General features: G+C 45.9%; 1 protein-coding gene across 1 annotated transcript; it reads left to right on the top strand.

Moving 5' to 3' along the window:
* Positions 1-65582: 65582 nt before the first annotated feature.
* KIRREL2 (kirre like nephrin family adhesion molecule 2) lies at positions 65583-127926 on the top strand. Its single transcript, XM_058195898.1, has 15 exons — positions 65583-65914; positions 95964-96113; positions 97147-97296; positions 99314-99471; positions 100089-100239; positions 102670-102775; positions 105611-105759; positions 107099-107226; positions 107855-107981; positions 110196-110296; positions 116340-116538; positions 118781-118891; positions 121950-122059; positions 122387-122470; positions 123062-127926. Exons 1-15 carry the CDS (start codon positions 65857-65859, stop codon positions 123506-123508), a joined length of 2229 nt encoding a protein of 742 aa, XP_058051881.1. The 5' UTR covers positions 65583-65856; the 3' UTR covers positions 123509-127926.
* The last annotated feature ends 16253 nt before the right edge of the window (positions 127927-144179 follow it).

Raw genomic sequence — 144179 nt, 5'->3', positions numbered from 1 at the left:
CAAGCCAGCTACTTCCAAGTCAGAAATGGCAATTGTGAGAATCTTTAAAAAACCTCTTGACTTCAAGGCTACCACTACATATGCAAACCTGTTTAAAGAGCATTGAGCTTCAATCGCGTGGTCTCAATAACTTTCTTGGTTTTTCTTTCTTTTTTCTTTTTTACAGCCGTTCCTTCACAGATTGGCCTTTGATCAAATTTGCAATCCAAACTCCTGACTAGCTGAGAGTCTCCTTGTGAATTGTGCCAAGTCTTAGCTGGGGGGTGCTGAACAGATAATCTCTGGGAGTGAGTAGAAGTTGGAAGCCAGGTTGGTCAATCCACAAAAAATAGAGGACAGAGGGAATGGCCTTGAAGGACAGGAAAAGAGCCACTACATTATCTGCAAGCGGCAGACAAGAGGGGTCTGAGCCCAGGCCAAGAATGTAATGTGAGTAAACATCTCAGACAAGCCTTCCCTTAGTCCTCCCAAAGATAAAAGAAGGGAGTGGGAAACGTATCCAGTCTTGCAAGATTCTGTTACTATAGCTTTATATTAAAAGTAGTCCTGACCTACTTGGAATTGGTTTCCTAATCTGGTCTGTCCTGAAGGGCTGACACACTATGGCTCTCTAAGCACACTTGGATTCCTGAATGTGTGTTGTGGACAAATCAAAAGGCATCTGATGGATTTGACCAGATCCAGAAAACTCCCATTTTGAGGAGGCTGGGGGAAAAAGTGGCTTAACAGTGAAACTGAAGCAGTACTCCCATTCCAAGAGAAGTATGAGTGATTTTAGATTTTTTTTAAAAAAATTAAATCAATGATGGTAAATAAGGTCCATGAATGGACCAGGGGTGGGCTTCAAAAATTTTAGCAAGGGGATTTCTGCCAGTTGTTGGGTGGGCGTGGCCATGGTGGGTGTGGCCTAGACAGCCTCCTGCACCACGGCGGGGCAGGGGGGTTGTTTTTGCCTTCCCCGAGCCTCCGTGCCAGGGGTGGGCTGCTAATGGTTCTCCCTGGTTCGGGAAAGCTGGTAGTGGAAATGTTGATGTGAAAGCAAACTGGTTCGCTCCAATCATCAGCTGGGCCCTCCTGCCCGCCTCTCCGCTATACCTACCTTTATTCCTTCATTTTTAGCCCAGCTGAAAAAAGCGGGCTAAGCTGAGGCATGACAAAGCGGATTGCCATGCCTCAGCTGTTCAGCAATTCAATGCGCTTGCACGAACCGCAAGTTTGGCACGTGTGCGAGTGAAAAGATCATGTTCCCCCCCGATCGTGCACAAAGTGCGTGTGCGAAGCGAACTGGTGGTTAGAACCTACCACTGCTCTGTGCGTGCCTTGCACTTACCTGCATCCAAAGCAGGCCGTGTGGGGACTCCTGGGAGGGGAGGGGCAGGATGGGTGGGGCCAGCCAGGAATGGGATTTTGGGGTTCTCTGAACTGCACAGAATCTTAGCTTGATGTTGTGACACCAGCCCCCGAACCTGGCCCCATGCCTGAAAGTGACTCTGAGAGTGAGGGGGAAGGGCCGGTAAGGCTTACCTCGGGAGCACCGATTCCTTTGGCTCGGCTCCAGGAGCCAGAACCAGACCAGTCAGAGGATGTAATGAGGCCGTCATCCCCTGATTCCTCCCTTCCCCAGGCTACGCCTTCAGACCCAGCTGATAATAATAATCAAGCTTGGCTTGACCCACGCTTCAGAAGATTAGAGAGGCGGCGTCATCGAAAGGAAGGGTGGGGCAGGAGCCCCACCCCACAGGATATATAAGCAGCTTTGGGACTGCTCTCACTCCACGGGAAGCAAAGTTTAGTTGATCCGTTTCAAAAAGAGCTGAAAGTCTTGCTACGTGAGTCATTTGTTTGAACTTTGGCAGGCAGCTGCGATTTCTCTGCCAGGACTGATAAGAGCCGTGAATCTACTGGCTGAAGGCCAGCTCGTGGGTCTGAAGTGGGGAAGGAGACAAAATAGCTAGAGGTTCTCCCGAACCCCTGCAAATCCCCAGCAACCCCACCCCTGGAATGGACTCATGAACATCACCTTGGCGATGCCAACATTCCACAATGCTGCCTTAGTTTCTTGGTCAGAGTGGAACAGATGTGAAGGATTTCTGACCTGGCAAGGCACACCCAAGCTTTTAATTGTGTTTTGTGGTCTGCCAGATGCTTGACAATTACTCCCCATCCCCTGCTGCAGTTCTTGCAGTCCCACCAAGCACCAAATCTCAGCAGTTTATTAACCTCAAGTGAGCCATTGTCATGGTTGGTAAGCTGCGTTCTGCTTAAAACAAAGCACGCACTCACACACGTAGAGATTTACAGAGATGTGATTGTAGAGCAGAAACAGCTCCTTCCTGTCATTCAAGAAGAAAACTTTTGATGGAAAAATCCAGATCATTTTCTTGAGTGGATGCAATGAAACAAAACTTATACCACAGCAGGTGTTTCTTCACAGAATTAATGGGTGATTATTAATTTCTACACTCCTATATGTCTTCTATCTCTACTTCTAAACAGTTTGCCTCTCATCTTTGTTCTGAGAACTGCCCAGGGAGCCTGGGAGAGAAAAAAGAGAGAGAAGTTGTGTTTGTACAACACATTTAATTGAGTCTGTTAGGCTTACCAACATTGGTTAAACCTAGCCTTGCTTGCAGTGTTTTGTGTGTGTGTGTGTGGCTTAGTATGTCTTGCAAATCAAACCCAGTCAGGGATGGGCTGCTGGGGGTTCGCAGTGGTTCAGAACAGAGGTGGGTTTCAGCAGGTTCTGGCCAGTTCTGGAGAACCGGTAGAGGAAATTTTGAGTAATTCTGAGAATTGGTAGTAAAAATTCTGACTGGCCCCGCCCCCATCTATTCTCTGCCTCCCAAGTCCCAGCTGATGGGGAGGAAATGGGGATTTTGCAGTATCCTTCCCCTGGATTGGGGACGGAATGGAGATTTTAGAATATCCTTCCCTTGCCACGCCCAAGCCATGCCCACCAAGCCATGCCACAGCTCCCAAGTCACACCCACAAAACTGGTAGTAAAAAAAATTTGAAACCCACCATTGGTTCAGGAGAACCTCTCACTAAGATTGTGTGCAGTTTGAGAACCCCCAACTCCCACTCCTAGCTGGACCCGAGAGTGAGGGGCTTTTATACCTTCTCTCGGGCTTTGCATTTGAGCTTCCTCTTCCTGTGCAAGAACACGTATTCTATTGGCTGTTGTAGGGGTCATAGCTGGCTCTGTAGGTTGTCTGAGCTAGGTTTGGTTGAAGCTTGGAGGGTGATGTAATGTCCCCAGGAGATTGTGCAATGTGCTGAGCTCTGCTGCTAGATGGTAGAGGGTTAATCCTATTATGTCCTGAGGGGTCTTAATCCCATCATCCTGGAACTGGAGGTCTTTTGTTTTGTAGATAGGCTGGCCCAATCTTTCTCAATGGGCACAAAATACCTGCTTGGGCTATTAAGAAAGGTGAGGGCTGCTTTCCAAGAGCATGTTTCTCCATTTCTCATCCAGGGAAATATAACGTTCTGCCTTTTTAATATTTCTGAAAATATTTCATTTTCCTAGGAGAGGGGTAGGTGCTAACTTTCTACAATAGGTAACAACCAGCCTAGCTAAGACTAATGCATAAAGAAGCTTCCCTTTATCCAATTATTGGCCCCAAAAAATAATAATGTTGCAACACCCTATTGCAAATCTGGGTAACCGCAGGCCACGTTCACCCTCCCATTTCAAATGCATCAACTGATATTTGGTAGGACATTTTTGACGGATTTTTTTTTCCCCTTGTGACAGCAATAAGAAGCATCACGGAACTGGTCTGGGTGACAGGCTTACTTTGGATTAGGCTACTTTCTGGGTTCATAAGATACTGAATTATAAAGGATGTAAACAAGCTGATTGTGCAGTATATTCTAGGCTGCAAAAAGCCTCAACGGTCTTACAATATTAAGCAAGTTGTGTGAAAGGCATCTGCTGTAGAATCTAACTGACCTCATTAAGAATGTAGAATGAAAACACTTGTAAACTAACCAAACAGCCTTGGTTTGCAAACCATACTAAACCATATTAATCATATTAAACCGGTCAGTTCGTTTAAGGCTTTTATTTGTGGTCTCAGATCAGTAGAGTAACCAAGATTAAAATAACAGAATAACAGAGTTGGAGGAAATTTTGGAAGTAGTTCAACCCGCCTGCTCAAGCAGGAGACCCTATAGTACCATGTCAGCAGCGGTGGGCTTCAAAAATTTTAGCAAGGGGTTCTCTGCCCAGTTGCTGGGTGGGTGTGGCCATGGTGGGCGTGGCCGAGTCAGCCTCCTGCACCATGTCAGAGGGGGCATTTTTGCCCTCCCCAGGCTCCGGAGGCTTTTCTTGAGCCTCCGGGAGGGCAAAAGCAGCCTCCCCAGGCTCCAGAAGTCCTCTGGAGGCTAGAAATGGGCCCGTTTCTGGCCTTCCTGAACTTCCAGTAGGCCCTTTTTTGCCCTTTCTGAGCCTCCGCACGCACCATGCACTTACCTGCATCCAAAACGGGCTGCGTGGGGACTCATGGAAGGGGCAGGGTGGGGTAGGCGGGGCCAGCCAGGAGTGGGATTTGGGGGTTCTGCGAACTGCATAGAATCTTAGCTAGAGGTTCTCCTGAACCCCTGTGAACCCCCATCAGCCCCACCCCTGCATGTCAGGCAAACGGCTGTCTAATATCTTTTTTAAAAACCTCCAGTGATGGACTGCCCACAACAACTTCTTTTTTTAATAAAGTTTTATTAATTTTCTACTATGACATTTAATTAGTGCTTAATACATTGCCTTATTGCCTTATACATTGTAAGCCGCCCTGAGTCTTCGGAGAAGGGCGGGGTATAAATGTAAAATAAATAAATAAATAAATAAACATTGTGTTGTCTGAGTTATTTTGTTTGCTTAACAATACAAATTATACTCCTAATCTTTACCCCTTTTTTCCAGCCATTGATAAAATAAAATCCATGTTTGATAGTATTCTGTACCTTCTTTTTGTTTACTCTTCAATGTAAGCCTGTCCATTTCTGCACAGTCCAATATCTTCTTAATTATCTCTTCGTCTAGTGGTATTTCTTCATTTTTTCCAATGCTGCGCAAATACAATCCTTGCTGCTGCTAATAGATACAATATTCAATAGACACTTTATTTATCAAATTTTTCTGATATTATACCTAATTTTAAAAAGTTCAGGTTTAAGATCTATGTATTTTCCTGACATCTTTTCTAGCCATATATGTATATTTGCCCCTTTTTTTTTCTTTTTTCTTTTTTCTTTTTGCTTTAGCACAAGTCCACCACCCACAACTTCTGAAGGCAAGCCATTTCACTGATTAATTGTGAAATGATTAATTGGGCCGGAATAGCTCAGGCTGTAAGGAGCCTGTTATTAGAACACAATAGTCTGCAATTACTGCAGGTTCAAGCCCGGCCCAAGGTTGACTCAGCCTTCCATCCTTTATAAGGTAGGTAAAATGAGGACCCGGATTGTTGGGGGGGCAATAAGTTGACTTTGTAAATATACAAATAGAATGAGACTATTGCCTTACACACTGTAAGCCGCCCTGAGTCTTCGGAGAAGGGCGGGATATAAATATAAATTTTTTAAAAAAATTGTTCGATCAGAAAATTGCTCCTTAGTTCTAAGTTGCTTCTCTCCTTGATTAGTTTCCACCCATTGCTTCTTGTCCTGCCATCAGGTGCTTTGGAGAATAGCTTGACTCCCTCTTCTTTGTGGCAGCCCCTGAGATATTGAAACACTGCTATCATGTCTCTGCTAGTCCTTCTTTTCATTAAACTAGACATATCCAGTTCCTGCAACTTTCATATGTTTTAGCCTTCAGTCCCCTAATCATCTGTGTTGCTCTTCCCTGCACTCTTTCTAGAGCAGAGGTCTCCAACCTTGGTCCCTTGAAGACTTGTGGACTTCAACTCCTAGAGTCCCTTAGCCAGCAAAGCTGGCTGAGAAACTCTGGGAGTTGAAGTCCACAAGTCTCAAAGGGACCAAGGTTGGAGACCCCTGTTCTAGAGTTTCAATGTCTCTTTTGTAGCATGGTGACCCAAACTGGAGGTAGTATTCCAAGTGTGATTTTCAAATGAACTATATGCATTACAAAAGCAATTGTTATATATCTGACTGACTTAATTGACTTAAATATGAGTTTTAAACCCAGCCTGGGAGTGTTAACTCTCCAATCCGATTTAGGTGATCCTTTTACTTAAATCTCCCCCAGTCTCTACCTCCAACCCCCACCTCAAGAAAAGACCTAAACTTGCAAATCCATTCCTCCACATGCATCACCATATATCAGTACAACCTCTGCAAACTGGTAGAAGCTGAATTTTGAAACACAGAGGCGCCGCCCGTCTCCAGCCACAGAAATATTTCATACTCCAATCCTTTTGGACAGCCACTTGTCTGAAAGGGTACAGACTCTCCTGCTTATGCAGGGGGTTAGACTAGATGACTTCCAAGGTCCCTTCCAACTCTGTGGTTCTATGTTCTACATTCTGGATGGTTGTGCAGGAGGGTTTCCCTTTGTGTAAAGACAGTTGCAAAAAAACAGTTAAGGAGTCCTTCTTTCTCTCTGTTACTTGTCACCTTCTTGTCACTTTCTCCCACCAATGAACCAATTGTTCCCTTGACTGTTGTCTTGTTTTTAACATGTTGGAAGAAGCTTTTATTATTATTATTATTTTTGTTGCAAGCCTTTGTTCATTATGAGCCTTAGCTTTTTTCACTTCGTGGCTGCAGGCTCCGGCTATTTGCTGATATTCTGCCTTAGTGATGTCCTTTCCAATTTTGTTGTTCTATGTTCTGGATTGGGGTGGGGGGGGCGAGCAAGGGTGAAATGCTCCTGGTTCGGACCGGATCGGACGATCTGGTAGCAATGGCAGTGGGTAGTTCGGAGAACCGGTAGCAAAAATCCCTACTCCCCCCATCCCATGCCCAGCTGAGCCACGCAATCGTCTTCGGCTAAGAGGTTGTTAAAAAATGCTTTTAAAGGGTTAAAACAAGGCTCTAACGATCCCAGCTGAGGTGTCTGATGTCAGAGGTTTTTTTTTTAACTTTTAAAAGCATTTTTTAAAAGATAAAAAAGCTGAAGCCTGCTAGGCAAAAAATTGGGGGGGGGCGGGTTTCGTGAGAGAGAGACAGAGACAGAGAGAGGGAAAGAAAGAAAGAAAGAAAGAAAGAAAGAAAGAAAGAAAGGAAGGAAGGAAGGAAGGAAGGAAGGAAGGAAGGAAGGAAGGAAGGAGGGAGGGAGGAAAAAGGAGAGGAAGGAAGAACTACAAACCTGGCACTAGATGCAGCTTCAGAAGATAATCCAGGGCTGGAAGGGACCTGGAGGTCATCTAGTCCAGGGGTCTCCAACCTTGGTCCCTTTAAGACTTGTGGACTTCAACTCCCAGAGTTCCTCAGCCAGCTTTGCTGGCTGAGGAACTCTGGGAGTTGAAGTCCACAAGTCTTAAAGGGACCAAGGTTGGAGACCCCTGATCTAGTCCAATCCTGCTCCAGCAGGACATTGTTAGTGAGTTTCTGTCTTTTGATCCCCCAGTCACATAGCCACGCCCACCCAGTCACATGACTTTCCCCACCAAGCCACGCCCACCAAGCCACGCCCACCGAACCGGTAGGAAAGAAATTTAAATTTCACCGCGGGGTGGGGGGGGAGGGACACTCCTTGAAGGCTCCTCTCTCTTTTTTAGTTCACCTTCTTCCTCCCTTGGAAAGTCTAAACATCCGGTCAATTCTGTCCTTCGGTTTCTGGGTTGGGGTGGGGGAGTTATATGGATTTGAACAGGACCACAACTTCCAAGCTATGTGTGTTTGGAGTGGAGATACACCTCACTCCAGACCCCACCGTCCTTCCTGAGTCTCAGCCTGAGAAAAGAAATCCTGCCTTTTGCCTGCACAGTGAACGTTGCGCTGTGCCAGGCGCCACCCGGCAGAGGGTAGCAGCAATCAACAGGTTGCCCAACCTGCTGGCAGCTGTGTGTGTGCGTGTGCCCCCGCTGAGCATAATGGAGTGGCATATGCCCTCGCAAGCCGCTGAGGGTCTAATCCGCAAAGAGAGAAAGGTTTAAGGCCTTGCCAGTTTAAACCTTCTGACTGTGTGAAAATCCCACTCAAGTCACAGATGGGCAGCACGGGTGAAGGCAGCCAGCACATCCGTTTTGTGGCACCCGGAAATCACATTCCACTAAGGTTGCAACCAGACGACTCCTCGGGCCCATCTCTCTCTCTCTCTCTCTTTCCCTTCCATAGTCAAAGCCACATCTATAAAAGCAGCCATAAAACATCTGTTTTGCCTTAAAGGGAAACCTGGATCAATAGCTGAACTGTAGTCACGTAGCCATAAATCCTTGTCTCAGGAACAGGGTGCTAATTGTTTGTGGATGTTTTGGAAAACACACACGAAAACAGAGGCGGATTTTTATTTTATTTTTTTTCCGATCAAGGCTCCCCCAAATGCTTAAAAGTTCAGCTGCTCGGTTTTGCCCTGTATTTGTTTCTGCTGATCCTTTCCACCCTCACCAACACCCGCTTCTCTCTCTCCCACCCTGGCCGACAGACCCTTCAAACAATGCTTCAAGGCTATGTTGATTTAACATTGTCCTTTCTTCTTTTTGCACACGCTGCTCCTGTTTCTTCTTCTCCTCCTTTTCGAATTAACGGAAGGGGAGTTTGCCCATTAAAGGGCTCTTAATGAGATAACAGGATTAACCGGAGAAGAACATACCCTCAACTCAGCCACCCTTGGCAAAAAAAAAACGGGCCAACCATTTGCATCTGCCAAGATCAGGGCAAAAAAAAAAGAAGACCAGCAAAAGGGTTCCAGCTTCAAATTTGCTGGGATCTTGGCCAAGATGAGACCACAGGAGCAAATGATCAGCCTTCCCACACACACATGATCCCCATTGTGCTCTTCCTGCTGGATTGAGAACAAGTTTTTCTTTTTTGGGGAATTAGTTAAGTGTAAAGCAGACGAGAAATCTTGTAGTGGCAATAGAAACAGTGCAGCTTGCGCTAAACAGCAACCCAGCAGCCATCATCAACAAAAAAAGAAGACCAGCAAAAGGGTTCCAGCTTCAAATTTGCTGGGATCTTGGCCAAGATGAGACCACAGGAGCAAATGATCAGCCTTCCCACACACACATGATCCCCATTGTGCTCTTCCTGCTGGATTGAGAACAAGTTTTTCTTTTTTGGGGAATTAGTTAAGTGTAAAGCAGACGAGAAATCTTGTAGTGGCAATAGAAACAGTGCAGCTTGCGCTAAACAGCAACCCAGCAGCCATCATCAACAAAAAAAAAGTGAGCGGCAAGTTCAGAGATGCTCTGGGGACCAAACAAAAGCTCTAAGGGGCTTTGTAAGACCCTCAGGTTTCCCATTCCAGAGTTAATTAAGACCAGATCTCCTGAAGATTTCAATCTCACATTCCTGGATCTGTTTTTTTAATAAGGAACCTTTAAGATTTCAGTGATAATACAGGCATGTGCTTTTGAAGATGAGGTCTTTCCATTGAGGGTCCCCTTCAACCAGGATCAATAGCTTCTTCTGCTATCTGTATTAAGGTAAAGGTAAAGGTTCCCCTCGCACATATGTGCTAGTCATTCCCAACTCTAGGGGCCAGTGCTCATCTCCATTTCTAAGCCGAAGAGCCAGCGCAGTCTGATGACAATTCCGTGGTCCTGTGGCCAGCATGCCAAAGGCACACGGAATGCTGTTACCTTCCCACCAAAGGTGGTCCCTATTTCTCTACTTGCATTTTTTTTTTTACATGCTTTCAAACTGCTAGGTTGGCAGAAGCTGGGGCAAGTCACAGGAGCTCACTCCGTTATGCAGTGCTAGGGATTCGAACCGCCGAACTGCCGACCTTTCTGAGTGACAAGCTCAGCGTCTTAGCCGCTGAGCCACCGCCAAGTCAATCTTTGGACTTGCCTGGGCTGCATTGAGTGAAGAGGAATTGTTTTGGACAGCATATAAATATATATATATAAAACATACTGTAATTTGTATTTGTGTATATCAGAGGTGGGTTTCAGCAGGTTCTGACCAGTTCTGGAGAACTGATAGCAGAAATTTTGAGTAGTTCAGAGAACCGGTAGTAAAAATTCTGACTGGCCCTGCCCCCATCTATTCTCTGCCTCCCAATTCCCAGCTGAAATACTGACTTTACAGTATCTTTTCCCAGCCACGCCCACCAAGCCACTCCCACAGAACCAGTAGTAAAAAACCCATCTGTTTCCCTCCCCCAATACTCCCAAGAAAGAGTCCGTCAAAGGCCTCCTCTTCTTCTTTATTTACATAGATAAATGTCCTGGCCACGTCTACCCACGGGCCTGCCAAATTTCTGGAGATAACGAGGAAATTATAGATAAGGCCAGAATTACTCACGAATATATTCTTCCCTCCATTGATACAGTTTGCCCGTGCAAATTCATTGCTTTGTCCAAGACAAAAAACCAGGAAGTCCCACCTCCTATTTATAGTCTCTGCAGATGTCACTGCATGACCATCATTCCTTGGCCTTATCCCAACGCTGCTTCTGCTGCGCGCGCCGGTCACGTCTGCGCAGTCTTGCATCACTCCAAAACTGTTCCTGGGGCGTTGCCAAATCAGAAGAAGGCTCAAGAGAATCAGGCCTTGCCGGCCCCTCCTCCTCCCTTTGAGTGGGTGCCAGGGAGGGAGAGGGCCCAAAAGAAGCAGGGCTTGCCAGGTCTTCTACCTCACTTTCTGAATCATCCGAGTCCAGGAGTCTGGGTCCAGGAACCTGGGTCACAACACCACCACTGATGTATATGTATATGTATACGTATATAACAATAGCGCTTGGACTTATATACCACTTCACAGTGCTTTCCAGCCCTCTCTAAGCGGTTTACAGAATCAACATATTCTTCTTCTTCTTGCTAGCATATTCCCGCAACTGCAGGGTCCACTTTTTGGATCATTGAACGCCACTTTGCACAGTCAGCTGTGCCTCCAGGGCGCAGGCGTGCAGCTTGCATGTCTTTGTTGATGGTGTCTTGGCATCTCTGTTTTGGACGCCTGCGAGGTCGCCGGCCATTGACTTCTAGTTGGTAGCCAGTCTTGGCAATGGTGGAAAGTGCTCCTCTCAGGACATGTCCATACCAGTGGAGCCGACAGAGTTATTTTATTGCCCCCAACAATATGGCTCCTCATTTTACCGACCTTGGAAGAACGGCAGGCGGAGTCCACCTTGAGCTGGTGAGACTCGAACTGCCAAACTGCTCACAGCCAGCGGTCAGCAGAATTAACCGCAGGACTGCATTCCAACCACTGCGCTGCAGCGACTCTTATGAATAAATAATGTTAAAAATGTATGATTTTGTGGGGCTGCATTACTAGATGTCCTGGGCTGCATGTGGCCTGCGGACTGCAGGTTGGATACGTCTGACCTACATGGAGATCCCTTTTAATTGCCCACTTCCCCAGCCTTACCTGCAATAGAAGAAGCTGAGTTTTCATTGCCCTCTTAATTTCCCACAATACTCCTGAGATTAATCCGGAGTGTTGTGGAAAGTTGTTAATTGTACATTCTCAAAGCAGCTGGATTATTCCCAGTGGCATCTAGACTTGCTAACAAGCAGTGAACCTACAAGATTCTGAGCTGCCTAAGAATTGTGGGAATTGAAGTCAATTGAAATAACTGTACTAAGTACTTGAAAAACATTAGAGCGGGTAGACGTTCCTGCCCTCCTGTTTAGTTAAGAAAAGCTTTAGGGAGAAGTTATTAAGTACTCCACGGTTATCTACAATTGCACATCATAAAAACATCCATGGTGAATGAGAAGCATAGATGAACCAGTCCATTGTGATTTGCTCAATGAACTATGGTTAAAACCAAATGAGATCTATGAACCAAAACCTGCCCAAGTACATCTCCAATAAAGAAATCTTCAACCTAGGGCTGCTATTCAGCAGGTTCTGACAGGTTCTGGAGAACCGAAAGTGGAAATTTTGAGTAGTTCAGAGAACCGGCAAATACCACCTCTGGCTGGCCCCAGAGTGGGGTGGGAATGGGGATTTTGCAGTATCCTTCCCCTGGAGTGGGGAGAGAATGGGGATTTTGCAGTAGCCTTCCCCCAGGAGTGGGGAGGGAATGGGGATTTTGCGGTATCCTTCCCTAGGAGTGGGGAGAGAATGGGGATTTTGCAGTATTTTTCCCCCAGGAGTGGGGAGGGAATGGAGATTTTGCAGTATTCTTCCCCCAGGAGTGGGGAGGGAATGGGGATTTTGCAGTAGCCTTCCCCTGGAGTGGGGAGAGAATGGGGATTTTGCAGTAGCTTTCCCCCAGGAGTGGGGAGGGAATGGAGATTTTGCAGTGCCCTTCCCCTGCCATGCCCACCAAGCCACAGAACCAGTAGTAGAGAAATTTGAATTCCACCACTGCTTCAACCATTTTCAGATAATGTTGGTCTACAACTCTCCCTCCCTGCACTGGCTAGGGAGTGATGGGATCCATAATCTGGAACATCTGGCGGACATACCTAATCTAGAACACCAAAGAAAATGGGATTTCTTCTGACTTAATTTAGTTTCTTTGTTAGTGGTTCCGTTCTTGTATCCGTCTTTTCAACTGCATTCTTTATGTTTAGATTTTTGGCATCCATGCAAAGCAGGGATGGGGATCTACTTACCTTTACTGCCAATTCGCAGAGGGATCGCATGCACAGAAGCTTCCTGATGACATCAGGGTCGGTGGGCGGAGCCTCCCCCCCCCCCAGGTTTTACTAGCAGTTCTCAAGAACCGGACCGAACTGGGGGCAACCCACCATTGATGCAAAGGCTGGACTTGTTTTCATGCATAAAGGGCTAATCTTGTTTTGAGCTATAAAATGGATCACATGTTTCTTTTGAAAGCAATAACTAACTTCAATTACTGTTTTGAAACTACTTTTTTTTTTTAATTTGCATTTATATCCCGCCCTTCTCTGAAGACTCAGGGCGGCTTACACTATGTCAAGCAATAGTCTTCATCCATTTGTATATTAAATACAAAGTCAACTTATTGCCCCCAACAATCTGGGTCCTCATTTTACCTACCTTATAAAGGATGGAAGGCTGAGTCAACCTTGGGCCTGGTGGGACTTGAACCTGCAGTAATTGCAAGCAGCTGTGTTAATAATAGACTGTCTTACCAGTCTGAGCCACCAGAGGCCCATTCTACTGGTAGAAATCTGTAGAGATTCTCAGTCATCCAGATCATGGTTGTCCCAAAGGTGCCTTTTCAGGAGGCAACTGGACTTTCTTTTCTTTTTTTTTCTTTTGAAGGCGTTTCACTTCTCATTAAAGAAGCTTCTCCAGCTGTGGCAGCAGAGATAGTATTCAGCAGGTTCTGACCAGTTCTGGAGAACCGGTAGCGGAAATTTTGAGTAGTTCAAAGAACCGGTAAATACCACCTCTGACTGGCCCCACCCCCCATCTATTCTCTGCCTCCCGAATCCCAGGTGATCGGGAAGGAAATGGGGATTGTGCGGTAACCTTCCCCTGGAGTAGGGAGGGAATGGAGATTTTACAATATCCTTCCCCTGCCACACCCACCATGCCACACCCACCAAGCCATGCCCACAGAACCGGTAATAAAAAAATTTGAATCCCACCACTGTCTGGCACAGGGGTCTCCAACCTTGGCAACTTTAAGCCTGGAGGACTTCAACTCCCAGAATTCCTCAGCCAGAATTCTGGGAGTTGAAGTCCTCCAGGCTTAAAGTTGCCAAGGTTGGAGACCCCTGGTCTGGCAGGATAGTTGGGAATGGAAGGATTTATATTCCTTGCAGACAGCTGGTCATTCGCATCCTTTTATGTGCATCATTGAAGCACTTGGAGGTTTATCTGTGTCCTCAGGCAGTGGTGGGATTCAGCCAGTTCGCACCACTTCGGGAGAACCGGTTGTTAACTTTCTGAGCAGTGTGGTGAACTGGTTGTTGGAAGAAATCATTAGGGCAGAGAACCCAGTTGTTAAATTACTTGAACCCCACCACTGTCTTCAGGGTGCCCTATCCTGCCAGAGCTGAAGAAGCTTCTTGGATGAGAAGCGAAACGTCTTCAATAGAAAAAACAAGAAAGTCCAGTTGCTTCTCGAAAAAGCACCTTTGGGATAATGGCAGGAATGTGGGAACTGGAAGAAAGAAACTCCATACCGTTTCTCCTCAGCACTTTAGGCCAAAAATTGGAGCAACGGAGGAAGAAGAAGAATGCATAGATTTGAATCTGAGGTATTGCCAAATTTTATTCATTACTTTTTCCCCAGATTTTTACTTTTTAATGGATGGAAAGCTGCTGTGCTTTTGAACTCGTTACCTGTCTCATCAAAGCTTGCATGACAATTTCTCACGTTGAGTGATCAGCTGCACTGTGCTTGATTTCCCTATTTAAGAATAGACAAATGCTTTGACTTATTTCCTATTTCAGAATATTTTTTCCCCTTATGCTACAACTAATGGGTGGTCACAATGTTTTCATCTGGCCCAGCATTTCTTAATCTTGGCAAGTTTAAGATTTGTGGACTCCAACTCCCACAATTTCCTTCCCCAGCCAGCATGCTAGCTGGGGAATTCTGGGAGTTGAAGTCTATACATCTTAAAGTTGCCAAGGTTGGAGACCCCCTGGTCTGGCAGGATAGTTGGGAATGGAAGGATTTATATTCCTTGCAGACAGCTGGTCATTTGCATCCTTTTATGTGCATCGTTGAAGCACTTGGGGGTTTATCTGTGTCCTCAGGCAGTGGTGGGATTCAGCCAGTTCGCACCACTTCGGGAGAACCGGTTGTTAACTTTCTGAGCAGTGTGGTGAACTGGTTGTTGGAAGAAATCATTAGGGCAGAGAACCGGTTGTTAAATTACTTGAACCCCACCACTGTCCTCAGGGTGCCCTATCCTGCCAGAGCTGAAGAAGCTTCTTGGATGAGAAGCGAAACGTCTTCAATAGAAAAAACAAGAAAGTCCAGTTGCTTCTCGAAAAAGCACCTTTGGGATAATGGCAGGAATGTGGGAACTGGAAGAAAGAAACTCCATACCGTTTCTCCTCAGCACTTTAGGCCAAAAATTGGAGCAACGGAGGAAGAAGAATAATGCATAGATTTGAATCTGAGGTATTGCCAAATTTTATTCATTACTTTTTCCCCAGATTTTTACTTTTTAATGGATGGAAAGCTGCTGTGGTTTTGAACTCATTACCTGTCTCATCAAAGCTTGCATTACAATTTCTCACGTTGAGTGATCAGCTGCACTGTGCTTGATTTCCCTATTTAAGAATAGACAAATGCTTTGACTTATTTCCTATTTCAGAATATTTTTTCCCCTTATGCTACAACTAATGGGTGGTCACAATGTTTTCATCTGGCCCAGCGTTTCTTAATCTTGGCAAGTTTAAGATTTGTGGACTCCAACTCCCACAATTTCCTTCCCCAGCCAGCATGCTAGCTGGGGAATTCTGGGAGTTGAAGTCTATACATCTTAAAATTGCCAAGGTTGAGAAACACTGTGATAGCCAACATTATATGAATCAACAGTGCCCTGAAGCTCTAGATCACAGTTGCTCAAGCTCAGCGATTTTAAGATGGGTGGACTCCAACTCCCAGAATTCCCTAGTCAGCACGCTGGGGAATTCTGGGAGTTAAGAATCCACCCATCTTAAAGTTGCTGACTTTGAGAAACACTGCCCTAGATAATCCCTAGATGAGCCTATTGGGGGAGTCCCACAATTCAAGCCTGTCTTCCCCCCACTTCTCTCCTGAGGCGAAATGGTGGTGTTATTTGAGCCAGAAAAATCTCTCTAAAGAGCCAGGCTTATGTAACGAGCAATAAAATGTGTTTTCTTTTACTTTCAGTCAATTCTTGGGGATTAGCTATTCCCTAAAATCAGCATTAAAGACTTCCTGGATTCAGGACACAGCCAATCGATGGCTGAAGGAGCCCTGGAGCATTTTCCTGCTGTCTGAATTCAAGAAGCTGGCCGCATCTAGGCGAGAGAGACGGTGCCAAAAATGTTGGCTCTGCAAAAGGACTCATAGCTCAGGAAAGCCACTGGCCATGTTTTGCAATTCCTACCTCAGGGCGATGGGACAAAAAGGAAATCACAGGCCACACAGTGTTGGTTAAGATTCCCCATGCCATTTTATAGGTTTCTAAATTTGGCAAAATTAACCAAAGCACAAGGAATTTTTTTCTCTTTCTGAAGATATTCTTCAACTTAGCAACAGTTCATTTCAGGGGTGGGCTTCAATAATTTTAGCAAGGGGTTGTCTGCCCGGTTGCTGGGTGGGTGTGGCCATAGTAGGTGTGGCCTAGTCGGCCTCCTGCACCATGGCCGAGGAAACAATTTTGCCCTCCCCGGGCTCCGGAGGCTTTTCTCGAGCCTCCAGGAGGGCAAAAACAGCTCCCCCAGATGCCGGAGGCCCTCTGGAGGCCAGAAACAGTTCCATTTCCAGCCTTCCGGAACTTCCGATAGGCCCATTTTTCACCCTCCCTGAGCCCCCGCATGTGTCCTGTGGAGGGGTGGGCGGGGTGGACGGGGCCAGCCAGGAGTGGGATTTGGGGGTTCTCCGAACTGCACAGAATCTTAGCTAGAAGTTCTCCCGAACCCTGCGAACCCCCAGCAGCCCCACCCCGGTTCATTTAGTGACAGTTTGCAAGTTACAACGCCCCTGAAAAAAGTGACTTATGACCATTTTTCAAGTTATGACTTTGCATCATCCCCAGGGTCACATAATCTTAACTCAGAGGCTTGGCAACTGACTCACATTTATGACGGTTGCCATGTCCCAGGGTTCACGCGATCCCCTTTTGCGATCTTCTGAGAAGCAAAGTCAACGTGGGAGCCTTTAACAACCAAGTTACTAACTTAACAGCTGCAGTGATTCACTTAACAGTGATTCACTGGCAAGAAAGGTCGTAAAACAGGGCAAAACTCAGTCAACAAATGTCTCGCTTAGCAACAGAAGCATTGGATTCAATTGTAGTGGTAAATCGAGGACTACCTGCCTATGGAGGCATAGCCAACCTGTTTGCATAAAATTTTGGATTTAAAAAAAAAACACGAACCTGCTACCATAAAACAGGCTGAAATGAATATAAGGTTGGGAAAATAAGGAATGGGGCAAAGTCAGTTTTTTACATTGAGGAGAAACAAGCAAGATTACTGCTGGATTCGCACGACATGTTAAATCATGGTTTGTTAAAGAAGCCACCCCCTGCTGGGTGTGCAAATTATGCTAAGCCATAAGCTATGGTTTGAAAGCACAACAGCTAAGTTTGCACAATTCGCTGCGTATAGCTTAGTGCAGAGACCCACTTTCAACTGGAGCTGAAGGGCCTGGGTAAGGATCTAATTTGATTTCTTTTCATTTAAATTTAATTAGAATTAAATTAATTGCATATGGATATATTTAATCGTTTCTCCTTCTGTCACATTAAAACTGCAACCGTTTCAGGAAGGGGGTTTTGCATCTCTCCTAAAGCTTTGGGTAGTGGGGGGAGAGAGAAATAGAGGCGCTCTGAAAGACTCTAAGGGGTATCCCGCTGTTTTGAGGGGGAGACAGCAGGGAGCAAAACTGATATTTTGGCCCAGAAAATGAATGTTCTGCTAGCAAACTGTAGCTTCCCCCTCAAATCATTCATGGCAGACCTGCTCATGTTGATTCTGTTCAGTTTTTATATACAAATAGTCCTCGAGTTACAACAGTTCATTTAGTGACCATTCAACGTTACAATGGCACTGAAAATAGTGACTTATGACCAGGGGTGGGTTACTGGGAGTTCGCAGGGGTTCGGGAGACCCTTTAGCTAAGATACTGTGCAGTTCGGAGAACCCCCAAATCCCAGTCCTGGCTGGCCCCACCCGCGCTGCCCCGCCCCTCCCAGGAGTCCCCACACAGCCCATTTTGGATACAGGTAAGTGCAGGGCGCGTGCAGATGCCTGGGGAGGGCGAAAAACAGGCCTACTGGAATTTTTCACCCTCCTGGAGGCTCCGTGGTGCAGTAGGCAGACTAGGACACACCCACCATGGCCACACCCACCCAGCAACCGGGCAGAGAACCCCTTGCTAAAGTTTTTGAAGCCCACCCCTGCTTATGACCATTTTTCACACTTATGACCATTGCAGCTTCCCCGTGGTCACAGGTCATTGGATGCTTGACAATATGAGACAACTGACTCACATTTATGACCATTTATGATGTGCCATGTTCAGGAGCCATGTGGTCCCCTTTTGTGACATTCTGACAGGCAAAGTCAATGGAGAAACCAGTTTCAATTAGCATTACAATTCTTTTATTGGCCAAGTGTGATTAGACACACAAGGAATTTGTCTCCGATGCATAAGCTCTCAGTGTACATACAACAATAGTGATAGATCATTATCATAGACATTGCAAAAATACATTCATCATAAAACATTAGATACAACCCTTCATGATAGTCAATCATGATACTAATTTAATGGTGATTCACTTAACAAATGTGGCAAGAACAGTCGTAAAATGGGGCCAAACTCACTTAACAAATTTCTCACTTAACAACATACATTTTGGGCTCAATTGTAAGTTGAGGACTAACTGTATTTATATGTCACTTCTCCAACTGTACTGTGGGGCTCAAGGCATCACAGTACAGACAGCAATTGCACTTAGACTTATATAGAAAATGTTGGATAACCATTTGTCTGAAATGGTGTAGGGTTTCCTGCCTGGGCAGGGGGTTGGACTAGAAGACCTCCAAGGTCCCTTCCAACTCTGTTGTTGTTGTTGTTGTTGTTGTTGTTATTATGATTATGATTATGATTATGATTACTTTTCCGCTTCATAGGGCTTTTACAGCCCTCTCTAAGTGGTTTATAGAATCAGCATAATTGCCCCTGACAATTTGGGTCCTCGTTTTACTGACCTCGGAAGGATGGAAGGCTGAGTCCACCTTGAGCTGATCAGGATTGAACTGCTGGCAGTGGGCAGAGTCAGCCTGCAATACTACATTCTAACCGCACGCCACCACAGATAGTCCTCGAGTTATGACTAGTTGCTTAGCAACCATTTGAAGTTATGACAGACCTCCCCAGAGGTACTTACCATCTGCTTCTGAAGTATTGACAGCTGCTCCCCTGTAGTCACATGACTCCATTTCAGGCTCTTGGCAACCAGGCCACATTTACAGTTGTCTCCAGCATCCCTCGGTGGCGCAGTGGTTAGATTGCAGTACTGCAGGCTACTTCTGCTGACTGCCGGCTGACTGCAATTTACCAGTTCAAATCTCACTAAGCTCAAGGTTGACTCAGCCTTCCATCCTTCTGAGGTGGGTAAAATGAGGACCCAGATCGTTGGGGGCAAAAGGCTGACTCTGTAAACCACTTAGCGAGGGCTGTCAAGCACTGTGAAACGGTATATAAGTCTAAGGGCTATGGCTATTGCTATCCCACAGTCACGTAACATATTTGACGACGTTTTGACAAAACCCTGCATTTCCTTCTGGCTTTTGGCAAAAGCGGTTGATAACGAACAATTCGTTTGCTGAATGACTGCCGTTTCCACCTCATGGCCGCCGCAAAAAAGTTCAGAAAATGAGATTGGTCATGTGAGTCACCCACTTTATTTACATCACGACTTACAACGGCAATGGGCAGGCTTCATTATGGTCATAAGTTGAGGACTACCTATGTACACAGAACTTTCTCCTCCATTTTCTCCTCAGAACCGTGTGATGGAGAATGGGCTGAGAGAGAAGGCTGGCCCAGAGTCATTTACTTGAGGCTTCATGGCTGGGAGCAGAATTTGAACCCATGTTTCCCTACTTTTTATCTGACACCATAATCTTCAATACGTTGTTCTGAGTCTCCAGCAGAGGTGGCATTCAGCCGGTTCAAACCGGTTTGGGAGAACCGGTAGCAGAAATCGCGGCTGGGCCCACCTCCCCACCCCAGCTCCATGCCGTCCTACTTAGGCAGTTTTTGAGCCCAGGCGCATGCACGGAAAATACACGTGTGAGCAAAACACATACACGGAAGGCCGGGCGCACATGCGGAAGGCACACACACGCACGACAAACCAGTGGTAACAAAATGTGAACCCACCGCTGGTCTCCAGCATTCCAAATCCAGTTTTGTAGGCACCACACTAGGGCAAGGGAACTTTCACTCATGTTCCTTGGCCATTTTTCAGACCCCACGTAATTCCACATGCCCAAATAGTCTCTCTCTTATTTTTACATACATCCTGAAGAAGCTAATCCCACCATCTAGTCAATGCCGACTCAAAAGGATGCAGTCAAAACAAACCAGAACTGGAGAGAGAATCTAATAATGATACTAATACAAATTGCGTTCTTGCGTTTATTTACTTCGAGTCAGGTCCAAACTATGCCAGCTGAACTAAGATCTCACTGAAACTAAGGCAATCATGACTTAATTTAAGCCTCATTGATTTCAGTGGGAAATAATTTACTGGAATAGAATCAAAGCAATATTTATGTAGCTGTGATTTCTTGACGGCATGTATAAAACAGAAGCCAGTTTTAAATCACCAATATCATAACAACGTGGTGACGCTTAATGCTTTTTCCAGGCAGAATAAAAAACAAAACAAAAAATTAAAAAGCTAGCTGCACAAACAAGGATTAGAAAAAGCAAAAAAAAAAAAAAGGAAAAGAAAAGAAAGCAAAAAAGAGGGCAATAAATGAAATATTTCCTATAGATGACCTAACTATATATTTTGTCAGGCTATCAAGACCACCATGGCATGACAGAGGTCAGCTGTACCACTAAACCAGATAACAGGTGTATTTACACAATACACATATCCAAGTTATCCAATTCATTGATTTTTCTTGTTTGGCATAGCCCGTTAAAACTGTGATCATTTTGCTATATTGGTGAAATTGCTGGCTAGAAACCAGGAGGCAGTGAGTTCTGGGCCTTTCTTCAGCATAAAACCTGGCTGGGGACTTGGCGGCCTTTATTTTTTCCAGGAAATTTTGGTCACTGTCGCTATGACCCTGAAAGAAATACCCATCTGGTTCAGTTCCAAGTGGGGAGAAAGACACTGGAAACATGGAAGCTGATTGGAAAGATGGTTTATTGATGAACAGGACCATGTGGGTTTGAGGTCCTGGGCAGATGACTACATGGAGTTGAGAGTGAGGGTTATTTATACCCTCTCTTGGGCCCTGCCCTTGAGCTTCCTGTTCCTGTGCAAGGGCATGTATTCTATGGGCTGTTGTAGGGGTCATAGCTAACTTGGCAGGTGCTGCTGATGCAATGAAGGGGCTTGTTGGGCAATTCCTATTGTGGCTGAGGCCTAATCCCACCTCTGCCTTGAATGGATTACCAACTCTGCATTTCTAAAAGTTGGCCCCTTCCTTTCTACTTGGGGCAGAGAGCTGAGGCTCTGAGTTTCTGTCTGTAGAAACATGTTTCTCCTTTAGGGAAAATATACAGGGGTGGGGCTGCTGGGGGTTCGCAGGGGGTTCGGGAGAACCTCTAGCTAAGATTCTGTGCAGTTCGGAGAACCCCCAAATCCCACTCCTGGCTGGCCCTGCCCACATCACCCCTCCCCTCCCAGGAGTCCCCATGCGGCCCATTTTGGATGCAGGTAAGTGCAGGGCACATGCGGAGGCTCAGGGAGGGTGAAAAACGGGCCTACCAGAAGTTCGGGAAGGCCAGAAACGGGCCTTTTTCTGGCCTCCAGAAGGCCTCCAGAGCCTGGGGAGGCTGTTTTCGCCTTCCCAGAGGCTCAAGGAAAGCCTCCGGAGCCCAGGGAAGGCAAAAACGTCCTTCCCCCTGCCATGGTGCAGGAGGCTGACTAGGCCACACCCATCATGGCCACACCCACCCAGCAACCGGGCAGAGAACCCCTTGCTAAAAATTCTGAAGCCCACCCCTGGGAAATATAATATTCTGCCTTTTAATAAAAAAATATTTCTCAAAATACTTCATTCTTCTAGGAAGGGTGGGTGCTAACTTTCTACAACCCTAAGCTTCTGACCGGACGGAGAAACAAGGAGCTGAAACTGAAGAAGCAAAATGGCAGGGCCAAGCAGGTGGGCACATTCCTGCATATCATTTTTTTTCGGTTTTTCCATGAGGGGATGTTTCCAGTGAATGAAAGCCGACTTTCCCAGAGAGGAAAAGCCTGATGGAGACCGAGGGGGAAGGAAGGAGGGTGGGGGTGGGCTGCCATCGCTTCCCCCTGCCCTGCCAGCATGTCAGGAGGGAATGAACACGGCAGAAACAGATGGTTCTTTTGTGCCCATGGTGGGGGCCACTGGGAGAGCGGGGGAGGGGAAGAGCGTCAGGCGGGATTAATAGACTATGCAGGAATGTCCAAACCACACTTTTAATGAACTCCGATAAAGATTTAATGAAGCAAAACACAGAGCGACAATATGGGTCCCTGACCTCAAGGGAGGTAGGGGAACTGGGTCTCCATGGAGAAAGGCCCACCCTCCCGCCTCAGTAGAGATACACAAAGCCTGTAGGGAAGGCCCCATACTTGGTTATAGATTAAACCAACTGCCAGAGATTTGGAGAGGGAAAGGGAGGAGGGGTTGCGTGCGGAAGAAAACGGCTCTCAAATACTGTCGAGAGATAGAAGTAGTTAAAAATCGCCCTTAGTTGTTGTCCTCTCTAGTTGTTTACGAAAGAGGAGAGAAAGGAGGAGCAGGGGAAGGGGGAGGAGGAGGAGGAGGAGGAGGAGAAGGAGGAGAAGGAGAAGGAGAAGGAGAAGGAGAAGGAGAAGGAGAAGGAGAAGGAGAAGAAGAAGAAGAAGAAGAAGAAGAAGAAGAAGAAGAAGAAGAAGAAGAAGAAGAAGAAGAAGAAGAAGAAGAGGGAGAAGGAGAAGGAGAAGGAGAAGGAGAAGGAGAAGAAGAAGAGCCACACTATAATGGAATAGTTAAATTGGTGCATAATCCAAACTGATTTCAGAATTATCTGTTGGACCAAAATGAATCCCTGCAGAGTCCCATCAGATAACAGGAATGATCCATATTCAATTTTTAAAGCTATCAAAAGTATTCCTCGATTTTTTTTTTTCACCTTCATGACCTGACCCAAAAGTGCTGCATAACACACAGCTGGCGCATTCTGTCTTCGCTTAGGGAAAGCCGTGTTTCGAGGTGAAACTACTGAAGGTCACAGATTGAAACCTACCTGCTGTGAATTCACCTCTTTATCCTTAGGATTTGGAAAGAGGATCTGGCTGAACCAGCCAGTGATATTTCTGTCCTGCCTGGTGGAGGCAAATGTAGGAGAGAGAGAAAAAAATCACGCTCATTTGCATCAGGAGCTGCACATGTGGAATTAGCAGATAGTGTCAGTTATTCTGCATTGATTAACTCATTCTGCAGTCACGGTTACCTGGGAATAAAGCCTCTTTGAACATAGTCAAATTTACATGTGAGAAAATATGCATCTGCCCGCATATGTGTGACAGCGACTTTACTTCCCTAGAGATGTCAAGATGCAGCCAGGCCTAGAGGTTGTGTTTAAAAACATCCACTCCAGTAGTGGGTTGCTACAGGTTCTCTACCGGTTCGGGAGAGCCAGTAGCGGAGATGTTGAAGTGACAGCGAACCGGTTCGCTCCGACCATCATCCGAGCTTTCCCGCCCACCCCTTCGCTATACCTACCTTTATTCCTCCGTTTTTAGCCCAGCTGAAAAGCGCAGCAGAGCGGATTGCAATGCCTCAACTCTTCAGCCAGTCAATGCCCTTGCGCGAAGCATGTGTGCGAAGTGAACCCAGAGTGGGTTTCAGCAGGTTCTGATCAGTTCTGAAGAACCGGTAGCGGAAATTTTGAGTAGTTCGGAGAACCGGTAGTAAAAATTCTGACTGGCCATGTCCCCATCTATTTTCTGCCTCCCGAGTACCAGCTAATTGGGAGGAAATGGGGATTTTACAGTATCCTTCCCCTGGAGTGATGACTCCATTTCAGGCTCTTGGCAACCAGGCCACATTTACAGTTGTCTCCAGCATCCCTCGGTGGCGCAGTGGTTAGATTGCAGTACTGCAGGCTACTTCTGCTGACTGCCGGCTGACTGCAATTTACCAGTTCAAATCTCACTAAGCTCAAGGTTGACTCAGCCTTCCATCCTTCTGAGGTGGGTAAAATGAGGACCCAGATCGTTGGGGGCAAAAGGCTGACTCTGTAAACCACTTAGCGAGGGCTGTCAAGCACTGTGAAACGGTATATAAGTCTAAGGGCTATGGCTATTGCTATCCCACAGTCACGTAACATATTTGACGACGTTTTGACAAAACCCTGCATTTCCTTCTGGCTTTTGGCAAAAGCGGTTGATAACGAACAATTCGTTTGCTGAATGACTGCCGTTTCCACCTCATGGCCGCCGCAAAAAAGTTCAGAAAATGAGATTGGTCATGTGAGTCACCCACTTTATTTACATCACGACTTACAACGGCAATGGGCAGGCTTCATTATGGTCATAAGTTGAGGACTACCTATGTACACAGAACTTTCTCCTCCATTTTCTCCTCAGAACCGTGTGATGGAGAATGGGCTGAGAGAGAAGGCTGGCCCAGAGTCATTTACTTGAGGCTTCATGGCTGGGAGCAGAATTTGAACCCATGTTTCCCTACTTTTTATCTGACACCATAATCTTCAATACGTTGTTCTGGGTCTCCAGCAGAGGTGGCATTCAGCCGGTTCAAACCGGTTTGGGAGAACCGGTAGCGGAAATCGCGGCTGGGCCCACCTCCCCACCCCAGCTCCATGCCGTCCTACTTAGGCAGGTTTTTGAGGCCAGGCGCATGCACGGAAAACACACGTGTGAGCAAAACGCATACACGGAAGGCCGGGCGCACATGCGGAAGGCACACACACGCACGACAAACCAGTGGTAACAAAATGTGAACCCACCGCTGGTCTCCAGCATTCCAAATCCAGTTTTGTAGGCACCACACTAGGGCAAGGGAACTTTCACTCATGTTCCTTGGCCATTTTTCAGACCCCACGTAATTCCACATGCCCAAATAGTCTCTCTCTTATTTTTACATACATCCTGAAGAAGCTAATCCCACCATCTAGTCAATGCCGACTCAAAAGGATGCAGTCAAAACAAACCAGAACTGGAGAGAGAATCTAATAATGATACTAATACAAATTGCGTTCTTGCGTTTATTTACTTCGAGTCAGGTCCAAACTATGCCAGCTGAACTAAGATCTCACTGAAACTAAGGCAATCATGACTTAATTTAAGCCTCATTGATTTCAGTGGGAAATAATTTACTGGAATAGAATCAAAGCAATATTTATGTAGCTGTGATTTCTTGAAGGCATGTATAAAACAGAAGCCAGTTTTAAATCACCAATATCATAACAACGTGGTGACGCTTAATGTTTTTTCCAGACAGAATAAAAAACAAAACAAAAAATTAAAAAGCTAGCTGCACAAACAAGGATTAGAAAAAGCAAAAAAAAAAAGGAAAAGAAAAGAAAGCAAAAAAGAGGGCAATAAATGAAATATTTCCTATAGATGACCTAACTAAAATATATATATATTTTTGTCAGGCTATCAAGACCACCATGGCATGACAGAGGTCAGCTGTACCACTAAACCAGATAACAGGTGTATTTACACAATACACATATCTAAGTAATCCAATTCATTGATTTTTCTTGTTTGGCATAGCCCGTTAAAACTGTGATCATTTTGCTATATTGAAATTGCTGGCTAGAAACCAGGAGGCAGTGAGTTCTGGGCCTTTCTTCAGCATAAAACCTGGCTGGGGACTTGGCGGCCTTTATTTTTTCCAGGAAATTTTGGTCACTGTCGCTATGATCCTGAAAGAAATACCCATCTGGTTCAGTTCCAAGTGGGGAGAAAGACACTGGAAACATGGAAGCTGATTGGAAAGATGGTTTATTGATGAACAGGACCATGTGGGTTTGAGGTCCTGGGCAGATGACTACATGGAGTTGAGAGTGAGGGTTATTTATACCCTCTCTTGGGCCCTGCCCTTGAGCTTCCTGTTCCTGTGCAAGGGCATGTATTCTATGGGCTGTTGTAGGGGTCATAGCTAACTTGGCAGGTGCTGCTGATGCAATGAAGGGGCTTGTTGGGCAATTCCTATTGTGGCTGAGGCCTAATCCCACCTCTGCCTTGAATGGATTACCAACTCTGCATTTCTAAAAGTTGGCCCCTTCCTTTCTACTTGGGGCAGAGAGCTGAGGCTCTGAGTTTCTGTCTGTAGAAACATGTTTCTCCTTTAGGGAAAATATACAGGGGTGGGGCTGCTGGGGGTTCGCAGGGGGTTCGGGAGAACCTCTAGCTAAGATTCTGTGCAGTTCGGAGAACCCCCAAATCCCACTCCTGGCTGGCCCTGCCCACATCACCCCTCCCCTCCCAGGAGTCCCCATGCGGCCCATTTTGGATGCAGGTAAGTGCAGGGCACATGCGGAGGCTCAGGGAGGGTGAAAAACGGGCCTACCAGAAGTTCGGGAAGGCCAGAAACGAGCCTTTTTCTGGCCTCCAGAAGGCCTCCAGAGCCTGGGGAGGCTGTTTTCGCCTTCCCAGAGGCTCAAGGAAAGCCTCCGGAGTCCGGGGACGGCAAAAACGTACGTCCCCCTGCCATGGTGCAGGAGGCTGACTAGGCCACACCCATCATGGCCACACCCACCCAGCAACCAGGCAGAGAACCCCTTGCTAAAAATTCTGAAGCCCACCCCTGGGAAATATAATATTCTGCCTTTTAATAAAAAAATATTTCTCAAAATACTTCATTCTTCTAGGAAGGGTGGGTGCTAACTTTCTACAACCCTAAGCTTCTGACCGGACGGAGAAACAAGGAGCTGAAACTGAAGAAGCAAAATGGCAGGGCCAAGCAGGTGGGCACATTCCTGCATATCATTTTTTTTCGGTTTTTCCATGAGGGGATGTTTCCAGTGAATGAAAGCCGACTTTCCCAGAGAGGAAAAGCCTGATGGAGACCGAGGGGGAAGGAAGGAGGGTGGGGGTGGGCTGCCATCGCTTCCCCCTGCCCTGCCAGCATGTCAGGAGGGAATGAACACGGCAGAAACAGATGGTTCTTTTGTGCCCATGGTGGGGGCCACTGGGAGAGCGGGGGAGGGGAAGAGCGTCAGGCGGGATTAATAGACTATGCAGGAATGTCCAAACCACACTTTTAATGAACTCCGATAAAGATTTAATGAAGCAAAACACAGAGCGACAATATGGGTCCCTGACCTCAAGGGAGGTAGGGGAACTGGGTCTCCATGGAGAAAGGCCCACCCTCCCGCCTCAGTAGAGATACACAAAGCCTGTAGGGAAGGCCCCATACTTGGTTATAGATTAAACCAACTGCCAGAGATTTGGAGAGGGAAAGGGAGGAGGGGTTGCGTGCGGAAGAAAACGGCTCTCAAATACTGTCGAGAGATAGAAGTAGTTAAAAATCGCCCTTAGTTGTTGTCCTCTCTAGTTGTTTACGAAAGAGAGAGAGGAGAAGAAGGGGGAGGGGGAGGGGGAGGAGGAAGGAGGAAAAGGAGGAGGAGGAAGAAGAAGAAGAAGAAGAAGAAGAAGAAGAAGAAGAAGAAGAAGAAGAAGAAGAAGAAGAAGAAGAAGAAGAAGAAGAAGAAGAAGAAGAAGAAGAAGAAGAAGAAGAAGAAGAAGAAGAAGAAGAAGAAGAAGAAGAAGAAGAGCCACACTATAATGGAATAGTTAAATTGGTGCATAATCCAAACTGATTTCAGAATTATCTCTTGGACCAAAATGAATCCCTGCAGAGTCCCATCAGATAACATGAATGATCCATATTCAATTTTTAAAGCTATCAAAAGTATTCCTCGATTTATTTTTTTCCCCTTCATGACCTGACCCAAAAGTGCTGCATAACACACAGCTGGCGCATTCTGTCTTCGCTTAGGGAAAGCCGTGTTTCGAGGTGAAACTACTGAAGGTCACAGATTTAAACCTACCTGCTGTGAATTCACCTCTTTATCCTTAGGATTTGGAAAGAGGATCTGGCTGAACCAGCCAGTGATATTTCTGTCCTGCCTGGTGGAGGCAAATGTAGGAGAGAGAGAAAAAAATCACTTGGGACGCTCATTTGCATCAGGAGCTGCACATGTGGAATTAGCAGATAGTGTCAGTTATTCTGCATTGATTAACTCATTCTGCAGTCACGGTTACCTGGGAATAAGCCTCTTTGAACATAGTCAAATTTACAAGTGAGAAAATATGCATCTGCCCGCATATGTGTGACAGCGACTTTACTTCCCTAGAGATGTCAAGATGCAGCCAGGCCTAGAGGTTGTGTTTAAAAACATCCACTCCAGTAGTGGGTTGCTACAGGTTCTCTACCGGTTCGGGAGAGCCAGTAGCGGAGATGTTGAAGTGACAGCAAACCGGTTCGCTCCGACCATCATCCGAGCTTTCCCGCCCACCCCTTCGCTATACCTACCTTTATTCCTCCGTTTTTAGCCCAGCTGAAAAGCGCAGCAGAGCGGATTGCAATGCCTCAACTCTTCAGCCAGTCAATGCCCTTGCGCGAAGCATGTGTGCGAAGTGAACCCAGAGTGGGTTTCAGCAGGTTCTGATCAGTTCTGAAGAACCGGTAGCGGAAATTTTGAGTAGTTCGGAGAACCGGTAGTAAAAATTCTGACTGGCCACGTCCCCATCTATTTTCTGCCTCCCGAGTACCAGCTAATTGGGAGGAAATGGGGATTTTACAGTATCCTTCCCCTGGAGTGAGGTGGGAATGGAGATTTTAGAGTATCCTTCCCCTGCCACGCCCACCAAGCCACGCCCACAGAACCAGTAGTAAAAAAAATTGAAACCCACCACTGAGCAAACAGTTGGTAATACTGGTTAAAACCCACCACTGATCCACCCATTTTGTAGCAAACGATGACTCCCGTTCCGCTTTGGGCTTGTCACAGTTTGCGTCTCCTATTAATAAATCCACTCTGCCTCAAACAATGAGGTGCGATTCACTCTGGCAGAGCTGTAAGCAAGGCAAAACCACATTCGGTGACAAGGATAAATCGTCGTACCACCCGGAATGCTACATTGATGTGTTGACTTGGTCACTGAGAGTCGAGCTCAGTTCAAGGGGAGATTTTGAGTTAGCAAAGGGTAGTAACGCTTTCAGTACCTTGGCTGCTCTGGAAAAGATCTATATAAGGTTGGACCAGGTTAGTAGTGCTTGAATGGGAAACCACCAAGAAATCTCAGGACAGCCAGCTGGATCGAGGAACTGAAAAAGAAAAAGAAAACCTGAAAGAAAACAAAGGAAAAATCACATCCATTACTACAGGTCCTCCTTGATTTGCAACCACAATTGGGAACAGAATTCCTGTTGCTAAACAAGGGGGTTGTTAAATGAATTGCATCTGATTTCTCAGTCTTTTTTGCCACAGTTGTTAAGCAAATCACGCAGCGATTAAGCGAATGGGGCTTATCCCTTTAACTTGGCTTATCGGAAACCAGCTGGGAAGAACGCAAATGGTGGTCACATCGCAATAGCACTTAAGTCTCATCTACCGCTTCACAGTGCTTTACAGCCCTCTCTTAAGTGGTTTACAGAGTCAGCCTATTGCCCCCAACAATCTGGGTCCTCATTTGATGGAAGGCCAAATCAACTTTGAGCCCGTGAGAATCAAACTGCTGGCAGTCAGCAGAATTAGCCTGCAATACTGCATTCTAACCACTGCGCTACCACATAACTCCAGGACGCTGCCATCCTCATAAATCCATGCCTATATACATGCCCAAGTTTTGATCATACAACTGTGGAGATGCTCCAATAATCTTACGTGCAAGGATTGGTCATAAGTCACCTTTTCAGCACCATTGCAACTTCAAATGGTCGCTGAATTGAATGGTTGTAAGTCAAGGATCGGGACGCGGTGGTTCAGGGGCTAGGATGTTGAGCTTGTCAATCAAAAGGTCGGCAGCTCAGCGGTTCGAATCCCTAGTGCTGCTGTGTAACGGGGTGAGCTCCCGTTACTTGGCCCAGCTTCTGCCAACCTAGCAGTTTCGAAAGCATGTAAAAATGCAAGTAGAAAAAATAGGGACCACCTTGGTGGGAAGGTAACAGCGTTCCGTGTGCCTTTGGCGTTGAGTCATGCCGGCCACATGACCACGGAGACGTCTTCGGACAGCGCTGGCTCTTCGGCTTTGAAACGGAGATGAGCACCGCCCCCTAGAGTCGGCAACGACTAGCACATATGTGCGAGGGGAATCTTTACCTACCTTTACCTTTAAGTCAAGGATTGCCTGTATGGGCAACAAAGCAATACCATGGGGCTGTGAAGTCTCCAGAGGCCAGCCTGGTTTTTAGTATTTGCATTTTACTCCACCCTGCCTGCCACCTCCTCCTGCTCCTTTCTGATCTGAAATTCATGTCTGCCAGTGAATGGAACCGGGAACTGCCCTTCCGGCAGTTTAAGCTTCTCCCAGTCAGCATTACAGGTTCCCAGGCTAGCAACACCCAAAGCTATATTTTACCAGATCTCAGGAAACCTGCAGTTGTCATTAGTAAGCTGCTATTCAGAATTCAGAGCCAGCAGTTTCCTTCTCCACCCGTGTCCAAGTTAGCAGGTTTGCCCAGTGTACACTAAGCATAGTTGGCTTGTTTGTTGTTCAGTGTATTGTGCAAACCCAAACCAGTGGTGAAATCCAATTTTTTTTTTTTTACTACTGGTTCTGTGGGCATGGCTTGGTGAGCATGGCAAGGAAAGGATACTGCAAAATCTCCATTCCCACTCCACTCCAGGGGAAGGATACTGCACAATCTCCATATGCACCCCACTCCAGGGGAAGGATATTACAAAATCTCCAGTCCCACCCTACTCCAGGGGAAGGATATTACAAAATCTCCAGTCCCACCCCACTCCAGGGGAAAGATATTGCGAAATCTCCATTCCCTCCCCACTCTGGGACCAGCCAGAGGTAGTATTTGCCGGTTCTCCAAACTACTCAAAATTTCCACTACCGGTTCTCCGAATTGCTCAAAATGTCTGCTATCGGTTCTCCAGAACCTGTCAGAACCTGCTGGATTTCACTCCCGCCCCAAACATGAGGGTTTTTTGAAAAGCAGGTTCCATATGTTGTGTGAATATTGCCACTTGGTTGGCAGGGATTTGAGTCTGACCAGAATCAATATTCCAAAGGAGTCCACCTCTCCTCTAACATTTGGGCACAGGAAGCAACTAAAGTTTCATGCATAAAATGCCAACAATGTGCATATCTGCAGAAAGCAAAGGGTTGTGCGTTTTGTTTTGTTTTTTGAACAGATGCATTCCAAAGCAGGCTGGTGGGGGGAAGAAAACCCCCGAAAACACAAATATTCTCCCTACGGAACCCGGGTTTTCTCTTGCTTCACAGTCTCTTGAGCAAGAGGGGGGGGGGAAACATCCCTAAGGTATAGGCTATTCTGAACAAGTAGAGCATAAGCACCTGAAAGAAACAAAGATTTAGTTAGGTCAAGGTCATGTGCAGATGTAAAGAATGAGAGAAACAGCGAGGGTAGGTAGGCCTGAACAAGATTCCTCGTTCTTCAATTGGTGTGAAAAAGATGTGGCAGTCTTATCACAATAGAATAGAATAGAATAGAATAGAATAGAATAGAATAGAATAGAATAGAATAGAATAGAATAGAATAGAATAGAATAGAATAGAATAGAATTTATTGGCCAAGTGTGATTAGACACACAAGGAATTTGTTTTGGTGCATATGCTCTCAGTGTACATAAAAGAAAAAGAAAAAGAAATAACTTCATCAAAGGTACAACATTTACAACACAAATGATGGCCATAGGTTGCAATTTAATCCTTAATGATAGCAACAAAAAGTTACAGTCATAAGTGGAAAGAGATTGGTGATGAAAACGATGAGAAGATTAATAGTAGTGCAGATTTAGTAACTAGTTTAACAGTGTTGAGGGAATTATTTGTTTAGCAGAGCGATAGTCTTCGGGGGGGAAACTGTTCTTGTGTCTAGTTGTTCTGGTATGCAACGCACAAAGGAAAAACCTGCACTGGCTTACAATCCCTCCGTCTACACAATTCTTTAAAAAGTAGATGTCGGATATTACTTTATAAACCATTCTAAACCACTGGAAATGCCCTGGTGACAACATGTCAATGGCTGTGACCTTAATCCCTAGACTTTGGCGGGGGGGGGGGGTTGGAGAGGAGGAAGTGCCTTGGTCTTGTTTTTCACGGAAGTGGTAAAAAGGGGGAACCTGAGGACACGGTCTTAAATCCTGGAGGAGATATGGACTAGAGGTCTAATTTTTAAAATATATTGCAAAAAGTGGAGGGGAAAGTCATTTGAATCGTGAAGGATGTAATGGAGGGGAAAGTAAACAAATGTTTTGCCTTCCACCACTATATATTATTCCTTGTTTGAATTTCCATAACCTCCCTTTGCTCATTAGCTATTAAACGTTATTAAATATGCATGCCTCCTTATGGTGGCAGGAGATTCTTACAATCCATTTTATCTTCACAACAATCCTGTGGATGACAATGAAAGAGAAAGATAAATTAGAGTCAATAATACAAAGTGTATGTTTCCCCTCTTTCTTTTTTCTTTTTCTTTCTTTCCTTCCTTTCCTGAAATTTATTCTATCCATAATCAATACACCCTATAATGCATATATCACCAATCATTCTCTGTTTAAGACTCCGATTGATTTTTTTTTCCCTTCCTTCCTTCCCTCACAAGCATCAAGAATTTTCATAACTTATTTGGCACAAATATTTCAGAGTAGTAAGTAAAATTTCTCTCTTGAGTCTCTGCAACCTAGTTTACAATCCCAGTCCCTTCTACTCTTCCATCACCCTTGGGCCCTCTGCATCTTCCCCAATTTGGGTGTCCTCTAGATAATGTGAATTTTCAGTTCTCTGAATCCTCAGCAGTTGCCAGCTAGGGAATTTTGTCTGTGGGATTCCATATCTGAAAAGCACCCGTGCTAGAAATGTCTGTCCCCCAGGCTAACTCCTTTGTCCCAGAAATGGTCATTCTTAGAATAGATAGATTTGGACGACGATAGAATTCTTTATTGGCCAAATGTGATTGGACACACAAGGAATTTGTCTTTGGTGCATAGGCTCTCAGCGTACATAAAAAGAAAAGATACGTTCGTCAAGAATCATAAGGTACAACACTTATTGATAGGAATAGAATAGAATAGAATAGAATAGAATAGAATAGAATAGAATAGAATAGAATAGAATAGAATAGAATAGAATAGAATAGAATAGAATTCTTTTATTGGCCAAGTGTGATTGGACACACCAGAAATTTGTCTTTGGTGCATAGGCTCTCATTGTACATAAAAAGACAAGATACATTCGTCAAGATCATAAGTCACAACACTTAATGATAGTCATAAGGGTACAAATAAGCAATCGAATCATACTAGGAAACAATCAATATAAATCGTAAGGATACAAGCAACAAAGCTACAGTCATGCAGTCATAAGTGGGAGGAAATGGGTGATGGGAACGATGAGAAGATTAACAGTAATAGTAATGCAGACTTAGTGAATAGTTTAACAGTGTTGAGGGAATTATTTGTTTAGCAGAGTGATGGCCTTCGGGAAAAAAACTGTCCTTGTGTCTAGTTGTTCTGGTGTGCAGTGCTCTATAGCGTAGTTTTGATGGTTTATATCCAGGATGTGAGGGGTCTGTAAATATTTTCACAGCCTTTTTTTTTTTTTGACTCGCACAGTATACAGGTCCTCAAGGGAAGGCAGGTTGGTAGTAATTGTTTTTTCTGCAGTTCTAATTATCCTCTGAAGTCTGTGTCTTTCTTGTTGGGTTGCAGAGTTTGGGGTTCGTTTTTTTTCATTTTTCATTCAGTCAGTCAGTCATTAGTAAAATTGCAAGTTTCATAAGCTGGTTATTTGGTTAAGTAACATCAAGCCAGGCTCAACAACTCCTTGTAACTGCTTGGAAAAAGATTCATCTCAAGCTATCTCTGCTAATAACTTGGAAGATTTCCAAGGACATTCCAGTAATCTCCCACTGCACTTCCAAAATGCATCCCTTGTTGACTTCCTCTTCCTTCCCCACCCCCCACCTCCTCTCAATCTTGCAAAGAGTTCTGATGCAAAAGGACATATGATTAGAGAATTCTGAAGTCACATGTTTAGTATATATATATATATATATATATATATATATATATATATATATATATATATATATATATATATATATATATATATATATACGCACACACACACACACACACACCAGAAGCTCTCATCCTGATCATTGGAGCTAAAATTTCATTCCTGATGATCACGAGTTTCAATTGTTGCAGTAAAGTGGGGTGGGGCTAACTTCATGGTTCTGTTGTTGTTGCTACGTACTTGTGAATTAGATATCCTTGACTATCTGTCGCAAAGCCACCAAAGATCAACCATGGGTTGGCTCCGTATCCTTGACGAAAGCTGACATCAGTCAAAAACAAAGCAGATCCATATTTTTTATTTCTAAACCTTTCTGTAGTTTCAATCAGGCTTTCACAATATGAGGCCCTTGGGGACCACCAAAGCTTTCTATAACACTCAAAATTTACCATCAAATTGCAGGGGTTGTTGTTGTTGTTGTTTTTTAAAAAAAAGGAGGAGTGGAGATTAAAAATACAAGGTTTCGTTGTGTTCGCTTTCTTCATCCATATGGTTGAATTTAATTAAAATTCAACTAAAACCCAGATCTGCTTTTGCCCTGACCTTGCCAACTTCTTCATCCAGCACCTGCCCATTTGGGTGAGCACATCCCACCCCCAGCAACCGCTCAAAAATGCTGCATGCGCTTAGTTTTGAACGTCCCTAGCCATAAATGGTGAACTTGTCCTAAATAAAAGTAGCTATTTCTCTCCTTTCTTTCAGGCATTCCTTTAAAATATTGCAAAACTGGCAGCCAACCTTCCTCCTCCCTTTCGTTTGCCTTTCTAAATTGAATCTGCCCATTCTCCTCTGCTTCTCTTTTCCAGCTGTGCAGGGTGCAAAGCATCTTCAAAGCTCACCTCCTCTCAAAGCTGTCCCAGTTACAGGCAGCACCCTATAAGGCTGATGTAGGGCTGCAGTCCAAAACTGGGAGGAGGAAGGGAGGAGGGAAGAGAAGGAGAGAGACAGAAAGAGAGGGAGGGAGGGAGGAAAGAAAGAAGGAATGGTAGGTAGGTAGGTGATTGGGTGGATGGGAGGAAGGAAGGAAGGAAGGATGGATAGGGAGGAAGGAAGGAAAGATAGGTAGGTAGGTAGGTAGGTGGGTGGAAGGAAGGAAGGAAGGAAGGAAGGAAGGAAGGAAGGAAAGAAAGAAAGAAAGAAAGAAAGAAAGAAAGAAAGAAAGAAAGAAAGAAAGATGGGAGGGAGGGAGGGAGGGAGGGAGGGAGGGAGGAGATAGATAGATGGATGGATGGATGGATGGGAGGGAGGGAGAAAGATGGGAGGGAGGCAGGGAGGAGATAGATAGATGGATGGATGGATGGATGGATGGATGGATGGATGGATGGATGGATGGATGGATGGATAGGAGGGAGAGAGGGAGGAAGGAAAGAAAAAGAAAGAAAGGAAAGAAAGAAAGAAAGAAAGAAAGAAAGAAAGAAGGATGGATGGGAGGGAGGGAGGGAGGGAGGAAAAGAAAGAGAGAGAAAGAAAAGAAAAGAAAAGAAAAGAAAAGAAAGATTTCACTAAACAGCAATGAATTGGACCTTGCTTCTCCTGTGCTAATCCTATGAAGCCCAGCTGCCTTCCTCTTTGGATCAACACTGCTCAGCATCAGGACTAGTAGTAGTCAATTTATACAAAGGCCAGAGGAGTTTGCATTTGACTGCAAAGTTAATTTCCTTTTTTAAAAAAACAAATATATGAATCAAAACTTAGCTATCGTTTGAAATTCATACTTTTCCAAACGTTGCAATGCAGTTCACCCAAGAATTACTTGAAAATTTTAATAGGAAAAGATCTGTACAGAAATGCATATATTCATGAAAATAATGTAATGTTTGTTATATTAGGAAGAACTGTTTGCAAAAAATGAATGTTCCACAAAGCTGCGAGCAAATTTTGCAATGGGCAGCAAAATACATGCACATTTTAATATAAACCTTAAAAAAAATACGCAGGTTTGACAGATTGGATATGGCATATTCTTAAAAATAAAAAACATAGAGAAATTGTCAAGTTACCACATCAAAATGATGGCAAGGTATTTACATGGTTAAATTTTGTCCCCAAATTCTAAGTGTATTTTTAAATATCCTCACTGAAATAAGTTGTAATTTGAGGGGGGAAACAGAAAATTTTGTCAAGGGGATTTTTTTTAATAGAAAAAGCGTGCAAGAGAAAAGATTCAGTTTCACTTTTTATGTCATCACCTAATTTTAGTTTTAAAAGGGGGGGGGGTCATCTTTTGAGTGACACTCAGTCTGTGACTATGAAATGTTTCTCCCTTAACCTATGTCACTCCTTTTTCTGGGTTGAACCTGACATAATATGTTAAAGTAATTGCATGACCAGCATATATACAATTTTTAAAAAAACCAAGGTTAAAACTAACCAAGTGTAGCACATTGTGTGAACACACAACCCCTAGGTTTGTAAGAGTTCTGGTTAAACATGTCAACAAACTATCAGTCTCTTGACTGACGCCCGAAGTAACTTAGTTTATTTATTATCCCAATTTTACTTTGCACAACCTCAGGTAGCTCCCTACCTCATATTTTCCCAACAATAACCCTGTGAGGTGGGCTGGGCTAAGACGGAAGGATTGGCAAAGTCACCCAGCCAGTTTCCATGCCTAAGGAAGGATTGGGGCTCACTGTTTCCTGGTTTCTAAGTCCAGTTCTTTAATCATTAAACCAGTGTTTCTCAACTATGGCCATTTGAGGGTCAGGGAGTTGAATCCACACATCTTAAAGTTACCAAGGAGAATAGAATAGAGTAGAGTAGAGTAGAACAGAACAGAACAGAACAGAACAGAATAGAATAACAGAGTTGGAAGGGACCTTGGAGGTCTTCTAGTCCACCCCCCTGCCTAGGCAGGAAACCCTACACCACTTCAGACAAATGGTTATCCAACATCTTCTTAAAAACGTCCAGGTTTGGACCATTCATAACTTCTGGAGGCAAGTTGTTCCACTGATTGATTGTTCTAACTGTCAGGAAATTTCTCCTTAGTTCTAAGTTGCTTCTCTCCCTGATTAGTTTCCACCCATTGCTTCTTGTCCTGCCCTCAGGTGGAGTATCATCATGCTAGAACAAACCGGCTCAATTCCGCTGAGAATGATCAGAGTCAATTCTAAAGACCAGATGAGATCTAGAAATGCTCTTTAACAGATACCATTCTTCTCCCCTCGATCACTTTCCCCCACCCCACCTCCAACCCCTGCCTTAATCCACGCTGGCCAGAGAACCTATCAAGCGACCAGGATAGCATACAAGCTGTGAATCCCTGGAAACACCAGTAAAACAAGGCATGATGAAGTTCCTTGCAGAGAAAGAGCCTGCTAGTTGGGGCACAGCCGAAGTGTCACGAGGACTAGAACCCTGCCAGGATTACCTTCGCCTGCTTCTTGCTCCCTGCAATATATATTTTGCTTGCCCGGTGCAATATCTATTTTTCTCCTAACCCTCCTCGTTTTAACACCAGGCAATATATTACCATCATTTTTACATCGTTTTATGATAGACAGTCCGGTCTTGATTGGGTGTGAGTGTCATGGGGGAGGGGGGGGAGGGGGTCTCGCCTTCTCTCCGGATGGCAAACCATAAGCAAGCGCTTGTCACTTTTGTATCCCACAGCAGTCCTGCACCGCATTATGTGCAGCTATAACAATAACCGTAAAGATGATTGCAAAGCTGCCCTCGGGGCCCACTTGAACCAAAAGGTTGGGTTGTAAATTGAAAAGAAGAGGAAAGTTGGGGGAAGAGATAAAAATAAAATTTAAAAAAAAACACCTATCCCAGCTCACTCTCTTACTCACCCAGAGCAGAGCTGATTCAGCAGGAGAGCCATCCGTCACTGGGTGGAGTGGCCTTTTGCAAGGCATGTCAGAAACTTTTCCCTACTTTTTCCCCTTCTGTCCTTCGACGATGGAAAGAGAATCAACCTGAAAATTCTGGCCCCAGCAACACCAATCTGCACCCTCTTCCCACCCTTGGTTTCCGCCCTCAAATACAGGCAGCCCTCAACTTACGGCCACAATCGAGCCCAACATTTCTGTCGCTAAGTGAGACACTTGCCCAGTGGTGGGATTCAAAAAATTTTTACCATCGGTTCTGTAGGCGTAGCTTGGTTGGCATGGCATGGCGTGGCTTGGTGGGCATGGCAGGGGAAGGATACTGTAAAATCTCCATTTCCTCCCAATCAGCTGGGACTCGGGAGGCAGAGAATAGATGGGGGCGGGGCCAGTCAGAGGCGGTATTTAGCACCAAATAAATTCAGCAGCCCACAACCTTTTGGGCACTAGGGACCAGTTCTGTGGAGAGAAAGTTTTCCATGGACCAGAGTGGCTTTGGTTTCCTGTGCTGCCTGCGTCCCATGGATGGGACTTTGCTTTTTTGCGTGGCCCAGTTTCTGGCATGCTGCAGCTCAGTCTCAGTCCATGGACTAGGGCAGGGGTCTCCAACCTTGGTTCCTTTAAGACTTGTGGACTTCAATTCCCAGAGTTCATCAGCCAGCTTTGCTGGCTGAGGGACTCTGGGAACTGAAGTCCACAAGTTCAGCACTTTGGACATTAAGTGAGAAAAGACATGTGGGTGTGGCTTGGTGAGTGTGGCTTGGTGGGCGTGGCAAGGGAAGGATCTGTAAAACCTCCATTCCCACTCCATTCGAGGGGAAAGATACTGCAAACTCCCCATTTCCTCCCAATCAGTTGGGACTCAGGAGGCAGAGAATAGATGGGGGGTAGGACCAGTCAGAGATGGTATTTACCAGTTCTCCGAACTACTCAAAATTTCTGCTACTGGTTCTCCAGAACTGGTCAGAACCTGCTGAATACCTTGTCCCATTTCATGACCTATGGTAAGACCACACCTAGAGTACTGCATCTCTCAAACAAGATGTTGAGACTCTAGAAAGAGTGCAGAGAAGAGCAACCAAGACAATTAGGGGACTGGAGGCTAAAACATACGATGAAGGGTTGCAGGAACTGGGCATGGCTGATCTAGTGAAGAGAAAGACCAGGGGAGACATAATAGCAGTCTTCCAATATTTGAGGGGCTGCCACAGAGAGGAGTGGGTCAAGCTATTTTCCAAAAATAGACTGTATGCCAGACAAGGAATAATGGATGGAAATTGAACAAGGAGAGATTCAACCTGGAAATAAAGAGAATTTTTCTGACAGTGAGAACAATCAACCAAAGAAACCGAAGTTGCTTTCAGAAGTTGTGGGAGCTTCATCACTGGAAGCTTTCTAGAAGAGACTGGACTGCCATTTGTCAAAAATGGTTTGGACAGGGGTTTCAACTAGATGACCTCCAAGGTCCCGTCCAACTCTATTATTCTGTTCTGTTCTATTCTATTCTATTCTATTCTATTCTATTTTATTCTATTCTATTCCATTTATTTATTTATTATTTTGTCAAACATAAGATTACAGATATAAGTATAAACATGATTATGAATACAGGATAAGGATGCAGATAAATGGGGATGGTAGGACAGTGATGGTAGGCACGCAGGTGCACGTATGCCCGCCCCCTACAGACCTCTTAGGAATGGGGTGAGGTCAACAGTAGACAGTCTAAGGTTGAAGTGTTGGTGGCTTGGGGAAGAAACCACAGAGTGCATTCCTGGCGTTGATTACTCTGTTGCTGAAGTCGAATTTTCTGCAATCGAGTTTGGAGCGGTTTACCTTAAGTTTGTACCTATTGTGTGCTCGTGTGTTGTTGCGGTTGAAGCTGAAGTAGTCATTGACAGGTAGGAAGTTGTAGCAGATAATTTTGCATATTATGTTTAGGTCAGTGGTGAAATCTAATTTTTTTATTACCGGTTCTGTGGGCGTGGCTTGGTGGGCATGGCAGGGGAAGGATACTGCAAAATCTCCATTCCCTCCCCACTCCTGGGGGAAGGATATTGCAAAATCTCCATTCCCACCCCACTCTGAGGCCATCCAGAGGTGGTATTTGCAGGTTCTCCGAAATACTCAAAATTTCCACTACCGGATCTCCGGACTACTCAAAATTTCTGCTACCGGTTCCCCAGAACCTGTCAGAACCTGCTGGATTTCACCCCTGGTTTAGATCAGACCGAAGGCAGTGCAGTGTTAAGTTGTCTAAGCTTCTAAATTTTTCTATTCTATTCTATCCTATCCTATTCTATTTTTATTCATATTTCTATTATTTTTAATTCTGTTCTATTCTTATTCCTATTCCAGTATTCTATTCTATTCTATTCTATTCTATTCTAAATCAGGATTCCCTCTTTTTCTTTTCTCTTTTTCTTTTCCCCGTTTCTCCTCTCCCTCCTCCACAACCTCTAGTATCGCCAGCAGCGATGGCCGCGAGGCCCACGGAGGAGACACCCCATCTGGAGCAGTCCCGTTCCCTGTCTTCCCCACAGCGAGGACCGTTCTCGGCCATGCTGTTCCAGCATGGGAAGCAGATGGAGGGCCAGGCGGGGACACCGTCCATCACGCCGGCTGTCATCTGTCTACGGAGGCATCCGACAGGGAGCAGGCCACCAGCAAAGCGGACACGGAATAAGCCACCTGAATGCCAGAGCAGAGCGAAGGAGAGAAGACAAGGGGAGCCTGGTGTGTGTGTGTGTGTGTGTGTGTGTGTGTGTGTGTGTGTGTGTGTCCTACGGTTTCTCAAAGGGTTTTGGGTTTTCTTTTTTATCTTCGAGAAAAGCCTTCCTTGGTCTATTCTTCTCAGAAGGATTGAGAATTTCTTCCCTCTTTCGCCGAGCAGTGTTTTTGATCCCACTTTATCTGAAAGCGAGCAGATTCCCCTTTTTTTTTTCCACATGTAATCTTGTTTAATTGAATTATCTAAGAACCTGGAACTGGTTAGGAGACAGTAATTATGCCTTGGTTGTACATAATTAATAAGTTTAAAGCGAGTGAGGTAAAATTCATATTCGGCGTTATCGTCACATTTATGTCTCTTTCTCTTCCCTCTCCTCCTTCTCCTCTTCCTCCTTCTCCTCCTTCTGCTTCTCTTTCTTATTCTCCTTCTACAGTGCTCCTTTCTTCTCCCTCCTACTTCTCGTTCTATGACTTTTTTCATTTTGAGAGTAGGAGTTGAAACAGTTTATGTCCAAGATGTGAGGGGTCTGTAAATATTTTCACAGCCCTCTTTTTGACTCGGGCAGTATACAGGTCCTCAATGGAAGGCAGGTTGGTGGCCATTGTTTTTTCTGCAGTAAAGCTCACAACTCCATCCTACATATCTGTCCCATGTTCCAGTCATGTGACCCAGAGCAAAGTCATTACTAAGACATTATTCTCAACAACTTTCCCTATCTTCCACAATCTAGAACAAGGGTGTCTCAACTTTAGCAACTTTAAGAGGTATGGATTTCAGCTCCCAGAATTCCCCAGCCAGTACAGCTGACAGAAGAATTCTGGGAGCTGAAATCCGTACCTCTTAAGTGTCGCCCAAAAGTTGAGAAACGGTGCTCTGAACCTCCTGAGTTGCTCACGGTTCGTGATCAGAAAAAGTCTCCAAAGAAAAGATCCCTCGGGATGTCTTCTTCTGTGATCTCACAGAAGCGTAGGAAGAAAATAAGGCCGCTGTGAAAAAGCAGGCCATGCCTACACACTCTTGAGCCACCTGCTTAGTATGTAAGCACCGCACTCCAGCCCCCTTCTTCCCAAGAAATGTTGGAAAGCAATTTGCTTTCTTCACATGAGAACGTTCAGGGGCGGGGGGGGGGGCAATGCAAGAGAATGATTCCACCTGGCATGAACGGAAAGCATGCTGAGACATATAAAATAAGTGGCCTTGTCCAAATCAGTGTCACACACCGTTTTTCTGCCCCTGAACAATCCATTCAGGAATAGGTCTGGCAACAGCGTGGCCTGCAGGGAATTAAACTCATCAATCTGAGCCCTTTTCCCCACTTTTAAAAATGCCTTCTGATGTGTGAGCAGGAACCGTCCTATCACTAAGCCAGCTATGTGGGTTATTTGCAGCGGTGGACTGCTGGGGGTTCGCAGGGGTTCGGGAGAACCTCTAGCTAAGATTCTGTGCAGTTCAGAGAACCCCCAAATCCCACTCCTGGCTGGCCATACCTACCCCACCCCTCCTGGGAATCCCCATGTAGCCCTTTTGGATGCAGGTAAGTGCAGGGTGCGCACGGAGGCATGGGGAGGGCAAAAAACAGGCCTACCGGAAGTTTGTGAAGGCCAGAAACGGGCCCATTTCCGGCCTCCAGAGGACCTCCAGAGCCTGGGGAGGCAGTTTTCGCCCTCCCAGAGGCTCAAGGAAAGCCTCTGGAGGCCGGGGAGGGCAAAAAAGCCCACCTCCACCCCCTGCATGGTGCAGGAGACTGACTAGGCCATGCCCACCATGGCCACACCCACCCAGCAATCAGGCAGAGAACCCCTTGCTAAAATTTTTGAAGCCCACCCCTGGTTATTTGTGGTTCTTATTGCAGGTTGGGAAGAATTAGAAAAATCCTGTGTGTATGTGTGAGTGTGATATTCCACAATATCTTGCCCAATTTGGGATTTGTTGTATCTTGGATGAGATATTGTAATTAGCAAGCAACTTGGGTCGCCCAAAAGAAAAAGCTACCCTAGTTGGAGCAGCGGTTGCTACCCAACTCCTATTTTAAATTGTGGTGCCACTTTGCTCACAATGTCTTGTTCTGAGGAGCTTTCATGGACTTCAAAGTCAAATCTTCAAGCAGGGGCCAGCTTGAGGAAGATGACAAGGGCCGCAGTGTGGCTCAGGCTGTAAGAAGCCTGTTATTAAGCCTGTTATTAAACACAGCTGCTTGCAATTACTGCAGGCATGAGTCCCACCAGGCCCAAGGTTGACTCAGCCTTCCATCCTTTATAAAGTAGGTAAAATGAGGACCCAGATTGTTGGGGGTGGGCAATAAGTTGACTTTGTATATAAATATACAAATAGAATGAGACTATTGCCTTACACAATGTAAGCCGCCCTGAGTCTTTGGAGAAGGGCGGGATATAAATGTAAATAAAATAAAAATAAATAAATAAATGACAGAGCCCTGGCCCTGATCTATCTATCTTCTCAGTTGGTCATTTGAGGAGCACACAAGACTTGATCACACAACCAATTGACTTGACCAACCTTGTGTGCTGTATTATAGGTAAATCCTCGACTGACGACCATAACTGAGCCCAAAATTTCTGTTGCTAAGGGAGACATGGGTTAAGTGAGCTTTGCCCCATTTCACCAACTTTCCTGATAACTTTCGTTAAGTGAATCGCTGCACTTGTGAAGTAAGTAACCCGGTTGTTAAGTGAATCCGGCTTCCCCAAAGGCTTTGCTTCTCAGAAGGTCGCAAAAGGGGATCCCACGACCCCGGGGATACTGCAACCGTCATAAATATGAGTCGTGCCAAGCATGTGAATTTTGATCAGCTGACCATGGAGTTGCTGCAACGGTTGTAAGTGTGAAAAACTAGTCATAAGTCACCTTTTTTTCAGTGCCGTTATAACTTGGACCGGTCACTAAACAAACTGTTGCAAGTCTGCCTGTACAAGTTGAGGCCAGATCGTTTTTTAGACCTTTTGTGTGCGGTGTAATTTTATTCAGATATATAAATATGGTGTTTTGTTTGTTTTTTTAAGACTGGGATTGGACGTAGGAAGATTTTTCACCAACGCCCAGATGGATAAAATCACACCCCCCACCAAAATCCAGAAACGAACTGGGCACATTCCATCCACGGACGTAATTTTATCACACTTCTGGGGAAGGACTCTGTGAAATATGAGGGTTGACAACCATTTGTCTCTCATTTCCATTCCAAACTTATTTTGGCAAAACTAACCCTAAATCAGGCTGCCTGGGTGAAAGAAAAAAAAAAAAAAACCCCACATCATGTTGCCGCAAAACTTTACCGTTCCCGTTGCCATTGTCGCAGATTTGCTCGCTGTCGTTTTTATTTCCTCAGCACACGCAGAATGATCCTTAGCCATGCCAGAAACTATGGGAGATATCAAGCATTTGACAACATAAATCATTTATGATCATTCAATCACAGGAACGCCTTTGATGAATGTTCCTTACCGCTTTTTTTTTTTAGCCGTTTAACACACGTGCATCTGTCGCTGAAACAGCTTATCGTTGGTATGTTCTTGATCCTTGTTTCATTAGACTGGCTTCCCCTTTCTTTTCCCTGATATCTTTTCAAATCCTCAATCAACATTCCTCCTAATTAAAAGATTCAAAGAAATGGATGAACAAATGACACCGGAAGATTTGACACGTCTAGGGGGCTCGGCTACTTAGAACGTATCGACGACCAGACTAGAGGTAGTCCTCGAACTTATAACGGTTCGTTTAGCGACCGTTCAAAGTGACAAAGTGATTCATGATCGTTTTTCACGCTCATGACCGTTGCGGCTGCCTCGTGCTCACCTGATCAAAATTCAGACGGTTGGCCGCTGGCTCATATTTATGACGGTTGGTAGTGTCCCGGGATCATGTCATCATCTTTTGCGACCTTCTGACCAGCAGAGTCAATGGGAAAGTCAGATTCGCTTAACAACCATAGCAAGAAAGGTTGTAAAATGGGGCAAAATTCACTGACCAAACGCTCAGCAACAGAAGTTTTGGGGCTCCGTTGTGGTCGTAAGTCGAGGACTACCCCTAGTCACATCCAGGGATCCTTCAGTTGTGTGTGTTTGAGCAGCCAGCCTCTTCAACACGCCTGCAAGAAGCACAATAGCATCCTTTGCAATGGAAAATCTCCTATCCCATGAGATGTGCGCAAGTTATTATTGTCTGGAAAATTGAGCTTTAATTAGCAATTCGTTAACGTGCTGTTTATTTTTCCATTGCTTCTCTCTTCCTTCTACAGCTGCCGTCCGGCCCAGAACTTCATCTTCATTCATGGCACTAAGATTATATCCCACCGGAGATAATTACGGCTTCGGCTTTACCTGCTTCCTTCCATGAGCTCACCCTGCAATTCCACTGAGCTTTGTACAAAGCTGGCAGGTGAAGGTGGGCAGTTGCAACTTAACACCTGCACTCCATCGAAGTCACAGAGAACCCATTTGCTCGTCAGCTCATTGTCTTGTTCTGTACATCATCGGTCGGATCCGATGATTTCCCTGCACCCTGCCCGATGTTCAAACTTTGGATAATGTTATTGTCCAATGGTTTGTTTTCATGCAAGGCAAATTGTCACTAGCTCATTGCACTCCAGAAGAGCGCTTTCTATACTATGTTGCTTTTGTGGTGTGAAAAATAAATATTGACTTTCACACCAAAATGTGAAGAATGTGCCAAAATTACCAGGAATTTAGGATAGAACTGGTGTCTCCTCCTGCCCTTTTTTTTCCTTCCTTCCTTCCTTCCCTCCCTCCCTCCTTCCTTCTTTCCTTCATTCTTCCCTCCTTCCCTTCCCTTCATTCCTCCCTTAATCCCTCCTTCCCTTCCTTCTTTCCTCCCTCCCTCCCACTCTTAATCTCTCCCTCCCTGCCTTCCCTTCATCCTCCTTTCCTTCTTTCCTTCCTTCCTCCCCTCCCTGCCATCCCCTTCCCTTCCCTTTCCCTCCCTCCATTCCTTCTTTTGTCTTTAGTACTTAGCCAAAATGCAATCTCACCACCAGTTTGCAATAATCTTCAATAATCAAACATATGCCATCAACAATTTAACTTCGCAGAGTAAGAATCGGGAATAAAAGCATGAAAGCAGATGGTGGAACCATAACCAATTAACAGTAATAAATGATGATGATGATGATGATAATTCCACCCAGTAAATTTGGACAATCACTCGATGACATTCCAGAATATAATTGGATGTTCTCTACAGTTTTTATCTGGCGCACATGCTGTGTTCTTGCTTGCTGACACGTACATTTCATGAGCTACCAGGCCAAAGACCTACTTCTCGGAAAGGAAGAGCATGTAGACCAGTCAGCTTACAAAATCCATGATTGACATTGTCATTATTTGCTTGTGCCTCTTCCAACATCACTTAAAAAGCGAAAGCTGTGCATATTAATTTGGCAATGTGTGAATTCCCCTATTCATGCTGTCACTTTGCATGCTTTTCCTGCTAAATATATGCACGGTGTATAATTACCCTCTTACACCGGTTTTTACCGTTGCGTTGCTTCCACTCCATGGCTGACATTCACCTACTTTTGAATTGGCCTAAAAAAAAAAATGCAAGGCGGTTGGGGGGGGGGACAGCGGATGGGACAGGCTCCGCTTCAGTGGAAGTGCCACGTTTGTCACTCCCTGTTGAAGGGGGGCATCTTTTTAATAAGTGTACAGAGAGTTCCAGCTTCAAAGATTTGGCAAAGGAGAAAAAAAAATGCCTTAGGATCTCTTTCACGACACGCAACACTGCAATCAGCACAAACGCTACAAAATCAACCCCTCCTATCTCCTTCTTTTCGCTTTCCAACCATGGAGCCTGACGCAGACATTTTTTATAAGCCCCCAAACGTTCAGCCTTTTTTAAAAAAACAAATATTAAGGTATTGCCTTTTGGAATTATTACCTTTTCTTGAGGTCAACAAGATTAACTAGGGCAAGTGGTGAAATTCAATTTTTTTTTACTACCGGTAAAATGGCTTGGTGGGCATGGTGTGTGTGGCTTGGTGGGCGTGGCAGGGGAAGAATACTGCAAAATCCCCATTCCCTATCCACTCCTAGGGGAAGGATATTGCAAAATCTCCATTCCCTCTCCACTCTGGTGCCAGCCAGAGGTGGTATTTGCCGGTTCTCCAAACTACTCAAAATTTCCACTACTGGTTCTCCAGTGGTTCTGCTGGATTTCACCCCTGAACTAGGGTCATCTCGTCTGCAGCAGATTCCCGCTCCCTCAGATCAAAACTTGAAGGAAAGCAGAGGAAGAATTCCACCATTGTAAACAGTTTCGACACATTTTGAAGATCAGGGGGATTATCAAACTTCAAACAATTGATTTACCGGAATGAGTCTGTCGCATGGGCTTGTGAGAAGTGAGAGGCGAGCGATAAAGGTCAGAGAGGGTGGGTTGGAATTTCAAAGGCTCAAAGGAAAAGCAAACAAGATTAGCTTAACTCAGAAACGGGGGCTGCTTTCTGAAAACTTGGGATAACTCTCCTTGCAAAACCAGCTGGGCTCCTGTTTTCTTTTAACAGTTAAACACAACCCGCTTTGTCAGCTTTGATGAGATTGTGAACATTGTCCAGGAGATGAGATATAGATCAGGAACTCTCAGGATCTGTTAAGGCAGGGGTCTCCAACCTTGGCAACTTTAAAATTTGTGGATTTCAACTCCCAGAGTTCCTCAGCCAGCTTTGCTTTGGAGCTGGAGACCTCTGGGTTAAGGAGAACCTGAGAACTGCTTGGTTTGTTGGCTGCAGTACTGATGGGCGATGCCCCCACACACAATATCATTGGGGGCATCGATACAGATAGTCCTGGACTTACGAACCACAACTGAACCCCAAATTACTGTTGCTAAGCAAGACAGTTGTTCAGTTTATTTATTATTTATTTTATTTATCAAACTTATATACCGCACCATCTCCCGTAGGACTCAGGGCGGTTCACAGGCATATTAAAACAATATAAAACAATGTAATAAATAAACATTTAAAACCCAGATTAAAACTAAATATTATCAAAGCCTGATCACTAAAACAGTAAGAACCAATAAAACCCCCATTAAAATTTGGTTAAAACATTGTTCTTAGGCTAGTCCCGCACGCTGAAATAATAGAGTCTTCAGTTCACGTCTGAAGGTCCGGAGGTCAGGGAGTTGTCGTAATCCTGGAGGAAGCTCATTCCACAGGGCTGGTGCCGCCACAGAGAAGGCCCTCCCCCTGGGGGCCGCCAACCTACATTGTTTGGTCGACGGCACCCTGAGGAGGGCCACTCTGTGGGAGCGCACCGGTTGTTGGGAGGCAATCGGTGGCAGAAGGCGGTCTCGAAGGTATCCCGGTCCTAAGCCATGGAGCGCTTTAAAGATGGTAACCAAAACCTTGAATTGCACCCGGAAGACTACCGGTAGCCAGTGCAGGCCGCGCAGGATAGGTGTTATATGGGAGCAACGCGGTGCTCCCTCTATCACCCGCGCGGCCGCATTCTGGACTAACTGAAGCCTCCGGGTGCTCTTCAAGGGGAGCCCCAGGTAGAGAGCATTGCAATAGTCCAGGCGGGAAGTGACGAGGGCGTGAGTGACCGTGCGTAAGGCGTCCCGGTCAAGGATGGGGCGCAACTGTTGAATTTTGCAGCCATTTTACAGCCTTCCTTTGACGCCGTCATTAAGTTAGTAACACCGTTGTTGAGTGACTCTGGCCTCCCGGTTGACTTTGCTTTCAGAAGGTCGCCAAAGGGGACCACATGACCCTGGGACACTGCAACCGTCGTAAACGTGAGTCCGTTGCCAAGCGTTCTGATCGTGGGGATGCTGCAACGGTCGTAAGTGTGAAAAAGGGTCACGAGTCACTTTTTTCAATGCTGTTGTAACTTTGAAAAAGTCACTAAATTATGGTAACTGTTGTGAGACTACCTATAGCAGTGATGGCGAACCTTTTAGACACCGGGTGCCCAAACTGTGTGTGCGCGCATGCCCAAACTGAAACACGCACACGTGCAGACATGCACGCATGCCAGCAGAGAGGGCTCTGTATGCCACCTCTGTCACACGTGCCATAGGTTCACCATCATGGACCTATAGGATGCCCAGCAAGTTAAGTCTGACCCCTAAATGGACCGGATACAACTCAGTAAGCTCAGACTGCCCAAGGAGCTGCTGATTCAGTTCAACAGAGGAATTATTGAGTCTGTCATTTGCACCTCTATAACTGTCTGGTTCGGTTCTGCAACCCAACAAGACAGACACAGACTTCAGAGGATAATTAGAACTGCAGAAAAAATAATTGCTACCAACCTGCCTTCCATTGAGGACCTGTATACTGCACGAGTCAAAAAGAGGGCTGTGAAAATATTTACCCCTTGCATCCTGGACATAAACTGTTTCAACTCCTACCCTCAAAACGACGCTATAGAGCACTGCACACCAGAACAACTAGACACAAGAATAGTTTTTTCCCGAAGGCCATCACTCTGCTAAACAAATAATTCCCTCAACACTGTCAAACTATTTACTAAATCTGCACTACTATTAATCATTTCATAGTTCCCATCACCAATCTCTTTCCACTTATGACTGTATGACTGTAACTTTGTTGCTGGCAATCCTTATGATTTATATTGATATATTGACCATCATTTGTGTTGTAAATGTTGTACCTTGATGAACGTATCTTTTTTTTTATGTACCCTGAGAGCATATGCACCAAGACAAATTCCTTGCGTGTCCAATCACACTTGGCCAATAAAAAATTCTATTCTATTCTATTCTATTTTCTATTGAGTAATAAATGTAGTCTTTTGGCTATTGGCCTGAAAGATGGCATCCTCCTCCCCATCTCTCTGTTTTTGACTGCTAAGGCATGGTTCCATCACAGTCCTTCAGGAGCATTGAAAGAATTGTGCGTGCATTCCAAAAATTTTACAAAAAATGCACCAGTTGTTGTTTTTTTTAAAAAAAGAAACAGAGTGATTGTGAGTGTAATGATGGCTAGAGAGGCTTCAAATCCAATTTAGGAAGATCATTTGTACATGTGCCAAGGCTCAGCATGGCTTAAAACCTCAGAATAATTTTTATGAAGGCTCAGCCCAGACTGCGGCATTATTTTTGTGCTGTGGCCGTTGAGCATCAGACTGAACATAGCAAGGTTTACATCTCCACACAGCCCAGAAGCTCTCTGGTCTATGTTAGGCCAACCGCTAGCAGTCTATCTTAACTTAGCCCAGCAAGTTATTGTGACGATACAAAGAAGAGAGATTGTGGCCACACACACACACACACACACACAGTAGCCTCACCATGCTTAGCTTCATTTATTTTAATCTTGGTTAAGGTGCTTTGGTTTGCTTTGAAGCTTAGTGGATAAGAAAAATCATCCCGTTTGGTTAAGTCATGGTTCGATGTGTTGGGGGCGAATCTCCCAAATTTTTAAATGTGCTAGTCAGATTAATTACGTACAGGTAGTCCTCAGTTTACAACTGGTTCCTCAATGACCATCTGAAGTTACAGCAATAGCAATAGCACTAAGACCTATATATACCGCTTCACAGTGCTTTACAGCCCTCTCTAAGCGGTTTATAGCAGGGGTCTCAGCTGGCTGGGGCATTCTGGGAGTTGAAGTCCCCCAGGCTTAAAGTTGCCAAGGTTGGAGACCCCTGGTTTATAGAGTCATCCTGTGGCCCCAACAATCTGGGTCCTCATTTTACCCACCTCGGAGGGATGGAAGGCTGAGTCAACTTTGAGCCTGGTGAGATTTGATCTGCCAAATTGCAGGCAGCCGGCAGGCAGCAGAAGTAGCCTGCAGTATTACATTCTAACCACTGCACCACCGCAGCTCATAAATTTTGTGGGCAAACCTACAAAAGCTACTTAACAACTGTTTTTGAAATTACGACGGCCGCAAAGCCCACCCCCTTGGTTAACATTTTGGATGCTTGGCAATCATCTCAGCTTTACAGTTTTTTACAGCACTGCAATCAGGCAAAAAATTGTCAGTTTCCAGTGTTTACTTCTGGTTTCCAGCCAAAAAAAAAACCCCAAAACCGACTACTGGGGAATATTGAATTGCTTAACTGCTGTGGTGTTTGCTTAAAGACCACCACAAGCAATGTCGAAAAACCAAGTCTATGATGTGTGGTTTTTCAGGCCATGGAAAACCATTACCTGAAGCTGCTTCAAGAGTGAAGGCCTCGTAGCAACCTGGAGCATCTTGGGTGGGATGCAAGGTCCTGTCCACAGAAAAATAAACTACCACCTTAAGGTAAGTAGCATAGAGGAGTTCCAGTGGAGGCCAATAACACTCATACCAGAGGTGGGTTTCAGCAGGTTCTGACCAGTTCTGGAGAAACAGTAGCGGAAATTTTGAGTAGTTCGGAGAACCAGTAGTAAAAATTCTGACTGGCCCTGGACCCCATCTATTCTCTATCTCCGGAGTCCCAGCTGATCAGGAGGAAATGGGGATTTTGCAGTAACCTTCCCCTGGATTGGGAAGGGAATGGAGATTTTACGGTATCCTTCCCCTGCCATGCCCACCAAGCCACACCACGCCCACCAAGCTACATCCACAGAACCCATAGTAAAAAAAATCGAAACCCACCACTGACTCATGCCATTCCTCAAGGCTCATCCACCTTGGGGACTGGCACAAGGTAGCCTTCTTGAGTGGCAGCGGTAACGCTGGGGCTGAAGGCAAGGCCTGCACCTCTCCTTCAGGCAGCCTTGGCACTGCCACCAAGGGCAGCTGTTCAGATTGGGGGGGGTGGGGGGAGGAGACAGAGAATTATTTTTTGCTTGGGTGTGTAGGAAGTTAGCACTCACCCACCCATCCTCCAGGGATGGGTTCTACTTATCTTTACTACCGGTTCGCAATGGGATCGCGCGCACACGCTCACTTTGCTCGTGAGTGCGCCGAACCTCTGCACATGCACAGATGCTTCTATGCATGCACAGATTGTCTGTGATGGCATCCGGGTAGGAGGGCAGATCCTGCCCCCAGTTTTACTACCAGTTCGCAAGAACCGGTCCGAACCGGGAGCAACCCACCACTGCCACCCTCCTAGAAGAATGAAATATTCTAGGAAATATTAAAGAGGCAGAATATTATATTTCCCTGGATGAGAAAAGGAGAAATGTGTTTTGAAAGACAAAGCAGCTTCCTGCAGTTGTCTGGCCACACACACACACACACACACACTCCTTCAGCTCCAGGGTGATGGGATTAAGACACGGCCCTCAGAACATGATAGGATTAGCCCTCTTCCCATCTCACCGCATGGCACCTGGGAAGATTACATCACCCAGCAAGGCTCAACCAAGCCTGGGACTCAGGGCAGCCTACACCAGGGGTCTCCAACCTTGATCCCTTTAAGACTTGTGGACTTCAACTCCCAGAGTTCCTCAGCCAGCTTTTCTGGCTGAGGGACTCTGGGAGTTGAAATCCACAAGTCTTAAAGGGACCAAGGTTGGAGACCCCTGCCCTACAGAGTTGCCCCCTGCATGGCCCTATGGGAGTCTGACAACCAATCAGAATACAAGCTCAAATTCAAAGAGGGCATAAAACTGAGGCACTCTCAGCATCTCTGCCTTTTTTTCTCCTTCACCCAACATCATCAAGGCATGTGATGCTGTCCACCATTATAAACCATCTTTCCAAACAGCCACCGTGTTTCCAGTGTCTTTCTCCCCACTTGGAACTGAACCCAGGTGGACATTTCTTCCAACAGGTGGGTTGAAACCCAAAAGGTTTGCCATTACTGAGGTACCTTAAAATACATTTATTGCAGGAACCAATCCAATTCAATCCCATCCTCTTTATTTAGCGTATGGCTTTGAAAATATAATTCAACTCAAATAGAAAGCTAGTTAACTTGATCATCTCCAGATGTTCTGGACTACAATCCCTTGCAATTATGCACATGGGATGGACTAATGTCCAGCACATCAGGATACTTATTCCTGGTGTAACACACATGCAAGGTGTCTATTACTATCCTGGGCAGCCCCAACCAGCTTCCACTGGTTATTGCTCTCGCTGTCAGAAAATTTCTCCTTATTTCCAGGTCGAATCTCTCCTTGATCAGTTTCCATCCATTATTCTTTGTCTGGCCTTCAGGTCCTTTGGAAAATAGCATGACCCCCTCCTCTCTGTGGCCGCCCCTCAAATATTGGAAGACTGCTATCATGTCTCCCCTGGTCCTTCTCTTCACTAGACTAGCCATGCCCAGTTCCTACAACTGTTCATCGTATGCAGGGTTGGGCTTCAAAAATTTTAGCAAGGTGTTCTCTGCCTGGTTGCTGGGTGGGCGTGGCCATGGTGGGTGTGGCCTAGTCAGCCTCCTGCACCATGGTGAGGGGGAGTGTTTTTGCCCTCCCCAGGCTCTGGAGGCTTTCCTCAAGCCTCCGGGAGGGTGAAAACAGCCTCCTCAGGTTCCGGAGGCCTACTGCAAGTCGGAAACGAACCTGTTTCCAGCCTTCCTGAACTTCCAATAAGCCCGTTTTTCACCCTCCCCGAGCCTCCATGTGTACCCTGCACTTACCTGCATCCAAAACGGGCCACATGGGGACTCCTGGGAGGGGCAGGTGGGGCGGGGCCATCCAGGAGCAGGATTTGGGGGTTCTCCGAACTACACAGAATCTTAGCTAGAGGTTCTCCCGAACCCTTGCGAACCCCCAGCAGCCCACTCCTGACATAGGTCTCATGGCATTTAAACTTAATCCCAGAAGATGAATCCCCTCAGGTATGTTTCTTGGCCAGATGGAATTGGCAGGAGAGAGAAAGACATGACCACATGCTGCGTCCGGCCTAGCCTTTCACTATCCCATCTTTTAAAAAACCATCAAGCAGCTATACAAAAATAAGAAAAACACTCGGCTGGCTGGACAGGATTTGACGCATCCTTTGGGAAAAAGCACAGCAACTTGTTGACACAGGAATAGTTGAGAACAATCTTCTCCGGATCATAAATCTCTTGATTTCTGGAAGTTTTTCTTGTTCGCTTATAAACCCCTCTGGGCTTTGCGGGAAGGACGAGTCCCTGGGAAATAAATAATTAATCGTATTCATAATAATATTCTGAGCCGCTCCTCTGCAGACCACACATTCTCCTCCGTCCCCGGGGGAATAGGCAAAAAGCCTGTTCTGTTTTCCCAGACCCTGCCTCCCTCCGCTCTTTCTCGCTATAATATGGTTATTTGGAGAAACCAAATTGGGAGCCTCGAAGGGCAGGCTGTCAGGTGCAAAGACCGCAGCATCAATCTGACTTAAGTCCAGGTGTTCCTAGTGGGACTAGAACTGGATTTCTCATCCATCCCCCAGCAACCTTGATCTTGACCGGCGGGTGGGGGGGAGAACCCCATCCCTAAAACCACCCACTGCACCCCTGTTCTGCTCTTGTCACACCATTTGGTAAGAAGGGAGCCCAGCAATACATTTTAAAAAAGCCATCTGAAAAAATCTGTTGGAATTCCCAGGCAAGGGCTAGGCCCAAGCCTGCTCTCTCCTGCTGGGCTTCTATTGAGAGAATGCAGAATGGGGAGGGGAGGGGAGGTAGGGGAAAGGAGACAAAACCAGAAAGGGATGCATGAAAAGGCCCAAACTCCGCCCTCCCCTCCAACTTTGTTTGAAGGCATGTCTTTGCAACCCGTTGGAGGAGGCTGGGAACTGCATCCTGCCGCCAGCCAGCCTTGGCAACATGTGGCTGGTCTCCCACCAGAACCCAGGCTGAATGCTCCGCAGTCCAGCTGCCGTCAAACAGCCGCTACAAGCCATCAGACTGGGTGGCTGGCATGGGGGACATCAAAGGCGTGGGGAGGTGGGAGCTGGTCCTGCAGAGGCAGAAAGTTCTGGAGGCAGCTTGAGAATCCCAGCACCTGGGGAAGGGAGGCCCCCCATCTGTCTCCGCTGACCAGGTGCAAGATCTTCCCTTGTGGTCCTGATTGAGGGGTGGGGAAGCAGGAGGGGGTAACGGCTCAAGAATTTTCTTTAGAAGGGACAAGCAGCCAAGAGTTTTGTCCCTGCTAAAGGGGAACCGGGGCAGAGAATTTGCACAGCTGCTGTGCTTCTCAGCACCTTCGCCACAAGTCAGAGATCAAAAGTGAAGGGAATCGAATGAAAGCCACAGAGCCCTGGGAAAACAAAGTGGGCAATGCTTTCCTAAAATATCAATATGTACCCAGGTGCATTGCCATTCCTTTGGATTCGGTCCTGCCTTTGGGGAGTTTATAGAGATTACATTTCTGGCGTTCCTTTATGCCCTTCGGTGGATGGGCACCTGCAAATACACCTTGCCTGGTTGCACACAGCTATGCACACAGCTACCTCTCCAGTAGCTGAACATTGATGCATGGCTCTGGCTGTCACTATAAATATCCCCACATCTATTATGAGACTAAACTTGACATAGTGCATAAATGCAGCTGCCAGATTAGTAACTGACCTGGTAAAGTGCATTGTGTGAATAGAATCACTTGTTAAAGAGTCTGGGAGGACTTAATAATAATAATAATAATAATAATAATAATAATAATAATAATAATAATAATAATAATAATAATAATAACAACAACAACAACAACAACAACAACAACAACAACAACAACAACAACAACAACAACAACAACAATGAGTTGGAAGGGACCTTGGAGGCCAACAACAACAACAGAGTTGGAAGGGACCTTGGAGGCCTTCTAGTCCAACCCTCTGCCCAGGCAGGAAACCCTACACCATCTCAGACAGATGGTTATCCAACATTTTCTTTAAAATTTCCAGTGTTGGAGCATTCACAACTTCTGCAGGCAAGTTGTTCCACTTATTAATTGTTCTAACTGTCAGGAAATTTCTCCTTAGTTCTGAGTTGCTTCTTTCCTTGATTAGTTTCCACCCATTGCTTCTTGTTCTACCCTCAGGTGCTTTGAAGAACAGCCCGACTCCCTCTTCTTTGTGGCAACCCCTGAGATATTGGAACACTGCTATCATGTCTCCCCTAGTCCTTCTTTTTATTGAACTAGACATACCCAGTTCCTGCAACCGTTCTTCATATGTTTTATGAAATCACTTCTGCGGCTGGTTTCCCTCGCGAAGGAAACCAATACGTTTATGAACATACATTGCCTCCAAAGGCAACATAGGAACGACCTACAGAGTACTGGTGCCCTTATATATCTGTGTTTCTCAAACTTGGCCATTTTTTTTAAAGACGTGAGGACTTCAACTCCCAGAATTCCCCAGCCCTCATGCTGGCCGGGGATCCCTGGGAGCTGAAGTCCACATATACATCTTAGAATGGCCACATTTTTGAGAAACGCTGGTTTAAATAAATGCAACATGCAGTCAATACAATGGAAGGGGAAGATGAAAGGTCAATCCGACGCTCGGCTTGAAAATCAGCTCAATAGAGAAAAGGCAAATATAATTGTTTTGTTTTGTTTTCAACTGTGAAATATTGGACAGGTTCTCCACTGTTTCCATACTGTAAACCAGGAAAATTAGGTGTGTAGGTCCTTAAAATAGCCAGGGTTTTGAACTGAATGCATAGAAGACTCTATTCTTTGTCAAAGTAGATGCAGAAGCAAAGTGTGCTTCTGGTTTATATTTATATTACAAGTAATCCTTGACTTACGACCAATCTTGATGAACGTATCGTTTCTTTTATGTACACTGAGAGCATATGCACCAAAGACAAATTCCTCGTATGTCCAATCACATTTAGCCAATAAAAAAATTCTATTCTATTCTATTCTATTCTTTTTTTATTTATTTATTTTTGTCACAACATTATATACAAGCACATATAATGAAAGAAAACAATAGGACAGGAACGGTAGGCACTTTTGTGCACTTATTTATTTATTTATTTATTTATTTATTTGATTTTATTTGATTATGCACGCCCCTCTTAGGAATGGGGTGAGATCAGTGGTGGGATTCAGATAATTTAACAACCAGTTCTCTGCCCTAATGATTTCTTCCAACAACCAGTTCACCAAACTGCTCAGAAAGTTAACAACCGGTTCTCCCGAAGTGGTGCGAACTGGCTGAATCCCACCACTGGGTGAGGTCAATGGTAGACAGTTTTTGATTAAAGCTTTTGGGAGTTTGAGAAGAGACCACAGAGTCAGGTAGTGTGTTCCAAGCGTTAACAACTCTGTTACAAAAGTCATATTTTCTGCAATCAAGATTGAAGCGGTTAACATTAAGTTTGAATCTATTGTTTGCTCTTGTATTATTGCGATTGAAGCTGAAGTAGTCTTTAACAGGAAGGACATTGCAATAGATGATTCTGTGTGTTAAACACAGGTCATGTCGGAGTCGGCAGAGTTTTAATTTTTCTAATCTCAGGATTTCAAATCTGGAGGTATAAAGTATTTTGTTGTTTACAGAGGAGCGGAGAACTCTTCTTGTAAAATATTTCTGGACTCGTTCAATTGTATTAATGTCAGAGATGTGGTATGGGTTCCATACCACATAGAATAGACTAGAATAGAATAGAATAGAATAGAATAGAATAGAATAGAATAGAATAGAATTCTATTCTATTCTATTCTATTCTTTTTTTTTTTTTTGTTTACATTTATACCCCGCCCTTCTCCGAAGACTCAGGGTGGCTTACAGTGTATAAGGCAATAGTCTCATTCTATTTGTATATTTTTACAAAGTCAACTTATTGCCCCCCCAACAATCTGGGTCCTCATTTTACCTACCTTATAAAGGATGGAAGGCTGAGTCAACCTTGGGCCGGGCTCGAACCTGCAGTAATTGCAGGCTACTGTTCTTAATAACAGGCTTTACCAGCGTGAGCTAAACCGGCCCTGTATTCTATTCCCTCAAGTTATAATGGACCCCCCAAAAGTTACTCACAACCTATTTTCAAAATTATGGTGGCTGCGCACACACCCATCCGCAATCATGTGATTGCATTTTGGGCAACTGGCAACTGAATCACCTTTTTGGCCATTGGCAGCAACTCAGAGCCATATGATTGCAACAGGATATTTTTTTTTTTGGCCTGTTTCCAGCATTTACTCCTAGTTTCTGGCAAAAAACACCCATTGGGGAAATTGATCCACTTAATGACCGTGCTGCAAAAAATGCCCCCAAAAAATGGGTTCGATCAAGTGATGCCTTGACTTACAACTGCAATGACCTACAAATATAATATAATTCCAGGCTTAATGCTGTAAGTCGAGGATTACCTGTATTTCTGGAAAGGAGTGACTGAATGGCAGTAGGTAAAATAAGCACTGAGATAGTATTTCATAATTGGATGTCTATATTTTTCAACTGTCGTCCATCGTGAAGTTAGGGCACAAAAATGCCTCAAGTCACTTCTTCATATACTAGGCAGAAATAAACAGCATGATGACCAATGAAATTGAGAGCATAAAAAAGAGTTGGAAATATATTAAATGATTTAAATATTGATAATGGAATTCAAAATGAGAAAAAATGTTTGAAGGCTATTATGGATTTTATTAATGATATTCTAGAAATGATATTAAGAAGAAAAACTGAGGGTTTTTTTTCTTTTTTTTATTATGGTTAATAGTATATGAATCAAAACTGAATTGTAAATATATGATTGATGTTGATGTTTGATAAGTAGAAGATATAATATTAAATGGGAATAAAACGGTTTAATATGAATGGGAGTAGAAAAGGGTGGGGGAAGAGGGAAAATTGAATAGAAGACTAAAATTTGGGGTGACAGGTAAGATTAGATTTACAAAGAGAAATGAAAGAAGGAAAATAAAAATGAGAGAAAATATATTGATGAAAGCATGTAAGATGTGGTATAAACATGTAACCTGCCCGATATTATGTTCAGAAAAAAGGCATTGTATGTTGTTGTTTATATGTAAAAAATAAAATAAAAAAATGCAAAAAAAAAGAAATAAACAGCATGATGGATTGGTGTGTTTTTGGACAATGCCTTAACACCCAGGTTTTTTTTCTTGCCCTACCAGATTGGATGTATGAATGCATGCAGGATCCTGAATAGCAGAAGTGATGGGGGAAAACGCCATCTTTTTGTCCTCTGAAAATAGGTATTCCATGATGTTCACCATTTGGTGAGCACATCCTCTACTATCAGAATGCTCAAACCAGCCCCCAAATATTACCTACCCCTCAAATATTACCTGCCTCTTTACTAGAAGTCCACAGGAACTGTGGCAGCGCAGTGGTTAGAATGCAGTATTGCAGGCTGACTCTGCCCACTGCCAGGAGTTCGATCCTGACCAGCTCAAGGTTGACTCAGCCTCCCCATCCTTCTGAGGTTGGTAAAATGAGGACCCAGATTATTGGGGGCAATAAGATGACTCTGTAAACAGTTTAGAGAGGGGCTGTAAAGCACTATGAAGTGATACATAAGTGTAAATGCTATTGCTATAAATCACATATTTTGTTTGTTTTCATATACCACAATTTTTTTTTTCACTTGTCTGTTGGAGCAATATTAGAAACTAGAAAAACCATGTCACTGGTATGCCTCCATATGGCTCAACGCTCGTTACTAGCACTTTTTCAGCATTTCTAAGAAGCAAAAGATTTGCTGCTTTCTGGGCCATCCATGCAGGCATAATACAGATACTCCGAAGTTAACCTTCAGATGTTCCTTGGCACAGTTTACTTTTTGTACGGGGAGTCCTCCCCTTACAATCACAATTGGGACCAGAACTTCTTTCGCTAGGGGAGATGGTCATTAGGTGATTCGTGCCTGATTTTATAACCTTTTTGCTATGGTCATTAAGTGAATCCGGCTTCTGCCACAGACTTTGGAAGCTGGTTGGTTGGAAGGGTGCAAATGATGATCATGTGATCAGGCCTGAGGAGAGGGGGGGTTCAGTCCAGTGGTGGGTTTCAAAAATTTTTACTACCGGTTCTGTGGGTGTGGCTTGGTGGGCATGGCATGGCTTAGGTGTGGCTTGGTGGGCGTGGCAGGGGAAGGATTCTGTAAAATCTCCATTCCCTCCCCAATCCAGGGAAAGGATACTGCAAAATCCCCACTTCCTCCCGATCAGCTGGGACTTGGGAGGAAGAGAATAGATGGGGGTGGGGCCAGTCAGAATTTTTACTACCGGTTCTCCGAACTACTCAACATTTCCACTACCGGTTCTCCGGAACTGGTCAGAACCTGCTGAAAGCCACCTCTGGTTCAGCCGGTACATTGTTCCGGGGCCCATGGAGCTCAAAGGGGAAATTATTTTTAAAAATTTTTACAAAACCAGATTTTTAAAAAGAAAAACAATATTGGATATATACTTCATACTCTATACTTGGGTGTATAGCAAAACCGCCTTGCAGCCTTGTTTGACATAACCTTTATTAACTGGAAACTCGTTGAACAATTATTTCTGTAATTTATTGAATTTTAATTTATTGAATTATGTTGTTTCATTTCGTTTATGAATCTATTTTATATTTCATTTCAGTTTATGATAGGTTATGAAAGTCTATTGGAGGCATCAATTGAAGCAGAATCTGTCAAGTGGTACAACATTATGAAACGAATCATTGATGTTGCACTATTCCTTGGTGCACAAGCAGTAATACTTGAGCAATGTGAAACAGCTTCATTTTCACCATGTGGATGTCACACACTTAATTTGTGTGGAAATGGTCTTCAGGTCTCTGCTGCGCATGCGTGGGGCGCATGTGGGGGGGTGCACATTCACTGGTGGGCGGGGACCCATATTAGTCTTGTTCTAGCACTTAATAATCCTCTGAGCAGCTCTGCACATGATCCTGGGATGCTGGTTACAAAGCACCTGAATCTTGGTCTCATCACCGCAGGGTTTATTTACATGACTGCGACAAATGGATAGCTATTTGTCTGAAATGGTGTAGGGTTTCCTGCCTCGGCAGGGGGTTGGACTAGAAGACCTCCAAGGTCCCTTCCAACTCTGTTATTAGGTTATGTCAAATTACAAGAATTACAGTCATGTGTCACTTTTTTTCAGAGCCTTTCCAATAGTTGATAAAGCCATAATCAGTGTAAATCGAGGACTACTCATATCAACTATCAACCTACGTTTTCCCAACCTTGTTAACTTCCAGGTGCACTGGTATCTACTCGAGGAATTTACCAACCAGCCTGGCTACATTGCTGAGAATTCTGGGAGCTGGAGGCTTGATACCTGGAAGTTGACAGATGAGAAAGACCGTCTTCAATAAAGGTTTGAATTCAGGATTTCATTCCTTGCCCGTCATTCATCCTCCAGGTCTGGCAGAGTATAACCCTACCCGCTCAATGCACACGCCAGTGCCCTCTTGCACAAGGATGCGCACACACGCGTGCACACACACACACTTTAATCTCTAAATCTTCAGAATATTCTTTACAAATCCTCTTGGGCTGGATCTGGTGTCTGTTTTGTTTCATGTTTTGAAGCTTCCTCACTACTGCCACTCCCCAGCCAGCTGCAATGCTCACTTTGAATTCTTACTTACATACGTTTAAAAAAAAATATCCTGCATTTACAAACATACACACACACATGCACATTTATAAATATCGGACCTGGGGAGTGGTGTGTGCCCTGCTTTACCTGCCATCTGCCAATGGCTTGTATGTAAATACTGCTCAGTCAGAGGCAGGCTTACTAACACATGTGAGTGATTTAAGAGGTAAAGATGTTGAAGCTTTCAGCCAATATTCCTGGTCAGTTTAATCTCCATCGCGCAAAAGGAAAAGCAAGTGGCAGCAATCTCTTTAAATTTCGTCCTCCCACCCTTTCATCGGCAATCTGCAATCTATTTAGAGGATTTGTGGCATGGACTAATTCCCATGGCGTCAGGTTCCCAGAGGCACCTTGGCAAGAAGAAATTTAATTTATTTTTTATTCTGCCTTTATTACTTCGTAAGTAACTCAAGCTGGTGGTGAATATACATGGTACTCCTTCATCCTCTTCTTTTTCCCCAAAAACAACAACCTTGAGAGGTGGGCTGAGCTGAGAAAGAGTGATGACCCAAGGACATCCAGCTAGGCTTTCATGCCTAAAGCAGGACTAGAACTCACTGTCTCCTGTTGATTGGCCCAATCGTGTAGCCAGTTTTCATGCCAAAAGCAGGACTAGAACTCACTGTCTCCTGGCGATTTGCTCCAGTCACCCAACCTGCTTTCATGCCAAAAGCAGGACTAGAACTCACTGTCTCCTGGCGATTGATCCAGTCACTAACTGGCTTTCATGCCTAAGGAGACTAGAATTCAAGTTTCCTGGATTCTAGGCCAGGGCCTTAACCACTACACCGAACTGGTTCTTTCTAACATAACTGCATTTGCCAGCGAGGAGGCGATTAAAAACTCTTCTGCCTTCTGAAAGGCTAGGATCGAAGGCCACGCTGGCTGGAGAATTCTGGGAGTTGGAAGTCCGCACATCTTCAAGTAGCCAAGGTTGAGAAACACAGGGCTGGACACTCAAAGTCATTTTGATGATGGACTAGATAGAAGATTTGAGTCCTATTTATGCAAGCTGTTAAGACAAGTGACAGTGATCTCTGGGGTCTGGAAGTCTGAGAGTCTGCTGGGCCAGCCTGGAGAGGCCTGAAAAAGTTGAGGGGCACAGGACTTAATGCAATTATTGTAACATGCTGGAGGGGGACAAACATCCCTACACCAACCTCACACACACACACACACACACACACACACACCCCTCAGCTGCTTATTGCACACACTTCCAAGAGATAATTGGGAACAGATGCTAATGGGAAAGGCGTATGGTAAGAAAAGGAGGGGTGGGGGCTCCAGAGCCCAACGGCATTTCGGCTCGGTGTTTCAGAAGGCTATGCCACCCGGGAACTAGGAAGGAGGTCAGCTGAGGGGCAACCTCGATTTGGTGCTGTGAAACGGAAAAGTATTGAAGACAGAAAGGGGAGGACAAGTGGGGGGGGCAACCCTGGCCTAAAACACTCCAGAGATCCCTTACAGACCCCTTTCTGCAAGCTGCCTTCATCTTTCCCGGAATGCAGGTAATTGGTTGGAGGAATCTGGTAGATCCAATCCCAGACACAGCGTGAACCTAATTTAGAATCAGGGATGTATGCAGGATGCTTCAATTGTACTTCCCACGTTCCTGCATGCCAATCCCCTAATGCTGTTTCCTAACCAGGAAAGCAAGGGAGGGAGTAAGGAAATAGGAACAGGGAGCAGACAGCAAGGAGAATAAGCCGCCTTCCCAAAGAAGGAAATAGTTGAAGGAAGTTGTCAGTTTGGAGCAGGACTGGCCTTGCAAAGCATCTCGCCAGGCTGAACTGAATGGCCTGCTCCCTTTTTGGTGTGCCCGGGTCCCTTGTCCCAAGCAAAGCGCTCCCACAAATCGGCGCAAACCCAAAACAGACGTAGGTCCCTTCGTTCTCGACAGAAGCCAAAGTCTGAAAAACACCCCACGTGGTCTGCCTCAGTGCATGTGCGAATGTTTCTAGCGCAGCCAGGCAAAAAGCAGAAGAGAGCTATTTTAAGATCGAGGAAATATGATCATTAGATGGGCTTTCTGTTCAAATTCCAGGCACAGGAAATGCCAAAAAAAAAAGTAACCGTCTTTTTTTTTTTTAAGGAAAAAAAAGAAAGGAAAAAAAATTGAAAGTATGACTTTCTCCTTCTTTCCGAGCCACTGTTCGCTTCGCTGCATTTTCATTATAGAAAATATTTCATACAGCTTACCAGGAATCAGCAGTCAACACCCCCCCACCCCCCCGCTCCCCAATATCCAATCTCAGATCAAGTCCAGGAATAATAATAGAATCCTTTCGTCACCAGAGCCCATCTATAATTCCACATATGAAGGGAGTTCCCAGGCCTCAGTTTTTCATCATCCCTGCCTGCAATAGGGGTATAAACTTATAGTAGCCCCAAGGATGACTAGAATAAGGTGCATGTGCTGCTACGAATGCTTTAAAGCCCTAGGTAAGCCTTAAATACTGTATATCCGGTTTAGATATCTCATGTCTCTCTTCCCAGAATGCTCCTTTTTTTAAATCCCCAGAGATCAGGAATAGATTGCAGTTGCTGGATAAATTCCCGTGGCACAGAAGGATAAATAAAACCCACAGGTGGGAAGAGGTGTCTTGAGTTAAATCTTGAGCCATGACCTTGGCCGATCTTGGAAAGTGAAGGAAAATCAAATCTTAATACTTCAAAAGGGGAGCCACCAGGAGATCCAGCAGCTGCCCACGAAACAGGCCAGGCGTCCAAGTACATTCCACCAGAAGGAAGCAACACCTTGTTTGGCATGGACTTCTTCTCCATCCTTAGGCGATTCAGAGGCGATGCGCATATTTGTGTTAATTAGGCAAGCAAGGTAGCAATGCGAACTGGCTCCGCAGGTAATTTAGCCTCTGCTTTCTCACAGGATACCCGAAGTAAAGGGGGGGGGGAATCAGATGCATGCAAATAGGGGAAAGCAACACCAAGGTCAGGGAAGTTGCTGAGTTGGGGGTTGTGGTTGTGGTTGTGGTTGCATCAGGTTGTTGTGCAGCCTGATTCTCCCCGGAGCAGCTGAGGGAAAATATATACCTATATCTATATATATTCTTTTCTTGCTCTTCTTTTCCCTGCGAAGCGGGTCAGAAGAGTCTCCCAGCTCCAGTGCCCCAAATAAATAATGCAACTTCCACACTTTGCAGCGCAGAGTCCGGCGCTTAGAACTACTGTAAGAGAGGGCGGGCGGGGGGAAGCGGGGGTGTGTGCGGAGACACACCGCGATTTTCAACAAAAGAGCCGTTGAGGCAGAAGCAAGTCGGAAAGGTACCGAGGTGGAAAGGAGAATCTCCGGTCAACCGGGGCACTAGGATTTGGGCTACCCACCCATCCCGTCCCTCCAAGAGATCCGGCAGGCAAAAGCCCCCCCCGCCCCCCATTAATCAGAGTCCCCCCTCCCTCCAAGAGACCCGGCAGGCAAAAGCCCCCCCCCGCCCCCCATTAATCAGAGTCCCTCCAAGGGCGCTTAAGCGACTAATGGTTGCAAATCCCAAACACGCCACCTTTCCTGATTTTTTTTCTTTCCCCCCCCGCCCCATTAATGCATTAACTCCCCTTTCGTGACCCCGCAGCAGCCTCCGAAGGTCGCAACCTCGTGCTGGTTAAAAGGGGATGACGATCCGACCCGGGATGTTAAGTTTGGCGTTTTGCAAATCGGACCGTTTTTAGGGAGCGAAAGGGGATACGAAAACTACCCACCCACCCCCCCATCTCAGCCCACACACTCCTGCCGGGGGGGGGATCTCCTCTTACTAGCCCCCTCCTCCCTCCCCAAAAGCCTTGCGAGCGCAGACCCAGGCCCCTTTTCCGCAAGCCACGAGTGCTTCTTTCTCCCCCCCCCCCCCGCCACCACTCCCACTCCCCTTCCCCACTCCACGGATCACGGAATCCCCGCGATCCCCGCTTTCTAAGCCCGGCCGACGCGGAGAGAGAGAGAGAGAGAGAAGCGGACGTTCCGCCGCTCAGTCCGCGGCCCGGCCCTGCCGGCCAGCGGCTTTTCCGATCGCGAGCGTGCGATTCCGTCCCACCCACCCCTCCTTCCCCCCCCCCACTACCCGCCCCCTCCCCTCTACCCGCAGCCCGCAATGAGTGCAGCCTCCCGAGCAGCCAATCCGGAGCCGGGATGGGCGGGGTCAGCCTCTGCCCTGCTGAATGAGCACGAGCTCCCTGGAGGTGGACGGCGACAGTGTGCCAAGTAGCCGGGGAGCCACTCGGAGGGTCCCGGGCATCGAAGTGAAGGGAAGGTGGCGGGAGGGGTGGGGGGGGGAGAGAGAAAGAGGTGCCAAGCCCGGGATTGGAGTGTGTGTGTGTTTTTTTTTAACTCTCGGCCTCTTTCAGTCCCTTTTTTTTGCCGGGCTGTCTTTTTTTTTTTGCTGCTGCCGCCGCCTCGGTTAGCTGCGCTGCCCCGCGACAAGCATCAAGGTCAAGACAGAAGCGGCATCTCTCTCGCGTTGGGAGAACTGCAAAGGACTCTTGGAATCCACCATCCGCCGCCACCCACCCCGGGCAGAGGAATCCGAAGCCAACCTTTTTGGGGAGAAGAAGGGCGAGGCGGGCCGGGGCGGGGGCGGGGGGGGGGAAGCGGAGGCTCCCGCAGCGAGCCCCGGTCCCCAGCCCCCGAGCGCACGCCCTCTCCGACCGGCGCCTTTTACCCTCTCTCCCTTCCCCATCATGAAGCCGGCGATCTGGCTCTCTTGGACCGTCGCCCTGAGCTACTTTGCGCACGCAGGTACTGTACGGGCTGTTTGGCTGGCTTCTTGTTGCTTTGGGGCGATCGGAGAAGTTCCTCTCGTTGTGGGGGGGGGGCAGGCGGGAAGAGTGGGTGGGGAGGGGACACCCCCCCTGGGTGGGGACTTCACACCTTCCCCCCCGTTTGGTGGGTTAGAAGCCATGGCGGAGACCACCACCACCTCCTCCTCCTCCTTCCTGGATCCTGTTGGTTACCTGAAAGTATTCAGCACAGAGCAAGTTCTTCTAGGAAAGGAATAGTTGGGGGGGGGTTGCTTTTTTTTTTAATGCAAGGACTTTAAAGGGAAGGGGGGGAGGATCGCAGGGGAGGGTCCCCTGCAAGGGATGGAGGGAGGGGGGGGCCGCAAGAGCCTCCCAAAAGAAAATGCTATCTTAAGGCTCCGGAACGGTGCGGTTCAATGGTTAGAGGCAAAGGAGGCATCGGGGAGGCAGGAGCTCCTGGCACCCTTCCTGTGGGGAGGGAGGGGGGAAGGAGGGAGGGAGGGATGGACCGGCCGAGGGGTTGGGTGGAAGGGTTGGGTGGGTGGGTTTCACCCGAATTCCGCCTGCCAGCCTTGAGTATGCAATGTACTGTACGTATGACCTTGAGGAAAACTCGCTGGAGGTACGGCGTGCCTCCCTCCCTCCTTCGCGTGGAAGGAGGGGGGAGGACGCGGTGGGCTTCCGCGCAAGCCACTGCAAGAGAGAGAGAGCGAGCGAGAGGAGCTTTTTCTCCCGCATCCCCGGAGAAAGGGGGTCTTCTTCTTCTCCCTTCTCCCACCCTCCATCCCCCACCCACCCACCCAACCCCCTAGATGGGAGGTTCATCTCCGCAGAAGAGGGTCTTCTTGGGGTAAGGGGGGGCTCCCCCGCAGAATTAGCCTCCTGCGAGCTCTGCAGGTGAGAGGAGAGGCGGGGGTCCCGACTCAGGTCGCCGTTTAAAAAAAAAAAAGTCGGGGTGGGGAGGGGGGCGTGCATGGGTCAGGGTTGAGCTCGTGGCCTGCCTCCCTCCCTCCCTCCCTCGGACGGACGGACGGACGGACTCCCCCTCGCGGTTAACCTTGAGACGCTACCTCGAGAAGGCAGTCGCAGCTCCGGCGCGCCCTTCCCCAGCCGCCTCTGCCGGCCCCCACCCCAGCGGTAGTTTTGCCCACCGCCTTGTCATTCAGGGGTCGTTTTCCTCCTTTGCCCACGGGCTTTCCCCCCCGTGGAAATCTGGACATGGGGCGGGGAGGAGGGGGCGTGGGGAGGGGGGGTTCCGCTGCCGGCGAAACATTCCTCTTTTCCTTAAAGGGAAGATTTTGACATTGGGGTAATGTGTCCCATAACTCTTTCTCTCTCCTCCCCCCCCCTCTCAGCACACCACTCTGCTTAAAAGGCCTTACACACACACACACACACACACCAATTTCATATCCAGGGCAAAAAGATGTGGAGTAGCTTTCTCCAACCTAGTGCCCTCCAGATGTGATGGGATACAGACCCCCCCCTTCAACCTCCCTGTCCAGGTTGCCTTCAGCCTGGGAATCACTGGGTGTCCAATGTTAGGGGGCCAATGTTCTTAGCCGACCCTTGAAAAATTAGCCCTTTGTTTGCCATTGCACCATCCCTGGGTGAAGTGCACTCTGCACATGCCCAGATGCCGTACTTTTTATATATTCTTCGGCTGATCCAAACCAGACCCGTGGGGAGGAGAAGGGAGGGGAGGGGGGCAGGCAGCCTCCCTCAGTGTGCCAAATAATTGTTCTGCCTTGACTTGGGATGAGTGGATCCCTTAGATGGGCTGGATGGATCCCTGTGCAACACAGAATCCTGCCTGAGTTGCTCTCCTGGCTGTAGAGGAGAATGCAAAGAGGTTCAGCCCTTTTTGGCTACTGACCCACAATGTGCTCATTTTGGGAAGCTCTGTTGCAAACCTCTGCCTCCTCCTGATGGGAAGAATTGCAACTGGGTTAGAGAGAACAATAGTGACTCTTGAACTGCAGCCGAGGGGCCTGGTGGATGGGTGGGTAGGTGGGGGGGAGTCAGAGAGCTGCCTGCTTTCTCCTATGCAGACAAGGCTGCCTTCTCCCCTTGCTTTGCAGCCGGTGTGCCAAGGCTGCCCGTGGGTAGGGTCAGCCTGGCAGAGAGGAGCACAGGGAGGAGCCGGGTGGGGGTGTGGGAGTGGGGGAAGAGAGATGCCCCCTCTAAGAAAAGAGACCTCCAAAAAGGGGCTTGCCCAGTCGCAGTGCAGCCACCACCAAAGGTGCACCTGCTAAACTTATCCCTGTCATGCGGACTGCAACTCTTAAAGGCGCAGAAGCCCTTTTAAGCGGGACAGAGAAAGTAGCAACATGGAGGGGCGGGGGGGGGGGGCGTTTGAGGTGGGGAAGCGGAAAGCTGACCGTTTGTTTTCCTCTTCCCTAGGCTGCTGGCTGTCCCGGTAACTCCGCTGTCAGATGCCTTAGTGACAGAGATGGGAGTGTAGAAAGATGGCCCCCCCGGGGAAGAGTTAAGGGGGTCAGGATGCGTGGGGAGAGGAAGGCAGAGTTCACACTTACATGCCTGGCTTGCTCTAGCTGCCCTGTGGCTACAAGTTCCTTTGCAGTAACACTAATGGTTGCTGAGTGGCCGTGGTGCTCTTATCCCGGGGTGCCTGCACCGCCTCGCTGGAACAAGGGGGAGGGAGGGAGGGAAGGGGAGAAGCAGCAAAGGAGGACGATTCTTTAATGATAATATCTCTTGAGCAACAGCTAGAGGCAGCATCCGGAAAATATGAGAGCCTAACAGGGCAACCGTGGAGAGGGGGAGAACAAGGGGATGGGTGGGGAGTCTGATTTCCAAAGGATGTCACCCCTTCTGAGTCCTGCAGTTAACAAAGTGGATTATTACGCCCGTTGGATGTGTGCTTTTTTGGACCCGTGAAGAACTCTTGTGTCATCCAAAAGCTTGCCTAGGTACGGCACCCTTATTTGTACCCTATGACTATCATCAAGTGTTGTATCATTCAGTGTGAAATTTGGACCCTATGACTATCATTAAGTGTTTGTAAGTGTTGTACCTTGACGAAGGTATCTTTTCTTTTATGTACACTGAGAGCATCTGCACCAAGACAAATTCCTTGTGTGTCCAATCACACTTGGCCAATAAAAAAAAATCTATTCTATTCTAGGTATGGCACCCTTCACTTGGTTGTTAAACACATGCTGTTGGTGTGTTTACCTTACACGTTTTCCAGAATTAACTTCAGGTTGTTTTGGCAGGCGACCGAAAGGCCACTAATGAAGGAAGTGGTCTATCTACTTTGCTTGCTGGGATCACTTGCCAGTTGAATCGGTGCCCTAAGATCCACTATTATCCCGGTGGTTCTTCTCTAAGCGGTGTTCTTCAGACTTCTTGCTAGCATGACACACAGCCGCCGGTTCCCTAAGGAACGTACTGTGTTCACATAACACATTAAATCTAATTACTGGATTAATCCGTTTTCTGAATTTGCACAATAAGTTGAACAGTCATCATCACCCTAAACAGGCTGCGTTCGTGTGTCACACTAAGCTAATCAAGACCAACAAGCAAACAAATCTAAAATTTGGGGCATTGTGCAAATATAGCACCCCCCCCCCCCGTTTTTAATGTATCCGGGCTATCCTATGATGTGAACATAGCACTGGTATGCTTGGTTCTTTGAATTTTTCTTTTTGGCAAAGATTCGGAAAAATATTCTAAAGCAAGGATTGGTCAAAGGAAGCCTGTGACCTAGTAGGTTATTCTTGGTTGGCCTTGGTGATCTCTTGAAGTACCTATAATGATCTTCTTAGCTCCACATACGTAGGGGGATATGCCTACATTCTACCAAGCCTAGAAGACCTCGACAACCAGTAATTGGATCATTTGATTGATCTTGTCTTAGCATGTGGTATGAATTGAGCCACAGTTCATGACTTAATGCATTATATAGGTAGACTCAGTCGGATTTGTCTGAAAAAAAAAGCCTTGATTAAAATTTATCTATAATTTAGTATAATGGTTTTAATGGAACCACATTGTCAGCTATATTTTCCCTAGCTCATCCCAATATAGTTTTTTTTTATGCTTGTTTACTCAGAAGTTTGAATAGGTTTCAATAAGGCTTAACTCGGTTGGTGGGGCGTGTCCCAGCATTTCCTCTGCTGCCCTCCAGAAGTGTCGGGGTTTTTGCGATTCCAACATTTGGGAATTCTGATAACTCTAGTCTCGACAATATCAGGGTTTGGAGAAACCAGGTTAGGAAAGGTTGATCTGCGGAACTGCAGGCTTAGGGTTACTTTGGCCCCTGAAGTGGAGATGGTCAGAATTGTAGGTCAGGGTGCCTCTCGCGGTGCCAAGATAGAGAGTAATGACGTAGGACAGCTGCATGCTTTTCGAGAGAGACCTATAACACATTTCTTTTGAGAGGGGCGAAACCTACCCATCCACTATTACAATGCAGCGGTGGAGTTTCTTGCAAGAGTTTTTTGAGAACGCTAGTAGCTGCTCTGGTGGACGTAAGCCAATTATTTGGGTTCACCCATAATAAAACAAACGGTGGCGAAACCAAGTGGGTTTGGGCTCCCGCCGTACAGAAGCCACTAACCATCCGACGGATCAAGTGAAGCCCTAATCAAGCTGCTGTATAATTGCATCTGGTGGCTATCTTCACCTGACCGAATGAAATTGCGGCATGGATGCAAAGCTAATTTCACAAAGCTCGACTCTTTGGGTCACCTAGAATAAGGCACGTCGGTTCCTCCTCCCCTTGGCTGTTTTATTTTCCCCATACACGCCTCCACACACACACACACACACACACCACAATAGCTTCAAGTTCTCCCCAGTTCCTCTCTCTGCAAAAGACCTTGGGCAGGGGTGTCGCAGGAAAAGAGGGCCAAGAAAGCCAAATGGCAACCGCACAACCATGTGATCAAAGCTTTATCCCTCGTTACCATGTGTTACGGTACACATGGAGGGAGGGGAAGAAAAGAAGGCATGGTGCTTTGGTAGCATGGATTGGGCCTTGCCATCTTGGCATTTTTCCTTCTCCCCGCGGACACGCCTGGGTTGATGCCTACGGTTCCCCCCCCAATCTGTTCACGCGGTATAAATACAAAATAGATACACTGAGCGTTTTTGTTGTCGAACCATTACCATTCCCCCACCCCCTCCCTCTCTCTCCATCCTCTAGGCTGACCTCCCCCGCTTTGCTTCGGTTTGCTCAATGTAGACCATGATAGATAGAGAGATAAATAAAGCAAAGCAAAACAACCCCTTTCTCTTCCCACCCACCCACCCCCCTTTCCACTTTTCCAAGTAAAATCCAACTGGCTCTACAAATGATAGAAAAGGATTATATTCCCCACTCCTTCCCCCCACCCGTCTCTCTCTCTCTCCATATATAAAAATAATTTTAAATGCAGCCATCTCATTGAGAAGCTGTGTGACTGAAATTTGGCAGGAGCAAAAGCTGGCCTAAGGGATGTGCCTTCTGTTGTCTCAGTGGAAATCCACTCAAATTTGCAGTGATCTCAAGTTGGCAAAGTTGCAAGGAGTGCATTTATCTGAATACTAATGCCCTGCCTTGCCTGTATTAAGCTATGCAAATGACTCTCCCCATTGCCTATCGCTGACACAGGCTTGGGAGGGGGAGGGAAGGGAGGGGAGGGGAGAGCCTGGCCAGCAACACCAGGGATGATGGAGAAAGGAAAGGGGAGCCCCCCCCTCCCCTCAAAAGGCTCCATGTAGGAAGCTGACAAAAAAATGATCATCGGTGCAACCGGTGAACTAAAAATAAGCCATGAGCATTGCCGTAACTCAAGGTGATCTTTTGAACACCTCTCTGGAAGCTGACTGTTGGGATGATGGGTGTGTCGTTTCCCCGTGCACGCACGCACACACACAAACAAACACACACACACAATATACAGACACGCACATCATTTCATCTGAACCAAATAACGAATTATTGAATGGCAGAGAGAAGCTATTCAACCAGCTTTGGCCCGCCTCGGCTTTGAGAATGAGAAATGCATGCTTTCCGGATGTGGCACGGCAACAATTCCCAGCCTCCTAAGCTGGCACAGCCACTGCGGAGGGATGTTGAGGGAGGGAGGGTTCTTGGAAGGTCCCTGGGTCCCTTTGACTTCCACTAAGGAGATGTCCCGGGGCGACGTCTTCTCAAGTTCCCGTCAACAATGTTATTGTGGGGGTGGGCATTCTCTGGGAATTGGGATCTCTAGATATCTGGGGGGACGATTTAGTGAGAGAGTGCCTTTAGATACCCTGCCAGAAGTATTGGAATCCTGTTACAAGAGACGTTTCTAATGAATCAAGTTGGAAATCAATGGACAAACCTCAGACAAGCCCCTGCTGGATCAGAACAAATTAGCTTCATCTTATCCAGCCTCCTGGTTTCTTTCTTTCTTTCTTTTTTTCCTGAAACCAGAGTACTTATTAATTACATTTTATGTGCTCGCCTTTCTCCAGGGAGTTCAAGATTGTGTTCACCAAGGATGGCCAGAAGGTAGTTCAAGCTCTATTGTTAGACCTCCATGTGACTTGCAGAGCAGATCGTGGGGGGATTTTTACTCCCAACTGTTTAACAACTGTCACAACAGAGAGCGTCCCCCCACCCTCTAAATTAGACTGCAGGGATGAAAGTAAGCTAGAAAGAAAGGGAGTAGGGGTCCAAGGGCGGATCGGTTTATTTATCTCTAAATTTGGGGCCCTATCTTTTTTTTCCTGAAACCAGAGTACTTATTAATTACATTTTATGTGCTCGCCTTTCTCCAGGGAGTTCAAGATTGTGTTCACCAAGGATGGCCAGAAGGTAGTTCAAGCTCTATTGTTAGACCTCCATGTGACTTGCAGAGCAGATCGTGGGGGGATTTTTACTCCCAACTGTTTAACAACTGTCACAACAGAGAGCGTCCCCCCACCCTCTAAATTAGACTGCAGGGATGAAAGTAAGCTAGAAAGAAAGGGAGTAGGGGTCCAAGGGCGGATCGGTTTATTTATCTCTAAATTTGGGGCCCTATCTTTTTTTTCCCACCAAGATGTGGTTCCTCTTACCCACCTCTCTTTTATGGTCACCACAAACTGGGTGAGACAGAAAGATGGTGGCCGATTCAATGATCCCAAGGCTAAATTAACATTTCCTCATTGTCCGTCCGTCCCCCACCCCCAGTCCTAGGTCACTTCTGCAGTACTGATTTAGAGCAGGGGTCTCCAACCTTGGTCCCTTTAAGACTTGTGGACTTCAGCTCCCAGAGTTCCTCAGCCAGCTTTGCTGGCTGAGGGACTCTGGGAGTTGAAGTCCACAAGTCTTAAAGAAACCAAGGTTGGAGACCCCTGATTTAGAGTATCTTTGTTGCATCACCCAAGCATTAGAATAGAATGACAGAGTTGGAAGGGACCTTGGAGGTCTTCTAGTCCAACCCCCTGCTTAGGCAGGAAACCCTACACCACTTCAGACAAGTGTCTATCCAACATCTTCTTAAAAACTTCCAGTGTTGGAGCATTCACAACTTCTGGAGGCAAGTTGTTCCACTGATTCATTGGTCTCACTGTCAGGAAATTTCTCCTTCGTTCTAAGTTGCTTCTCTCCTTGATTAGTTTCCACCCATTGCCTCTTGTCCTGCCTTCAGGTTGACTCCCTTTTCTTTGTGGCAGCCCCTGAGATATTGGAAGACTGCTATCATGTCTCCCCTAGTCCTTTTTTTCATTAAACTAGACATACCCAGTTCCTGCAACCATTCTTTATATGTTTTAGCCTCCAGTCCCCTAATCATCTTGGTTGCTCTTCTCTGCACTCTTTCTAGAGTCTGAACATCTTTTTTACATCGTGGCGACCAAAACTGGATGCAGTATTCCAAGTGTGGCTTTAGCAAAGCATTATAAAATGGTATTAACACTTCACGTGATCTTGATTCTATCCCTCTGTTTATGCAGCCTAGAATTGTTGACGCAATAGAGAAGCTGTCCACATTACTGCTTAGTTTGGCAGCGTAATGACAGGGAAATTTGAAAAAAAAAATTGCTCTAAATCTGTAGGGTAGAAATTACCTTGATACTCTAGCCATTACATTGCACTGACTTTCAATTCTTGCACTCAAAGCAACTTCTTGAATTAAGGGTGTCCTCTGAGATAACCTTCTTCCCTATTGCATCTGTGTTCCTGCCAGTTCCAGGGCCTTCTTTGAAACCAGCTCTGGTTAGGGACTCCCAAGGTAACAGCTGTCCAAAGTAGAGCCCACAGGTTTGTCTTCCCTGTGTTATTGGCAATCTTGTGAAATGAGACAAACGGATAGGAATGGGTTCCTATTAAAGCTCAGGTGGAAACATCCGAATAGCCATTAGGTAAAGGTAAAGGTTCCCCTCGCACATACATGCTAGTCGTTGCCGACTCTTACACGGCAGCACTAGGGATTCGAACCGCTGAGCTGTCGACCTTTCGATCGACAAGCTCAACGTCCTAGCCCCTGAGCCACCGCGTCCCTAAATAGCCATTAGTTGGCAGCAAAAAAAATTAGAACTATGACTTTCTATAGCGGTCAATCGGAATTTTGGCAGTACAGGTAGACTTTGGAGCCATGATGGCGAACCGATAGCATGCGTACCAGAGGTGACATGCAGCGTCCTCTCTGTGGGCATGCGAGCCATCAGCTCAGCTCTGCTGCGCATGCATGCGCGCGCCTCCCACCGGCCAGCTGGTCTTCGGGTCTCTGCCGCACATACATGGGAGACCGGGCACATGTGGGGGATATGCATGCGGGGAGCAGGACGCTTGCATGGGGTGCACACACATTGGATTTTGGGGGTTTGGGCGCATATGTACGCACTGGAAAAGGTTAGCCATCACTGTTTTAGAGCACGCTTAACCCTGGATCAGAACTAAGATTGCGTAACTCCTGTATCCATATAACATCCTATAGCCAAACAAATCATACTATTCCTGAAAGCAGTCACCAAGTTCACACAGTCTGCTAAAGGAGCCGTTTGTGTCTTACAACATAAACTAGAAACCACCCAACTGCTTCTTACCTGAGGTTTAAAAGGTAGTGCTCTGACTTCCAAACGTGAATTGGAATACAGGGGGTTCTCGACTTACAACCGTAATTAGGGCCAGAATTTCCATTGCTAAGCGAGGTGGCCGTTAAGTGAGTCGCATCTGATTTTTATGACCTTTAGTCATAACCATGGTTGTCTGGTGAATCACTGCAGTTAACTGAATCAGGCGGTCCTTAAGTAAATCCAGCTTTGCCCGTCGACTTTGCTGGCTGGAAATCAGCTGCGAAGGTCACCAACGGTGATCACGTGACACACACACACACCCCCAGGACGCTACAACCATCGTAAATGCAGGCTGGTGGCCACGTGCATGAATTTTGATTGTGTGGCTGTGGGGATGCAACAATGGTTGTAAATGCAAGGTTTATTTTGTTTTTGTTTTTGTTTTTGTTTACATTTATACCCCGCCCTTCTCCGAAGACTCAGGGCGGCTTACAGTGTATAAGGCAATTTTGGTGCTACTGTAACTTTGAACGGTTGCTAAATGAACAGTTTTAAGTTGAGGACTATCTATAATTTCCTCCTCCTCCTCCTTCTCCTTTTTTCTCCTCCTCCTCCTTCTTCTTCTTCCATATCCATCATCGGACGTTGGCGATCATGTTGGCAATTCTATTTTTGTCAACAGCCGCACGAAAAAGTGTCGCTGAGTTTTGTCCAAACCGGTCGGTCCCTCAGATTTTGAAGCCATGATGATAATATGATATAATCCCTGGCTTTTTAAAAAGGAAAACAAATCTATCATTCTTTCCATGTTGGTATCTATATATATATAAGTGCTTTGGAGAGGGAGCGATATAGAATCTGCCCCCATATAAACGTGGGAATCTGAGAATACATTTTGCAGTGGCTATAGAAGCTAATGGCCTACCTTGGTCGTCTTAGGGTGGAGGCAACAGGGTAGCTGGTTGGAGTTTCTCCCACTCACCCCAAGATTTTGCTGCCGTGCCCTTCTCAAACATATTTTTTTTAGGGGGGGGGTGACGTGGGTTGTAGAGCTGGGTATGTATCCTCAGATCTTGTTCCATCACCGCAACTGCCACAGCAAGGGCAGCATTACAGCAGAGAGGAGCCGCTGCCCAAGCTAATGAACTGTTACGTCTTGGGGTGAAAATATAGAGCACCTGTCTCCTCTTTGGAAATGTGGAGCCGTTCTAAGTCCATTTACACTATATAAAGCAGATGTTGCTGCTAGACAAAATAAAGCCTTTTATTTCAGATGTGTATGTGTGTGTGTGTGTGTGTGTTTTCCAAGCCTCGTTCTCTGTCACAAAGTAATTGTCTGCCCCCTTAATTTCCTGCGGCGGTAAACATTTGGATTGATTTTTAAACACGTCTGGTGAGATGCTTTAAGATAGCCATTGATTATTACCAAGTAAAATTGTTGCAGGAAACAGAAAGATTGGATTTTCCCAAGAGGAGGGGGTGGGCGGGGTGCAGGGGGAGAGACCGAAGACTTCAAAAACTGCAATTATTATATGCCTAATGGCCTCTGGATCGATTGGCAGGCACCCAAAAGATTGGATGATTGCTGAACATAATTTCACAGGGAGTGAAGGATTCAAAAGGTTGGGTCTCGACTCGGAGGTCTCCTTTTTTCCCAAATCCAGATTCTTGATTAGACATACTGATAGAAGCCTCCGAACCTGTTGGATGGCCAAAAAGCCCAGCCTGGCCCTGCCCAATAACACAAACTGGATTAATGACAGCATTTGACATAAGGGGAGATTCTTGCTCTCAAAACATGGTTTTTAACCTGGGGAAAAAACTATTATTTCAGAGCAGTGTTTCGCAACCTTTGTCAGCTTTAAGATGCGTGGACCAACTCCCAGAGCTGGCTAGGGAATTCTGGGAGTTGTCAGTATCTAAAAGTTGTCAAGGTTGAGAAACACTTGAGTTCAAAAAATAGGCAGGTCCAGGGCAAAGGAAGGGAGATGACTAGGAGAGTGGCATTTCTAGATAGTCCTCGATTTACGGCCACAATAGAAGCCAGAATTTCCAGTGCTAAGCGAGGCAGTGATTTTAAGTGATTTTTATCACCTTTTTCGCCATAGATTTAACAGCGAATCCCTGCTGCTGTTAAATGAATCACCTAGTCGTTAAGTGAAACCGGCTTCCGCTTTGCTCGTTGGAAGTCAGCTAGGAAGGTCATAAAATGGGGAATCACATAACACACACACACACACCGGAACACTGCAGCGAGCGTAAATACACGTCGGCTCCAAACACCTGGATTTTGGTCACGCAACTGTAGAGACGCCACAATAGTTGTAAGTGTGGGGACCAGTCGTAAGTCACCTTTACAGTGTCTTTGAACGGTCACTAAGCGAATGGCTGTAACTTGTTGTTTTTTAAAGGTGTTAGGGCACGACTGTCGCCTTGTGCGTGGCACAGATGGTTCCAGAACTTGGGTACCGCTCCACCAAAGTATGGGTTTGATGTCTTGGCAGGGAGTTCAGATTGGGAATATAGAGCTCTACTGCCAAATCGGAATTTTTGCAGAATCTTACAATACAAGTACTACATATACTACTTGTATATGTAGAAGGGGGAGAGCCTTCTCTGTGGGGGCACCTACCCTCTGGAATGAGTTCCCCCAGGACTTCGACAACTTCCTGACCTCCGGACCTTTCACCGCGAGCTTAAAACATATCTATTCTTTCGTGCAGGACTGGCTTAATAGTGTTTTTAAACATGGATTTTATTGGGGTTTATTTTATATTTTGTATTGTATTTTAAATTTAGGCTTTATTGAATAAGTTTTTTAAATAGTGTTTTTATTGTAATATATTGTATTATTTTATCTGCCTGTTCACCACCCTGAGTCCTTCGGGAGAAGGGCGGTATAAAAATTAAATTATTATTATTATTATTATTATTATTATTATTATTATTATTATTATTATTATTATTATTATTATTATTATTATTATTATTATATCCCGGGAGACTTAGATGACCAGAAATTGTATTCGGTAACGAATGGAACTCCATACAATAGAAAGAGCAAGCAGAAGGTAGAGAGATAAGTGGTCATATATGTTTCCTCTATCTGTGGTTTGCTTTTTATGCTAATTACAGAGGTATAAAGGCGGGAGACAGAAATGGCCTTACCTACTATTGGTTTTGGCTCTGCCTACGGATGGCATAGCACTTATGAGGCTCTAAAGAAATCAACTTTTTAAGGGAAAAAAGGTCCCCCAGTTCCCATTCCTCAACGATAAGGATGTTGTGTCTCAGACATTGGAATTTGAGACTTGCAGAGCAGAGCTTATAGATAATAAGACCCGTGGTGGCACAGTGGTTAGAATGCAGTACTGCAGGTTAACTCTGCCCACAGCCAGGAGTTTGATCCTGAGAGGCTCAAGATTGACTCAGCTTTCCATCCTCTCGAGGTCAGTAAAATGAGGACCCAGATTGTTGCGGGCAATAGGCTGACTCTGTAAACCGCTTAGAGAGGGCTGTAAAAGCACTGTGAAGCGGCATGTAAGTCTAAGTGCTATTGCTATATGTTATGAATTGGGACGTCACCAATCAAGTGACCTACATAAAAGGCAGAACTGGTAGTTTGGGCAGGAACCAAGAATATGACTCAGTAATAAAAAAATAAAAGCAAAAAAGCAAAATGAAAGATGGGAAACTAACCAGCAACCTTGGCATTTGTTAGTGGTTTTGTTTGGGGTGAATTTTCACCATCTGTCCTGGACGTTTGAGGAAGATTTGAGAAGAAGGAAAATTCTGCCATATACTATTTTTCAGAGCAATGTTTTAAAGCAGGGGTCTCCAACCTTGGCAACTTTAAGACTTGTGGACTTCAACTCCCAGAGTTCCTCAGCCAGCAAAGCAAAGCTGGCTGAGGATCTCTGGGAGTTGACGTCTACAAGTCTTAAAGTTGCCAAGGTTGGAGACCCCTGCTTTAAAGTTTTGTAGGAAATGCTACCATATGAACCTCGGAAGCTTTCAGAAGCGTGGACTCCAACTCCCAGAATTCCCCAGCCAGCATTGGGGAATTCTGGGAGTTGAAATACATACATCTGAAAGTTGCTGGGGTTGAGAAATGCCATCCTAGACCCAACATTCAAATACAGCTGCTGGAGACCAGCTGAGAGTTATGCTTGCTGCTTTAAGTCTGAGGGGGTGGGAGAGTAGGCTCCATAATGTAGGTTTAAACCTAACAATGCCAAGAGATAGACTTTTTACATTTGGAAATCTGCATGGAATTTTCAGAAATTAATAATAACTTGTGTGTACATATATATCCCCTTAAGAAAATACTAGCGTTTCAATAGAAATATCCAATATCCATTGCGGCCATGGAGAAAAACTGTGAACAAGGGACTTGTAGTTGTTAATTCCACTACCTGGTTACCAGCGGTGGGTTTCCAATATTCTTACCACTGGTTTGCCCCACGCGCGCTCGCTTCACACGCATGTGCACCTTTCACACAAATGCCCGGCCTTCCGTGCATGTGCTTTGCTCGCACACGGGCCTTCCGCGTATGTGCCCAGCCTCGAAAACATGGCTAAATAGGATGGCATTACACTGGCAGCGGGTGGGCGGGCCCATCTGCAGTTGCTGCTACTAGTTGAGGCCCATCTGCAGTAGCTGCTACCAGTTCAGGCCCATCTGCAGTAGCTGCTACCAGTTCGGGCCCATCTGCAGTTGCTGCTACCAGTTCGTCCAATCCGGTCTGAACCAGCTGAATACCATCTCTGCTGGTTAGCAACAGCTTGATGGTCAGTGCGTACCTACTTGCTGTTCACCATCCTGAGGATTCTCTATGATTCAACTGGACTTGGTTAGCCTTTAAAATTGAAGATTGCTTTTAATTGTATTGAAGGTGACATTAAAATAAAGCAAGCAATGATCCTCATGAGTTTGTGAGGAACCCAAGCTTCGGGGAGATCTTAACAGGAATCTGAAATCCCTCCACTCATTTGTCTTTCCTGTTAGCTGCTCTAAATTCTTTACGTCCCCTTCCACAATCCCAATGCCATGTTGGCTGAAACATCTGGAGGTGCAGTACCAACACATCTAGAATTGCGCCAGGGTATATACCATAGGTACCTGCTAACTTCATTCCGTTTCGGAGGCATAAACGAATATATCGTTGATATTTTGAACAGAAACTACACACTTTGTCTAACAGCTGGGCAAAGGGGCTGGACGTAAGCGCTTAGAGGATTTTCATAGGCCATGTAATTCAGGGCAGAGGGGAAGGAGGAGAAGGAGTAGCCAGCTTTACGGGGACAAATGCACAAAATTAACATCTGTTGGCTTCTGGGAATGACCTAATTTCAGGTCTGAGCTGATGCCAGGAAGCTATGGCAACATATACTGCAGGGGTCTGCAAAGCCCGTCAGCACAAAGGACTCATAAATAGCAAAGGTGTGTGTCCTTTTGACCAGGTGTGGCACCTATCAGTGCCATCGTGAAAAGGCTGTGTTGACTTTCCCCACCAAAACAGGTGGTGAAGGACTTGGAGGAGATCCAGTTGATCTCCCATAAGAGCAGAAAGGAGAAGGGGGAGAAGGGGGACTGACCTAATGTCTTGCCACGCCCGGGTTGGTCAGCTCATGCGAAACTATGAGGAATGTCTTTATCCTTCCTCCCAATTTTAAATATAAAGGGGGTCCTCGATTTACAAGAGTTCATTTAGTGACCATTCAAAGTTACAACAGCACCGGGGGGCGGAGTGAGTTATGGCCAGTTTTCACACTTATGACCGTTGCAGCATCCCCGTGATCAGGTGATGAAAAAATTCAGACTGTTGGCAACTGACTCATATTTATGACGGTTGCAGTCGTCCCAAGGTCATGTGATCCCCTTTTGTGACCTTCTGAGAAGCAAAGTCAACGGGAAAGCCAGGTTCACTTAACAACCACAGTGATTCGCTTAACAACTGTGGCAAGAAAGGTGAAAAAAATGGGGCAAATTTCACTTAACAAAGGTCTTGCTTAGCAACAGAAATTTGGGGCTCAATTGTGGTCGTACGTTGAGGACTACTTGCGCTTATGAAAGACATTGCTATAGGGCCAGACCTACAGAGTGAGTCATTACTCAATAGTAGACTAGCATCCTGCGATGAGCCACGGTGGTGCAGTGGTTAGAGTGCAGTACTGCAGGCTCCTTCTACTGACTGCCGGCTGACTGCAATTTGGCAGTTCGAATCTCACCAGGCTCAAGGATGACTCAGCCTTCCATCCTTCTGAGGTCGGTAAAATGAGGACCCAGATTGTTGGGGGCGATAGGCTGACTTTGTAAACCGCTTAGAGAGGGCTGTAAAAACACTGTGAAGCGGTATTTAAGACTTAAGTGCTATTGCTATCCTCTAGATAGATTGATATTCTTCAGCTAAGAATTTGGATTAGTGTAGTCCCCTTCCATGTTGGGTTGAGGATAATTGCTCTAATACGAAGGATAATGGTGCACCAACTCCTTTTTTATTGTGAAGGTTGTAAGCCTGTCTACAAAATTTGGATCAGTGGGGCAATTGTCCATTATAACTTCTCATATTGTCCCACAATGAGGCTAAGATGAGGCCATTGTGTGTAATTTACAGAGCAGATAGCTCACAACATAACTATAGCATTGCCAGCATTGTTAGGTATTACGGTAGGCACCAGGAAGGGACATTTTATTTTGGTTCCTTCTTATTTATTCCTCCAAATGTTCTCCTGCTCCAGTCAGACTCCAGGTGGTGTACATACCATCAACATAAAAACAATTCCCAACCCGCGAATAATACTGCCAATCACCATCATCAATAATAAGGCAAGTGCCTGATCTCCACCAACTAGACATCAAAAGGAATCAAGACCTGTTTAAACATAGACGTTTTGCATGCTTTCTTGAATGCCTGGAGAGAAGAGGCTAAGCATGATGGTATCTGTTGGGGATAGCATGACGGACTAGACAACCTCCAAGGCAGTGATGGAATTCAAATTTTTTTACTACCGGTTCTGTGGGCGTGGCGTGGTGCGGCTTGGTGGGCGTGGCAGGGGAAGGATACTGCAAAATTCCCATTTCCTCCCCACTCCTGGGGGAAGGATATTGCAAAATCTCCATTTCCCACCCCACTCTGGGGCCAGCCAGAAGTGGTATTTGCCAGTTCTCCAAACTACTCAAAATGTCTGCTACCGGTTCTCCAGAACCTGCTAAATAGCACCCTTGCTCCAAGGTCCCTCCCAACTCTTTGTTATTCTGCCAGCCACAGAAAAGTCCAACTTCTAACGTCATGCAACTTTTTGTCAGGTTGTCCCAGGTTGCCTTTTTTCAAGAGGCAACTGGACTTTCCGGTTTTTCTCATCCAAGAAGCTTCTTCAGCTCTGTTCAAGAGTCCAGCTGGCTCTTGAAAAAGCACCTGTGGGACAATGGTCACCTGGATGACTGAGGATCTCCATAGACACTTAGCTATGCGCTTTAGGATGAATGCCCTTCAAATGGTGCAGGAGAATGAACGGATTCCCAGAAAAATTGCAGACTACAGGAACCATTTGCGCTTCAGCTTGAGATGCAGCCAACACAGACTCATTCCCAACAGCCTGTGCCGTTCTTCAACAGTGAAGGGACATGGAAGAAAACATCCCGCAGAAAGCACAGCTCCAACTTCTCAATGAGAGAAAAGAGCTGAAGAAGCTTCGTGGGTGAGAAGCGAAATGTCCTCAAAGAAAAACCGAAAGTCCAGTTGCCTCTTGAAAAAGCACCTTTGGGACAATCATGACCTGGATGATTGAGAATCTTGGCAGATTTTTTTTGTCAGGGCATTATTGAGCATCCTTATCTATGGATGATGACGTCACAAGATAGATGGAATAATTGTGAACTAGGTGGTCCCTATATGAGCCCAGCACCACCCCGTAGAGGCAGCATAGGTGATAACCAACACTTTGAGTTGATCCCAGAAGCATACTAGCAACCACTGAAGTGATCATAAAATAGGTGTTATTTTGCACCAGTAGAACGACAAATCTGCACTATTTGTTGTTGTTGTTGTTAGTTGCGAAGTCGTGTCCAACCCATTTCGACCCCATGGACAACATTCCTCCAGGCCTTCCTGTCCTCTACCATCCTCTGGAGTCCATTGAAGCTCACGCTGACTGCTTCAGGGACTCCATCCAGCCACCTTGTTCTCTGTTGTCCCGTTCTTCTTTTGCCCTCAATCTTTCCCAACATTAGGCTCGTCTCCAGTGAGTCCTTCCTTCTCATTAGGTGGCCAAAGTATTTGAGTTTCATCTTCAGGATCTGGCCTTCTAAAGAGCAGTCAGGGTTGATCTCCTCTAGGACTGACCGGTTTGATCGCCTTGCAGTCCAAGGGACTCGCAGAAGTCTTCTCCAGCACCCAAGTTCAAAGGCCTCAATTCTTTGGCGCTCCGCCTTTCTTATGGTCCAACTTTCGTTGCAGATCTGCAATATATTAGACACAAAATTGTCTTCAACTTTAAAAACAAAACCTTTAACAACCATTTGAAATTATGGCAGCACTGAAAAAGGTGACTTATGACCAATCCTTGCACTTACAACCATTGAAACATTCCTCATGATCACGTGATTAAAATTCTGATGTTTGGAAATCAACATGTATTTATGATAGCTGCCGAGCCCCAAATCATGCGATCACCGTTTTTGACTTTCCCAGGGGGCTTCCAAACAAGCTAAGTCAATGGGGGGGGAGCCAGATTTGCTTAATGACCATATGATTCGCTTAACAGCCATGGTGATTCACATGGTGGCGCGGTGGTTAGAATGCAGTACTGCAGGCTCCTCCTGCTGACAGCCGGCTGCCTGAAATTCGGCAGTTCAGATCTCACCAGGCTGAAAGTTGACTCAACCTACCGTCTTTCCAAAGTGGGTAAAATGAGGACCCCGATTGTTGGGGGCAAGAGGCTGACTCTGTAAACCGCTTAGAGAGGGCTGGAAAGCACTGTGAAGCGGAACATAAGTCTAAGTTGGCTGGCGGCCCCCAGGGGCAGGGCCTTCTCTGTCGGAGCTCCTACGCTCTGGAACGAACTTCCCCCTGGTTTACGTCAAGTGCCTGATCTTCGGACTTTTCGCCGTGAGCTGAAAACGCACCTATTTATTCAAGCGGGACTGGCTTAAAAGTTTTATTAAATTTTAATTGGGGTTATTTATATTTTAAGGTTTGTTAAATTGTTTTTAAATTTCGGCCACCCTGTAATATGTTTTGTTTTAATCTTGTTTTAATGTGTATATTGTGGATTTTTATTTGGCTGTACACCGCCCTGAGTCCTTCGGGAGAAGGGCGGTATAAAAATTGAATAAAATAAATAAATAAATAAATAAGTGCTATTGCTATTAATGACCACCGCAAAAAATACTGCTGTAAAATCAAGTATGGCTCACTGACCACATTACTTAATGCGGGAAGCTCTCGTCCTACTGGTCATAAGTCAAAGACTTCTCTTCATGTATGCATTCTGAATCTTACATAACATCATTTTTTACAGGGCCTTTTCACCATAAAACGATTATCTGCAAAGATGGCAGCAGAGGGAGCTGAAAAGGGGCCCATGAGTTTGCCCCAGAATATTCTTCGAAGCCCAGAGTCCCTTCTCTGTAAGCTTGGTGGAACATTTCCAATTTACGGGTGGAAACAAAAGGATCCAGAGGGGTGGTTGCCCAGGCGAGGGGCATGTGTGGGTCAGAAGTAGTGGCAGAGACACTGAGTGGGAGAGGTATGTCAACCAGACAGGAGGGCTGGTGGAACTGATGGCAATTGAATGAGCCCTTGATACAAAGGGTCTATTGTCCAGCCCCCCAACTCGGGCCCTCTCAAGCTGCCAGCTCTGGCAATTCTCCCTCCCAGCTTACAAAGTGACAATATGGCCACACACACCCTCTCTCTCTCTCTCCCTCTCTCTCTCTTTCTTTCTCCACTTCCTGGCTCACTTCTGGAAGATTTTCTGGGCAAAAGAGAATCAATTTGGAGATTCAGCCACACCTCATTTCTGCAAAGCCCAGAAGGTCACATACGAAGGCGTTTCTAATCCAGCTGAGAAAAAGACGCTATTCAGCACCAAGTCAAGGGATGGCTTTTCCGAGAATCCCTGAAAGGGGTTGATGCGTTTGAATAGATGCTGAGATCTTTACACTGCCTGTCCATGCTGGAAGATATGCTCCTTGTGACTTAAGAAGATTCCCACCAGCAAGAGTCCAGTTCCCTAAACCAGGGGTCTCCAACCTTTTGGACCTCAGTGACCACTAAATTCATAATTTTAAATCCCACAGACCACTAATATGCCTGATGACCGGCTGGGTGGGCGTGGCTAGGTGATCATGTGACTGGATGGCCAACTTGATGTCACTCACATCGAGGGGCGCCTCACTGGCCTCTATTCACCCCTCCCCTACCAGCCACTCCTCGCCTCCCTGCCCGGGCTCCTTAGGGCCCCGATAGGAAACAGTTGTTGGAGCTAAGCAGCCACCATGAGAAAGAGTTGGCAAAACAGCTGGCTCAGTTCAAATTGGATCTGACCGAGAAGGAGGCTCAGCAGAAGCACCTCACTGAGGACTACAATCATAGGCTTTCCAAGCAGAGGGAAGACCTGCAGGAGTGCAAGGCCAGGTACCGGCCCTTGGAGGCTCAACGGGCTGAGATGGTCAGCCAGTTCCAAGCCATGAGATAATCCCACTGGAACAAGGTCCTCCAGCTCCTTGCCATCAGCGGCACTTCCCTCCAGCTTTAGCCCAAAGCCCCACACCAAGAAGCCAAAGCAGACCCCAAGTCAGAATTTCTGCCCCCCCCCCTCCAACTGACACAAAAAGACCCCAAAGGGGGAGACTCTCGGCAGAAACACAAATGTTCATTGCACGTATCCGTCCCAGGGGCTGTAGTTTGAGGACCCTTGATTTAGTGCAATATTAAAAAATGCAAATATTTTTTCTGCGGACCACCAAAATTTTCTCATGGACCACCAGTGGTCCACAGACCACGAGTTGGTGACCGCTGCCCTAAACGATGTTCATGAAACACCTGGAAAACCTGCCGCTGACCTTTTTCCTTGAATGAATGTCGGAAGCAACTTTATTCCGCTATTTCTATTGGTCTCGTAACCATTCAAGAAGGTTTATTTATTTATTTATTTATTATTTAGATTTTTATACCGCCCTTCTCCCGAAGGACTCAGGGCGGTTCACAGCCAGATAAAATAAACAATAATATTACAATATAAATATTATTAAAATACAATTAAAAGACTTATTCAATTGGCCTAGATTAAAAATTTAGAATAAATGATAAAAACCCATTAAAACCAACAAATTTAAAAACTAATCCAGTCCTGCGCAGATGAATAGATGTGTTTTAAGCTCGCGACGGAAGGTTCGGAGGTCCGGAAGTTGACGAAGTCCTGGGGGGACTTCGTTCCAGAGGGCAGGAGCCCCCACAGAGAAGGCCCTTCCCCTGGGTGTCGCCAGACGACACTGTCTCGCTGACGGCACCCTGAGGAGTCCCTCTCTGTGAGAGCGCACGGGTCGGTGAGAGGTATTCGGTAGCAGTAGGCGGTCCCGTAAGTAGCTCCTATGCCATGGAGCGCTTTGAAGATGGTCACCAAAACCTTGAAGCGCACCCGGAAGGCCACAGGTAGCCAGTGCAGTCTGCGCAGGATAGGTGTCACACGGGAGCCACGAGGGGCTCCCTCTATCTAGGTTGAGATCTGGTGATAAGCATCGATGTATTTATTTGTCCCCGACGTATCATTGCCTCCACACCCACTTTTTCTTCTTCGTTTTTTGCCATTGATGGACTGCTTCTGCTGTTCTTCCTTTTCTTTTTCTTTTTTTTTTTTTAATAGCCACTTTGTACAAAATGCTGCTCAGCCTCAAACCCTGGTTTTGTGGGGGGGTTCCCCCCCCCCCCGATCTTCATCATAGGAAATTTTTTCCTTAATTAGGTTGCCTGGCAGGGTATCAGTTTTGTGACTGCAAAGCCATAGCAGAGATGGAGGGAGGGAGGGAGAGTGATGGGCAGGAGGGATAGAGAAATGTGTATACCGACCACATAAAAGATCCTGGTGGACTTTTTGCACATTCACACTTTTACCATCGGGGGGGGGGGGGAGCTTTTTTTTCGTCCTGCTTTTTTTTTTTTTTTTCCTCACAGCTGAGGAACAAGGGATTATCCAGAAATGGCTGAGGTAGAGAATTCACTGCCTTTGGCAGGCCACGATATCTTTCGGCTCTCGATTCTAATTAATTCCCAAAGGTGAATTTCTTCCTGAACCCTCTGGGCTAACTTTTGCCTGGGTGGAGGAGCGACTCGCCTCCCCTCGGATACCGCTCTCTAACTCCGTGGGGTGGACAAGAGTTATGTGAGCTTTCGTTTCCCCCCCCCCACCTCCTTTTTTTTTTCCCCTGCAGTTTTGGCACAATGGACTGCAGATTTCACGCCTATTACCAGGCAGAAATTCAGCAGTTCAGTTTAGCCTGTGTGCCGCTTCAAAAAGGATTTGCTGTGAAGCATGGAAATACGAGGCAAGGGCGTCCTAGAGCCTGAGGGATGTGATGTGGGGAGGGGAGGGGAGGGGAGGGAGGGAGTGAACCAGTGTTAGGGGTAGGAGAATAAGTGTTTTGGAACTTGGTTCTCAGCAGGCCCCCCGTTGCAGTAACCATTGGGCCATTGCGTCTGTCTTTGCAAAAGCACCAAATGCCTTCCAGATGTTTTTGGATTTATACCCATATCAACTTCAGGCAGCCTGGCCAGCAGCAAGAGGCTCTGCCTGTTGTGGTTTAAAATGACAGCTCTTGCACTATAGCATATAAAGAGGAGAGGGGGACCGTCTAGCTCTAGTTCAGGGGTCTGCAACCTTAAACACTCAAAGCGCCGTTTGGACCCGTTTCCCACAGAAAAGAAAAACCCTTCCTGTGCCTGACTATTTCTTGAGCGGCCACAAAACCAGCATATGTAGTTGAATTAAATGTTCCTCTTTTCTTCTGAAACTTTTCTTTTCTTGGATTTATCCACGGTTGAAAAGCTCAATAAATCGCATGCCGGCTGGTGTCGCACACTGGCGGTTGTGACGCATATTTTGAATGGCAGGGAGCCGCAGCGGAGGGGTAAAAGAGCCACATGCTGCTCCAGAGCCACAGGTTGCTGACCCCTGCTCTAGGTGGTTTTGCACAATGTGGTTTACCCGCTTCCGTATCTGTGGCTCCATTCACCCCAAATGCTAAGCAGGATTGTTTGCAATCTTGGTTAGGTGTTTTTTTTTGGCTTGCCATATTGCCTGAGCCCAGACTATTAATTTACAAGCCAATACACTCTTGTTGTTGTTGTTAGTTGTGAAGTTGTGTCCGATCCATCGCAACCCCATGGACAAAGTTCCTCCAGGCCTTCCTGTCCTCTACCATCCTCTGGAGTCCATTGAAGCTCACGCCGACTGCTTCAGTGACTCCATCCAGCCACCTCGTTCTCTGTCATCCCTTTCTTCTTTTGCCCTCCATCTTTCCCAGCATTCGGCTCGTCTCCAGTGAGTCCTTCCTTCTCATTAGGTGGCCAAAATATTTTGAGTTTCTTCTTCAGGATCTGGCCTTCTAAAGAGCAGTCAGGGTTGATCTCCTCTTAGGACTGACCGGTTAGGTCGCCTTGCAGTCCAAGGGACTCGCAGGAGTCTTCTCCAGCACTCTACAAATCAGCAATAACAACAAAAAGTTAATTCAAAAACTTAAGTTTTTGTTATTAGGAATACAACCTTGGGGAACCTGGCTGCCTCTTAACATCTATCTTGATATCTGCATTCCTAATGCCTCCTGTTGATCTGGGTTCATTGATCCAAGCCATTCATCGCATTTCAGAGGTGTGGGGACTGCCCACCCCTTGAGTTAATCTAAGATGCCTTTGTTTCTAATCTTAGCTTGTCTTGTGCAGGCAGCTGGTTCTCACGCCAAAAGAACTTGCTCAAGATAGATGATAACAGCTTCCTGCCTCTTCTCGCAGTCTATTCCTGTTCTACTGATAAGTCATTACATTCAGACACTTCTTGTGAGTCCTTGCCCTCCCAAGCTGTCAACAGAACCCAGATCTGCTAACTTCTCAACCAGCTTCAGAGACGTAGGCCCAAATATGGCTTTGTGCGCCGGACTGGAGGTCCTTCGTGGGATGTTCATGCCACGATTTAAAGCCAAACACTCCGTCAGATGTATTCTTAATGGTTCCTAGGAGAAGGTGAAACGTAACAATAATTGAAACATCAAAACCATCTCTCTTTCCTCAATTCACAAAATAGAGCAGACACACACACACACACACTCACAGCTTTGGAGAATGTGACACGCACACACACCCCGCCACCCATCCCAAGTTCACATAATTACTCAGCTATTCATTCTGTGAGTGACAGGCTGTCATCATTATTTTTGAGATGGAACAGTGGAGTGTCTTTCAAAGGCTTGGAGTCACTTGAAAGACTCCACTTTTCCTTGTCCATTTCAGCTCTGAAGAGAGAAACAAATGTACCGTGGTTAGAAAGAAAGAGCTCAATCATCTCTCTCTTTCCACCCCCCCACCCTGCTGCCTGGTCTTTCAGCCTCTGCAGCCCTACTTGTCCAGAGCTCCCCGTTCGATCCCCTTCCGTGGCCATGCAGCTTCCATTTGTCTTCTGCTATTTGCAGAGGCTCTTGCTGGCCCAGCGTTGGTGGTCTCGTACGTCGGAGTTGCGTTAGCCAGAATTGGAAGACGGTAACTTCTCTAGAGCAAAGTTCCTAGAGCAAAGAGTGGCTTTCAAGGTCATGGATGGTGAGCTGAACTACAGCTTTTAAGTAACGCTGCTGTATATGGTGCTCTTGGGAGTGGTAGAATGCTCTCGAAGGTCTCCAGATGAAAACCCCATGTAGATGCTTCCTTTGGTTGGTCATAAGAGCAGGTCTGTGGGTGTATTTGTAAATGAGAGAAATGTAGACAAATTACCCAGGAATACCATTGACTCACATTTTAGGAGACCTATGACAAAATGGTCTCAAAGGAACCGTGTCTGCCACCGCTTCTTTCTTCCCGTTGTTGTGGTCCGCCAGCAGCCTGAGGAGCTGGCAATGGAGTCAGACAGTGATGAGGCTGAGGAAGAGCGTGGGCCAATCCTGGAGGCTGGGGAAGGCCGGGATGAGGGCTCTGCGTTGGAGGCTGAGGTGGGGCCAGGGTCATTGGGGAGTGAGGTGCGGACTCCAGAGCCTCCAGAGGCTGACAGTAGCAAGGCAGAGGAACAGGAGGAGCCTGTTCCTAATGCACGCATGAGAAGAGCTGCCAGAAGGCAAGAGCAGCTAAAGCAAAAAGGACAACTCGGGAGTAGGGCCAAGAGATGATTGGCCCTTCCCATAAGGCTTAAAAAAGACCAGCAACAGTGTTTGGGCTTTGCCAGAAAACAACGTTGGTAGCTTCATCTTGTTGCATTTATTTTTGTATCGGTGTCTTCTGAACGTTTGCCAAGAAAGGTGTTTGGCAGTTTGCCTAATTGGACCAAGGTTTGTGATAGGACCGAGGAATTTGTGTTGGGAGGAATTTGTTTTAATTTAGTTGAACTACGCTGAGAATGAAGTAATTTTCAGCTGTTCAAATAAAGTTTGTTTGTTTTTTCACTGACTGAGTTTCCTACTACCTACTTGGGCCTGAGTCACAACACCCGTCTCTATTTGGTACCCGGAGGACATCCTTGCCTAGAGTAGGGGTCTCCAACCTTGACAGCTTTAAGCCTGGAGGACTTCAACTCCCAGAATTCTGGAAGTTGAAGTCAGCCAGGCTTAAAGTTGCCAAGGTTGGAGACCTCTGGCCTAGAGGAAACATCAAGGAAGATGGAACTGCTGATCCATCTCTTGGTTTTTGTCACTAGGTCCAAGCTTGAAGAGAACAGATGAATCTGATCTTTCCCAGACAGAATCGGGAAAGATCAGAGGCCCTAGAAACTCAGGAGCAGTTCTTCTTACTGGGAGTAGCCGATTGCCATCTTTATTCGTCAAGGATGCACAATATGAGCGGAAACAGTGCTTCTTTTTGGAGTGATGTCACGGGAGCGGGTGGATTGGCATAAAAACTAAGTTTGACTCGATTCGATTTGCAATGAATTCAATCCAATCGATTACATTCGTCAATATGATTTCTTAATCGTTACGGACTTCTATTCCATTAACCACTGGAACCAGATTACCATCCAAAGTGTCCTGAAAGCTACACGGCAGCCCCTCATGGCTACAATCAGCCTGCTGTAAAGTCTTAAGTCTAAATTACATCAACAGTTCGGAGACGCGAAGAGGTTCTTAACACCACTTGCAATAACCAGACCGGTTCTACGTTTCTTGATGCTCGCGATGATAAGCTTAAGAATTCATACCAGTCGCAAGCAGGGTTCACTTCAATATTTCTCAGAAGGTTGATCAGATGAACTTGGTCCTGCTTCTCCAGAGTATCTTAAAAGCCCAACAGAAGTGGGTTATTCTGCCTTTCTGACTGCCATCCAGGCCTTTGTCTTTAGCCGATTCTGTGTCTGCAGTCTTCTTGACCCTCTTGAAGGGATTATCCTACTATTCAGATCCTAGTGGAGTGAGTAAACTTCTCAACAATAGAACAAAAGGCCAGCCCTTATTGGATTGCAGTTAAGCAGGCTTTATGTTGGAGGGATCTGTGCAGCAAAACAGGCTCGGTTCAGCTTCTTGAATCTTAACAGCTTCCTGGTGGCCAAAAGGGGCAGAGAGTAGATTCGTCAAGGGCAAACAGCTTTTCATGGGTAACTGGATTTATTTCAGCTAGGAAATTACCCTAACTTAAATCTTCTGGGTGTATTGGACTACAGTTCCCATTTTCAATAACACAAGTCAACCTAATGGGATTTGCAGACCTACAGATCCCAGTGGAAGACATCTGCGTGGGAACACTGGTTTACCCTCAAGGTACCAAGGAACCTATATTTGAAAGATATGGATCTGTGTCGTCATTCATGAACATTTTATGTAGTTGTGATTAGACTATGCTGGGTCCAATCAGCCATCAATATGGAGAAACTATGACATTTGTTTGCATAAGAAATCTCTTTTTTTTTTATTTGCATTTATATCCCGCCCTTCTCCGGAGACTCAGGGCGGCTAACACTATGTTAGCAATAGTCTTCATTCTATTTGTATATTTATATACAAAGTCAACTTATTGCCCCCAACAATCTGGGTCCTCATTTTACCTACCTTATAAAGGATGGAAGGCTGAGTCAACCTTGGGCCTGGTGGGACTAGAACCTGCAATAATTGCAGGCAGCTGCTGTTAATAACAGACTGCATTAGCAGCCTGAGCCACAGAGGCTCCTCTTGAATGGTTGCGGTGCTCATTTTAAGAGTCTGCCTACATGAGAAGCAGGAGTTGACAGAATAAAAGCATAACAGAATTAGAAGGGACCTTGGAGGTCTTCTAGTCCAACCTCTTGCTCAAGCAGGAGACCCTATGCCATTCTGGACAAATCGCTGTCCAATCTCTTCTTAAAAACCTCCAGTAATGGAACACCTACAACTTACGAGGGCAAGCCATTCCACTGATGAATTGTTCTCACTTTCAGGAAATTTCGCCTTAATTCTAGGTTGGATCTCTCTTTTTTCCATCCGTTACGTCTTGTCCCTGCCCTCAGGTGCTTTGAAGAATAGGTTGTCCCCCTCTTATTGGTGACAACAACCCCTCAAATATTGGAAGGCTGTTATCATGTCACCCCAGTCCTTCTCTTCGTTCGACTAGACCAGGGGTCTGCAAACTTGGCTCCTCTAAGACTTGTGGACTTCAACTCCCAGAGTTCCTCAGTCAGCTTTGCTGTCCACAAGCTTTGAAGTCCACAAGCTTTGCTGGCTGAGGAACTCTGGGAGCTGAAGTCCACAAGTCTTAAAAGAGCCAAGTTTGCAGACCCCTGGACTAGACGTACCTGGTTCCTATGTTTTAGCCCCCAGCAGCCTAATTATCTTTGCTCCTCTTCCCCGCGCTCTTTCTAAAGCCTTCTTTTTGTTTCTTTATGAATCTATTTCACTCTTTCATTAAAGAACGGGATTCAAAAGTACAATGCCCTCCATAAACGAATGGAATAACAAGGTCAACGTTACAGGATCTATTCACGCGCACGTCGCCATGATCCGGTTGACTGTCCGCTCCTGCCTTGATTTAAGTAGAAAGAAAAGTTCTAGGATTCTAGTCCTCCGATAGTTAACATTGGTATGCACACACCTGTCCGTGTACAATCCTGGATGCCTGCCAACTCTGAGCTACCTTTAAAAGCATTTGCCAAGAGCGACGCAGAGAAGGCAGGAAAGAAAAATAGTTTCATAGGAGTACTGTGGAGCACAGCAGAACTTTCCTTGGCCGAAGAGCAAACTCGCAGCGCATTAGGCTGCACCTGAGCATCTGTGTTTAGAGATAAGGCTACACCAGGAACCCTGAGGGCAGCGGTGTCAACTTTAAAAGTAATAATAACAAGGCACGCTCTGTCTCCCTTGTCTTCTCTTCCATATTGTAGGCCTTTTTTTCAGCTCTCACAAAAGAGAGGAAGAATGCAGCCCTTACTCTAGAGAGGAAGCCCCGTGGAATTGGTAATTCAGTAGGAATTGTTTCTGAGTAGGCAAAAGCTTTGAATTGCAGTGGAAAATGGCTTTGGCCACCGGAAGAGAAATTACACTGGGAATATGCAAGAAACACATTCTGATAATTATTGGGGGGGTTGTGGTGGCAAAACACAGACCCTGGTAACTGGAAGATTTTTTATTAATAGAATAGAATAGAATAGAATAGAATAGAATAGAATAGAATAGAATAGAATAGAATAGAATAGAATAGAATAGAATAGAATAGAATATTGGCCAAGTGTTATTGGACACACAAGGAATTTGTCTTGGTGCATATGCTCTCAGTGTACATAAAAGAAAAGATACGTTCATCAAGAATCATAAGGTACAACACTTAATGATAGTCATAGAGTACAAATAAGCAATCAGGAAACAATATCAATATAAATTGTAAGGATACAAGCAACAAAGTTAAAGGCACACAGTCCTAAGTGGAAGGAGATGGGTGATGGGAACGATGAGTGATGGGAACTTTTTTCTCTGATCTGTCCTAGCAATTCCACATAATCCAGAGGTTGGCGATCGTAAAGATCGCCGCCATCACCTATGGTGCCAAACCGAAGCCTAAGCAACGTTTCTTTAAGGAGCAGCTTTCTGTGATCTCACACACCCCACCCACCCGTCTTTTTTTATTTTTATTTTTTGTTGTTGGTGGTGTTAGTTGCGAAGTCATGTCCGACCCATCGCAACTCCATGGATCACATTCCTCCAAGCCTTCCTGTCCTCTACCATCCTCTGGAGTCCATTTAAACTCATGCCTACTGCTTCAGTGACTCCGTCCAGCCACCTCGTTCTCTGTCGTCCCTTTCTTCTTTTGCCCTCAATCTTTCCCAGCATTAGGCTCTTCTCCAGTGATTTTTATTTTTACAAAGAGTAAAAAAGGGCTTTCCATTTTATTACTTTACGCCTTATGCTTGACATTTCTTACTGGTTGTCCGGGCAGGATTTGTGTTGCAAATTCTGAGTTGCAAAGTGAGGGATGGGGAGCTGTTGCTGTACTTTCCTGCTCTACTTCCCCATAGGAAAAAAGGCCCAGTGTGTTGTGGCCGGACAGCGGCTCTGGCAGCAGATTCGGGCAGTTAGGAGGTTGAGGAGAAACATGGGCCAGTCCTGGAGTCTGGGGAAGGCTCTGATGAGGGCTCTGCATCGGAGGCAGAGTGGAGACCAGGATCGTATGCCAGTTATCAGCTGCCTTCAGAGTCAGACATCAGTGAGGCAGATGAACAGCTGGAGCCTGTTCCCAGTGTGCGCATGCGTAGAGTTGCCAGACGAAGGGAACAGCTAAAGAACAAGGGTCGACTTGGGAGTAAGGCCACAGGTAGACGGTGAATGGCCCCCCCAGAGGGAATAAAAGAGGAGAGAGAGGAATGGACTTTGCAGGAGACAATTAGTTCACTACTGCATTCTTGCCAAGTATTGTGGCGTCTGAAAGATATCGGCCTGGCCATTCTCCAAGCCTGATAAAGATCAGTAATTGTGAACTATCTTGAAAGACTGTGGGAGAGGAAAGATTTTGCTGGAGAGGAATTCACTGATAAAAGGGGTTTATCGGGACAGCTTCGTGCTGCTGGGGAAGCCTAGGTCAGAACACATTGGTGGAATTCTCTTTTGACACCTTCCCTTGGACTGTAATGGAAAACCAGAGTGGCACCAGAGTGCTGAGAAGTCGATTGTGCAACGGATAATCCCCACTCACTGGTCTCCTCACAACCAAGCAAGTGCAAGATCTCCAGGACCCACTTGAGACAAATTCCGAATATTTTTCTGACAGATCCTTGGCAGTGGCATATATCAGACACCACTCCCATGCCCTGGAATGCCTCTAGTTAAATTTCAAAGGAAGATAATTCCTAGCCTTGCTTGGAGGGAAAGGGGTGGAGTTCACTTGAAATGTTTTGCATGCAAAGCAAATATCCCATTAGCATATTGATAGGAGCCTAGAAAATTGGCTCATATTGATGTCTGCCAACGACACTGCAGGTTTTCAGATAGGGCGGATTGGCGCGATCCATGTTACAGGTGGCATAAATTTTACCTTTAAAAAAAAAATGTACTAATTCAAAACCGCTAATCACAAAAAAACACCCCACCTTACGGGGAAGGTGGGGACTGCTTTTAGATAAAATAGCGATGTCGATCCTCCACGTATAGAAGTGGTACGCCACGAGTAGTAGGCCCTGAAGACAATATTGGATAAGCCGTGGGTTTTCTCCGTTCCTGTAAACTTTCCAAGATAAATGGGCCACTGGCAGAAGCGAAACGCTGGTCTTGGCAGACAATCAGTCTGAATTCAGCAAATCGGTTCAAGCGTATCTCCTCTGAAGCTCCGGCCAAAAAGTCCTGATTTCTTCATTAGGATGACTAAAACAGTCTGACTCTAAATCTTTTGTTTTTGTTTTTGCAGGGTTGGCCGCCTATTTCTTTCAACAGCCGATGGATCAAGTGATCGTGTCAGGTCAATCGGTGACGTTGGCATGCGTGATCATGGGCTACCGTGGCATGGTTCAGTGGACCAAGGATGGACTGGCGTTAGGGGGGGAGCGAGACTTACCCGGTAGGTCTATCACGACCCCTATTAAGAGAGACATGGTAGATGACTGGAGGAAGCACACCCATAGAACCTTATTGGCAGAAATAGTGGCTTACCACAGACTGCAATAGGTGTCGTTGATCATCATTTCAATCTCGTCCTGAGCGACACAGGACTGAATTTATCAATCCTGGTTTCATCCTTGTAATGGTGTGCGGGAAAGACCTTGGGAGACTGGGCAAAGAGATGCTGCCTAGGGAATGGTTGGGTACAGGGGTTGGGTTTCACTTACCTTTTCCACCAGTTCACCCCGCATGCACACTCTCACTTTGCACGCGCACGTTCCATCTGTGTATGCTCCCGGCCTTCCATGCCTGGGCTTTGCTCGCTCGCGCACCTTCCGCCAGGGGTGGGTTTCAAATTTTTTTACTACCGGTTCTGTGGGTGTGGCTTGGTGGGCGTGGCAGGGGAAGGATACTGCAAAATCCCCATTCCCACCCCACTCCAGGGGAAAGTTACTGCAAAAGTCTCCATTTCCTCCCGATCAGCTGCGAATAGGGAGGCAGAGAATAGATGGGGGGTAGGGCCAGTCAGAATTTTTACTACCGGTTCTCCAAACTACTCAAAATTTCTGCTACCGGTTCTCCAGAACTGGTCAGAACCTGCTGAAACCCACCTCTGCCTTCCGCGCCTGTGCCCAGCCTTGAAAACATGCCTAAATAGGACAGAATAGATTTGGGGCAGGGGGGGCGGGCCCACTCACGATCTCTGCTACCAATTTGCCCAAACCGGTCTGAACCAGCTAAATACCACCTGTAGTCGGATAAGAGGAAGCATAGCCCACAGTTGTATAGTGGGCATAGCAAGAGACTCAGAAGAGACCATCCCTAAGGTCGTGGGCTGCAAAAACTAATGGCGGGAGATGTCTTGTTTTCAGACTTGCAAGATTCTATTAATTTAACTTTAAAATAAAGTAGAGTTAGTTTATCTGGTCGTGTTTCTTATCTGATCTACCTGGTAAAGGCTGACATCTTCTCCTATATGGCTTTCTCCACAGGTTGGTCCCGCTATTCTATTGTAGGAGATGCTTCTGCCGGTCAACACAACTTACGCATCGACTATGCTGAACTAGACGATGATGCTGTTTACGAGTGCCAAGCCACACAAGCAGCCCTGCGCTCCCAGCGAGCCAAACTTACTGTACTTAGTGAGTTCCCTTCCCTGTTTTTGTTGGTGAGGCAATTCCAGTGTTTCAAAATCCCGATTTGGAGTCTCCTGAAAAGCTATCCCCAACTAATATACACCAAGGGAAACTCAGACATCTAATATTGTCTGCCAGGAGTCTTCTGGTTCAGGAGTGTCAAATTCAATGCCTGGGGGCCGGATCCGGTCTGCGGGGTGCTTAGATCTGACCCGTGGAGCTGCCCTAGAAACAACGAAGGACCGGCCCGCAGTGCCTCTGCCAGCGAAAATGGAGCTTGCATGGGCTGTGCGTGGCCCTCCCGAGCTCCGTTTTCACTGGCAGAGGGTTGCAGGAGGCAGTCCCAGCTGAAAACGGAGCTCTGGAGCCCGTTTTTGCTGGCAGAGCGCTCGGGCCCCCACAGGCACCCCCTGACACAAGTTATGTCATGCGGGCCATGCCCACCCTGGCCACGCCTACCCTGCCCTCCCACCCCGCGGTCAAACACAACCCTTACGTGTCCCTCAGTGAAATTGAGTTTGACACACCTGTATCTGGTTGATCTTTCCAGAGAGTATCATGAAAGCCTAAATTGAGCCACGAGGAAAGAGATGTGGCTCGTTGTGTAAGATCACCCCTGCAGACCCATGATGGCTTCTGGAGAAAGCTCGGCCACGCCTATGTTAAATCTTCATTTCTACCGATGAAAATAACTTGGAAAGCTTGTATAAGACATTAAGTTGTGGTCTGTAGATCCCTGTGGATGCCTGTAGATCCACAAGACTCTGAGAGAGGTCCATGAAATAAAAATTATTTGCCAGATATTAAAAACACTTTCTAAAATTTAAAACAGCAAAACTCTTCTCGTTACAGATGGTCCTTGTTCAGTGACCAAAATTGGGACCAGCAACTTGGTTATTAAACAAAGCAGTCATTAAATGACTGTTCTTACAGTCTTCCTTTGGCTTTCCTTTCCTTTACAAATCTGCAAAGATTGCAAGTCATAAATGCGAGGGTTGGTAGTAAATTTACCTTTATATCTCCATCGTAACAGCGAATGGTGGATAAACAAGGCAATGACTAAATGAGGACTAACTCGCATTATTGTTTATTTCGTACAATATTGCATATTAGGTATCTTGTTGCGTGTCCACATGTGTTCTTACAACATAAACTAGGTAATATCATTAGTGCAGGGGGCGGGGAACAGAGTTTGCTGGCTCATTGATGCATAAGAACATGGAGCCAGCAAACTAACCTGCATTGAGGATGATATTTAACCTGGTAACAAAATATTTGCAGAAAGAGAAGCAGGCTCAGAGCTCAACACAGTTCTAGGTTACATTAACAGAGGGATAGAATCAAGATCACGTGAATGTTAATATCAGTTTATAATGCTTGGTAAGGCCACGGCAATATTGCATTAGTTTTGGTCACCACGACATAAAAAAGATGTTGAGACTCTAGAAAGAGTGCAGAGAAGTATCTGACTTTGGTCGTTTCCTTGCAGACATTCCATTACCCAACTAGGTAACATCATCAAAGCTGTTGGTGTTAATTTTCAGGGCAATGAAGATGTTACTTAGTTGAATAATAGCAATAGCAATAGCCCTTAGACTTATATACCACTTTAGATTGCTTTACAGCCTTCTCTAAGCAGTTTACAGAGTCAGCCACTTAGCCCCAACAATCTGGGTTCTCATTTTACCCACCTCGGAAGGATGGAAGGCTGAGTCAACCTTGAGCCTGATGAGATTTGAACTGCCAAATTGCAGGCAGCAGGCGGTCAGCAGAAGTAGCCTGCAGTACTGCGCTCTAGCCACTGCGCCACCATGGCTCAGAATGAAACATCTGCAAGGAAACAACCAAGTTCAGAGAATATCAAGGACTCCAGAGTTCAACCCCAAGCTACAAATATTCTCTTCTATTAGTGAATGAATTGTCCTGCGGTTAGCCAACAATTGGTCATTCTCAAACCTGCTTGTCTATAGCCTCTTTCTAAGACAAGGTAACCAAGCATACCTCTCTGCCTCTGTTCTTGCAGTCCCCCCCAATGACCCTGAGATTCACAGTGGCCCCATTGTCCATGTCATATCCAACATCCCCTACAACCTTTCGTGTCGAGCAACTGGAGCCAAGCCAGCAGCCGAAATCACCTGGTATCGTGATGGGCAGCGACAAGAGTCAGCTGTTTACTCCAAGGTGAGTCAGTAAGGTTGAGCTCTGGTCCCCACAGAGCATGGGAGCAACCTAGGAATTGGGGTAATCCTGACAGTTTTCAATCACTAGTGGTCAGAATTGCCCATTGGGGCAATGTCAAAGGAAGATCCAGTTTGGAAATAAGTAGGGATTACGTAGAACTGAGAAACAGTGGAAGCGTTGTGACGGAAGCGGAGCTGGCAACGGAGTTGGACAATGAGGAGGCTGGGGAGGATAATGGGTCAGCCCTGGAGTCAGGGGATAAGGCTTAAAAGAGCAGCAACGGCTCTTGGGTTCTTGGTAGGAAAGCAACGTTGCTACAATTGTTTCTTGTCATAGTCTCTTGTTTCTGAACTTCATGAGGATCTTGCCAAGAAAAGCCTTTGGCAGGTTGCCAAAGAAGACAAAGGTTTGTGATAAGGCCGAAGGACTTTTCTGAAGGAATTGTTTTGGACTTAATTTGAAGTAAGCTGAGAATGATGCAATTCTCAGCTGTTCGAATAAAATATGTTTGTTTAGGACTGATTGTGTCTGGTAATAACTACTTGGGCCTAGGTCACAACAAGTTGCTAGAAGTTTGGCTATTTAAAAAAAAATGCTCCTCCTTTATTCTCCTCCAGTCCCTGATGGATGATGGCAAGCGGGAAGTGGCTGTCAGCACCTTCCTCTTAATTCCAAGCAGCCGAGACATGGGCAGCACCTTCACCTGTCGCGTCAGCAACCCGGCAGCCCCCGCTGGCAAGCAGACCTCGGTCACCCTTAATGTTCAGTGTGAGTATCCAAGGCACGGACCTGGTCGGGAGGACTGGATGAAGGGAAGGGATGAGTTTGAGATACCTGCGCTTGGGTTTATGGCCAAGGAATGGCCAGGTAGACCGCTGAGTTTGGAAGAACTCTTAATAGCAATAGCACTTAGACTTACACACCACTTCACAGTGCTTTATAGCGCTCTCGAAGTGGTTTACAGAGTCAGCATATTGCCCCCAACAATGTGGATCCTCATTTTGTCGACCTTCAGAAGGATGGAAGGCTGATTCAACCTTGAGCCTGGTGAGATTCAAACTGCCAAATTGCAGACAGCCGGCAGTCGGCAGAAGTAGCCTGCAGTACTGCACTCTAACCACTGCACCACCGTGGCTCATAATTTAATGATTAGCTCAAGGTAACTGAGCTAATCCCAAGCCACAGATATATTTATTACATTTGTGTCCTGCCCCTTTCCCCCCCACCCCCCAGTAATTGCAGGAAATCTTCATCTTCATCTTCATATTGTTTCTCCCACCGCTGAGTATCGTTTCCCCGGTTAGCTAACCGCTAACCAAGAGGGTCTCAATCCAAGATCTGGACTAAGCTCATCTAGGACAGGGATCTCCAACCTTGTCAACTTTAAGCCTGGAGGACTTCAACTCCCACAATTCCCCAGCCAGGAAAGCTGGGGGTTCTGGGAGTTGAAGTCCTTCAGGCCTTAAAGTTGCCAAGATTGGAGACCCCTGATCTAGGAGGTGACCTACACAAATGAATTCCCAATTTATAATTTGCTTTGTGAAGGGGGACGTTCTTTTACCACTAGAGACCTGGAAACTCTTAAGTGAAGGAGGTGTTGACAATGTTTAACTTTGAGAAGAGAGGACGCACCAGAGTGAAATCCAATTTTTTTTTACTACCAGTTCTGTGGGCGTGTCTTGGTGGACGTGTGGTGGCTTGATGGGCATGGCAGGGGAAGGATACTGAAAAATCCCCATTCCCTCCCCACTCCTGGGGGAAGGATACTGCAAAATCTCCATTCCCTACTCTAGGGCCAGCCAGAGGTGGTATTTGCTGGTTCTCCAAACTACTCAAAATTTCCGCTACCGGTTCTCCGGAACCTGTCAGAACTTGCTGGATTTCACCCCTGGGATACACACACACACAATAGCATTCTTCAGATATCAGAAACAATGCCTGAGATATTCTAAAGCAGGGGTCTCCAACCTTGGCAACTTTAAGACTTGTGGACTTCAACTCCCAGAGATCCTCAGCCAGCTTCGCTTAGTCTTAAAGTTGCCAAGGTTGGAGACCCCTGTTCTAAAGTGCAGGACATAAAAAAAGAAAAAAATGAATTATGGGATGGCAGATTCTCTGTCTGAATGTTAAGAAAAGCTTTCAAACTGCAAGAGCCATTCAGTAATGGAGCCAGTGATCTGGGGGTGGAGTAGGTTGACCTTCATCAGAAGTGGTCCAAGCAGAGGGTTGAGAGTGCTGCTTCTGGGTTTTTACTTGGGGTTGTGTGGGAGGGGGTTTCTGGAACGCTGACACAGAGAAGGACAGCCACCGGTCTCAATGCTTTAATTTGAATTCCTCCACTGAACTGCGGGGTTGGACCTGGAGGTTAAAAGTAATTTCTTCCAATTTTAGGATCCTGTACAGTTCTATACATATGAGTTTGCCTATAGGAGCTGACCTCAGCATTCTAAGACTCTTACTAGAAGCCCTGAGCACGGAGAAGCGCAGTCAAAACAATTGTTGGAGACAAATATTTAATGCAGTGGGTCTCGACAATCAGATACCTGATCCTTGAGAGAAGGCCAAGAAACTTGAAGCAGCAAACAAGCAGGATTGTAGCTCCCTGGTTTTGGTGTTGCCTCCAAGAAGGTCTAACTCTGCTTAGAATGGAGCAGCTAACTTGCAAGACAGAGAGCAAGGGATGGGATCCAGTTAGATCTGCAAACAGACAGCAAGGGAGCCAAGTCGCTGCTGGCAGAACTAGACAGCCTATCCCATAATAATTCTCCCACTTTGCAGAATTGGTTTCCAAAACTTGGGGTTGATGAAGATTAGGGCGTGAGAGAATTATGATGCTAATGATCTTTGGGGTCACTGTATTGTACGATGTACAAAACTAACCTGTTTCCCCGAAAATAAGACCCAACCGATAAATAAGTCCTAGCATGATTTTCAGGATTCTCGTAATATAAGCCCTACCCCCAAAATAAGCTCCAGTTAAGATTGTCAGCCAGATCAGTGCATTTAGTACCTTATTTCCCCCAAAATAAGATCTAACCAGAAAATAAGCCCTAATGCATCTTTTGGAGCAAAAATTAAAATCTTATTTTCGGGGAAATATGGTACGTGCATAGTATTGGCCTCTGGAAAAATTGTACAATGGAAAAATAAAACCAACTGGGATTTTTTTTTCCCCTGTCTCTCTTGTCCACCTTACAGATCCACCTGTTGTGATCCTGTCAGTACAGCCACAAACTGTGCCTGAGGGTGGCAAAGTGAGTTTCCTGTGCACCGCAACGTCCAATCCTGAAGTGACAGGTTACCGGTAAGAATTAGAATATTTAACAGATTAACAGAGTTGGATATGAAGAACTGGCAGCCGCTAGAATTCAAATAGAGCATTTGTGTGGTTGAGGTGCCCTCTAATGGCAACATGGAGGATTGCATGCTCAGTTATACAGATGGAGTCCTCGCTTACTGACCGCAATGGGGGCCCGCACCTCTTTTTATCGCTAAGCGACGTAGTTGTAAAATGAAATGTTAGGTGACTTCCCCAGACTTAGGATCGTCAGTTCCAGCTCCGGTCAGCAAGCAAACTCCCACACAATCGTTTAGCATGATGTCACATGACTGTGATTCGTGACTTCCTACTGGCTTCCCCATTGAATGTATTTGTCAGAAGCTGGCTGGGAAGGGCACAAGTGATGATCATGTGACTATGGGATGGTGTAACTAATAAATGTGTGCTGGTTGCCAAGCACCTAAATCACTGAACAAACAGTTGGTAAGGAAGGGCTATCTTTAACAGATTAAAAGAGTTGGAAGGGACCTTGCAGGTCATCTAGTCCAACCCCCTGCCCAAGCAGGAGACCCTACATCTGCCTCTACCTAGGATCAAACTCACAACCTCCTGATTGTGAGGCAAGAGCTCCACCTCTAGGCCACAGCAACTGACTGCTCTACTGGCTGGCTGATATGAATAGAATAGAATAGAATAGAATAGAATAGAGTAGAGTAGAGTAGAGTAGAGTAGAGTAGAGTAGAGTAGAGTAGAGTAGAGTAGAGTAGAGTAGAATAGAAATTTTATTAGCCAAATGTGATTGGACACACAAGGAATTTGTCTTGGTGCATAGGCTCTCAGTGTACATAAAAGAAAATAAAAGATACCTTCATCAAGGTACAACACTTACAACACTTACTGATAGTGATAGGGTACAAATTTAACACTTAATGATAAAAAACTTAATAATAGTCATAGGCTACAATTAATCAATTAGGAAACAATCAATTACCGTGTAAATCGTAAGGATACAAGCAACAAATTCACAGTCATAAGGGGAAGGAGATGGGTGATGGGAACGATGAGAAGATTAATAGTAGTGCAGATTTAGTAAATAGTTTGACAGTGTTGAGGGAATTATTTGTTTAGCAGAGTGATGGCGTTCGGGGAAAAATATGTAAGAATGAGCTAACATGGATTGGTTCACAAGTTACACTACTTCCCACTTTGTATTCCCTAGTTCTCAGAAGTGTATGGTCACTGAATCTAGTGAGGATTCATAATCCAAATGATTAGTAATCATTGATACCTTCTGCCGATTTCTGTAATCCCAATTTTAAGGCCATCTTCATTTGGTAACTATCATCCATTCTTGTGGCAGGAAGTTCCCCAGGACAACTGTGCACTGTATGAAAAAAATCTCTGTTTGTCTGCTCTGAACATGTCTGCTCAGCTTCATTATGGATTTTGGCTTCTAGTATCATGAGAGAAAAGGAGTAACTGCCTTGCTCTCACTGCCTTTACTGATCTCTTGACTAAATTAAAAAAGTCACAGCGACTTTTTCTTTTAGGACAAGGAGGGGCACACTTTCCATGGCCAGAAAGCACATTAACATTCTGGATGGACGGGTGACAGGTTTCAGTGAGGAGGCAATAACAAGCAAGCAACCAAGTTCCTATGAAATGCAAAAGTAGAGTAATATTAGATGGCTGCGTTGTGGTTGCAAGAATCTACTCAGCCACTGTTGTGTAGCATGGAGAATGACCCAGGTCATCACGTTAAACCAGACTGCGATTTATTTATTTGGACACATCTATCAGCCTGTTTGTGGTAGTCCAGACCGGAAACCAAAAACATGAGTACCAACACTACCATTATTGTAAAGTTATAGTAAGAGAACTTGCAAGTCTGCAAGCACTTCTCCCTTCCCTTACCTTGACTTTCCGAAGAACAAAAGAGAGTCCCTTCTGAGATGCTTAACAACAACAACAACAACAACAGAGTTAGAAGGGACCTTGGAGGTCTTCTAGTCCAACCCCTTGCCCAGGCAGGAAACCCTACACCACTTCAGACAAATGGTTATTTAAACATTTCTCCACCTCCATTCTTTTGTGGACTTCTTAGACATCTCTTGCCAGACCTTTGTCTAGTCTGTGGCTCATTCTCCTACTCCCAAGTTATTCTCACAGCCTCATTGCACTTGCCCATGACCCGAACCCAGTTTTAAGAGTATTGTTCTGACCTAGGCTCCTTTAAAAAGCAGGAAGCAGAGTCTTGGTCCCGGCCAAACCTCTTTTATTTACACGACTATGAATTACTTTCATTCAAAGTCAGCAAGGCCTGTCCAAACAGTTTTTCAAAGGATATATTTATCAACACACCTTATCTCACTTGGCAAGCTGCCAGATAACTAGTTTCCAAACGCAGGGTAAGGCAAAACCTGGCACAGAATCTCTTAGAGTCACGAACAGAACTTTCCACTATTGAAACAACCGAACGGATGAATTGTTTCCTGCAAAAGCCCACTCCCCATTCTCATTTCTTTTGTTTCCTATAGGAGGGGCCAATCATCTCCAAGGTGTGGCTTTACTCCCAAGTCGACCCTGCTTTCTTAGTTGTTCTTGTCTTCTGGCAGCTCTGTGCATGCATACACTGGGAATGGGCTCCAGCTGTTCCTCTGCCTCACTGCTGTCTAACTCCCTCTCTGCCTCTGACACAGAGCCCTCGTTTGAGCTTTCCCCAGCCCCGCAGATTGGCCCATGTTCCTCCCCAACCTCCTCACTGTCCGACTCTGCTGCCAGCTCTGCTGGCCACCAGCGGGCCACAACAAGTATAACATGTTGAGTTAAGGTCTCCTAAGACCATATCTCCCTTGACAGGTGGGCTAAAGGAGGCGTCCCCATCCCAGAGGCCAACGGTGACAGCTACGAAGCCACAGTTGACCAGTCTTTCTTCACAGAGCCTGTATCGTGCGAAGTGTCCAACGCTGTGGGTAGCACCAATGTTAGCACTCTGGTGGACGTCCATTGTGAGTCAAAACTTTCAAGAAGGAATTGGGGAAGGGGTTTGCGGGGGGGGGGGTTTCAGCAAGTTTTTTTTTTTCCTAGCACTTCCCTGAGGACCGAACCTGTCGTTTCTATAGGTAAACCAGGGATACAGAAACAATGACGGGATGGGCCATTTGGAGGTGCGGTTGGGTTGAAGTCATCACATCTTAAAGTTGCTCAGGTTGAGAAACACTCAGAAATGGACCCGAAGGTGCTTTTTCAAGAGGCGACTGGACCTTCTTGGTTTTTCCTTGAAGACGTTTCATTTCTCACCCAAGAAATTTCTTCAGTTCTGGGTGTCAGGGTTCTGACGGATGCCCTAATTAAATCATGAGCCTCAAGCCAAGCTTCAAAAAAAAAATCCAGTTATTTATTAGGAGCTTCATGTCGGCACTTTCCAGATGAAACCAACTCTGACCTCACGTAATTTACGCCCCAATCATGACCCTGTTTCCCCCCTTCCCCCGCAGGGTGTGTCATCAATCACATTTGCCAACAGAGCAATTTCACGGGCTGTAAAGATCACTCCCCTCTGGCCGCTGTAGGTAACCCTGGGAGACAGCTTGAGAGAGATATGTCTGGAATATACTTGTTGTGACCCAGGTCCAAGTAGTTTGAACTGACGCAATCAGTTCAAAAACAAACAGACTTTATTAGAACAGCTGAGAATTAACTCATTCTCAGCGTAGTCCAAACTAAATCAAAACAAATTCTTCATAACACAATTCTTCAGTCTTATCACCAACCTTGGTCTAATTAGGCAAACTGCCAAAGAAGCAGAAGATGCCAACAAGAAATAAATGCAACAAGACAAGGAGCAAGTCTTGCAACATTGTTTTCTGACAAAGAGCCCAAACGCCGTTGCTGATCTTTTAAGACTTATGGGAGGGGCCAATCATCTGTTGGCCCTACTCCCGAGTCGTCCTCTTTGCTTTAGCTGCTCTTGCCTTCTGGCAGCTCTTCTCATCTGTGCTCTAGGAACAGGCTCCTCCTGTTCTTCTGTCTCACTGCTCTCAGCCTGTGGAGCTTCCGGAGTCTGCACATCACTCCCAGATGGCCCTGGCCCCATCTCTGCCTCCAACGCAGAGCCCTCATCCAAAACAAAGGAAAAACAAAGTAAGTCCAGTTGCCTCTTGAAAAAGCACCTTTGGGACAACCATGACCTGGATGATGACCGAGAATCTCCATAGACACTCAGAGGTAGACAAAAGAGATAAGATATAGATTACGTAGTGAAGTGGAATCCTGATGCCTCTACCGACTTATCGGCTGCTGTCACTGATACTCAACCAACCCTTTCCTCTTTTTTTGCTCCTATAGTTGGGCCTCACCTTGTCTCCCAGCCTAAGCCCCTGACAGTGGATATCGGCTCAGATGCCTCTTTTACCTGCACCTGGACAGGGAACCCACCTCTTACCTTGGCCTGGACAAAGAAAGGCTCCACTGTGGTAAATTCAGCTTTGACAGTCAATTTCCATTTTCTCTGTCATTTTGACAGCAAGCACAAGCTCAACATCAGAAGGTAGACAAGGGTTCAGAATGCGAGACGTCAATTTTTTTTATTTTCTTAAGAAAATAAAATGTGATATGGGGGAGGGAAGGTATAAAACCGAGAGAAGACCACTAAGAAACACTGTTTAGAAATAGGAAATATTTACACGTTATACGTTGTGTGTCTGTCAGATTATGTAAAATAAAATAAAAATTTAAAAAAATAAATGTGAGGATTGGTATGAAGTTATATTTTCATCGCTGTTGTGAATGGCTGCTAACTGAGGCAATCGTTAAACAAGGATTACTTGTAGTTTGCACCACAGAGGTTAGGTACAGTATATAAAAAGAGAGATGAATCATATGGATTGTACTTCTTAGTTCTACTTGAAGAAGTAGAAATGTAAAAAATAAATACTTGTCAATAATAAAAAAGAAAAGAAAAGAATGCGAGACGCTCACCAAAGTTTTAACCATAGAGCCAAAGTCAGGCATCACCCCTGGTATATTTAGAACCTCAGGAAAAGGACATTGTCCTTGGCCATTAAGGAAGACATGGTCAACTGAGCCAACTTGTATCAACAGGTGCTGAGTAACGGCAACACGCTGCATCTCAAGGCAGTGACACAAGAGGATGCCGGGGTATACGTGTGCAAAGCCATCGTGCCTCGCATTGGAGTGGCCGAGAAAGAAGTGACCCTGGCTGTGAATGGTAAGAGTTCAAGGCTCGGAAGGGCGAATCTGGCAAAGTGGAGGTGGGGAGATGGTTCAAACCATTTCCCAAATGGAGGGAGGGAGGAACTGCTGTGAGGAAAGAGAAAAGTAAGACTTTCCCCGTCCTCATTTATTGAAACCATCAAATTGTAATCAAACCATGATTCCCTATCAAATTCAGTTCATTCATTCATTCATTCATTCATTCAAGTTTATGTGGCCTTCATCTCACTATAGATGGCCCGGCAATGAGTAGCAGTCAGATTATAAACAACAAATTAAGCAAAAAGTTAAAAGTATGAATACATATTATGAAACATCATAAAAGCTAGAAATACAACACACACACCCAGGTGAAAGAGGATAAAAATGGCAACCTTGTCAATGAAGCCATCTGAGCCAGTGTCTTCAGTTGTCTTGGACCTCTGGGCCTAAGACCACATCTGGGTCTTAAGGAGCTTTTCAGTGGGGTCACCTGACAACTTCTAATTTTCAATAGAAAAGAATATATGGAGCTCAGTCCTTGGTGCTCTATGAGCTTGTGTCTGCAACATGTAACAATCTACAGTGTTGTAGATGTACTGTACATCTTCAACATATTTATGTTCATCTACAACATAAGTTCAACATATATCAATATATTTATCTATATTTATCTATATCTATCTATATCTATATATCTATATCTGTCTACCTATCTATCTATCTATCTATCTATCTATAGTGTGTATATATATTTACACACACACACACACAAAAACATATATCAGGGATGCAGTGGCTCAGTGGCTAAGACGCTGAGCTTGTCGATCGAAAGGTCAGCAGTTCAGCGGTTCGAATCCCTAGTGCCACGTAATGGGGTGAGCTCCCGTCACTTGTCCCAGCTTCTGCCAACCTAGCAGTTCGAAAGCACATAAAAAATGCAAGTAGAAAAATAGGGACCACCTTTGTTGGGAAGGTGACAGCATTCCATGTGTCTTTGGCACTTATTCATGCCGGCCACATGACCAAGGAGATGTCTTCGGATAGCGCTGGCTCTTCGGCTTTGAAACGGAGATGAGCACTGCCCCCTAGAGTCAGGAACGACTAGCACATATGTGCGAGGAGAACTTTACCTTACAACGTATGTATATCTATAACATACATCTACAACATTAAGCATTGTATGTATGAGATACAGTGTTAAGGAGTGCTAATAAGCCACTATATAGGATAGGCAAGCAGAAGTCTAGCAGAACGATTTCATGAACCAACTAGTAATTAGAAGACACAAAACTTCTAAATCTCACAACACATGAATATAGACTCAGTGATAGTTTCAGCTGAGAAACTGAGCATGCTAGACCAAATCTAGTCCAAAAACTGCTAAGGAATTCCTGGAAGCTTGGTATTCACGGTGGCGCAGTGGTTAGAGTGCAGTACTGCAGGCTATTTCTGCTGACTGCCAGCTGACTACAATTTAGCAGTTCGAATCTCACCAGGCTCAAAATTGACTCAGCCTTCCATCCTTCCAAGGATGGAAAACGGCAAAATTTCCAGTGAGAATCTAGATTGTTGGGGGCCATATGCTGACTCTGTAAACCGCTTAGAGGCTGTAAAGGACTATGAAGAGCAGTAGTGCTATTCAACCAGTTCCATCCGGTTCGGGCGAATTGGTAGCGGAAGCTGCGGGAGGCACCACCCACCCGCCCGGACATCATCATGTCCTGTTTTTGATGCTCTGCTCATGCATGGAGGTGCCACGCGCGAGCAAAGCGAGTGAGTGCGGGCGAGCACTCCCATTTGCGAACCAGTAGCGAAGGTAAGTGAATACCACCCCTGGTGAAGCAGTATATAAGTCTAAGTGTTATTGCTATTCAGACAAATCAGCCATCAATAGACACATAGAGATAAACCACATTTAAACGGCATGCTAATTAAAGTAAAAGACCAGCGGCTAACACCAGATAAGCAGAGATTAACACCATGCAAATAATCAAGCAGAAAACAATACCTAATCAAGGACCTGCCAAGGATAAAGCCACACCCCCAGCAACATTGGCAAGGCAAGCTACTGCATGTATAGAGGGAGCAAACCCCACACTCACAAGCCACTGATGATGTTGTCTACGGTAGTTTCATAATGAAACATCTGCAACTAAGCAACCAAGCTCAGAGAGCACCAAGGACTCCAAAACCTCTTCATTTCCTCAGGTTGGGTCTTTTTTTCTAGGTCCACCCATTATCAGTGCTGAATCAAGCCAGCAGACAGCAGTGGGGGCCAAGGCCCGTCTGGAATGCTTGGTGGAAAGTGTGCCTCGGCCGGACAGGATTGTAAGTATTCCGACCTTCTTTTATTTTATTTTTTTTATTTTATTAAATTTTTATACCGCCCTTCTCCCGAAGGACTCAGGGCGGTGTACAGCCAAAGTAAAAACAAAGATATATACAGTTTAAAACAACAATTAAAAAGAGCAAATTTTAAAGGCCGATTATTAAAATTTAAATTAAATTAAAAAGTTAAAAATATTAAAAACCCAATTAAAATACATCACTAATTATGCCAGTCCCGCTTTAATGAATAAATATGTTTTGAATACTAGTTCTAGTGACCTTCCATTTGGCCTTTCATTAGATCTTTGCCCAATTTGTAAGAAGACAATAAATTTTGTAAGTAAAAAGGGTGACGGTTCGCAGAGATTACTAGGTGCCAATCAAAATACATACAGTACTCTTTCCATAGCAAGGAAGATTAAGCTGGAATTGTTAAATTGAATACTTTAAAGAGGAAAATATGTTCTTATCCGAATATCTGGAATTTGTGCTTGTGAAGAAGACAAAAATGAAACTCTGATTTTGGTTTTATTGATTAGAAAGATTTGGGGTTATAGAAATGGCTAATTATATATTAATATGTAAAAGCAAAAGTCAAGGAACTTCAAGATCAAATGAGGTACTAATACACTCTATAAAGCCTTAGTAAAACCACACCTAGAATACTGCATCCAGTTTTGGTCCCCACACTATAAAAACGATGTTGAGACTCAACCAGAAGGAGACTGGAGGCTAAAACATATGATGAAGGGTTGCAGGAACTAGGCATGGCTAGTCTAGTGAAGAGAAGGACCAGGAGAGAGATGATAGCAGCGTTCCAATACTTGAGGGGCTGCCACAGAGAGGAGGGGGTCAAGCTATTTTCCAAAGCACCTGAAGGCCGGACAAGGAACAATGGATGGAAACTGATCAAGGAGAGATTCAACTTGGAAATAAGCAGAATTTTTCTGACAGTGAGAACAATCAACCCATGGAACAGAAGTTGCCTTTGGAAGTTGTGGGAGCTTCATCCCTAGAAACTTTCCAGAAGAGACTGGGCTGCCATCTGTCAAAAATGGCGTAGGGCAGTTTTGGTGAACTTTTTTGGCACCGTGCGCGTGGGGGGGGAGCGCCAGGAACCAGAAGAGCAGCTCCTTTTCATGCATGCATGTGCCGGGAAACTGAGTTTCCAGTTTACAGCATGCGCGCCGATTACCTGGTCTTCCAGTTTCGGGCACGCATGAAGACCAGCTGGCCGGCACACATGCACACTCCGGAACCCGGAAGCTCAGCTTCCCAGCACATGCATGTATGCCAAGGAGCTGCTCTTTCGGTTTCCGGCACTTCCCCGCACGTGTGCCCTTGCTCCCATTTTGGCCCCACGCACGAACACCATCTGGCCAGTGCGCCTGTGCATGCCAGAAACTGGAAGAGCAAAGGCGATGCTTGGCGTGCCCAGAGAGATGACTCTGTGTGCCACTTTTCGCACGCATGCCATAGGTTTGCCATCATGGGTGTAGGGTCTCGGGGTGAAATCTACTTACCTTCCTTATCAGTTTGGAACTGCATGTGCCACATGCGTGCACAGACCTTCTGCGCATGCGCAAAACTTTATGCACATGCACAGAAGGTAACAAACACATTACTTCCTGGTTAAAACCAGGAAGTAATGACACCCGGGTGGGTGGGTGGGCGGAGCTTCGCTCTGCAATCGCTACCGGATCGCCGAACTACCAGCCACGATCACTTCCGGATCGTGCGATCCGGTCCGATCCGGGAACATTTTTTAAAAAATAGTTTTTATTGAGTATTTTACATTTTTAAAACCAAAAACATAATAGACAAAAAAGACAAAAACTGAAAAAAAAAGAAAAAAAAGAGGAGAAAAAAGACATACACATACATCTAACGTTAAAATACAAAATACAAATATAACAACATTATATAGGATATTACAACTTTCTGCATCGGCAGTTTCCTTGCTATTAAATTCAGTCTTTCTAAATAATCCCTTATTCTTGTATAACCATATTGAGCATTTTTACATACAATTTTGCTATATATACTTACATCCTGTATATTGACATAGTCAGTATTTTATCCTTACCAATATTCAATACTCTTAAATTTCAGTTAGTCAAAATTTACGTTCTTATTACTCGTTTTGATTTCTATTTTCTAGCCATACATAGATGTGTGATCCGGGAGCATTTCACCCCTGTAGGGCCTGCTTGGTGTGTGTGGGGGGGGGGGGGTTGGACTAGATGACCTACAAGGTCCCTTCCAACTCTGTTAATCTGTATTGAAGAACTACCCGTATTTTGCCTTCAAAACCCTTTGGATGGCCAACCTTGGTGGGGCCGTCAGCAGGCACAGCACATTTCTGCAGAAGATGAGGGGCCAACACCAAAAAGGCTCTGACATTAAGTCCAGCAGCGGTTCAGGTTTTCCTATCGTACCAGTCTGAACCTGGTAGATTCCGACGACATGGGCAAATCTTCCTGCTAAACTAGATGAAAGGGCATTTATCCCCCAGGGATTTCTAAGAGGAGGCTCTATTACATATAGGCAGTGAGCTCATTTGCAAGGCTGCTCCAGCTTCTGCCTTGTTGACCAGGAAAACTATGGCAACTGCTTTATTTTCCTCCCATTCATATCCTTGTCATGCGTGCTTCAGAGAAGCCTCCAGGCCACTAGCAAACAATGAAGTGCCACCTTTTAAAAAAAAAACTGTAATTGATGAGTGTACAAACAGTTAAAAACAGCAAGAAGGCTGGAGTGGAATTATTAATGAAACAATAAGTCTAAAATCCAATTTCTCATCTTTCCCCCAAAGCTCAGCAGGCTTAGGTTGCAAAAATACTCAGGCTTACCTGATTGTTTCCGTGGAGAATTCTTTCAGTGTCGATGTGCAGTCCTGTTATTGCTCTTCTCCGAAAATCAAGCCTATGCAAGACCATTAAATTACTATAGGGAAGAGCCTTGGCGGTTGCCAAGAGAATCAACCCCAGAAAAGCTGCAGGCCATAATTACATCGAGCAGGGCTTCATTTGAGGATGCAAACCAGCATTGTCCAACCAGAGAGAGGGAGGGAACCAAGGGTGAAATGCTACCAGTTTGCAGCGGTTTGGACCAACCAGTAGTAATAAAAGCTACCGATTTGGGCGAACCAGTAGTAAAAAAAATAGCTACTGGTTCAGGCAAATCGGTAGTTAAAAAGCTACCGGTTCATCCGAATCAGTATTTCCAACAATCAGCTGTGCCGCGTGATTTAGATCCGCTAGAAAGCAGAAAATCCTGCTTTCTAGCGAATCTAAATCGCGCGGCACAGCTGTTCCCCCCCCCAGCTGTTCTACCAACCTTCTTAAGCCTCCTTTTCCTGCGTGCAGCGGGCATTTGACACGCACTGCACATGTATGGGCAGGAAACCAGTGGGAAACCGCGGAGGATTTTGCCACTGGAGGGATTGTCAGAACCCTTTAAAAGCATTTTTTCTATAACCTCTTCGGCCGAAGAGGTTGTTAAGAAAAAAGCTTTTAAAAGGTTCTGGCGATCAGGCAACTCAGCTGGGATTGTCAGAACCCTTTAAAAGCATATTTTCTACAAGCTCTTCGGCTGAAGAGGTTGTAGAAAAAATGCTTTTAAAAGTAAAAAAAAATAAGTTAGCCACGCCCATCCAGTCACATTACCCCCCACCACCAAGCCACGCCCACAGAACCGGTAGTAACAAATTTTACATTTCACCCCCTGTTCTCAACTACAGGGAACAGACACGGCCTTTTTCTGCCTTTGATTTCTCCCTGAACAAGTAGATGAGACCGCATATCGCTGACTGGTGCGGCTTCCTCATGTGCTCGGTTTTCTAAGTAGCCGACGCGACCAGAAATCCCCGATGCAGCTCGCGATACCACGGCTTTGCACAGTTCACATTTTTCTCTCCAGGCGTTTCCTTCCTTCCTTCCTTTCTTCCTTCCTTCCTTCCTTCCTTCCTTCCTTCCTTCCTTCCTTCCTTCCTTCCTTCCTTTCTTTCTTTCTTTCTCTCTTTCTTTTGTTCCTGCAAAAAAAGGAAGCCGTATCAACCAGCCAGCCACTAATACAACGCTAGGCTAAAAAGAATTTTTAAAATAGAATTGCAATCCCTGGGAGATGGGGGAAGGGAGCTAGCTATGCTCCCACCATACCAAATAGCTAACCAGCACAGAATTTGCAACTCCAAATTGCTTTCCCAGAGGGCTTCGTTTTCAAATCCCGGTGAACTTTTTGGGTTTTTTCCCCCTCCTCCAATGAGTCTGCAAACAGAAATGAGATTTGCAAATGTACACAGGTAACAAACAGCTTTTCTGAGCTGGGGATGCCCAATGTGGTATGAGCCACGAGTGGGGAAAAAAGGTTTATTTTTGTAAAAAGGATTTCCAGGTGGCAGCTGCTACCTAGATTGGTCTCTGTATCCATGGCTAAAAGACCATAGCTGAGCGCAGAATTTATATTCCTGGAGTGAGAGATTCGTTAAGGGAGTTTTGCCCCGTTTTAGGACCTTTCTCCCTACGGTTGTTAAACGAATCGTGGTTACATTAATAACACGGTTGTTAAGTGAATCTGGCTTCCCCATTGCAAAGTCAAAAGGGGATCTCACCGGACACTGCAGCCGTCATAAATATGAACTAAGTTGCCAAGTGTCCACATTTTGATCACACGGCAACTGAGATGAAGCGGTCGTAAGTGTGAAAAACGGTGACTTTTTTCAGTGTTGTTTTAACGAACGGTTAAAGTCGATGATTAGTCCTCAACTTACAGCCGACTTACAACTCGACTTACAACCGTTCATTTAGTGAGCGTTCAAAGTTATAGCAGCACTGGAAAAAAGACTTATGACCGTTTTTCATACCTAATGACCTTTCCAGCATCTCCCATGATCATGGGATCGAAATTCAGATGCTTAGCAACAGGTTCATGTTTACGACCGTTGCTGTGTCCCGAGGTCATGTGACACCCGCCCCCCCCCTTTGTCAGCCTTCTGACGAACAAAGTCAATGGAGAAACCAGATTCAGTCCACAAACGGGTTGCCAACTTATCAATTGCAGTGATTCATTTGACAAGTATGGCAAGAAAGGAATAAATTTTATGACTGGCTTGAGAGGAGGAAGAATGCCAGAAAGTAGGGATAAGGAGTTCTGGAAATGTATATATCAATGTATATATCAATGTATATTGTAATTATGAGGGTAGAATAGTTATAATAAATCATAATAAATCATATAATAAATCATATAATATAATATAAATAAATCATATAATAAATCATCTATTGTAATGTCCTTCCTGTTAAAGACTACTTCAGCTTTAACTGCAATAATACTAGAGCAACTAATAGATTTAAACTTAATGTTAACCGCTTTAATCTAGATTGCAGAAAATATGACTTCTTTAACAGAATCATCAGTGCTTGGAATACTTTACCTGACTCTGTGGTCTCTTCCCATAATCCTAATAGCTTTAACCAAAAACTTTCTACTATTGACCTCACCCCATTCCTAAGAGGACCATAAGGGGCGTGCATAAGCGCACAAAATGTGCCTGCCGTTCCTGTCCTATTGTTTTTTTCTTCTTCCTATATATATGCTTATACCTCCTTATATTTACTCATTTATGTGTTTATATACTATATAATCTTTTTGTATGATACCTACATATATTGTTGTAAATAAATAAGTAAATATGTATAGAGTTGTAATAGTAGTAATAACATGATATATACTTGCTATAAATGGAATTAGGAGATATGTAAACCTATACATAAACTGAGAACATACGACATAGTAAATTAGATTTGACATAGATGTTAAAAACCAGAGACGTGGAGCAAAGTCCACTGTTTTTGTTTTGGGTTTTTTTAAATTCAATAAAAAATTTTAAAAAAGAAAAAGAGAGGTTGTAAAATGGGGCAAAACTCACGAAACGAATATCTCCCTTAACAACAGATGTTTTGGGCTCCATTGTGGTTGTAAGTCAAGGACTACCTTTTTGCCCGATGCCCCTTGATCTCACCTTTCTCTTCTGCGCCAGGCCTGGGCATGGGGCGAACGGATGCTGGATACTGGCTCCCTGGATCGTTTCACGGTAGACACTGTAGTGACCGAGCAAGGGGTGCTCTCAGCTCTGCTGATCGACCCAACCCACGACGATGACTTCGCGCTTCCCTACAACTGCACGGCATGGAACCGCTTTGGCGCACGCTCCGTGGCAGTCAGCTTACGCCGCCAAGGTGCGCCTCCTCCTATCGCTGGGCCAGGTTTGGTCACGGCTGCCTGGACTCAGTAGCCTGTTGTAGCTAATTGACTGGGTTCGCGCAACACACAATTCATCTTCATAGCACAGAACATGGAGGGAGGGAGGAAAAGGAAAGAAGGAAAGAAGGTAAGATAAGGGAGGGGGGAAGGACGGATAGGAAGGAAGGAAAGAGAAAAAGAAAGGAAGAAGAAAGGAAGGAAGGAAAGAAAGAAAGAAAGAAAAAGAAAGAGACAGAGAGAGAGAGAGAGAGAGAGAGAGAAAGAAAGAAAGAAAGAAAGAAAGAAAGAAAGAAAGAAAGAAAGAAAGAAAGAAAGAAAGAAAGAAAGAAAAAGGGAGGGAGGGAGGGAGGGAGGGAAGAAGAAAACGGAAGAAGGAGGAAGGAAGGATGGAAAAGAAAGGAAAGAAAGAAGGTAAGATGGAGGGAGGGAGAGAGGGAGGGGGGAAGGAAGGAAGGAAGGGAGGGAGGGAGGGAGGGAGGGAGGGAGGGAGGGAGAAAGGGATCATTTGCAGTTCAGTGCAGGGGTGAAATGCTCCCAGTTCGGACCAGATCGGCCGATCCAGTAGTGATGGTGGTGGGTGGTTCGGAGAACCAATAGCAAAAATATCTGGCCCATGTCCACCCAATGCCCGATCTCCAGCTTCCCCATTTGCCACTTCTTTTCAAAAATGCTTTTAAAAGGTTAAAAAAAAAAAAGGCTCTTTCGATCACAGCTAAGCCGCGCGATCATCGGAGCCTTTTTTTTTACTTTTACAAGCATTTTTTTTACAACCTATTCGACTGAAAGGGTTGTAAAAAAAATGCTTTTAAAAGTAAAAAAAAACGATCGCGCGCCACAGCCGATCACCCACCCACCCCCGTGCGCTATTCTACTTACCCCATGCCTCCTTTTGGCACGTACTTGGTTTGCATTTGGTTTGCCAGCAAACCGGTAGTAAACCGGTTCAGATTTCACCACTGGTTCAGTGTATTATAGAAACTGTAGACATAAGACCAGTGCATTAAAATATCAATGTCTCAGCGTGTAGTCAAATTTCACTAACAGTCTGCTTGCCGGCCTTTTGAGACTCGTAGATTTTTATTAAACAGAAGGATAAGTGAACAGGGGTCCTCTTCATCAGACGCAGCTGATCACCTCTTCCTAATCTGAGTCTCCTCCTCCTGAAAGATGCTTTTATTTTTTTACCCAACTAACTCGATTAGGTTAGAGAAACACCTGCCAGGTGCAGCATCCATCTTGATTGGCATCTCGTGCGACTCCCAGACCGTTGGACTAGTTTGGTGTCTTGCGTTTTTAGCCCAAAAAAAGAGTTAATTCCAGCAACCAGATTGAAAGCTTGATGCAACTGTTTTCTCCTCACAAACCAAAAATGCCGCAGATTCATTTCTGCGTTCAAAAGAGACGAATCTTTGCCGGTTTGTCTGAAGCCTTTGGCAGCAGGAGAGGGAAGCCTCTGGTGGCTCAGACTGGTAAGACAGTCTGTTATTAACAGCAGCTGCTTGCAATTACTGCAGGTTCGAGTCCCACCAGGCCCAAGGTTGACTCAGCCTTCCATCCTTTATAAGGTAGGTAAAATAAAGACCCAGATTGTTGGGGGGGCAATAAGTTGACTTTGTATATAATATACAAATGGATGAAGACTATTGTTTGACGTAGTGTAAGCCGCCCTGAGTCTTCGGAGAAGGGCGGGATATAAATGCAAATTAAAAAAAAAAAAAGAAGATAGTAACTTTCTCCAGCTTGGAGTCTCCAAGTGGGAGGAGAAGACCGTAGTGTCAGCGTTCCAGAAAAACCCCCAACTCTAAGTAAAAACTCCGAAGCAAGCATCTTTCAAAGTCCTATTTACTAGGATAGGTAAACTGGCACATCTGGGAAAACCCGAATCTGAGAGGTCCAGGTTTTCCCTCAGTAAATCAAAACCCCCAAAACCATCCCCTCACTCCTCAGTCGATCCCATGCTCCAATCGCCATCCATCCCATCTCGAGACAGCACTCCGACCACTCCTTCTCCAGATGCAGGATCGGCCTGACCTTGACCGACAGGAAGAATGCTATTATGTCTAAAGACAAACCCTCTACTAAATCCCCCCCCCTCCTACTTTTCCACACATGAGAAAGTGGCAGCACAGAAGCTTCCGGCCTAATATGGCTTCCAAAGCTGACACATAGTAGTCTAGAGATGAAACTAATCCAAGCCATGTTTCTTTTCTACCAAAGAGGTCCTGTCTGTTCTGATGTTGGGTGCGTTGGCTGCCTCAGGAGTTGTGGCTCTCTTGCTCTTAGTGGTCTTCGTCTCCCTCTGCTATCGACGTAAGCGCTGCGGAAAAGGTGAGGATTTCTGCAACTTTCTCTCGCTCCTTCCCCTGCTTCTGTCTCTGGACTTTGCAGTTCTTGCTTGAGTTAAAACCCAGCCGATAGGCTAAGCCAGTGTTTCTCAACCTTTAAGAAGTACAGGTACAGTATATGTGGTACCAGAGGTGGGCTGCTGGGGGTTTGCAGGGGTTCGGGAGAACCTCTAGCACAGAACTGCACAGAAGTGCAGTTCAGAGAATCCCCAAATCCCACTCCTGGCTGGCCCCACCCACCCCACCCCACCCCACCCCTCCCAGGAATCCCCATACGGCCCGTTTTGGATGCAGGTAAGTGCAGGGCGCACATGGAGGGTCAGGGAGAGCGAAAAATGGGCCTACCGGAAGTTTGGGAAGGCCGGAAATGGGCCTGTTTCCAGCCTCCAGAGGGCCTCCAGAGCCTGGGGAGGCAGTTTCCCCCCTCCCAGAGGCTCAAAGAAAGCCTCCGGAGCCTGGGGAGGGCAAACCCCCCCCCGTGGTGTAGGAGGCTGACTAGGCCACACCCACCATGGCTACGCCCACCCAGCAACAGACAGAGAACCTCTTGCTAAAATGTTACTACTATTGCTATTGCTAAAATGTTACTACTATTGAGCAAGGTACCATCCCTGTGTGGTACCTTGCTCAATAGTAGTAACTTTGAGAGGGATTTTGGAGTCCTAGTGGCCAATCACTTAAATATGAGCCAGTGGTGTGCTGCAGCTGCCAAAAAAGTCAACACAGTCCGAGGCTGCTTAAACAGAGGGATAGAATCAAGATTGAGTAGCCCAGTGAGACAGTGAAGCATGGAGTGGAACCTTAAGTAGGGCCTTTTTTGGCTTCACCGAAGAAGGGGGGGGGGATCTCAATTGATCAGTCCTTGATACAACTTCATCTTGCGTGCAAAGAACACACTTCCCAAAGCAGCTTGTGTCCTCTGCATAATGGCAACATCTTTGTCATTGACCTGCTGATGCCATTGAGCCAATGATCTCATTTCCATTATTGGGGCAATGATCTCATTACGCAGCTGACATAACGGGCAAGGTTTGCATAGTAGCATCATCACACAAACAATGTAAATCATAGGGATGAGATACGCTCCGATTTAATGGGCACTTCGGAATAATGAACTGGTCATTCCCTTCTTTTAGACACATGTACCACAGCCCCTAGCAATAGCACGTAGACCTATATGCCATCCCGGAGTGGTTTACAACACTCTGAGCAGATTATAGAGTCAGCGTATTTCCCCCAACAATCTGGGTCCTCATTTTTCACTGACATTTCGGAAAGCTTGAAGACTGAGTCAACCTTGAGCCAATCAGGATCGAACCCCTGGCACTGGGCAGAGTTAGCCTGCAATGCTGCATTCTAACCAGTGTGCCACCACCCCTTCATCTTTCTCTATATTCCATCATAGAGTTAGTCCTCCACTTACAACTGCTCGCTCAGCATCTGTTCAAAGTTATGACAGATTCCTCCTCATAAACTATTTACAATCCAATTTTGAAGTTACAGCAGCTGCAAACCTCCCCCAATCACAGGACTGTATTTTGGACACTTGGCGACCGGCTGACCTGTTTGTAATTTGTTCTCTAGTCAAAGGACCATATTTTTCCGCATTTTTCGCTGGCTCCCAGTGTTTACTTTCGAATTTCTGGCAAAAACACTCATTGGGAAGAATGGATTTACTTAACCACGGTGTTGTGAACAAGGCCCAAGTAGTGATTACTAAACACAATGCAGTCCTCAACAAACTTATTTTATTAAAACAGCTGAGAATTAATTCATTCTCAGCTTCGTCCAAAACAAAATTCTTAATATCACCAACCTTTGATGTCTTTGGCAACCTGCCAAAGGCTTTTCTCTGCAAAAACCCCACAAAGTTCAAGAGACACACGGAAAGCTTTTTTACAAAGAAGCCAACGGCTCATTGCTGCTCTTTTAAGCCCTATGGGAGGGGCCAGTCATCTTCTGGCCTTACTCCCGAGTTGTCCTTTTTTCTTCAGCTGCTCTTGCCTTCTGGCAGCTCTTCGCATGCATGCACTAGGAACAGGCTCCTCCTGTTCCTCTGCCTCTCAGTTGTCCGCCTCTGGAGGCTCCAGAATCCACGCATCTCTCCCAGATGGCCCTGGCCCCATCTCTGCCTCTGACACAGAGCCCTCATCCGGGCCTTCCCCTGACTCCAGGACTTGCCCATTGTCGTCCCTAGCCTCCACACTGTCTGACTCCGTTGCCAGGTCCGCGAGCTGCTGGCGGACCACAACACACGGCAGTTTTTGCTTAATAACTGCTGCAAAAAAAATAATAATGTTGTTAAATCAAATCTGCTCAATGACAGTCATAAACCAGCCCATTCACTCTGTTCCTTTGTTCACACATCACCCCTGAGCTATCACAGGGGCCGTGATAGCTCAGGCTGTTAAGAAGCCTGTTATTAGAACAAAGCAGCCTGCAATTACTGCAGGTTCAAGCCCGGCCCAAGGTTGACTCAGCCTTCCATCCTTTATAAGGTAGGTAAAATGAGGACCCAGATTGTTGGGGGGGCAATAAGTTGACTTTGTAAAAAAAATATACAAATAGAATGAGACTATTGCCTTATACACTGTAAGCCGCCCTGAGTCTTCGGAGAAGGGCGGGATATAAATGTAAAAAAAAAAAAAAACACATATCCCTCAACAAACCCAGATGGTCCCAGATTTGGGGTTCCTGCAAGGCGTCGCCAACCATTGTCCTTAAGAGTAACTTTCTAGGTCCGTGATGACGACCCTACGGCACGCGTGCCAGAGGTGACACGCAGTGCCCTCTCTGATGGCATGCAAGCCATCGCCCCAGTTCAGCTCTGCTGCACATGCAAACATGTCTCCCACCAGCCAGCTGGTCTTTGGGTCTTTGCTGGGCATGTGCGGGGGGCAGGGCGCATGCAGGAGGCCGGGCACACATTGCATTTGGGGGGTTCAAGCGCATGTGCATTCAGGCAAAGGTTAGCAATCTCTGTCCTAGGTGGTGGGGAGCACGATCTGACATCCGCCTCTCCCCATCTGCCTCTTCCACAGCCAAGCGGGGAACGCAGCTGTCTAAGGCTGATATCCTCGTGCAGATCACCACAAGCGAGAGCAGCCCCAGCAGGCCCAGCGAGGTGGAAGATGACGCCAAGGAACCTATGGTAAGCAGAGATCGACACTCAGGAGGTTTCTGGCAAGTCCCTGTTTCTGCAGCATCCCAGTCCCAGCTAGCCAAGCCTGCCTGTTTTGGAAAAGAGAGAGAGAGAGAGAGTACTTCAGTGTCTTCTTCTCCTCCTCTTCTTTTTCTCCCCCGCCGCCTCCTCCTCCTCCTCCTCCTCTTCTCTTCCTCCTCCTCCTCCTCCTTCTCCTCTGCACCAGCATTATTGCTCCCTTCCATTTCAAGATTCAAGCCAGGTGGGCAGTCTCAAGTTGCGCAAAGCCCTCTCGGATAGCAACGCTCACCTTTTTTCCCCTTCCTCTGCCTCCAGGCTACAAGCAGCGAGTCTCCAGCCACGTCGCACACCGAACACAGTGAAATCCTGGAGGATGATGAAGGAAGTCAGGAACTGAAGGTGAGCTCGGCTGGGGCTGAGTGGGATTTCCCGCATGTCTGACTGAGCCAGTGTGGTTGCATTGCATTTGCATTCAGGTTCCCCCACCCCCTTGGTTCTGGATCTACCTGGGGCAGGGGTCTGCAAACTTGGCTCTTTTAAGACTTGTGGACTTCAACTCCCAGAGTTCCTCAGCCAGCTTTGCTGGCTGAGGGACTCTGGGAGTTGAAGTCCACAAGTCTTAAAAGAGCCAAGTTTGCAGGCCCCTGACCTGGGGAATTGTAGACCACTCACTCTCTTTCAGGCCATCTTCCTCCCCAGGATGTGTTGGTGGTGGAGATGAATGGGAGAAGACCTTCATCAGTAGGCTTGAGTTCTTGGGATGGAGACGTCGCCAATGGATAAACAAATGAGGGGAGAGGAAGTTGTGGGGCAGAAGATTCCCATGATAAATGAGATTTACTTTCACCTGCGACCGATCATTCTTAAACACGGAAAACTTATTCTGCAGTACTGTATCCTAGAAAATGGCCCAGCTCCTGGCTGGCAACCTAACAATGAGGTTGAGCAATGAGTCCACCTCTAACCTCATGACCCTCTTTTTCTCCACAGGACCCCACCAATGGCTACTACAAGGTGCGTGCCCATGAGGAGCCCTGCCTGGGGAGCAGCTTTTCAGAATACACGCCGGCCCCCCGACCTTTGTTCGGACCGACGTCCTTGTACCCCTCCACGGGACCGGTGCAACCAAAACTCTTTGACTACACCCACCGCTACACCTTGGGTACCCCCAGTTCCCGCTCGGCGTACGACACCACCCACGAGCGGCTTTTCCCTCCAGAGAACATATACAGTGGGGCGACCTACCTCACAGCTCCCTACAGCCGAGCTTTTACTAGTTACGTCAAGCCGAGCAGCTACGAGAAAGCCGAGAGCGGTTACGAGCAATCCGACCAAGCCAGCAAAGCTTCGGGCTGCTCCCGTTTCTCCTACACTTCCTTGTCTCAGCAGTCTGACTATGGGCGCCCCGCTCAACAGCGCATGCAGACTCACGTATGACGGAACCCCTCACCCCTTCCGGACTCTTCTTCCATCGTCAGTGAGAAAGAAACGGAAGTGGACGCTCGCTTCGGGGGGGAAACTGGTTCCAATGGGGACAGCCTTGAGGACCTCAAATCACTTCCTGAGGGCCCCAAACTAGCCTCGCCCTCTTGAGGAACCTCAACAGGGGGACTGGCCTAGGGGGCCAACTCCGGCAACCAAAATGGCCGCCACCCTGCTTGCCTTCTTCCGACCGGAACCTAGAACTGTGAAGCAATCGATAGACAGACTTTTCTTTGGGTCAGGACACGAAAGCGGACCCAGGATGCAACGTGTTCCCCCTTTGGGTCTGGACCCGACCTTATGGAGGGGTGACGTGACTCAGTCTGTAAGAATCCAGATTTCACATGGTGGCCAAGCTTTCATGGGAGATCAGCCATAAGTGTAGCTTACAAATCCATTGGTGATCGAGCTGACTGATGCGCCACCTTGGCTTCCTCCCCCCTCTCCCCCTTCCTGCAGTCGCATGATTCTGGGAAATCTTTACGCATGGGCACTAGTGCTTGTATTTTCATTTTCCTGGCTCGATGCTGTGGTTTACATCCGTGTTTCTCAAACCTCCGCAACTTTTAAGAGGGGGGGTGTGGGCTTTTAACTCCCAGAATTCTCCCACCAGCACGCTGGCCGGAGGAACTCTGAATCCCTAGTATAGATAGGTCTCCTGCGTGAGCAAGGGGTTGGACTAGATGACCTCCAAGGTTCCCTTCCAACTCTACTGTTACTGAGTTGAAGTCCACAGACGCCTTAAAAGTGGCTGAGGCTGAGAAACACTGGTTTAAATAACTCCCATCTTCCCTCTCTTTAGCTAGCAGGGGGGGTGGGCACCCCGGATGGATAGAAAGGCAACTAAATTCCTTTCCCCTTTCTTAGGTAATGGTAGCGCCATGTTTTAATGAGGGGGGGGGGAAGTGCTATTTCCAAGCACTTGCAGCACCCGAGACTCGCCAGCAGGTGGCAGTGGTGTTTAACCACGATGCCAAGAGAAAACTTGAACTGACCATTAACAGTTGACATGAAAGGGACCGAGGGAATAAAATCTAATTTAAGGTGGGGGGGGGAAGAGAAAATAAAAAAGCAGAGCATGGAAGAGAGCAAGAAGCCAAAAACGGGCAAGATCTATTGATCTTGTTTGTGCATCTATTGGGGGGATGGATAAAGCTGTCGGTTTTCTTTAGAGTTAAGTTATTCCTTCCGGTTTCCTTTCCTTTTTATTTTTATTTTATTTTTTTTGCCTTAAGTGTATTTCTATGCTCCTATAGGGCGTTTTACAAGGGGAGGAATACTGTTGTTTTCGTGTCTTCGGAACCAACGGAGTTTGGTTGATTTTATTTTATTTTTGGTTCCTTTTTTTTTTTTTCCCCCTTCCGCGTTTTTCAAGCAAGAGCTCTCAGAGGCCGTTTGGAGCCGTGCCTGCTTTGAACCCGTGGTTCTTCAGAGACAAAGAGGGAGAGATGTACGGACACTTGAAATATTTATATTTAATTTTAAAAAACATGAGACAAAGAGCGAGGCTGGGTTATTTTTTTTTCTCTTTGTTCATCCGGCGGCAGCAAAAGGAAACGGCAAATGTTTAAAAGGGGGGGTGGGTCATTTTGGAACATTGGAAACCGCCTTTCGCGATGACAGGTGGTCCGGTGGTCCGATGGGATTTGTTCTCTGCTTCTCCCGTGCGATGTTTTACACAGGTGTCACACAACGTGCCCCCGTTGTAGCCTAGATGCCCATAAAAATGCTAACGGGTACCCTGTGCTGTTACAAGAGAAAGAGAAAAAAGAAAACGCATTTGGATTCTTCGCCAAGAGCTGAATTCTTAAAATAGGTTTAGATCAGGGGTCGGCAACCTTAAACACTCAAAGAGCCGCAAAGGCCCTAACCGGAAGCCCCCCATTTAGTCATTAAGCCAACCGGAAGTCTGGTTCCCCCTACCATACTGTCTCCTCCTAGAGCGGCGTCCTTTCTCTTCTACCTATCCTAACTGAAAGCCCTATCAATTGCGGAGCTGGCTGGCGATGGAGCTGCAGCAGAGGGATGAAAGAGCCACATGCGGCTCCAGAGCCACAGGTTGCCGACCCCTGGTTTAGATTATATAAATTATGGAGAGCGTTTTACGTTTTTTTCCCCCCCAGCTATTTCTGATGTAAAGGACAAAGCACTTGAAATTACTGGTAGCTTCTGCTCTCCCAACTTGGGCTTTTGGTATTTCTGATGGTCTAATATCCGTTATGGGTAGTCCTCGACTTACGACCACAACTGGTAGCGGAATTTGGGTGATGTGGTTGTTTTAAACAGGTCATCGTGTGACCGCACCCAATTTTACAAATGTTTTTAACCAGGGTCATTATGTGAATCGCGTCTTAGTTAAGCAAATCACACAGTCATTACGCAAATCCAGTGGACTTTGCTTGTCAGAAGCCAGCTGGGAAGGGTTACAGATCGCAATCACGTGATCACAGAGGCTGCAACCATCAATAAACGCAACAGTCATAACTTCACTTTTATATATAAAAGTTATATCACTTTATAAAAGTGATTATACTGTATATCACTTTTTCCGAGACCATCATATCTTCGAAGCGAACGGCTGTAAGTCAAGGTCTACCCGTACATTTCAGAATCATCTTTGCAGTGCATGAGGACTAGAATCTTAACTTTTAAAAATGAAAGGCAGATCTTCTTTGGCTACTAACATGGTATACATTTTGCCCTGTTTTGCATTCTCAAACCCCACCCCAACCCTGAAATATTAACGTTATATCCTTGGTCTTCCACAAGAGGGCAGTCTTATGCCACTTGAATTTTTTTTAAGAAGGAAAACATTACTTTTAAGTGTATATTTTCCTTTCCTGCTCACACACACACACACACACACACACACACACACACACAAATATCACACATTTGACCTTCCCTCCCTTTGGGCATAACTGAGCTCTCTTGCTGAGCGGCAGGAATTTCCTTCAGCCAGAGATCGCAGCTCATGGGGTCACACGGGCTTTGCGTGCCTTAAGGCTTCCGCTTCAAACTCTGTCCGTTTAAAATCGTAGAGTAGGGATAACATCTGCACCTTAAAATCTCAGTCTCAGGTTGTGACAGACCCAAGTCCTGATGAATCACAAAGCGATGTATTTGCATATTGCTCACCGCAGTTTCTCAATTACATTTATGGCTCCTTTTTGGGAAGCTGCAGGGCGCTGTGGTTTGTTCAGCGAACCAAAGGTTGAGTATGTGATTTTGTTAGGATGTATATCTGGCAACGGAGGTGCCAGAGGAATCCATGGTCTTCGCTTAGAATATCTTCCAACCGATCCTGATTTTGAAAGGGTGCCATTTCAGAGAAATTCCTACCACATCTGTACTTGCCACTTACAAAAGCTGTGTTTTTCCCCTGTCGGCTAAAAGTGGGAAGCACGCACAAGCGGTACCTCGATACACGTTTACCTTCCCAATAGGGCTGACTTCCTGTCCGTTTCCTGCAGCCATCTCCTTCCTATCACAGCTCATCAAGTACTAAACAAACGCCGAGTACCGAATGAGCATTTTCACATCAAAATGCGTCGAGTACCAAATTTGGCGAGTTTTGAAGCAGTCGAGTACTGAGGTACTACTAAAATTCTCATTGTCATAACCTTTAACTGGTCAAAACTGTTTCTCGTAGGCAACAACTTTTGTGAAGCAATGTACTTTTAAAGGGCTAACGTAAAGAAATGTGTCCAAAATCCAGGACTCCCAAAGGAATGACATTTGGGAAAGTTGTGATTGCTTCAGTACTAGTACTGCCAACTGCATTGCTGGACTGCTGCGGCATTCACATTATCTTCACTTTCAACGCTCTGTGACAGTTTCCCAGCCAGTCTAGCAATCCCTTGCTGCCTCCCTACCCAGCAGCAGCCGCTTATCTGCCTGCTGGAAAGGTGAGGGAAGAGAGGAAGGAAGGAAGGAAGTGAGGAAAGTTTCCAAGGCTCCTGCCAGATTCCTACAAGTAAGCTCAATGGGGGAAGCTGGTAGGAAGTTGGAAGTCAGTTCTGCTCCAACTGCTTCTTTGCCTCTCCTCAGTCATTCTCTTTTTCTGTTTAAATAAGGAAATACGGTACCTCTGAAACAATGTCCCATTGGGGCATGGGTTATCTAATCTTATTTAAAAGTTATGTCATTCCTGAGTTTCATCGTTTTTGGAGAAAGGTAGAGCTTTGTGATGTTTTCAGATGTTTTAGGACTTCGGTTCCCAACATTCCAAGCCAACATGGCCTAAGAATTCTGGGAAGTGAAGTCCTAATGCATCTGGAGAGCACCCTTAATATATGAGGCAGACAATGGTTTTTCTATTATATAGCAGGAAATCAAAATAAATGATATCATTCAGCAATATACATTGCTACATGGCTTGTGTTCTTCTCTCAGCACATACGTACACGTGCCCATATTTCACAGCAATTCCGATGTGCCACTGCTTTTAATAGCAGATGGGGCTGATGTCAATGCCTTGGGGGGGGGGGAGGGAAACAGAAGAGAGAATGAGGTATTGCTGACTCTCACCAGCATAATCGGCCACACTTAAATGATCTAAATGGCTTCATTGTGATCTTGTTATTGTTGTCCTTCGCCAAATATACTATTTTTCATCACGGCTGCATAGCCAAGAGCTTGTGAATGCTTCCCGTGATGCCTTTGGTGGGGTGGGGTGGGGGGACAAAGATATAAATGACAATGGGTTGCCACACACAAAGGGGCAGTTGATTTTCAGTCTCATTTCAAATAATCTCTTTGCAAAACCGCAGCTCTTGGAAAGCAAGTTATCTCTGGAATGTGAGTTGAAGGGCAGAAGAAAGAGAGTCAAATGGAGAAGGGGGGAAGGAGAGGAGGGGAGGGGAGGGGAGAGGAGAGGAGGAGAGGAGAGGAGAAGAGGAGAGGAGAAGAGAAGAGAAGAGAAGAGAAGAGAAGAGAAGAGAAGAGAAGAGAAGAGAAGAGAAGAAGGAAAGGAAAGGGGAGAGGAGAGGAGAGGAGAGGAGAGGAGAAGAGAAGAAGGAAAGGAAAGGGGAGAGGAGAGGAGAGGAGAGGAGAGGAGAGGAGAGGAGAGGAGAGGAGAGGAGAGGAGAGGAGAGGAGAGAGAACAGGGGTAAAATGCTCCCGGTTCGGACCAGATCAACCGATCCAGTAGCAATGGTGGCAGGTGGTTCGGAGAACCAGTAGCAAAAATCCCTGACCCACCCCGCCCATGCTCACCTGCTTGCCAGCTTGCTGCTTCTTTTAAAAAATGCTTTTAAAAGGTAAAAAATAGAGGCTCTGACGATCACAGCTTGGACGCACGATCGTCAGAGCCTTTTTTTTTTACTTTTAAAAGCATTTTTAAACAACCTATTCGGCCAAATAGGTTGTTAAAAAAATGCTTTTAAAAGTCAAGAAAAAGATCACGCGCCAAAGTTGATCAATCCCCACTCCACCCCATGCACACACACACACACTGTTCTTCTTACTCCATGCCTTCTCTTGGTGTGCACCACGTGCACGCACCTTGCATTTGGTGCATGGGGCATATTGTGCATGTGTGCACACAGCACACATGCGCAGCCAGCGAACCGGTAGTAAACTGGTTCAGATTTCACCACTGGGAGAGAGGAAGGGAAAGGGAGAGGAAGGGGAGAGGAAAGAGGAGGGGATAGGAAAAAGGAAAGGAAAGGGAAGGAAGGAAGGAAGGAAGGAAGGAAGGAAGGAAGGAAGGAAGGAAGGAAGGAAAGAGAAAGAAAGAAAGAAAGAAAGAAAAAGAAAGAAAGAAAGAAAGAAAGAAAGAAAGAAAGAAAGAAAGAAAGGAAAGACAGAAGGGTTAAGAAAAAGAAAGAAAGGAATGAAAGAGAAAAGGAAGGAAGGAGGAAGGAAGGAAGGAAGGAACGAAGGGAAGGAAGGACGGAAGGAAAGAGTGAGAGAGAAAGAAAGAAAAAGAAAGAAGAAAGAAAGAAAGAGAAAGAAAGAAAGAGAGAGAGAGAGAGAGAGAGAGAGATGGATGCCTCCACCCACTTTTGCTTCAGATTCCATCCATTACTATCATAAAGTGTGGGTCTCAAAAAAATTACTTCTTAGGATTTGGCCTTCTGGTGAAAATAAAACCTAACCCTGTTGAAGGTAAAACTGCCAAGAGAAATAAACATCCCAGATGCAACTGAAAGCGAACAGGTAATATAAACCCAGAAAGTTAAAACGAGATTATCTTTCTTGCATATATCGGTGCACCCTAGGAAAACAAAATGCACAGAGTGAATAAATCTAATTGGCTAAAAGTGGCAATTTACAAACGTTCATGTGTGTTTTTAAAAAGTACCGGACAGGACAAAGGATTTTCCAGTAACACAATGTACTAGTATAAAGCTGTTCAATAATGTTAAATAGAGCTTGTGCATTCATCATTTCAGTGACGCAGTGATCATCTTAAATCAGGGAAGGGCAACTATGGCTCCTGTATGCAGGGGTGGGCTTCAAAAATTTTCGCAAAGGGTTCTCTCTGCCTGGTTGCTGGGTGGGTGTGGCCATGGTGGGCGTGGCCTAGTCAGCCTCCTGCACCACGGGCAGGGAGGAATTTTTGCCCTCCCTGGGCTCTGGAGGCATTTCTCGAGCCTCTGGGAGGGCAAAAACGGCCTCCCCAGGCTCCGGAGGCCCTCTGTAGGCCAGAAACGGGCGCATTTCCAGCCTTCCCAAACTTCCGGTAGGCCCGTTTTTCGCCCTCCCCGAGCCTCCGTGCGCGCCCTGCACTTACCTGCATCCAAAATGGGGCGGATGGGGACTCCTGGGAGAGGAGGGGTGGGTGAGGCCAGCCAGGAGTGGGATTTGGGGAGTTCTCCGAACTGCACAGATTCACTCAAATTACAAACAAAGCTTCAGGAAAAAACCAAACAAACCCTAAACTTACCAACAGTTGGGATCATTAAACCTTATTTATTATACATGTTACAGCCTGCTTTGTTTTAAATTTGGAGATGCACCCTTGAGCCACATCAGATCATTCTTCCATGCTTGAGGTTGGATTGTGGGTGAAGTTTTGAAGGCCCAGATGGCATTGACATGACCTTGTCAGAACTAAGCAGGCTCCAACATGGTTAGTTGTTGAATGGGAGACCACGAAGAAACGCTAGGCTTGTAGTCCAGACTGGGTAGTTGAAAAAACCCAAAAGACAGTGGTAAACCAAGCCTTATATTGTTTTCAAGAAAACTATGGGATGTTACGCTTCACCGGATAAAGCAATAAATCTCTGATCCCCAGAAACACAATCTTAAATCCAGTAAGGCAGAAGCTTCACAAACTGAGACAATTGGATAAGTTGTTTTATGATAGCTATCAAGAAAGTCAAATATGCAGTATTATTTTTCCTTTGGCAGCCAAAGACTGACTGGCCTTGCAAATATGGATTCAGAACTTTTTCCTCTAGATTCACAAAGGGTGTTGCTATTGTGACCCAGGCCCAAGGAGGTGGTAGGAAACTCAGTCAGTGAAAAAACAAACAAACTTTATTCGAACAGCTGAGAATTACTTCATTCTCAGCATAGTTCAACTAAATTAAAACAAATTCCTCCCAACACAAATTCGTCAGTACTATTGCAAACCTTGGTCCAATTAGGCAAACTGCCAAAGGCCTTTCTTGGCAAACGTTCAGAAGTCACAGATACAAAAATAAATGCAAGAAGACGAAGCTATCAATGTTGTTTTCTGGCAAAGCCCAAATGCCATTGCTGGTCTGTTTTAAGCCTTATGGGAGGGACCAATCATTTCTTGGCCTACTCCCGAGTCGTCCTCTTTTCTTGAGCTGTTCTTGCCTTCTGGCAGCTCTTCTCATGTGTGCACAGGCTCCTCCGGTTCCTCTGCCTCACTACTATCAGTCTCTGGAGGCTCTGGAGTCCGCACCTCGCTCCCCGATGGCCCTGGCCCCACCTCAGCCTCATTGCTATCCGACTCCGTTGCCAGCTCCGCAGGCTGTTGGCGGACCACAACACTTGCATAGCTTTCTACCAGGTTTGAGAGGCAACTGAAATTCAGATATATTCGCACAGAATATATGAAACAGAGAACAGTAAAGTTGGAAGGGACTTTAGAGGTCACCTAACCCAACTCCTTGTTCAGGGGATTCTGTCTTGAGAAGATTGCTTCTTGGTGTGCCAGCTTCAACTTTTATACCTGCGCATGTCCTTCAGGGGCGGGATGGAACCGATTTAACAACCGGTTCGGTGAATGCGCGCTTCGCTACCTAACGCGCCTGCACACAGCAATTTGAAGCTCAGCTGCTTACCTTCTAAGGCAGCCCCGGTAAGTAGAACAGTAAAAGCGCAGAAATCAGCTGTGTTGCATGAATCAGCTGAGCCAGAAAGAAGGAAATATAGGACAGGATAGGGCGGGGACGGGTGGGCAGGGTCAGTTGATCATTAGAACTACCGGTTCACCCGAATCGGTCCGAACCAGCTGAATAGCACTCCTGGGGTCCATGCATAACCATCAGTTGAGTTCCACTTTACTCTTTATTTAGATGCTTTGAGAAGCAATGTACTTTGCTCCATGTTGCTCAAGTCTAGGAGCACTCATATTGACGGAGGAGAATATTTGACTCTTGGAGAAGAGCAACAAGAATGATCAGGGGCCTCTAGGCTAAAACATACAAAGAACGTTTGCAGGAATTAGGTATGTCTAATCTAATGAAAAGAAGGAACTAGGGGAGACACAATAGCAGTATTCCAATATTGGAGGGGTTGCCACAAAGAAGAGCGGGGTGGTGGTCAATTTATTTTCCAAAGCACCAAAAGGCAAGACAAGAAACAATGGATGGAAACTAACCAAGGAGAGAAGCAACCTAGAATTAAGGAGAAAATTCCTAATGGTTAGAGAGCAATCCACCAATGGAATAGCTTGCATTCAGAAGTGCTCTGGTGCTCCATCCCCGGAGGCTTTAAAAAAGAGCCTCAACAACCCTTTGTCTGAAAAGATTTATTATTTATTTATTTATTTATTTATTTTATCACAACGGTATATATAAACATAAGCATAAAATAACTATACGACATATAAGCATATATATGGACTACTGCAATGCTCTTTACTGCAATGCTCTCTACATGGGGCTCCCCTTGAAGAGCACCCGGAGACTTCAGCTAGTTCAGAACGCGGCTGCGCAGGTTATCGAGGAAGCGTCTCGGAGCTCCCACATAACACCTATCCTGCGCAGACTGCACTGGCTACCTGTTGTTTTCCGGGTGCGCTTCAAGGTATTGGTTACCACCTTTAAAGCGCTCCATGGCTTAGGACCGGGCTATCTACGGGACCGCCTACTGCCGGCTTCTATCTCCCATCGTCCGCACGCTCCCACAGAGAGGGACTCCTCAGGGTGCCGTCAGCCAAACAGTGTCGACTGGCGGCCCCAGGAGGGCCTTCTGTGCTAGCTCCGACCCTGTGGAACGAACTTCCCCTCGGACTTCGACAATTACCTGACCTTAGGACCTTTCGCCGCGAACTTAAAACTTATTTATTTCGTATGGCTGGACTAGCCTGATTTTTATTTTTATTGGATGGGTTTTTAAAATTTTGTTATTTTACGGGGGAGTACATTTTTTAACATTTTGGGCATTTAAATTAGTTTTTTAAGGGATGTTTTTAATTATTGTGTGTATTTGTATTTTATCTGCCTGTTCACCGCCCTGAGTCCTTCGGGAGAAGGGCGGTATACAAATTAAAATAATAATATTATTATTATTATTATTATTATTATTATTATTATTATTATTATTATTATTATTATTATTATTATTATTATTATTATATTAGTATAAGCATGAAATAACCATACGAATTGGATACAATCAAAGGAAACAATAGGACAGGAACGGTAGGCACTTTTGTGCTCTTATGCACGCCCCTTACAGACCTCTTAGGAATGGGGTGAGGTCAATAGTAGATAGTCTTTGATTAAAGCTTTGGGGATTTGGGGAAGAGACCACAGAGTCAGGTAGTGCATTCCAGGCATTAATAGCTCTGTTACTGAAGTCATATTTTCTGCAATCAAGATTGGAGCGGTTCACATTAAGCTTAAATCTATGGTGTGCTCGTGTATTGTTGCGATTGATATAGGGCCTCCTGCTTGAGCAGGGAGGTTGGCTAGAAGACCTCCAAGGTCCCTTCCAACTCTATTATTCTGTGTTCTAAGTTTTCAAGGGAGGGGTCCTTACTACTCTTTGAGTTTGGTGGTGTGTTTTTTTTTTTGCAGGCACTTCATTACCCAGACTAGGTAACATCATCAGTGCCTGCAAGAAAACCACCAAGCTCAGGGAGCACCAAGGACTTCTTGGTGCTCACATTGTTTTGTTTTTAAAATCAGCACATTTCCTTCTGCCTCCTACCCACAGTACACCCCCTGAAAGCAGTGGTTGGATCCTGCCGGTTTAACAACCGGTTTGGTAATCACGTGTTCTGCACGGGCAGTTTTGACAAAACTAAACTTCCACGTTACTTCTGGGGACTGACACAGCTGAGGCGCGGCAATCCACTCTGCCGCGCGAATCGGCTGACAGGATAAAGGTAAGTAAAGCACACAGGGGCGGGTGGATAAACCTGATTGGACCGAACCGGTTCGCTCCCAGCTAATCATCGGAGCTACCAGTACGCCCGAACCGGTCTGAACCGGTAGAATCCCACCCCTGCCTGAAAGTAGCAAACGCCTTTTCCCATTTGTGGATAGTTCTTTGAGTGTTGCTGTTTTTTAATCTTATTTATTTCTTTAAAATGGCCACTGTTTCTCTTCCTACCTATCCACTGACGGCCAGGTTTCCCCCCCCCCCAACTGGAAGCCTCAACATCCAGATTTGACTACAAGTAATCCTAAATTTACAACAGTTCATTTAGTGACTGTTTGAAGTTACAACGATACTGTAAAAAGTGACGTATGGCCATTTTTCACACGGACGACTGTTGCTGCGTCTCCGTGGTCACATGATTTACAGTCAGACGCTTGGCAACTGGTTCATATTTATGACGGCCGCGGTGTCCCAGGGTCATGTGATCATCTTTTGCGATCCCGGGGTCATGTGATCATCGTTTACTAAGAAAGCAAAGTCAGTGGCGAAGCGGGATTCCCTTCACAGTGTTATTATTGATCTAAGTGTTGTTAATTTAAGGAACTGCAGTGATTCACTTAACAAAGTTGGCCAGCAAAGTCATAAAACGGGGACAAAACTCACTTCACAGGTTTTTCACTTAGCAACTTAAATTCCGGGGCCCGTTGTGGTCATATGTCGAGGGCTCCCTATGGCTAACCTTTTTGCTGTTGCTGGCCAAAAGTGGAGGGAGCGCAGGGGGGTGTCATGCGCATGTGGGCCCACACCCATAATTCAATGTGCCCCACCCCCCTGTACATGCGCACACAACCCCATTCTTCCCCCCCACTTCTGGCACGCAATGGCACGGTGGGAGCAGGAGGCCCATTTTTCGCTCTCCCCAGTCTCCAGAGCCTTTCTAGGAGCCCGGGGAGGGTGAAAATGGCCTTCACCACCCCTTCGCAGGCCCTCTGGAGGCCAGAAACAGCCCATTTCCCAACTTCCGGTGGGCCCGGAAGGCCCAAAAATCAGCTGGCTGGCGCGCTCATGTGCATCAGAGCTGAACTAGGGTAACGCTTGCGTGCCCACCAATATGGCTCCGCATGCCACCTGTGGCACATGTGCTGTAGGTTCACCATCACAGCTATAGCCTTTTCTTACTTTTTTAATCTCCAAACTGGGGTGGGGATGGGAGGAGAGAGAGAGAGATTCCTAAATTTCCACACGGGAGGAATCCGTGAAGAGCTCCACATTCCCTTCCTTCGACGCAATCGCCGTTTTTATTCTTTCTCTCTCTGGGTGCCTTTGCTCCCTTCCCCTGGACTCGAATCCGCTCGATGGAAAGAATAGGTTTTTTCCTGCTCCACGTGGCCACAAACACTGCACGGCGGATCGAATAATTCCAGCCCTGCAGGACTTCTCCCCCAACAGCTGCAGACGGTGATTTAATTCAACTGAGTGAGGCAACGTCATGCACTATTAAGTCATTGCCAATAGGGAATCACCCATGAGGAGGATTGATAAAAAGATCGATCTGTCACCAGGGCTGCAGGAAAAACCAGCAGGCCGCTGGAGAATGAGGTCAGCCACTGGATCAGGTTTTCGTTGGATTCAAAGACTGGGCTAAGCATTCTAAGCAGCTCAGTGCTTACAATAAGACCACAGAGCTCTAGAAATCAGGGGTTCACAGAGATCTAGAGATCAGGTCTGCACAGCAGTGGTGAAATCCAATTTTTTTGTTACTACCGGTTCTGTGGGCGTGGCTTGGTGGTGGGCGTGGCAGGGGAAAGATACTGCAAAATCTCCATTCCCTCCCCACTCCTGGGGAAAAGATATTGTAAAATCTCCATTCCCTCCCCACTCCTGGGGGAAGGATATTGCAAAATCTCCATTCCCACCCCACTCCTGGGGGAAGGATATTGCAAAATCCCCATTCCCATCCCACTCCTGGGGGAAGGATATTGCAAAATCTCCATTCCCACCCCACTCCTGGGGGAAGGATATTGTAAAATCTCCATTCCCACCCCACTCCTGGGGGAAGGATATTGCAAAATCCCCATTCCCTCCCCACTCCTGGAGGAAGGATATTGTAAAATCTCCATTCCCACCCTACTCCTGGGGGAAGGATATTGCAAAATCCCCATTCCCACCCCACTCCTGGGGGAAGGATATTGCAAAATCCCCATTCCCACCCCACTCCTGGGGGGAAGGATATTGCAAAATCCCCATTCCATTCCCACTCCTGGGGGGGAGGATATTGCAAAATCCCCATTCCTACCCCACTGTGGGGCCAGCCGGAGGTGGTATTTCCCGGTTCTCCGAACTACTCAAAATTTCCGCTACCAGTTCTCCAGAACCTGTCAGAACCTGCTGGATTTCACCCCTGCTCCACAGAGATTTAGAGATCAGGGCTCCACAGAGATCCCAGGGTCCATACGCATGGAAGGATTGTCTTCTGCCTTCTCTCTCTGGAGTGTGCAAATCTAAGAGCAACAGCAACGTGCAATTCGAAGGGTGTTCCTTGGGGCACAGTTAGGCTGAGCAAATTGTGGCTCTTGGGCGTGCATGCATGCCACACCCCCGATCCAACGGTTTGGGGCCTTTCCCTTTCCCCAGTCTGAACAACACAATCGGCATATTTTATACAGCATCGTTTCTCAACCCTGGCAACTTTTAAGGTGTGTCCATGCCACTTAACTGGGGAATTCTGGGAGTTGTAGTAGTCCACACCTAAAGTGGCCAAATTTGAGCTATACAGGCTTCTCTTTGCTGGCATCTAGGGGCTGGCTGCAGTTTTACAGCACAGATACGCCAGCTCCGGATAGCAGATGCTATATTCACAGTAAGCAGATTCTGTGACCTTTGCGTCCTCCATGGATGGTTAAGATTCTTGCAGGCAGAAAAATTGCTTTAGTAACCAGATTTTCCTCTTTAAGGGGAGAATAAATTGCCTGGATTCCGTTGTAACCATCCACGGCCCCCTCCCGCTTCCCAAAGATGATCAATACTAGTTTCAACGGAAGCATCTCACCATCTGCTTGGTAACTTGCCTGAAACTTGGGAACGTACATACATTTTGGGATGGGGGAAGCCAAGAGACAGGCACAGTTATTTCTCTAGCTAAGAGACGGGCGGGCAACATGCTTGCACACTCCGAGGAAAAACCTAGAAAAGCAATCCATGGTTTGAAACCCTGAAACAGGCTTTGAGCCAATCAAACCCTGAAACAGGCTTTGAGCCTCTGGTGGCTCAACAGACTAATACAGTCTGTTATTAACACAGCTGCTTGCAATTACTGCAAGTTCATGTCCGACCAGGCCCAAGGTTGACTCAGCCTTCCATCCTTTATAAGGTAGGCAAAATGAGGACCCAGATTGTTGGGGGTAATAAAAGTTGACTTTGTATATAATATATAAATGGATGAAGACTATTGCTTAACACAATGTAAGCCGCCCTGAGTCTTCGGAGAAGGGCAGGATATAAATTCAAATAAAAAAAATAATAAAAAATAAAAAATCCAGGTAGCTCTGCTTTTTTAAAAGACAATTAAATCTTCTTGGGGTCAAAAACAGGTAGCCCTTCCCTTGCAACCACCATTGGGGTCAGAATTTCCCTTGCTAATAGCAATAGCAGTTAGACTTATATACCACTTCATAGTGCTTTTACAGCCCTCTCTAAGTGGTTTACAGAGTCAGCATCTTGCCCCCAACAATCTGGGTTCTCATTTTACCAACCTCAAAAGGATGGAAGGTTGAATCAACCTTGAGCCAGTCAGGATCGAACTGCTATTTGGGCTTGGAGTGGTGCGGTGGCCTAGAGATGGAGCTCTCACCTCACACTCAGGAGGCTGTGAGTTCAATCCTAGGTAGAAGCAGATATTTTTCTCTCTGGGCACAATGAGAATATATCTCCTGAATGTAACTCCGCATTGGCGACAGGAAGGGCATCCGGCCAGTAAACACTCAGCTCCATTCAGTTACCCAGACTCCACCCTGTGTTTTTTAATCTGGGTTTAAAATAAAGTATTGTGGGAATCCAACCCAGCCAATTTTGTATCATGCCAAGATGGTAACATTGGTAAGGTAAAGGTAAAGGTTCCCCTCACACAGATGTGCTAGTCGTTCCCGACTCTAGGGGGCAGTGGTCATCTCCGTTTCAAAGCCAGAGAGCCAGCGCTGTCCAAAGACGTCTCCGTGGTCATGTGGCCAGCATGATTAAACGCCAAAGGTGCACGGAATGCTGTTCCTTCCCACCAAAGACGGTCCCTATTTTTCTACTTGCATTTTTTACCTGCTTTCGAACTGCTAGGTTGGCAGAAGCTGGGACAAGTAACGGGAGCTCACCCCGTGACGCGGGGCTAGGGATTCGAACCGCTGAACTGCCGACTGTTCAATCGACAAGCTCAGCATCCTAGCCACTTTCCTAACCGCTGGAGCTGGGATTGCTGGGAATTGTAGCCCAGCAAGGAAGAAAACCCTAGCTTCTGCCGGGTGAACAGCCAGGTGGCATCTTTTCCTTCCGTCTTCCATCAGCTGCCTCTTGGGTTTATGATAGTTTGTTCATATGGTGCATTAGTGGTGTACTAAAGCAACAAACTGGAGGGATGAAGCTAGTTGGCTGCTGAATATACATTTCCTGGGCTGTTGATATTTAATCTGCAAGCTGGATAATTTTGTTGTTTAAGAGGCTTGCACTCTGGGTCAACTGTCTGTTGGTTTTCACGTCCTTATTTGCAAAACGCATCACGCCACCATTTATTGTTTGTTTGTGTGTTTGTTAACAGCCCGAACGACAATACGTTCTCCGCTCGGGGCCCTCTGCAGCAAACAAAACGCAATACACACACAAACACAAAATGAGCCCAACATGCTCAATGAGTTCAAGAGCCTCAATATAAAACAAGCAGACAGCAATGCCCAAAGTCTAAAGAGCGTTAAAATGGCTCTTTCTCTCAATCGGAGATAGGTGGGAAACCAACTATACCTGTAATGGCGAACCTATGGCACGCATGCCCGAAATGGCACGCAGAGCCATGTTGCTTGGCACGCGCGGCGTCACCCATTCCTCTTCCGGGTTTCTGGCACGCATGCGCTTGCGCCGATCAGCTGGTCTTTGTGCGTGCGGCAGTGCCAGAAACCGGAAGAGCTGGTCTTCCTAGTCGCGGCTCCAACGAGCGCATGCAAAGTGTTCCCTTTTTGGCACTTGGTGCTGCGCACACACCATCACTGAATTATGCAATTCCCAGCAAACCATCTGAAGCCTTCTTAAACTTCATCTTGAATGCCGAAAACCAAATTTCTTCCTTTATTTAGAACAGGGGTCTCCAACCTCGGCAACTTTAAGACTTGTGGACTTTAACTCCCAGAATTCCTCAGCCAGCAAAGCTGGCTGAGGAACTCTGGGAGTTGAAGTCCACAAGTCTTAAAGTTGTCAAGGTTGGAGACCCCTGATTTAGAAAGTTTATGGGACTGCCCAGATGACCTTGAGCAGCTAACGATCAACCTTTATAAACATATTCAAAAAGTTAAGCAAACCCACCCCCGCACAGAATTAGAACCATCAACTTAGCCAAGGTGCCGTAATAATCTCATAGCAAGATATACGCACATCCTGGCGTTCAATTTCCCGCCAGTCCCGATGCCTGGAAAACAGTCAGGTCTGCACAGCCTTGCAGAAGGTTAAAAGTTATTTATTTCCCCCCATTAAAACATTTCTGATTCTTGGAGATTGGCTGGACAAGTCCAGGGGTGGGGCTGTTGGGGTTTCACAGGCGTTCAGGAGAACCTCTAGCTAAGATTCTGTGCAGTTCGGAGAACTCCAAAATCCCACTCCTGGCTGGCCCTGTCCACCCCACCCCACCCCTCCCAGGAGTCCCCACATCAATGGTGAAATCCAATTTTTTTTTACTACTGGTTCTGTGGGCGTGGCTTGATGGGCGTGGCAGGGGAAGGATACTGCAAAATCCCCATTCCCTCCCCACTCCTGGGGAAAAGATATTGCAAAATCTCCATTCCCATCCTACCCTGGGGCCAGCCAGAAGCGGTATTTGCCGGTTCTCCGAACTGCTCAAAAATTCCGCTACCGGTTCTCCAGAACCTGTCAGAACCTGCTGGATTTCACCCTGCCCCACGCGACCCGTTTTGGATGCAGATAAGTGCAGGGCGTGCATGGAGGCTCGGGGAGGGCGAAAAACAGGCCTACTGAAAGTTGGGAAACAGGCCCGTTTCCAGCCTCAGAGGGCCTCCAGAGCCTGAGGAGGCTGTTTTCGCCCACCTGGAGGCTCGAGAAAAGCCTCCGGAGCCTGGGGAGGGCACAAATGCCTCTCACCGCCATGGTGCAGGAGGCCAACTAGGCCACACCCACCATGGCCATGCCCACCCAGCAACCGGGCAGAGAACCCCCTGCTAAAATTTTTGAAGCCCACCCCTGGTCAAGTCCCTGCAGTTTTCCTAGTCTTGGCTCCTTCCTAGGGCTAGAGAAGGTGACCGGCCCAAGGTCACCCAGCTGGCTTTGTGGCTAAAGCAGGACTACAACTCACAGTCTCCCAGTTTCTCTGCTGATGCCTTAACCACTATAACAAACTGAGTCTTACCAGAAATATTGTATCTCCTAAAAACAACAACGTATTTCTCTCTAGCCCCCCCCCCCCAAAATGCACAGGCCTCAACTAGCAATGGGCACTCAGGAAAGGCAATCTTAAGGTTCAAACGGATGCCTAACAGAGAAACTTTGGAATAAAGATGGAACCATCTGTGCTTGGAAGCCAACACAGATTGGAAAGTCCTGCTGCATTGTGTGATCCTCTAATTTTGCTATCCTGTGCCACCAGCTGAACTTTCTGGATCCATTCCAAAGAGAAATGCAGATATAATTTACTGCAGTCACCCATAATACACAGTTCTGGCTTAGCAAATCCCAAAAAACCTTTTTGCATAGCAGTGTATGAGAAAAGGGGAAAAATAATAAAGAAGTTTACATTGTATGTATGTATGTATTTTATTTTATTTTATTTATTTATTTATTATTTATTTATTATTTGTATCATGCCTTTATTATTTTTACCAATAATGCAGTAAATAATCAGAAAATACCTATGTTCCAAAAATTAAAAGAAGCCTGGGTTGTAACCCGTACCATCGCCAACCCTGCAGAAGTTGAATGACAAAGTTATAACTACTAAAACTAGTTTTTATTAGAGGGCTAAGGAACAGAATCTTGCAATTCTGGAAGCTGTGAGTTCGATCCTAGGTAGAGGCAGATAGTTCTCTCCCTCTGGGCAGAATGAGAATATATCTCCTGAACAAAACTCCGCATTGACGACAGGAAGGGCATCCGGACAGTAAACACTCTGCTAGCTCCATTCAGTTGCCCAGACTCCACCCCACAAGGCATTACGGGGTCGTTAAAAGAAGATGAAATTCTACCTTGCGCAATGAGTACCAGGAGAAAGACGAATACTGGGACAAGGGTATTTTTTGCTTCAAACGGCGCTGAGTACCAAATTCGATGAGTTTTGAAGCAGTCAAATACCGAGGTATGACTGTACATGAATCTGGGATGGTGCATCCATCCTAAATATATACAGGCTGCAATTTTGATCGTACGATCTGGGGATGTTATGATCAGGAGTGGGATTAAGCCGGTTCTGACCGGTTTGGGCGTACCGGTAGCTCCGACGATCAGCTGAGAGCGAACCAGTTCGCTCCGATGATCGGATGGGCCCGCCTGCCCCTGCGCTATAGCCTACCTATATTGTTTTTGTTTTAAGCCCAGCTGATAGGCGCGGCAGAGCGCGTTGCCGCGCCTCAGCTGTTTTACTCACTCTGGATTCAGTAGAAGGTAATTTTCGATCATATTGAGCATGGGCGGAAGCACGAGTTTGGCGCGTGTGAACAGCGAACCGGTTGTTACAACCGGTGAATCCCACAATTGGCTATGATGGTTGTAAGGGCCGGTTTAGCTCTGCCTGGTAAGGCCTGTTATTAAGAACACAAAGCCTGCAATTACTGCAGGTTCGAGCCCGGCCCAAGGTTGACTCAGCCTTCCATCCTTTAAAAGGTAGGTAAAATGAGGACCCAGATTGTTGGGGGGGCAATAAGTTGACTTTGTAAATATATACAAATAGAATGAGACTATTGCCCTATACATTGTAAGCCGCCCTGAGTCTTCGGAGAAGGGCGGGGTATAAATGTAAACAAAAAAAAAAAAAAAAGCACAAGGACCTGTTGCAAGCCACCTTTTTTCAATGCCATTGTAACTTTGAACAGTTGCTAAATCAACGGTTGTAAGTCAGGGACTACCCATAAGTCAGGGACCAGAATCTTGGTTGCACTTTTTTTTTTTTAGTTGGAAGAGTGTGGGCAGGATTTTTAAATCTTGTGCCTCACTTAGAAGGAAGAGGGTGCCAGTCTGAACCAATGAGCAAAAATCCATCGGAAAATCAGGAAGAGGGGAGATCAGCCCAGATCCCATCGGAAGACCCATTAGAAAACGTTCCATTCTGCTCTTCACACCTGGTGAATAATCCACTTTAAGGCAGAGGAAAAACAAGATTAAACCCTGCAGTCACTTCCACTTGCTAGCAATTGAAGTCGTTTTTCCTTGGCCCCCGCAGACATGAATTCAAAGGAGGCAATACTTTTGATGGGAGGAAAAGGCACCTTCCCCCTCCCCCCCCACCCGCCCTTCAACATAACAGCCGCCTCCTCCTTCCCCTCTTTTGCTACTCTGCATTAGTTTTGGCCAAATTGACATCTTTGATCAAAGAACAGACATTATCTAACTTTACTGCTGACTGGAAATCCCCTTATAGACTTTTTGCATGAAACAAGAAAAAGAAATGAATTTTTGATATATGGTTTTGATGATGATAAAAAAAAAGCCAGATTACAGAAAAAAAACGAAAGTCATGCTGTAACTAGAGTATATTTATATACTGTATAGTGTGTATATACACAGTATTATATTGCATTGTATATTCTATTCTATCCTATTCCAGGGGTCTCCAACCTTGGCAATTTTAAGCCTGGCGGACTTCAACTCCCAGAATTTCTATTCTATTCTATTCTATTCTATTCTATTCTATTCTATTCTATTCTATTCTATTCTATCTCATCCCATCCCATCCCATCCCATCCCATTCCATATTCTATTCTATTCTATTCTATTCTATTCCATTCCATTCCATCCCATCCCATCCCATCCCATCCCATCCCATCCCATATTCTATTCTATTCTATTCTATTCCATCCCATCCCATCCCATCCCATCCCATCCCATATTCTATTCTATTCTATTCTATTCTATTCTATTCCATTCCATCCCATCCCATCCCATCCCATCCCATATTCTATTCTATTCTATTCTATTCTATTCTATTCTATTCCATTCCATTCCATTCCATCCCATCCCATCCCATCCCATCCCATATTCTATTCTATTCTATTCTATTCTATTCTATTCTATTCTATTCTATTCCATTCCATCCCATCCCATCCCATATTCTATTCTATTCTATTCTATTCTATTCTATTCTATTCTATTCTATTCTATTCTATTCTATTCTATTCCATTCCATCCCATCCCATCCCATCCCATCCCATATTCTATTCTATCCTATCCTACACTTACAATTACTTGTAAAGAAAATCGGAAACGACTTCTTTCTATTTTTTCCCCTTTCTTTTGTCTTCTCTTCTCTTCTCTTCTTTCTTTGCTCTCAAGTCTTAGTTTCTGACATTTTTAAAACCTTTTTTATTATTATTAAAACCTTAATAGGGTCATATGGGGGAGGGGGAGGGGGGAAGGAAAACTCGAAAGCCAGGGCTCTCTTTCCGGCTGGCCACCTCCAGCCCCGGGGATCGGCGGCTGATCTATCGACACACCCCCCCCCATCTCCTCTGACTTGCTAAAACCGAAAGACGAGTCGGCGGCGAGCCAAATCCGGCCCTGCCTCGGCTCTTCCCGCGGTCTAGTTGACCCAGACGGCTTCGGCCGCGCTAACCGGGCAGAGAGGCGGGCGCCTCACCCGGCGGCGGAATCCCTGCATCGCCGCCTAGGGGAGGGGGAGGAACGT

This window comes from Ahaetulla prasina, chromosome 10, assembly GCF_028640845.1.
Source record: "Ahaetulla prasina isolate Xishuangbanna chromosome 10, ASM2864084v1, whole genome shotgun sequence".
Lineage (NCBI taxonomy): Eukaryota > Metazoa > Chordata > Lepidosauria > Squamata > Colubridae > Ahaetulla > Ahaetulla prasina.
The sequence above is the reverse complement of the archived record's forward strand: the minus strand, read 5'-3'. Positions and strand labels throughout refer to the sequence as shown.

What these genes read in the sequence shown, in the direction of transcription:
- KIRREL2 (XM_058195898.1), top strand. Translation starts at nt 65,857, where the DNA reads ATGAAGCCGGCGATCTGGCTCTCTTGGACCGTCGCCCTGAGCTACTTT. An exon ending in GAGCTACTTTGCGCACGCAG is followed by an intron (nt 65,915 to 95,963) that starts GTACTGTACGGG and finishes TTGTTTTTGCAG; the next exon opens with GGTTGGCCGCCTATTTCTTT. An exon ending in CAAAGAAAGGCTCCACTGTG is followed by an intron (nt 107,227 to 107,854) that starts GTAAATTCAGCT and finishes TTGTATCAACAG; the next exon opens with GTGCTGAGTAACGGCAACAC.